General features: G+C 37.4%; 6 protein-coding genes, 1 long non-coding RNA gene and 1 pseudogene across 12 annotated transcripts; 3 read left to right on the top strand and 5 right to left on the bottom strand.

The window, feature by feature from the left end:
• Positions 1-143: 143 nt before the first annotated feature.
• Positions 144-999, bottom strand: LOC145964901 (uncharacterized). Its single transcript, XM_083088058.1, has 2 exons — positions 980-999; positions 144-705 (listed from the first exon to the last, which is right to left on the bottom strand). Exons 1-2 carry the CDS (start codon positions 997-999, stop codon positions 144-146), a joined length of 582 nt encoding a protein of 193 aa, XP_082944184.1.
• Positions 1,000-77,518: 76,519 nt separating this feature from the next.
• On the top strand, positions 77,519-78,681 carry LOC145965595 (uncharacterized; annotated as a pseudogene). The gene is made up of 3 exons (XR_014436767.1): positions 77,519-77,615; positions 77,790-78,028; positions 78,103-78,681. The product of XR_014436767.1 is annotated as an uncharacterized LOC145965595 (transcript).
• A 16,043-nt stretch (positions 78,682-94,724) lies between these two features.
• LOC145964804 (ectonucleoside triphosphate diphosphohydrolase 5-like) lies at positions 94,725-98,079 on the bottom strand. 2 transcript variants are annotated; one of them, XM_083087918.1, is made up of 4 exons: positions 97,595-98,079; positions 95,354-96,505; positions 95,017-95,193; positions 94,725-94,931 (listed from the first exon to the last, which is right to left on the bottom strand). In XM_083087918.1, exons 1-4 carry the CDS (start codon positions 97,613-97,615, stop codon positions 94,854-94,856), a joined length of 1,428 nt encoding a protein of 475 aa, XP_082944044.1. In that variant the 5' UTR covers positions 97,616-98,079; the 3' UTR covers positions 94,725-94,853. The 2 variants fall into 2 exon arrangements, with proteins under 2 accessions (XP_082944044.1, XP_082944045.1); XM_083087919.1 differs by lacking the exon at positions 97,595-98,079 and adding an exon at positions 96,980-97,362.
• On the top strand, positions 97,595-104,282 carry LOC145964805 (mitochondrial 2-oxodicarboxylate carrier). The gene is made up of 7 exons (XM_083087920.1): positions 97,595-98,089; positions 101,276-101,453; positions 103,024-103,130; positions 103,198-103,260; positions 103,341-103,643; positions 103,714-103,859; positions 104,015-104,282. Exons 1-7 carry the CDS (start codon positions 98,075-98,077, stop codon positions 104,133-104,135), a joined length of 933 nt encoding a protein of 310 aa, XP_082944046.1. The 5' UTR covers positions 97,595-98,074; the 3' UTR covers positions 104,136-104,282.
• LOC145964806 (uncharacterized) lies at positions 104,184-106,272 on the bottom strand. Its single transcript, XM_083087921.1, has 3 exons — positions 105,848-106,272; positions 104,566-104,857; positions 104,184-104,432 (listed from the first exon to the last, which is right to left on the bottom strand). The coding sequence occupies exons 1-3, from the start codon at positions 106,142-106,144 to the stop codon at positions 104,353-104,355; spliced, it is 669 nt and encodes a 222-aa protein (XP_082944047.1). The 5' UTR covers positions 106,145-106,272; the 3' UTR covers positions 104,184-104,352.
• Positions 106,273-111,193: 4,921 nt separating this feature from the next.
• Positions 111,194-117,120, top strand: Casp (Fas associated factor casp). Of its 4 annotated transcripts, none has more exons than XM_083088496.1 (12): positions 111,194-111,488; positions 111,915-111,983; positions 112,059-112,344; positions 112,433-112,610; positions 112,697-112,973; positions 113,088-113,226; positions 113,334-113,479; positions 113,556-113,710; positions 113,799-113,994; positions 114,176-114,279; positions 116,278-116,590; positions 116,759-117,120. In XM_083088496.1, the coding sequence occupies exons 1-12, from the start codon at positions 111,450-111,452 to the stop codon at positions 116,837-116,839; spliced, it is 1,983 nt and encodes a 660-aa protein (XP_082944622.1). In that variant the 5' UTR covers positions 111,194-111,449; the 3' UTR covers positions 116,840-117,120. The 4 variants fall into 4 exon arrangements, with proteins under 4 accessions (XP_082944622.1, XP_082944621.1, XP_082944623.1 ...); XM_083088495.1 differs by having other exon boundaries at positions 113,085-113,226; XM_083088497.1 differs by having other exon boundaries at positions 113,085-113,226; positions 116,278-116,603.
• Positions 117,121-118,930: 1,810 nt separating this feature from the next.
• Positions 118,931-124,582, bottom strand: Mtr4 (exosome RNA helicase Mtr4). Its single transcript, XM_083088570.1, has 10 exons — positions 124,371-124,582; positions 124,194-124,295; positions 123,352-123,594; positions 123,049-123,256; positions 122,061-122,327; positions 121,138-121,969; positions 120,890-121,062; positions 120,386-120,817; positions 119,206-119,743; positions 118,931-119,120 (listed from the first exon to the last, which is right to left on the bottom strand). The coding sequence occupies exons 1-10, from the start codon at positions 124,445-124,447 to the stop codon at positions 118,963-118,965; spliced, it is 3,030 nt and encodes a 1,009-aa protein (XP_082944696.1). The 5' UTR covers positions 124,448-124,582; the 3' UTR covers positions 118,931-118,962.
• Positions 124,583-124,609: 27 nt separating this feature from the next.
• On the bottom strand, positions 124,610-125,655 carry LOC145965189 (uncharacterized). Its single transcript, XR_014436644.1, has 4 exons — positions 125,450-125,655; positions 125,129-125,265; positions 124,875-124,943; positions 124,610-124,729 (listed from the first exon to the last, which is right to left on the bottom strand). It is a non-coding gene; the product is annotated as an uncharacterized LOC145965189 (long non-coding RNA).
• Positions 125,656-144,179: the final 18,524 nt, after the last annotated feature.

Genomic DNA, 144,179 nt, shown 5'->3' with positions numbered 1-144,179 from the left:
GTTGCGCGAATTTATAAACAATATAAACAGCGGTATTTCTTTGAAGAGAATTGGGCGGGTGGGAATACGTGCGAAGAAATTACATCATGATTTAGACTTATCTAATCTCTTTATTCTTCTTTTATATATTTTTTTCTTACGTACTATGGACTAAAAACTAAAGCTGCCAGCTCGCAATCGACGAGTTGATGCTTGTTGAAAGCGTCACTCCCGCGTATTACATTCGATACTTCTTTCGGATTTATTACAGTGGATGCGATATTGGAGAATTGCGTAAACTTGACATCAACTGTTTCGATAATTTTATCCAATCGAGCAAAAGTTACATCTATGCATTGATCGAGATCGAACATACGATGTAATGTCGATTCGATCATCATCATGCATACGTTTGAAGATTCGAGACTTATAAGTTTGACGTCGTTAATCATACGAACTCTCACTGTTAGCGGTCCAACGCTTATCAAATTGTAGTCATCTTTAGAGTCGTTCCGAAGGAAATTTTGAATATTGCGACGTTGCTCGTAGAGTCCTTTCCACGTTTCGAGAGATAATATCAGTTCCTTTCCCCGATGATCTCCTACGGCAATCTCCATGTAACTCGGTGAACCCACGTTGATACCAATTTTGAGGAATTTGAATTCCGTAGCTGTCAATGCGTATCGTCTACCTAGTATACGAACCGCACGACGCTCCAACGAAATGCTACGGGAAAAATTAAAATTAAATAATAGTAATAATAATACAATTTGTAAAAATAGAAAAATAGAAAGAAGTTAAACAATACTTACTCGTCACATTTGTTCTCAAACGATGGAGTTTTATCACGATGGAGTTTTATCACTCGGCACGTAATTATTCACGCGTCTTCCGACGCCGCTGCTGCTGCTGCTGCTTCTTTCGACGTAGTACATTTCTCTGGGGTTATGAAAAGTGAACCACGAGCAGTTAACGCGACACTGATCGTACAGGAATTAACCGAGTATACGTGACGTTCATCTTCCAAAAGTTTAATGTGGTGGATCAATGCTTCTAACGCTCTGAAATTTAGGAGAAGGGGAGGCGGCGCTCAGACAAAAGAATTTTTAGAAACTAGAATTTTTAGTATATACTAGAGGGATCTTGGGGGATGTGGTCACTCTACGGCGTTGTGCTCGTCGGTGCCGTTTCATACGGAAGGCCAGTCGGAAGCCAGCATGCACGCAAATACCTCCACCGGCACTTATTTGGTCAGCGAGCGACCTTTCAGAAATCCTCCATGGCAATCGGCATTGCATCCATCGAGTGAGATTCTAACATCGCTGGAGTCGCATATCACTGTGTTAAAAAGCAGCATTAGATGTGAGGTCTGGATAGCTCAGTGGTCTAGAGCAGTTGCCCGGAAAGCGAAAGACTCGGGTTCGATTCCCGATCCAGCCACTTGCGCCTCATATTTTTCTAGTCTGCGAATATTGTTTTCTAGCAATTATTCGTTAGGCTGAAAAATGTGTGAATGCTCTTTCCACAGGATATGCGTCAATGCCGTTGCCACGGATGAATTCTGTCGCTCGTTGATCAAATGGGCGTAAAGACACGTCCTCCCACATACATCCCTATCTTTCTCTGGAGCGAGAAGGGTTACAAGAATATGCAATAAAAAGTGGAGGGTTCCATTTCAAAAATTCAAGGTGATCTTGTCGTGACCTTGGCGACGCTATCCAAGGTCAAACACATGGCGCCAGTAAATAGACCTTTTTACACTCTACAACTTTTGTTTGAAACAATTTTTTGTAAAACTTCTATTTTTTGTGATATTTCGAGGTCTCGACTCTTTCGAACACTCCGTATGCCGTAGCGATGTAATGACACATTTCCGACCCCAGGTTCATTTGCAAAAAATGATTCTTATGGTGCCCCCGACAATCTCTGAAAATTTGTCGATTGAATTTCCGAACACCCTGTATAAGCGCGAACATCGAACGAATCATCATCAGTATTCTCGGAAAAATCTCAGAGTCAGTTTTCTCGGAATAACTTTACAGTCAGCATTAACAGTATCAACAGTATCTGTAAAATCAGTACAAACATCTGACCAGTTCCGCCAACCGTCGATCAATGCAGTCAGTAAATCAATAAGTCAACACAGTCAGTAAGTCAGTAAGTCAATAAGTCAGTGAGCCAATACAATCATTATGCGTTTTCGCGATGCGAGCATACATTTTCGATCATCAACTAACCGCTACAAATATCCTCTGTCATCCTCGACGCCAACGATCAAAAGCCCAGTGAGAATCGCAACTCAATCACCAATAACATTTTTTCTTTATGGTAAGTTAAATTATAGTAAGTTAGTCTGATCTTCAAATTATTTCTTTCCTCTTATTGTTGACAATTTTTATATTTTAAATCTTGCGTTGACTCTTAATGGAAATTGCGTCTTCTCTTTCCCCTCCATACTCAACCTACACTGAATACATCCAGATAGACAAAAAGATTAGATTTTTAAAAGATTTCTTGTTGTATCTTAAGATGTCTTGCATTTTTAACGAAGATATATCTTTTAGAGATCTAAAAGATGTCTATGGCCGGTATTCATAGTCCGATCTTATATTTAAGATTGTCTTAAGTCTGGTCCGAGGTTGACTTAAGACCTCATTCAACCAATCAAATGGCTGCGTAGCATTTCAAGCTCGAACTTAAGACGATCTCAAATATAAGATCGGACTATGAATACCGGCCTTTGTAACAGTTTCAGATATTTTTCAGATATCTACCCAGTGAAAACAGTATAGTCAAAATGATGTTAATATGACGTCAGAATCGTTGTTTATCGTAATTGCGTTAAGAAAATAGTTTAATATGACGAAAAATTGACATCATATATATATTGAGATTGTATTTGATGAAATATTTTAGGAAAAGTGGAAATAGATGTTTAAGTGATTAATTATATATATATATATATATATATATATATATATATATAATATTAATGAGAAAAACTCAATGTCATATTGACAAAATGAGTATATTATGATAAGATAATTTGATTAAATTTATAATCGGTTATTTTATTTCGAAAGAGATTTTTGGCGTTGTTTTACAGTGGTATGTATTGCGATTTGTATATATTTTGAAAATTTAAGCTCCCAATTGCATTTATTTTGGTATTATTATACGATATTGCACGTTCAACTGATTTTATAAATTTAAATAGTGTGCGCGATCGCCCATATAAAAATTAGTAAGCAGTAAGAAAAACGACCAATTATAGTCAATTATAGTAAAGCAGCCATTGAAACTAGAATATTGCTTGACCATGATTGATCGATTCTCTTCCTGCTTACATCTTACTGCTTATGAGTGACAATTTGCTGACAATGGTCTTTAGTTCATCTGCCGACAGGACATAGCACATAGTGCAACAAGAATACGAGTGATTAACGATTAAATAGAACAATCTTACATAATTATATAGAATTAATATGGATAGAAGACAAAGAAGTATTATTAATTGTATAATAAATCTTTGCATTTTATACACCGTATTTTATTCAATAGCTTATTGTAGTGATTGAGATTAGTTAGGTTAGATTAGATTAACCGGTGTTCCCAAGGCTCATATTATGAGTTTTAGAAATATCCAAAAGTATGTGCTATACATTGAGTGATTATAATTGCTATAACATGTTAGGAGATTTAGATTATATTTCTTTTCTTTTAAAGTGTCCATAAATATCATCATGTATCAGTTTTAAGCATTTATAATAATATGTAATAATAAAATTAGAAAGATATATCCTAATGAAAAATAAAACATGGTATGATGAACGCGATAAATATTTAGATGTATTTTGAACAAATAATCTGAATCTCTTAACATGTTATGCATTTAAGTTTAAAAGGATATGAAATGTCAGATGACTTTATTAAGAACAAAATCGTTTGAAGTTTATATTGAATAAAAAACATTATATAATATATTTTTGTCTTCATTTTGTCTCTGCTCCTATTATAAATGTAATTTAATTTTTTAATATTGCATTTATTCCTGTAGAGAGTAAGGGCGCATTTAGATCTTGGCAGAAAAGCAGAAAGCTAATCAGAACTCGCGTTAATAGTAAGCAGTATATGAGAAAAACAAAAAGTAGAAACTCTTACTATCAGCGTAAGTTTTGATTAGCTTCTGCTTTTCTGCCAAGGTCTAAATGCGCCCTAATTGTTTACTTTGACATCAAACACACATCAAAATGACAGTCAGGATCATCATCAAAGTATGGGACGTTTTGCAATCGAATTACCATCCTTTTGCCGTCATTTTGATCACTCCTTTTGATATCATATTCTTTGTCAATTTAATAACATTTCGACATCATTTTGATTAGATTATTTTCATTGGGTATAGATGTCTTAAAGATATAAAATAATCTTTTAGACATAAAAAAAGAAGTTTTAAAGATATCTTTTAGATGTCTTAAAGATATCTGAATAGATAAATCAATATTGGGAAAATGAATATGTATAGCATGACAATGTTAAAAGTTTATTAATTAAATATATTAATAAACTTAACATTGTCATGCTATATTTCCTTGCTATAATAACGTGATACAATAACTTGAATACTTTACACTTGAAAATATTCGGTTTTCCATGTATCGCGGAATCTCTAATTGCGGATAGCCGTCGGTTCCAGGTGGCGGATATAAGAACGAAGGACGTGTGTGTGTGTGTGTGTGTGTGTGTGTAATAAATGTATTTATTGTATCTCTGTGTGGTGATGTACAAAAAGTGTGAGTATGCGTGTACGTGTATATGTGTATGTGTATACGAGTGATTACAATGTATGCATGTGTGTGTGTGTGTGTGTGTATGGGTAAGCGCGTATGTAGATCGATAGGTTCGATAAACGCGGGCCGAGGATCGACGGGAATAATCCCGGCGCGAAATAATTGCCGCGATTTATAATCGGCTGAAGTTACGCTTTAACAGTGCGTCCGCGTGGTATAATTCGGCTGTGGATGCGTCACGGATCTTGCGGCGATATTGGTTCGCACATTTCGCGGTGCGGAATAACGCAATTTTACAATGCGTGCAGTACGCGATTCCACGATTCTCAATACGGCGCGCTCGTGTTTTTGCGGACCGTCTGGCGCGTTTTTGCCCGCGTTTCTTGCCCGGTGTTGATGTCTCGTCCATCAGCTGTTCGGGCTTTAAATCCGGTTGTTCGTGCGGTTATTTAATTCTATCATTTTATTCCCTGATGGATGTAGGGTTTACGGAAGGCGTCGCGACGCTAGCAAGCGTCGGAGGCGGCTCAAGTTCCACCTCGTGATAGGCGCGATGTCTGATATTCGGATGTTGGTTCGGAGGCGATTTTTAAGGCGCCGATATCGATCGGTAGAGGCAGCGTTCTCACTATCTTCTGGCCTTTTAATTTCGCAAGAAGTTTTCTCTAATTCGCTTTGCTTGCCTTCTGACTAGCTCTGCGTCTCGAGAAGGATCGGAAGGATCTATCTTTCTGTACCGCCGAGAGCCCGTTTTATACTCGGTTAATTATCCGCGCCGGCGTATTCGGTAATTACTCCCACCGAGTGGCGGTAAAAATATCGGAGCAGTTCGGGTCCGCCCGGGGGAATTCGGGGTGCCGAGCGCGGGTTCTCAACTGCCGGTGTCGGCTCCCGACGGCAGTGTCGCGATAATCGATCTCTCGATAGAGGGAGGGAGAGAGACAGACAGACAGACAGACAGAGAGAGAATGTATGTGTTCGCATGTGTGTCTGTATGTGTATAGCGACCAGCTGATCGCAGCAGGCGCCCCGCGTAAGCACCCGCGTCTGACGGTGAATCGCGCCACCCTTGCCTGCCTTTTGTATCCGACCCGTCATAAGTTAATTACTTCTTTTAATAATTCAAAAACTAAGCGTCGGACGAAATTTTGCCAAAGGAGGAAGAATTGACTCAAGAATGTGTCATTTTAAGGACAATTAGGTTATTTTGAATCACCCTGTATACACTCTGTAACCTAGCTGGCGGAAGCAACAATCATTTTCTGTGTCCATCCTGCCACATCTACGACGTAAGATTCGATTTAATAAATAACTTTTTGAACAAGTTCCACGAGGATCCAATGCTGTAAAAAATAATTCTCTTATCCGATTATCCATTCTCCTAGCTATTCCGGGAATGAGATCCACAACAGCGACGAAGGTGGAATAGATTTTTTACACTAACATCAGTCTTAGCGCTTTCGGAAGAGGCATCTCACTTCCAGAATTAAAAAAAAGGATGGGAAAATCTTACAAGTTTAATAAAACAACTTGTCTAAGAGAGAACGCTCCATAATAAAACCGGAATAAGCCATCTCAAAACACAATTTTTGTGACTAACTCGAGAGCTGTGGACTGGAAAGAAAACTAATTACCTGCACACTGAAAATGAAATTATTAGCGACGATTTTATTAAGAAGACATAAATGACATCGAAGTTGATGCTACAGATGCTATAGAAGATTATCATGTTTCTATGTGCTCTTATAAAGAATTAAAAGAAAAGAAAAAAAAGAAGGAGACAAGCAGATTTTATCTTCATCAGTACTTTTTATGTATTTCAAGAAATCGTATTTGGGAAAGAAATCGGTCTGCACTATTGTTTTGGAAAATCAACGTTTAATCATCATTGGACAAGATGCATTAAATCAAATTCAAGACTTTTTTATTCGACTGAATAAAAATGAAATTAAAATATTCATACGCAGGCATATATACATACAATGTATATGTATATTTGTAACGATGCACCCCCGAATGCATCGTTTCCCGGCGAACACCGACCGGAAGCTGCCGCCCGACGAACATCGGTCGGGCAATGGCAGAGGCGCTGTGCGCCCATTTTTAATCTCGTAGCAAACAACCGGGCAGGGACTCTCAACTATTGAGAGACTGCCGTCGGGAGCCGTTACCGGCGGCTGAGAACCCGCGTTCGGCACCCCGAACTCCCCCGGGCGGACCCGAACCGCTCCGATTTTTACCGCCGCTCGGTGGGGGTAATTACCAAATACGCCGGCGCGGGTAATTAGCCGAGTATAAAACGGGCTCTCGACGGCACAACCGGGAGATCCTTGCGATCCTTTCAAGCGCCAAGCTAGTCAGAAGGCAAGCAAAGCAGCTCAGAGAAATCCTTGCGAGAATAACAAGGCCAGAAGGTAGTGAGAACGCTGCCTCCGCCGATCGATATCGGCGCCTGTGAAATCGCCTCCGAACCAAGATCCTTATCAGGCATCGCGCCTTCACGAGGTGGAACGAGAGCCGCCTCCGACGCTCGCTAGCGTCGCGACGCCTTCCAAAAAACCCGCAATCCATCTGGGAATTATTGAAAGACGATCCGAATATCGAATAAGATTTAAAGCCGACCGAATTAAAGCCAAACAGCTGAGCGCTACGAACCGCGCATAAAAACCGCGACAAAAACACGCCCGACGAGTCGCAAGAACGCGATAACGCGCCGATACCGGGAAACGGGCAAGTGCATCGCGCCCGGAAATAATTGATACATTTATACGCACACACACTCGACACATCTGTACATATACATTTATACACGCGCATACACATTCACACACACACACAACGCATCTGTACATATACATTTATACACGCGCATACACAACACATTTGTACACACACACATTCACACAGGAAACAATAAATACTTATTGCACACACATTTCCGCGTTACCGAATTATTGATTCCGCCACCTGGATCCGACGGCTATCCATATAATTGCGTTTCCGCGGTACACGAAAAACCGCCCGTTACATTGGCGCCCGAACAGGGACCGTTTAAATAGAAAACCGTGCAGGTGTGTGTGCGTAGAGAGGCGCGTGAGAATGAAGGGGTGGATTTACGCCCTGCCGAAGGCCCAGCTGGCGGCCATGCTACGGTCATACGACCTCGATGACTCCGGACTGCTGGACGAGCTCCGTCGCCGAATGAGTACGTTTGTCGATGATAATCCGGACGAGTTCGAACCACCGACGGGGGAGGCAAGCGCGGATCCGGCTCCGTGCATTACGGTGACCACTCCCAACCAACATGAGCATGCCGTGGAAGCTCCGGCCACGGACGCGAAGATAATCAATCAGATCCGGAAGTGGGGTTGCCATTTCGATGGTCGAGACCCTGCCGCGTTCCTAGAGCGACTCCGCGAACTCAGGGACGGATATGGGATCTCGGGGCCCCAGATGCTAAAGGGGTTGCCCGAGGTGTTAAAGGGCGATACTGTTGTGGTACCGGAACCACCGCGAGGATTGACGGACGTGGAACGACTTTGAGCGCGCATTTCATCTGCAATTTTTTCCATGGCGATACGCGGCCTCGTTGCGCCGAGAAATCATGGGTCGCCATCAGACGAGCGGCGAGGAATTTACACGCTACTCCACGGTGATGATGACACTGATGCGTCGGGCCGGAAGGTTTTCGCGCGAAGAGCAGCTCGACTTAATATACGAGAATATGCATCCCGATTACAAGACGTATGTTCGCGTGGACGATATCCGGAGTATCGCCGAGTTACAGGCCCGGGCAAAAGAATTCGAAGACATAGAGCGGGAAAAACGGGAGATGAAGAAGCGCGAGAAACCGACCCCGACCGTCGCCGCCGCGTATAACAAGCGCGAATGCTGCTGGCGCTGCAAGCAGCGGGGGCACACGCGGGCCCAGTGCCGGCGCCCGGCTTTAAAGTTCTGCTCCCAGTGCGGCAAGGACGGCGTGTTGACCTCCGAATGTCATCCGCGTCCGGGAAACGCATCAGAGACGAGGGATCTTACGGTCGCGACCCCCGCCCAAGATTCCGCGTAAGGTTCCCCGACCGCACATATACGTGACCATCAAGGGACGGCGGTTCGACGCCCTGATCGACTCCGGGTCGGAAGTCTCCCTCATAAACCGCCACACCGTGGACGCACTCCGACGGGAAGGAGTAACCGAACAAACAGGGGAAGGGGGACAAATCCTGCTGGTGGACGGGACGCCGGCGGACGCCCCCGGGACCGTGGCCATTCCCCTTTGCGTACGAGGCAAGAAGGTCACGCACACCTTCACGATTCTGCCTAAGATGGAGAGTGATCTCCTCGGGATCGACGTTCAGGTCAAATTAAGGCTGAGGGTTCCGACACTGCCCCTGTCCATTATCGGGGAGGGAGGTCAATGCTGGGCCGCCAAGGGGCTGGCCAGCCAGACACCGGAGGAACACCGAGCGCTGCAGAAATTTTTAGAGGGGGAACTCCGGAAGTTCGGAGAAATCGGCGGACCCACCGGGAGAATCCAACATAGAATCCGCTTGAAAGACGCGACACCCATCAAGCAACGGTACCGGCCGCGGAATCCGGCCATGCAGGCCATAATCGACCGCGAAGTGGAAGAAATGCTGGAGCAAGGCGTTATTGAACCCTCCGATAGTCCATGGAGTTCACCGATAGTCCGGAAGAAAGACGGCAAATCCCGTTTTTGTATCGACTTCCGCCGCGTGAACGAGGTGACCCACCGCGACGCGTACCCGCTACCCCAGGAGGTGACCCACGAGGTGACCCACCGCGTGACCGCCACCTTAGATAAGTTAAGGGGGGCCCGCTATCTGTCGACTCTCGACCTTAAGAACGGGTATTGGCAGGTACCACTCACGCCAGAGAGCCGACCAATTACCGCCTTTACGGTGCCCGGAAAAGGGCTTTTCCACTTCCGGGTCATGTCGTTCGGGCTGCACTCGGCGCCCGCCACTTTTCAACGGCTATTATATTAGATACCGTCCTCGGACCTGACCTCGAACCGCACGTCTTCGTGTACTTGGACGACATAATCGTCGTTAGCTGCACGTTCTCGGAACATCTCGAGCTGCTCGCCGAAACCTTTCGTCGACTCCGGGAAGCGCGTCTTCGACTGAACCCGGAGAAGTGTAAATTCTGCGTCGAACAATTAAAATATCTGGGGCACGTAGTGGGACGAGACGGGATCAGGACCGACCCGGAGAAAGTCAGTGCCGTGGCCGGTTGGCCAGAGCCAACAACGATAAAACAAATCCGCCAATTTCTTGGGATGGCGTCATGGTATCGACGGTTTATCGAGAACTTCTCAACCATAGCCGCTCCGCTGACACAACTAACGCGTAAAAACGCCCGATGGAAATGGGGGGATGAGGAGGCAAACGCGTTCCGCGCTCTCAAGGAGCGATTAATTTCCGCGTCCGTTCTCGCTTGCCCGGATTTCATGCGACGTTTTTTTTTGCAAACGGATGCCAGCAGTACCGGACTCGGGGCCGTATTGATGCAGCGCTACGAAGAAGGCGATCGAGTTATTGCCTACGCGAGTCGCACACTCAACGCGGTCGAGAGAAATTATAGCGCAACGGAACTTGAGTGTCTCGCCGTCGTATGGGGCATCCGCCGGATGCGCAACTATCTGGAAGGATACGACTTCACGGTCGTAACAGATCACCAGGCCCTGAAGTGGCTGCGAAAAATCGACTCGCCCACAGGACGTCTCGGGCGATGGGCATTAAAACTGCAGCAATATAACATGGAGATACAGTACCGCCGCGGGACTCTGAATCGCGTCGCGGACGCACTATCGCACCAACCCGAGAGCTGTGCCGCCCGCACTACACGCTGTCACTGGTATCAGCGTATCCTCCAGGAGGTAAAAGACGATCCCGCCGCAAAACCGGAATACAGAATCGAGCAAGGGAGGCTCTACAAACATGTGCTGCACAGCCTCGATTTCAAGGAGACACCGGAGGCACAGCAGTGGAAGGTCTGCGTTCCACAATCGCTCCGGAAAAGGGTGCTCGAGAAGGCTCATGATGCCCCGACCGCCGGGCACTTGGGAATCGCTAAGACCATAGCCAGAATGGCCGAACATTACTACTGGCCGGGAATGTTCCGCGAGGCGGCAAATTATGTCAAGGCTTGCCAAAATTGCCAGAAACACAGTGCGAACCAACACCGACCAGCTGGGAAAATGCACGCGACCAACATCACGCGACCATGGGAACAAGTGACAGTCGACCTGGTAGGACCATTACCACGGTCTCGCAGAGGGCATACGTGGCTATTGTCCATGCAGGATAGATTTTCGAAGTGGGCCGAGTTCGTGCCTCTTCGTCGTGCCACCGCCGATGCCGTAACACAGGCGATCACCAACCACGTCATCCTGAAACACGGCCGTCCAGGATCGATTCTCACGGACAATGGCACGCAACTCCGCTCAAAACAATTGGAGGAACGCTTGGCGGAGAGCGGAATCAAACATGTAACCACCCCGGCGTACGCACCACATTGCAACCCGGTAGAACGTACGAATCGAACGATAAAAACAATGATCAGCCAGTACGTGGACAAGGACCACCGCACCTGGGACGAACATCTGTCAGAATTACAATTCGCGTACAATACGGCCGTGCATGACGCAACCGGGTACACGCCTGCATATTTAAATCACGGGAGAGAGCTCGCCTCGCCGGCCGAAACCGAGGAGCAAAATACGACGCAAGAAACACCAGACGCGATGCACCAGAAACTACAAGAGGCGTACGAGCTCGTGTGCATCAACCTAGCCCAGGCGTTTCAAAGACAGCGGAAATATTACGACCTGCGGCGTCGGGCCTGGAAACCGCAGTTAGGGGAGTGGGTGTTAAAAAAAGAGCACCCCCTGTCAAAGAAAGCCGACGCTTTCAATGCTAAACTAGCGCCGAAATACGGTGGACCATTCGAGGTGAAGAAATACGTGTCTCCCGTAATTGTCGACCTGAGGAGCAAGCGGGGAAAATGGGTTCGACACGTACATATTCAAGACCTCAAGGCAACGACTCAAAACAAAAACAATCCGGGAGAAGACGACTTCATCCCCACCGACAGCGATGACGAGGCCGAATAATCGCTAAACAACCGAGATCATGCTCACAAAGCAACGAAATGTCGAGCGAACCGGACGACATCGTAGCCGCAATCGACGCCTACTTGGCCGAGGAGGCCGAAACAGAAACCGCACCAGCGGAACCACCGGGGCAGCCCGCGGAGAAGCCCCGACCGCCACGGGTCGGGACCGTGATCCAGCGGTCCGACCGGGAAAATGCCAGGAAGGCCGCTATCCTGGCGACACCGCCTCCGCCGCCGCCGAGACGACGTGAACCGAGGCCCTATGAGCGCCAACCGCCACCACCGGCTCGGGAATACCAGCCGACAGCAGCATCCAGAGAGCCGGTACCAGAGCTGCTGATGCCGATGAGCCCGATTCCCACACCGCCGATTCGCGTCCAGGTCGAACCGGGCCTGGTGTTTGAGGTCCCACACTTCGCGGTCCACGTGTCGCGTCGATACCGCCCACGCACCGCAGACGGGCAGTGGATCCTGCGTTTTAGCCGCGACGGCAAACTACGCTATCACCGGCGTATTCGTTAGGCCCGAAGAACCGACCACGCCTCGAATTCAGGCGTTATTTAACGGGGGAGTGATGTAACGATGCACCCCCGAATGCATCGTTTCCCGGCGAACACCGGCCGGAAGCTGCCGCCCGACGAACATCGGTCGGGCAATGGCAGAGGCGCTGTGCGCCCATTTTTAATCTCGTAGCAAACAACCGGGCAGGGACTCTCAACTATTGAGAGACTGCCGTCGGGAGCCGTTACCGGCGGCTGAGAACCCGCGTTCGGCACCCCGAACTCCCCCGGGCGGACCCGAACCGCTCCGATTTTTACCGCCGCTCGGTGGGTAATTGCCGAATACGCCGGCGCGGGTAATTAGCCGAGTATAAAACGGGCTCTCGACGGCACAACCGGGAGATCCTTGCGATCCTCTCAAGCGCCAAGCTAGTCAGAAGGCAAGCAAAGCAGCTCAGAGAAATCCTTGCGAGAATAACAAGGCCAGAAGGTAGTGAGAACGCTGCCTCCGCCGATCGATATCGGCGCCTGTGAAATCGCCTCCAAGATCCTTATCAGGCATCGCGCCTTCACGAGGTGGAACGAGAGCCGCCCCCGACGCTCGCTAGCGTCGCGACGCCTTCCAAAAAACCCGCAATCCATCTGGGAATTATTGAAAGACGATCCGAATATCGAATAAGATTTAAAACCGACCGAATTAAAGCCGAACAGCTGAGCGCTACGAACCGCGCATAAAAACCGCGACAAAAACACGCCCGACGAGTCGCAAGAACGGGATAACGCGCCGATACCGGGAAACGGGCAAGTGCATCGCGCCCGGAAATGATTGATACATTTATACGCACACACACTCGACACATCTGTACATATACATTTATACACGCGCATACACATTCACACACACACATCGCATCTGTACATATACATTTATACACGCACATATACACGCGCATACACAACACATTTGTACACACACACACACACACATTCATACAGGAAACAATAAATACTTATTGCACACACATTTCCGCGTTACCGAATTATTGATTCCGCCACCTGGATCCGACGGCTATCCATATAATTGCGTTTCCGCGGTACACGAAAAACCGCCCGTTACATATTTATATATATATATTGTGACCGTTTATTTTGTTATGTTGGGCTAATGTTAATTGTGGCCGGTGATATTGGCCCACGGCACACCTTCGGCGCGATCTTTTCTCAAAATGTAAAACTCTAAAATTGCCTGGGCGCCAGGTGCGGGGAATCCGCACCGCTCTAATAAAATCTCAACAAATTATATAATCTTCCACGCTCTGAAGAAGATGAAAGAATTTAAAAGCTATCGCGACGGATACTCGGCTAGCCCCGTATCGAAATTGGTAGAGGGGCGGTCCGTTTAATTAATTCACAAGGAAGGATCGAGAATACAAGGTGGCTGCAAATAAAACATAATATTTTAGTAACGAGAATAGATATATTTAACATGTGAATAAATTCCAATGGCAGACCGACTGGCGTAGATGTAAAACGATTGTATAATATTGATTACCAGATTATTAGCCGGCAGCGACGGGCCGGCATTCGAGCGCGATCACCGCGGTATCACGTGTCACGCGGCCGGAAGAAAGCGTAAAAGAAAAGTCCCGGAATTCCGCGCTAAACGAAACTTGTTAGAGTTTCGGCAGCTACGGATTCCCAAATAAATTTTAATAATGAATACCGCGGTTTTGGCTCCTTTAATGACATCCGTCTGTCGCAAATAAAATAATTAATTACAATAATGGATCTACCCGCCACACGCACAGTTGACAGAATCGATTATAGATGCGAGTCGATTATTCAGATCTACTACTTTAACGAAAGAATTGAGCGGCTACTAACGTATCTTACATAGCCGATTGAATCTAGACCTGAAAAATTATAAATAACCAGGAAGTATCAACCGATTTGAGCCTCGGGAGTATGCGAGCCGACGCCGCGACGTAGTTGCCGGTTATCGAGTACCGCAATCGCCTTCGGGCGTGAGCTCTTCGTATCGAAAGTTTAACAGGCAAAGATTCTCACAAAATCACTATAAACGCAACAAGAAAGACAATTAATTTGCCCGTCGATTATCGGTATATTACGCGTTAACGACAAGAATTTAGACAAGACTCGATAACTCAATAAAAGGCACATTAAATTCAACGCGCACAACTACCCTCTATAATATAATACACGGAATGCGAGTCGACGCTGCAACGCAATTGCTAGCTATCGAATCTCGAGATCGCCTTAAGTGTGGGGCTCAGTTAAAGTAATTTTTCCGGACGAAAATTTACAGTTAACAATAATAATCGTACAATAAACACGTAAAGTGACTGTCGGCGCGCAACTGGGAGAGAGGGCACTTAATTTTACGCAAGCTCGAACAAAGTCTTTAGGCCGGCCGTCGTACGGTAAGACGCAAATATCGAGAACGCGGAAAAACGAAATTTACAATGAAATTTAGTGACGGCAGCTATACGGCCCCGACCCTGTTCGAGCTAATTCTACCTTATTACACAAAAAAAACGGCCAGATGGGGTCGACGCTTGTCTCACCGGTGACTCCTTGCGGTTCTCCGTGCTCTCGGCATCCACTCGTCGGATCGATACCTTTGGGCCGTCGTTCCCTTCGCCGGTCCGCCGAACAGTGGCGAGCGGCAGTCCCGTCGGAATCACGCCGGCGAATTAATTGGTAATTGGGCCACCTGCGGCGCTTCCGCAACCCTCAGGATCGTCGTGTGGCCAATTTTATCCCGCGGCCTTCAGGGCCGTACCTGTGCCTGTCGCACCCCGTTTTCCTTGGATTTTTCGTAATTTCTCTCGTCGGAGCCCGTCAGGGGGAATATCTTCGGCAGCCACTCGCCGTTGATTATAAGGTTCTTCTTGAGCTCTATTCCGGCCGAGGTGGCTCCGGCGCGGGGTCCCAGTGTTAATTTCCCGCTGGTTGGCCTTCCCCGCTATCATTCTCCGTACCTGCTGGGCATATTAATGTTCACAGGGCGGTAGCGACAATCTTAAGTGGACTTTAGATAAATTGGCACAACCAAATAATACTTATCCTAGCGTTTCCCTCTAATCGGCGCCTCCACTCGCCCGTCTCCTTGCATGCTGAACTCCTTCCTTAAAGTTGGAGCCACCGGATGAAATCCCGTCCGCGTTTCCCATCACGCCCGCGCTTAAACCTAATCTTATTGCTAACAATTAAATATTTATGCCAGGGAGGCGAGTATAACCTCGCCTCCAATAGCCGCTCTCTCCCTAAATTAGGGGAGAACGAGGGCCCAAATTCACTCTCGGTCGGATCTCGCGATCCTTGTGGCGGACCACCAAGTGTCACGTCACAACTCCCCCCTCCTAAGGGAGGACCGAGGAGGTCTCGGCTACCGACCAACGTCGACAGCCGCTTAATTTTCTCAAAATCCAGTTAATTTCTCGAGGGTTTTCCTCGTGGCGTCCCTTGAACAAAGCTAAATAACATTAGTCCGCTCTCTTCCGCAGTGAACTGCGCCGTCAGTCAAGTATATTCGTGCTAGGAGCATGCGACACAGCCAACAACCATTCCTTCAAAAAAAAAAAAAAATTGGAAGCAAAACACAGGATAAGCGAAGCGGATCCCTTAGCCGAGTACGCTAGTTAATAGTGGTGGGAGAGAGGAAGGCTGTTAATCAACAAGACGATGATTCGGCTCTTCAATCTATTTATTAGTTCCTTTTAGAGAGGAGCCGGGAAGGAGAGGAAAGAAAAAAAAAAATAATAATCGGCAGCTACTGGTGGCCCAGATGGCCCCGGTCCGGGTGGTAGGGTCCCAGATCTCGCCATTCGTCCCGACAGCGGGGGCAAGTGCGGAGAGTTACCCCCTCCCGGCCGCACCCATAACAATATGGCCGGTCCTTGGGCCACGGGCAGGCGGAGTATTTGTGATCCGTGGCTCGGCAGTTCCAACATACGTTGGAGCCCCTGGTGGGTAGCCTGGCGGGTACTACGGCCGGCGGTGCGGGGGCCGAGGGCTCTCCTCTTGGCGGCCCCCGAGCGAGAGTCGTCACCACGTTAGGCTCCGGGGGTGTAGGTGGCGACCGGGGGCTTTGTCCCTCCGGTAAGCCGGGGCGTCTCATGATGGCAGCTTGGGGAAGGCGTCCTCTCCCCCGCCCCGGTAGGCGCGGTTGCTCGGCAGCTATTGGGGACGGGTCCACCTGGACCCCCGTAGAGCGGTGGTCGGTCTCCCCAGTTTGGGTGCCGGTGTGGTGAACCTCCGGCGCGGCCACCTCGAAGAGACGCTGCCCCAGCGTCCTACCTCCCGAGGCTTGCGCCCCCTGTTCCCGGGTACGGGGAAACTCCCGCACCGTCGCCCCCCGGGTGGTTGTCCTCCGGCGGTCCCGTTCTTCCTCCAGATCCCGGAGCTCCGCCCAAAATCCGGGGTAGCGGTCATGGACCTCCTCGATTAGTGCCCTGTAGCGGAGCCTGAAACGCCGGTACTCCATATCTCTCTCCCTTCGAGTATCTATTGTCGGCAGCTATCTATGGGGGGGGATATGATATGGTTTGAGATCTTGCACATGCACCTTACCCGCAAAATCGCCATTCAAATGGACGAGCTCACACACAACAGACGAAAGCATACGATCAATGCGAAAAGGTCCGTGGAATTTCGGTGATAACTTGGCGGCAACATTCTGTGCCGCCGACGATAAAACGTGATGGCGCTTCAGTACTAGATCGCCGGTCTGAAAAGCAATGTCGCGTCGTTTCACATCGTAATACGCGGCTTGCTTGCGATAGGCTTGCTCCAAATTCCCGTCCACCCAGTAGTATAGAGTACGCAACCTTTTCATTCGCTCCGACCACTCAACGGGATCTCGCGGCTCGACTTCAGCCGCTCCACGGCAACGATCGCGCAAGCTATTAGAAGGAGTCAACTCTCGTCCTAGATTCAAGAAAGCGGGCGATGTGCCTATCGACGAATGGTGAGCCGTGTTATATGCGAAACGGAAGTCTTTCAAGTGCTCATCCCACTCCCGATGGTCTCGATCCAGGAACGCGACAATCATTGTTTTTAAGACCCTATTCACTCGCTCAACGGGATTTGCTTGTGGGTGGTACGGCGGAATAGTGGTGAGCTGGATTCCGTGCTCTTCAGCGAACGATTGCAAAGTTCGGTTCGCGAATTCCGTGCCGTTGTCCGTAAGCAGGAACTTTGGCGTACCCCACCGCGAGACTACTTCCTCTAAAGCTTCACAAATCTTTTTCCCGTTAGCGGCGCGTAGCGGAAAACACTCCACCCACTTCGTGAATAAGTCCTGCACGACCAGGATGTACGTGAATCCGGACTTACTCTTGGGAAACGGTCCCATTATATCGGCAGCGATGACAGTCCAGGGGCCCTCCACTACGCGACGACCCATGAGTCCCGCCGGGGGAGCCTGTTCCACCTTAGTGCGTTGACACGTGTCGCACTGTCGAACATACTTCGCGACATCCCGAAACATGTTCGGCCAAAAGTACGCGACCGCGAGTCTCTGAAAGGTCTTTTCCACCCCCAGATGTCCGGACTTCGGTTCGTCGTGAGCCTCTCTCAAAGCTTCCTCTCGTTGTTCTTGAGGTAGTACTAATTTCCACCGATCTAAATCCTCGACAATGTCCGATACGATTGCCCTCGGTCTACAATAGTACAACTGACCGTCGACCGCCCCCCAATCCGTATATCTTTTAGTTCGGTCAGATACCTCCCTGAAACGCCGGCGATACCACTCATCGGCGGTATCGGCAGCTAAATCTGCTTCCGCGGCAACCAATACTTTAACCTCGGTGTCACCTTCATACATTCTCGACAGAGCATCCGGTACGTGATGTAACGCGCCCTTTCTATGCACTATCTCGTAATCGTATTCGAGTAGTTCTAAGGCCCACCTTGCGAGTCGACCCGTAGGATTCTTAAGATTATGCAACCATCGCAAGCTACTGTGATCGGTTATTACCGTAAACTTATAACCCTCTAGATATGGTCGAAATTTCTTAATCGCCCATACGACAGCTAAGCACTCCTGTTCTGTGACGGAATATCTCTTCTCCGGATCGGACAACGCTCTACTCGCGAAAGCTATTACGTTCTCTTTCCCGTCCATAATTTGCGTTAGAACGGCCCCTATTCCGACGGAACTCGCGTCGGTTTGTAGCGTAAATGGAATACTAAAATCAGGGCACGATAACGTAGGCGCAGTCATTAGATGTGAACGGATCTGTTCAAACGCACGGATTTGGTCTTCCGTCCACTCCCAACGTTGATTCTTCTTTAGTAATCGCGTTAAGGGTTCACTAATCGTAGCAAACTGCGGAATGAACCGTCGATACCAGGAGGACATACCCAATAAACGACGTAGCTGTTTTATGTTCCGCGGGGCCGGATATTCTAAGATTGGTTGAACTTTGTCCGGATCTACGGTTAACCCGTCCCTCTGTACAATAAACCCGAGATAGCGAACCTGTGAGCGACAGAACTCACATTTCGCCGGATTTATCGTGAGACCGGCCGCAAAAATTTTATCCAACACGCGTCCTAACCATTCTAGGTGTTCCTCGAAAGTCGGCGTCACGATCACGATGTCGTCGAGGTACGCGAACGCGTGCGGTTCCATTTCCGGCCCTATTAACTTGTCTAATAAACGCTGGAATGTCGCGGGAGCTCCTGTCAGTCCGTAAGGCATTCGCGCGAAGTGGTATAATCCTTTTCCGGGTACGCTAAAGGCGGTAATCTCCCTGCTTTCTTTGGCCAGAGGTATTTGAAAATACGCCTGACTCAAGTCAAGAGTTGAGATGTACTTTGCCGACCTTAGTTTGTCTAGAATGCCGTTCATGTTCGGCAGCGGATATGCATCCTTCTTGGACACGCTATTAACTTTCCGGAAGTCTAAACAAAATCTGTATTTCCCGGTAGATTTCTTTACCATGACGATAGGATTTGACCACTCACTAAAAGAAGGCTCTATAATTCCAGCCTCTAACATTTTATCCACTTCATCGCGAATAGCCTCCTGAACCTTAGGCGAAACCAAATAGCATCGCTGCTTAATAGGTCGATGTTGGCCAACGTCAATAACATGCTCTGTAAGAGAAGTGACACCGGGGTCTTCGGCAGCTATCGGTATCTTATCCCTCAAAAATGACTCTAAGCGTTCATTCTGCAAGGGTGTCAACTCGGGGAGTCCACAGCATACTCGCGATTCCTCGCTCTCCGACTCAAACGGATACCTCACGGCAGGACCATCTCTAAAATTCCATTCCGATAACTCATAATCCACAACCAAGCCAAATTTTCGCAAAAAATCCATGCCGACTAAACACGAAACGGTCAAGTCCGGCAGCAAACAAGCTGAGATGGTACGAATCCGATCCCCCAATCGAAACGATAAATCGACCTCTTCGCGCGCCCTCGCTATTCGCCCATTCGCGGTACGGATCCGAGTAACTCGTTGCCGAGTAGGCAGATCCAACCTTCGAACAATTTTAATGGCCTCCGCCCCGAGGATCGTACGAGTCGATCCCGAATCGACGAGCGCCCTTAAAGGTTCCTTATTAACGGCAACGATAAGATAATGCAAGAGTGGTAGCTCTAAAGAATCGGTGGGATCGACCATGTTCGACGACAAGACCACCTCGCGCGTGGAGCTCGCGACGCGGGCCTCCCCTTCATTATTCAGAGTCGTAGCGGCCCTCCCTAACGACTCTTGGCCTCGTTTCCCGAACACGGGGGACAAGTTTTCACGGTGACATTCGCCTTGCCGCAACGGTAGCAATATTGGCGACGCGATTCTGAGCATTCACGCGCTATATGGCCGGTCTTCTCACAATTCCAACACTTCACCGTTCGGTTGGAAGCCACTGAAGTGCTAGGAGTCGGAACGGAATTACCGGTGGTCGCGGCAGCAGGAGGCGTGACGGCAACGGTCGCCGGTGCAGCCCGGGTGTCGGTCGCCCCTTTCTGGGCTCGCTTGTCGTTCCTTTTCTTCTTCGTGGACTGCACGCCAGCTATTCCGGCGGCAGCCACGGCAGTCGGACCTTTCGCGGCCTTGCGCGGAGGGCGATACGCTAAATCAGGAAAAATAGACTGGTCCGGAGTCGGCGGCGGACGATATTGCGTTAAAGCGTCGTAGCTACGTTCAACACGGGTAGCCGCATACTCTAGCGAGGCGAAATCATAAATATTACAGCGGTGAACCGAGATCTGTAAACGCGGCAGCATATTACGGTGTGCGTAATTTAACTGTTCCTCTAAACTCCACGGAGGACTTAATCTATCGAAAAGAGCGCGAATACAAGTTAAATAATCCGCGATAAGCTCGTGTTCGCCCTGTGTACGCCGCATAATCTCGTCTCGCAAGGCAAACTGGAAGTCAGGATTCCCGAATCTTTCACGCCATGCAGTCTCAAAATCGCGCCATGTCCTCCATCGATTACGTTCGCCACGGTACCAGTATAACGCGATGCCCGATAAAAAGAACGGAATGCATTTGAAAATTTCCTCGTCGCTGACTGTTATTAACGCGCGACCCTCCTCGATACGTGTTAAAAACGTTTCCGCGTCGCTACCTCTCGTGCCGGAAAATTGTAGGTTCCATCGACGCATAACATGATAGACGTCCATGGCGGAAGACGTCGATCTCGGCGTGGATCGATTACCCATGGACTGCGGGGGTAGTTCTATCCGCGGGGGTCGTACATGTAGCCGCGAGCGATCCCCCTCCGTTGCCCCCTCGGCAGCCATGGACCGCTCGTCTCTTCCACTGGGCCTTCCAGGCGCCCCTTCCGGCTGTTCGAACGCTTCAAAATCGACCCCGGTGGGTGTCCGCGGCGCCTCCCAACCCAGTAGCGTGCAGTTCTCATGCTTAATTAATCGAGCTCTTAACGCGTGGGCGGTACCCTCACTATTCTGACCCCGTCGCTCTAACTCCGCTCTAAGCTGGTCCACCGACAGCGCGTGAACCCATTCCGTATCGTTCCTATTTTCTACGCTCATCGTGAACACTCGATCCCGAAATAAAACTCAAATCCGGTCGTTATCTCACGGCAACTATACGAGTCGAAAATATTACGTATTTCGGTCGACGAGAGCTGTGGCTCCCCGAGGACGCAATTATTTATGTTATACTGCGAAGGCTTTATCCGAGAGATCCCCGAGAGAAGCTAACAATGACAATCGTTAAATTCGAGTATGATAGGCGAACGCTCCGAACGGTAACACACCAAAAATATAAACACTAACGCGAAGACAAACGACTCTAGGATTCCGAAAACTTCGAGCAAGCAATCCTCACTAATATAATCTTTCCCCAATAATCCTCTCGCAAAATCACACCGAAATTCCACAGATAAGGGTAAAGATCGATTTACAATAAGAATTTTTATTACGGTAATTAGATCCTGAAAGAAGGTACCTTAGCACACAAAATATAAATCAAAGCAAATAATCTCAATCGCAAACAACAGCAAAAAAAAAAAATACACAAGAAAATAAATCAAAATCGGTAACACATCATTAGGCAAGAAATAAAGTCAAATACTATAGCGGTAGGCAGCAATTAATGCGCCAATAAACGAAAGAAAAAGAAGAGGGGTACGCAAGCATTCCAAAAATTAAGTAGATAATCAGATTCTCTATATTGACGTTTAATTCGCTACGTTGAATTTTCAACACCAAAAAAAAATTTTTAATCAAAAGGTGATGAAGTTTTCTAAAAGTTACCAACAGTCATTAATAACAACCGAAAAATAATGATAAAGACTCAAAAAAATCAATAAAATCTTTGAAAAGCTAAACTCCAATATATAACATCTCAGAAGTTTTAATATTGAGGGAAAGAAAAAAAAATTAATATTTTCATTAAATTAAATTAAATTACCAAATTTTCTTCTGATCGACAGCTATTATTTTAGATATTCCATTAAATTGATTAAATCGAGGGTATCGCTAATATTTGAAAAGCTTCTGAGAATTTCCCATACTTTCAAAACGGTTGTTTCCAAAGTTCGTATTTGCTTGCGATCCTCAAACATACGCGAATAATACAAGAGAAATACACGTTCAAATATAAGGCACAAAGAGATATCACAACATTCAAAATCCAATATATATTACAGTTGACCTTGTTATTCTCGATCTCCTTTCCGACTTAACGGATTTTATTCAAACGATAATGCTATAAGTTTTCGATAAGCCCTTTTTATAGGGCCCCACGTTGGGCGCCAATTTGTGACCGTTTATTTTGTTATGTTGGGCTAATGTTAATTGTGGCCGGTGATATTGGCCCACGGCACACCTTCGGCGCGATCTTTTCTCAAAATGTAAAACTCTAAAATTGCCTGGGCGCCAGGTGCGGGGAATCCGCACCGCTCTAATAAAATCTCAACAAATTATATAATCTTCCACGCTCTGAAGAAGATGAAAGAATTTAAAAGCTATCGCGACGGATACTCGGCTAGCCCCGTATCGAAATTGGTAGAGGGGCGGTCCGTTTAATTAATTCACAAGGAAGGATCGAGAATACAAGGTGGCTGCAAATAAAACATAATATTTTAGTAACGAGAATAGATATATTTAACATGTGAATAAATTCCAATGGCAGACCGACTGGCGTAGATGTAAAACGATTGTATAATATTGATTACCAGATTATTAGCCGGCAGCGACGGGCCGGCATTCGAGCGCGATCACCGCGGTATCACGTGTCACGCGGCCGGAAGAAAGCGTAAAAGAAAAGTCCCGGAATTCCGCGCTAAACGAAACTTGTTAGAGTTTCGGCAGCTACGGATTCCCAAATAAATTTTAATAATGAATACCGCGGTTTTGGCTCCTTTAATGACATCCGTCTGTCGCAAATAAAATAATTAATTACAATAATGGATCTACCCGCCACACGCACAGTTGACAGAATCGATTATAGATGCGAGTCGATTATTCAGATCTACTACTTTAACGAAAGAATTGAGCGGCTACTAACGTATCTTACATAGCCGATTGAATCTAGACCTGAAAAATTATAAATAACCAGGAAGTATCAACCGATTTGAGCCTCGGGAGTATGCGAGCCGACGCCGCGACGTAGTTGCCGGTTATCGAGTACCGCAATCGCCTTCGGGCGTGAGCTCTTCGTATCGAAAGTTTAACAGGCAAAGATTCTCACAAAATCACTATAAACGCAACAAGAAAGACAATTAATTTGCCCGTCGATTATCGGTATATTACGCGTTAACGACAAGAATTTAGACAAGACTCGATAACTCAATAAAAGGCACATTAAATTCAACGCGCACAACTACCCTCTATAATATAATACACGGAATGCGAGTCGACGCTGCAACGCAATTGCTAGCTATCGAATCTCGAGATCGCCTTAAGTGTGGGGCTCAGTTAAAGTAATTTTTCCGGACGAAAATTTACAGTTAACAATAATAATCGTACAATAAACACGTAAAGTGACTGTCGGCGCGCAACTGGGAGAGAGGGCACTTAATTTTACGCAAGCTCGAACAAAGTCTTTAGGCCGGCCGTCGTACGGTAAGACGCAAATATCGAGAACGCGGAAAAACGAAATTTACAATGAAATTTAGTGACGGCAGCTATACGGCCCCGACCCTGTTCGAGCTAATTCTACCTTATTACACAAAAAAAAACGGCCAGATGGGGTCGACGCTTGTCTCACCGGTGACTCCTTGCGGTTCTCCGTGCTCTCGGCATCCACTCGTCGGATCGATACCTTTGGGCCGTCGTTCCCTTCGCCGGTCCGCCGAACAGTGGCGAGCGGCAGTCCCGTCGGAATCACGCCGGCGAATTAATTGGTAATTGGGCCACCTGCGGCGCTTCCGCAACCCTCAGGATCGTCGTGTGGCCCATTTTATCCCGCGGCCTTCAGGGCCGTACCTGTGCCTGTCGCACCCCGTTTTCCTTGGATTTTTCGTAATTTCTCTCGTCGGAGCCCGTCAGGGGGAATATCTTCGGCAGCCACTCGCCGTTGATTATAAGGTTCTTCTTGAGCTCTATTCCGGCCGAGGTGGCTCCGGCGCGGGGTCCCAGTGTTAATTTCCCGCTGGTTGGCCTTCCCCGCTATCATTCTCCGTACCTGCTGGGCATATTAATGTTCACAGGGCGGCAGCGACAGTCTTAAGTGGACTTTAGATAAATTGGCACAACCAAATAATACTTATCCTAGCGTTTCCCTCTAATCGGCGCCTCCACTCGCCCGTCTCCTTGCATGCTGAACTCCTTCCTTAAAGTTGGAGCCACCGGATGAAATCCCGTCCGCGTTTCCCATCACGCCCGCGCTTAAACCTAATCTTATTGCTAACAATTAAATATTTATGCCAGGGAGGCGAGTATAACCTCGCCTCCAATAGCCGCTCTCTCCCTAAATTAGGGGAGAACGAGGGCCCAAATTCACTCTCGGTCGGATCTCGCGATCCTTGTGGCGGACCACCAAGTGTCACGTCACAATATATATACACGACTTGCAAAATTCGATCGACTTTCCCCTGGTGTATATTAGATCGGCGGTACTCATTTCTTATTAAAAATAAAATAAAAAATAATATTTCATTAAGAATAAAAAATAATAAAAACAAACATAAAAATAATAAAAAATAAAAAAATAAAGTAACAAAAGAGTTAACTTTAAAATTGTTTTATTACAAAAATACAAAATATAACTTTATAAATATGTATTAACGCAATTGTAATTATAAAATTGTATTTTGAAATTATAAAATTGTTATTTTAAATAAGACATTCCTTTTAAATACGAAGAAAGATATTTTTTGATAAAATCGGAAAGTATTTCCTTATTGTTTTAAATGCTAATTGTATGTAAAATATGTGTGTGAAAGACATATATTATTTTTATCATGTGATTACATATTTTTATCATGTAATCCGTAATATATGAAATTACCCAGGTAGTAAGATGACGTCTAAAGACGTCTTAAAGACGTCTATGCCGTCATTACGTTATTAAGACGTCATTTGACGTCATTCTGCTACTTGAGTAATAATACATTAATCTCTACTCTGTTTATTTATAGTTTTATGAAATATATGTGCTCTGCTATAAATTCAGTAATCAACTGTATAATAGTATACAGTGATAGTTCAACTACATATTTTCAGAAATATTTTTATCGACAAAAAAAAATATATATATGTATATACAGGGTGAGCCATTTTAATTAACGCACGCAATTATTTCGGAAACAAAGCATTTTAGAGAAAAATGTTTCAGACAAAAGTTTTATGGTTTCGAGGGGGCCATAAGATGGTATCATTGGTTTGACCTTGAAGAGTTATTTGAAGGTCACATGAAGGTCACCTTCAATTTCTTAAATGGAACCTACTATTTGTCATTGCATATTCTTGTAGCTTATCTCGAGAGCTTTCCAAAACACTATAATTAAGTACTTTTTTGTTAAGTACTTTTTGAGTTATGAGGCTTGAAATAATTTCTTAATTTTACATAAACCGTAAAATATCTTGTAAAATATTCATTTTTCGATTATCTTACCTTAATACTTTTATGTACAAAATAATGAGAGGAATCAATTGGTGTAAAGAAAACATAGTTGTTTTTAAGAAAAAATATGGAATTGTTAATTGCAAATTACATATTTTTTCTTCAAAACAACTATGTGTTTTTTTTACACCAGTTGATTCCTCTCATTATTTTGTACGTAAAAGTATTAAGGTAAGATAATCGAAAAATGAATATTTTACAAGATATTTTACGGTTTATGTAAAATTAAGAAATTATTTCAAGCCTCATAACTCAAAAAGTACTTAACGAAAAGGTACTTAATTATAGTGTTTTGGAAAGCTATCGAGATAAGCTACAAGAATATGCAATGACAAATAGTAGGTTCCATTTAAGAAATTGAAGGTGACCTTCATGTGACCTTCAAATAACTCTTCAAGGTCAAACCAATGATACCATCTTATGGCCCCCTCGAAACCAAACAACTTTTGTCTGAAACATTTTTCTCTAAAATGCTTTGTTTCCGAAATAATTGCGTGCGTTAATTAAAATGACTCACCCTGTATATATATGTATATACAGGGTGAGCCATTTTAAGTTACCCACCCCAATAACTTTTTTATTTTTGAATGTACAACAAAATGTTTCAAATAAAAGTTGCTTGACTTCGAGGGGGACAGAAGATGGTGGCAAAAATTTGACCTTGGATAGTCATTTGAAGGTCACATAAAGGTCACCTTCAATTTCTTAAATGGGAACCCCTATTTTTTATTACTTATTCTTGTATCTTATCTCGAGAGCTTTCCAAAACACTATAATTAAGTACCTTTTCGTTAAGTACTTTTTGAGTTATGAGGCTTGAAATAATTTCTTAATTTTACATAAACCGTAAAATATCTTGTAAAATATTCATTTTTCGATTATCTTACCTTAATACTTTTATGTACAAAATAATGAGAGGAATCAATTGGTGTAAAGAAAACATACAGTTGTTTTCTTTACACCAATTGATTTCCCTCATTATTTTGTACATAAAAGTATTAAGGTAAGATAATCGAAAAATGAATATTTTACTATATATTTTATGGTTAATATAAAATTAAGAAATTATTTCAAGCCTCATAACTCGAAAAGTACTGAATGAAGAAATACTTTATTATAGTGTTTTGGAAAGCTCTCGAGATAAGATACAAGAATAAGTAATAAAAAATAGGGGTTCCCATTTAAGAAATTGAAGGTGACCTTTATGTGACCTTCAAATGACTATTCAAAGGTCAAATTTTTGCCACCATCTTCTGTCCCCCTCGAAGTCAAGCAACTTTTATTTGAAACATTTTGTTGTACATTCAAAAATAAAAAAGTTATTGGGGGTGGGTAACTTAAAATGGCTCACCCTGTATATATATATACAGGGCGATCCTGAAAAACGTTATGTCTTTAAAATGACGTATTCCTGACACCGTTCTAAGACAATTTTTCCTTTACCAAAATTTGATTTGAAGCGTAGTTTTTGAATTATGAGCAAAAATAGTTAGTAAATCACGCGTCGGGTACAGAAGGCAGGCAGGAGCGGCGCGGCGTGCCGCGAGCGCGGGCGCAGCTGACCGCCCGACGGGTGATTATCACCGCATGAGTCGCTAACTATTTTATCTTATAATATAAAATTATGCTTTAAATAAAATTTTGGTAAAGAAGAAAATGTCTTAGAATTACGTCAGAAATACGTGTTCCTTAAAATAACGTTATTTTAATAATGAAAAGTTGTTTCGGATCGCCGGCCGTCCGACGTTGCAATCAGCTGATTGCTACACGCGATGTGTGTATGGCGGAGTGTGTGCGTAAGAGAGAGAGAGAAAGAGAGAGAGAGGGAGGGTAGGAGGGACAGACATTCATACACACGCACGCACTTTTTTTCTCGCTCTCTTTCTCTCTTTTACGCAACACTCATACACTCTCTCATTCAGTCTCTCACTCACACTCTCTCGGTCACTCACTCACTCACTCACCTGCTTACTCACTTGCTCACTCACCTTGTAGCAGCGTAGCGAATCTTCATGCTATGTATTGTTGTTATCTGCTGCACGGTTATGATTGCTAGAGATGCGCGACACATCGAAATTTTTTCGATTATTAGTCTCACACTCGATTGACACAATACAGATTACACGATAACGAGTTTACTGTTTATTCACTCACTATTGATTTATCGATATCAAAAATTACTTTCAAAGAAACGCGAATGCAAACAGCACATGACTCGACGCGAAGCGACGGACCGCGGAGACTGCGCGACCACAAGAGTTATGTTGCCAGAAACGCGACACGCGACATCTAACAAACGACTTGCGCGTGGCGCGTGATTGACGCGAGGTAAGACGAACGATCGGCTAAAACCTTCGCATTGCGAATGCGGTAGAAAACATGACACGTATAATGACATACTTAAAAAATTAATTATTTATTATAAATAATAACTATTTCTAATTATAATAAATAATTATTATTTTAAAAAGCATGTGTTGTACGTTATTACGTTTTCGAAGTTATTGCATTCACGATGCGAAGATTTAAGTCAATCGCAAGAATAATGTAATTTTAATTCTTGCGATTGACTTAAATCTTCGCATCGTGAATGCAATAACTTCGAAAACGTAATAACGTACAACACATGCTTTTTAAAATAATAATTATTTATTATAATTAGAAATAGTTATTATTTATAATAATTAATTTTTTAAGTATGTCATTATACGTGTCATGTTTTCTACCGCATTCGCAATGCGAAGGTTTTAGCCGATCGTTCGTCTTATCTCGCGTCAATCACGCGCCACGCGCAAGTCGTTTGTTAGATGTCGCGTGTCGCGTTTCTGGCAACATAACTCTTGTGGTCGCGCAGTCTCCGCGGTCCGTCGCTTCGCGTCGAGTCATGTGCTGTTTGCATTCGCGTTTCTTTGAAAGTAATTTTTGATATCGATAAATCAATAGTGAGTGAATAAACAGTAAACTCGTTATCGTGTAATCTGTATTGTGTCAATCGAGTGTGAGACTAATAATCGAAAAAATTTCGATGTGTCGCGCATCTCTAGCAATCATAACCGTGCAGCAGATAACAACAATACATAGCATGAAGATTCGCTACGCTGCTACAAGGTGAGTGAGCAAGTGAGTAAGCAGGTGAGTGAGTGAGTGAGTGACCGAGAGAGTGTGAGTGAGAGACTGAATGAGAGAGTGTATGAGTGTTGCGTAAAAGAGAGAAAGAGAGCGAGAAAAAAAGTGCGTGCGTGTGTATGAATGTCTGTCCCTCCTACCCTCCCTCTCTCTCTCTTTCTCTCTCTCTCTTACGCACACACTCCGCCATACACACATCGCGTGTAGCAATCAGCTGATTGCAACGTCGGACGGCCGGCGATCCGAAACAACTTTTCATTATTAAAATAACGTTATTTTAAGGAACACGTATTTCTGACGTAATTCTAAGACATTTTCTTCTTTACCAAAATTTTATTTAAAGCATAATTTTATATTATAAGATAAAATAGTTAGCGACTCATGCGGTGATAATCACCCGTCGGGCGGTCAGCTGCGCCCGCGCTCGCGGCACGCCGCGCCGCTCCTGCCTGCCTTCTGTACCCGACGCGTGATTTACTAACTATTTTTGCTCATAATTCAAAAACTACGCTTCAAATCAAATTTTGGTAAAGGAAAAATTGTCTTAGAACGGTGTCAGGAATACGTCATTTTAAAGACATAACGTTTTTCAGGATCGCCCTGTATACACACACACACACACACACACACACACACACGCTATTTTCTCGATATTATATTAAGTAAAACATGTGCGCTTTTTTCGATTTTGTTCTTTCTCTATGTTCTATTCTTTATATTCTTTTATATTTTATATCTATCTTCTTATATATTTTTCTTTTTTGTTGCGCAGGGGAAATCCTCATGGATTTCCCCTCCCCGGGGAGGGAGAGGAGGTTATGCCGGACTCCTACCGGCTAAAACCCCTGCGGGTGTCCTCCACCGCGGTTTTACGAAAGGGGCCACGGGTACGCCGAAGCATTCTTCCGCGACCCCCTCACCGCCTTACCTTCTGTAGTTACCGGGGGGAAACCTCCATTCCCGGTACCATCCATGGGGGAAATGCAGGCGGGAGTATTCCCCGCTCCACACCTGCTCCCCTCTTGCTGCAGCCCCTAGTGGCGGGACTTCTTCCACTGCTGGCTCGCCGTGGACCCTGGTGGCAGAGCCTCTTCTTGTGCCGTGAGGGAGGGGCGGGAGGTGGGGACACTGCAGGGGGGCCATACCAAAGCTGAGGCTCCCCGGTCCCGGAACCCCCCTTATCCCTCCGCTCTTCCTATAGGGTACTTCTTTTCTTCCTCCTTAGGGTAGGTTCCGCGGTGGGGCCAGAGGCCCTGGCAGCCTCCTTCTCCCCCGCAACACCCTCCTGGGGCCCTGTGCCCGTGGTGAAGGAGGAGGCATCCCTCTCCTCTCCCTTCCGGCCTCCTCCTTCGCCATCATGACGGTCTCGCAGTAGCAAGCTACCGCCCTCCAGGACTCCTCCGTCTCCGTCATGGCCCTGACGACCGCCACCAAGGAGAGGTCCTCACCTATAACCTGGACCAGGGCACGGCGCTGCACCCCCCCCCCCAGGCCACACGCGCCTCGAGGGTGTGCTGCGCCGTGTCCCGGTCCTCCCCACAGTGATGGCACCCCGGGAACATCTCCTTCCCAATGCGGCATAGGTACTGACCGAAACACCCGTGTCCGGTCAGCACCTGCGCCACCCTGAAAGTCATCTGCCCCCAGCCTCTCCCCACCCATTGCGCGAAGACCGGTAAAATCGCCCTCACAACTTTCTGTTCCTCGTAGGCCGGCCCAGACAATAGTCTCCGCCAGTCCACGAGGACAGAGTCCACCACCTGGCGTCTGATGGCATTCTTCGCCGTCGGACCCATCGGTAATCCCCTCTCCCGGAGCTCCCGGACCCGCCAGTACGTCATTGACTGGCCCTGAGCCAGAAGCTCCAGGGGAGGAGCCCCAGCTAACAACGCCGCCGCCGCATACGACACTGTGCGGTATGCACGGGCGGCCCTCAGTACGATGGGCCTATGTGCCCCCTGCAGGAAACCCCTAATCCTCCTGGACCTCGAGGCCGCACCCGCCCAGATCGGAGCCCCATAAAGGGCCACCGAACCGACCGTGTCCACGTACAATTTGCGGACACGGCCGTCCGGCCCCCCAAGGTTGGGCAGCAGCCTCGAAAGTGAGGCCGCCACCCTCTCCATTTTGGGGGCCAGCTGAGCAAAGCTCCCCGAACTCCCATCTACCGTCAAGGTGGAGACCCAGATACTTCATCCGTGTCCCCACCTCGACCTTGTGTCCATCTACCGTCAGGGGTAGTCTGGGGGGAGCCCCTCGGGAGCCATCATGAAAGAAGATAGCTTCTGTCTTCCGAGGGGCCACCCCCAGACCCAGGCCTTTGATACCTCCGACCACCACGGCCACCGCGATATTCCCTCTCACGATCGCGTCCTCCCAGTTCCTCCCCCCAGCCACCACAAGAGTATCATCTGCGTAACAGATGACGTGGCAGCCGGGGAGAAGGACTCTCCCCAAGACCTCGTCGTACGCGAGGTTCCATAACAGGGGCCCCAAGACGGACCCCTGTGAAACCCCGCGAAGGATCTCCCGCCTTCTCAACTCCCCCCCCCCGCGTCACGAAAGACTATCCCTCTACCCACGAAGTAGGCCCAGACCATCCTGACCAGATATCCGGGGACCCCGTGTGCCCGAAGACCCGCGTCCACCTTATCCCACGGGAGGGTATTAAAGGCGTTAATTATGTCCAAGGACACAGCCAACGCCACCCCCCCACCCCGGATCATCCGTTCCGAGCAGGCCCGCAGATCATCGACTGCGTCGATGGTCGACCGGCCCGCCCGGAACCCAAATTGTCGCGCGTTGAGTCCCCCGCTCCCGCTCAGGTGCTCATTGAGCCGCCCCACCACGATTCTCTCCATCAGCTTACCGACCTCATCCAGCAAACAGAGAGGCCGGTAGGCCGAAGGCTCCGCGGGGTCCCTTCCTCCCTTAGGGAGGAGGACCAGTCTCGCCTCCTTCCAGGGGGAAGGAAAGACCCCCTCCCTAAGGCATCTCGTAAAGAGATACCTCAGGGGCCCCCCTACTTCGCCCATGGCTAGGGCCCAAACCCTCCCCGGGATGCTGTCCGGACCCGGAGCCTTATTCGTCTTCATTTTCCGGACAGCATCCCTCATCTCATCAGCGGATACCTCCAACTCCTCCTCCCACTCGGGCACCCCTCTCAAGGGTGGGAAGGGCACCGCATCCCCGGCTCCCCCAGGGAAGAGGGCCCCAACCACCTCCCCGAGGAAACCAGGGTCCAGGGACTCCGTGGTCGGAGGCGCCCGCGGCCTCAGTTTATTGAGGACCAGCATATACGGCCGGCCCCACGGGTCCTCGTTAAGGGAGGAAATAAGGTCCTCCCAGGCCATCTTCTTATATTTATTTTATGTCTATCTTTCTCTAACTATCCTCTAAAACATTCTATTTATATATAAAACTAAAAAATTCTATTTTTTAATATTATATTTAAATAATTATCTATTTATGTATATGGATATATGTATATAATATTATTTCATTATATATAATTTTTTATTTAATATATAACATTTAATATATAATATTTAGTATGTAATATTTACATATACATAATATTTAATATATTTAATATAGTATTTAATTTAATAGTAATATTTAATATATATTTTAAGAAAACATTTTTTTTACATTTCCTCTTGAAGAAGAGGAAGAGACCACCACCTTCTCGCGGTTTCCGTTGAGCAACAACATGTAAGTTGTTTATTTACAAATTGATAAAACATTATACATGCTATTAGAATATTATATTATTTATTAGAAAATATTATTAACATGTGTGATTTCTTGAAAGAAAAAAAAAATGTGCATGTTGGCCAAGAGTGGATTTTTATCATTTATTCTCTTTCTATCCTTTATTTTTCAAATTAGTTATATCTTTTATATGCAAAATAAATTGTAATTAGGAGGTTTATTTAATTAATTAATTTAATTTTTTAAAGGATTAAAGATTTATTTAATTTTACGTATAAATTTTACATGTTTTTACGCGAGACCTAATAAATAGATCGAACCGCTAACATACGATTCTCGAGGCATTAGCTATAGCTACAGCGCTCGAGAAAGAAGGAGACAGTAGATTATACGTCGGCGCTCTTCCACTGCCCGAAGATAGCCGAGCGCCGAGCGCCTCGCGTACACGGCTCTTTCTTTGTGTGCGAGACCGTGCGCAGCTCATTTCTGGCAACCACGGTCTTACATACAGGTCTGGAAACTCAGGCCTTTTTTAGTGGTGGGGGAGGTCTCACTTAGTGTGTCCGTTTTTCGACTAGAAGTCGCAATACGAGCGAGAGAGACAGAGATAGACGGCAGTAGTCGTTCTCTCTCTAACATACGTCTAAAATGACTTCTAGATCGCAGCGAACCTAGCAGGCAAGTTGTGAACTTCCGAAAAACGGACACACTAAGTGAGACCTCCCCCACCACCGGAGTTTCCAGACCTGTATGTAAGACCGTGCTGGCAACATTGACCCGGATGTTGCTAAATATTAAAAATGGGAGCATCGCGCCTCTGCCTATGTTCGTCGGGTGGCAGCTTCCGACCGATGTTCGCCGGGAACGATGTATTTGGGGGTGCATCGTTACAATATATTTCATATTTATACATATAGAGAATATATTATATTAAATACGCAAAATACGTTTCTCGTCGGAAGGAGAGCCCATAAATATAACAATCAATGGACTAGGTTAAAGACACTCTAATAAGAGTCTAGACATCAGGCGATCTGGGCAAAATTCTGTAACAGAGAGGGATATACTTTTACTATCTCTCTCTTTTAACTAACCAATTCTGACGTGTTCACGCATGCTCAGTCTATCAGTTTACGACGTAAAAGTGAGAAAAATATTAAAAGTGATAATGGGTGGATTCTGTGATTTATAAAGTATTTAATTCATGTTTTGTGGTACAAAAAATATTTTAATTAATGTTTCATTTGTTTATTTTCTTTTATATTTATATTTTATTTTGTTAATCTCTATATAAAATTAAATAAAAATTAAATGTAAGGAATTTTTTCACATGGCATGACTTATTAGAAGGTCTCTAGACTAGGTGCGTCGTAATAACTATAAGATTTATAATTAACTGAAACACGAATTAATTGATACACTATTTATGGATGAACTCTTCTTGGAAAGAGGACAAAGCACAAAAATTCCGAACAAATAATTCGTACACGTAATGTACAAACATGTCCGATCCCGTCCAAGGACGGCAACCGACTTGTCTTCACAGTCTTCACACCTCTGGTCTACCAATCGTATTCAATTATTCTTCTTAAGGTCATTCTACAATGGCAGTAGCAGTAGGTCGTAGCAGTCGTAAGCGAAATGAACCAAATCCATTTCCTACGGCTATAATGTATGTTCTACGGCGGACGCGCAATCAGAATTAAGAACGCAGAATTCTTCCGTGACTGCGTATGCGCGACCGCCGTAGAACGCACGAAATCCGTAGAAAATGGATTTGGTTCATTTCGCTTACGACTGCTACGACCTACTGCTACTGCCATTGTAGAATGACCTTTACATTCAACTGTGGTTGGTTAATTTCTTACAACAAGATTGTGGACCAAGGGTTATGGCGAAACTCGATTATTATAGTGCGAGTCGTTGCCAACTTGACTTTTTGTACGTGAATTCCAAATATGTTTTGTCACAAATTGCAAAAACTGTCCCGATTGAACAAAACAAAAAGTATACATGCGATTATAAAATGAGTGAGTTTTTGGAATCGGAAAATATGCTGCTTTAAAGAATTAATATATATAACACTTTTGTCACATACAAGGTGAGTTTTATTTCCTGTGTCAAACTTTTTATCATACGAGAGATTACAGCAAAAAATTTTTGTTAGTTAGCGAAAGCGCGACAATAGACCGGGAAGTGAGCGCGGCACGATAGAAAGAGAACGCAAAGTCCCGATATATATCTATGTACAAATTCTTGTCTTTTATTTAAATTCACTAATACAAGTCTTAATATATTTATAGTCTTTCAATTAACAACGAAGAAAAGATCGAAAAATTCAAGCTGAATTTTGAATCCGCAAGCAACGGAGAAAATCGATTTATTCCGCGAGCAACGGAAAGAACGTTTTTGATAACAGAGAACTAAGTGAGCGCGTCGGAGACTTTTCAACAAAAGGCGCAGTGCTCCGCGATCGCGTCAATTTATACTCAAGCCCTTCTCGAAAGATCCCGATTTTTCATGAACTCGGCGGTTACTGAGACAACGTTTAAATTGAACGATCTAACGGGTTATTTGTTGTTATTAGATCTTTCGAGAAGGACGAGCGCTGTTTTGGATTTTCGCTGACAAAGCGAAACCTCTCGCTACCAGCTGCCAGGGGCGCCAAATGAGCGGTCGGGCCCTCGACTCTCCTTTTTAATGGAGTACAATTACGCGAGTCTTAATGAATTTTTTAATGCTCGACGTGTTTCGAACAATTTTCTTCCTTCTTAAAATAAAATTACACAATTGTTCTATAAGAAATACATTCTTATGGAACAATTGCGTAATTTTATTTTAAGGAAGAAAATTTTGATGCATACTTTTAACGTATAAATCAATAATAAAAATTTATCATCAAAATAAATGCGGATTTTGAAATAAAGTTTTACATAAAAGTTAGTGTTAAAGGGCCTAGGGGGATAAGCATGTAAAAGTAGCCCCCGCCCGTATCAAGTCGAGATTGGCATCATAGATTGGCATCTATGTGTCTAAAAAATCCTGTAAATATCAACCTTAAAATTGCATTTTTGTAGGAGTTATGGAGAGGGAAAGCAAAATCAAAAAAGTGATTTTTCTCGAAAACGACTGAACCGATTTTGATGAAAAAAATATATGTTATGAACATCAACAAGACTATTTTAAGAATAAATTAAAAAAAAAAATTCTGACCAAAAATACGAGTAAAAAAAATTTTTGAATTTTTCAAAATTTTTTTTGAGGTTATGTTTTAGAGATACACCTCCAATTTTTTTTTTTAAATCTTAAAATGTCTGCTTTAACATCTATTTTTTCCAAATTTTTCGTAGAGGTACTTCATGGCGAAAAATGATGAAAATCATGCATGCGGCGCAGTACCACGCTTTCACAGCACACTCTCGCTCCAAGCGCGTATATCGAATGTTCTAGTCTGGTTAGTATGCTGGATTCTTGAATTATTTTACGACAAAGTTAGTAAAAATTTAGATTTTATTTTTACTTGTACGTTTATTTTAAGCGCCTTTCGAAAAAGTTAAGTTTTAGTGAAATTATGATTTCTGTAACGATACCTACGTGATTCATCAGATGAAATAATTGAAAATCTATTTCGTGAAAAACGGTTAAAAAGAATGTTAACATTTTATGTATATAAAGTATTTAAATAAGGATCGTCAGTTCGTCAGATCCGCAGTTAGTCTATAAAAATAAGTGTCCAGAATTCACTATGAAAAGGATGCAGTACGGTTTTGAACTCCTTATCGGAGTGCTTTGTTAGTGTGAGTCCCCTCGCCTCTCACAAATCGGGGTGCTTTTTTAGTCTGAGTCCCCTCGCCTCTCAGAAAACCGGGTACTTTTTATAGGAGTTGAGATTATTATTTTTTTAATCTTCATCACTGTCACTCTCAATTACTGGAATGTAATTGTTTTTCTTGAATACTTCGCTGAGTATTTCGGCCGGTTTGAAAATTTTTGATAAATACCTAGCATGAGATAAATAATACACCACTGCAGCAATATGGGAGCAACAACCAACAGACCGTTTGCCATTGGCACATTCACATGTGTAATGTGTCAAACCAGAAACACCAACACTGTTAGGTTTATATCTTAAGAAGCATCGATATGCTGTTCGAGAAATATGACGAGATGGAACTTTCAATTTGAGTACATTTGACTGATCTTTAACATACTCAATTTTTAGTTTACCATCTTTGTCAACCATTTCTGCCAAATATGATATGGCTTGACCGATCAATCAGTTTTCAAGATGAATCATGAAATAACGAAAGATTCTCATTAATAGCTTTTTTCAGATGTTTCATATGAGCAGCAAGCAAAAGTCACGGCCAAAGTTGGCTTTCTGAATAAAACGCTCGGCTATCTGTCGTAAGCCTTAGAGAGTTGAAAACAAATGAATAGCGGATTCGGGAGGTTGCCAAAGGTGACATATGATCACAGACTAAAATTAGTTTAATATAGTGTTAGTCGAGATCGATATACGCGCCTGGAGCGAGAGTGTGCTGTGAAAGCGTGGTACCGCGCCGCATGCATGATTTTCATCATTTTTCGCCATGAAGTACCTCTACGAAAAATTTGGAAAAAATAGATGTTAAAGTAGACATTTTAAGATTTAAAAAAAAAAAATTGGAGGTGTATCTCTAAAACATAACTTCAAAAAAAATTTTGAAAAATTCAAAAATATTTTTTACTCGTATTTTTGGTCAAAATTTTTTTTTTAATTTATTCTTAAAATAGTCTTGTTGATGTTCATAACATATATTTTTTTCATCAAAATCGGTTCAGTCGTTTTCGAGAAAAATCACTTTTTTATTTTGCTTTCCCTCTCCATAACTCCTACAAAAATGCAATTTTAAGGTTGATATTTACAGGATTTTTTAGACACATAGATGCCAATCTATGATGCCAATCTCGACTTGATACGGGCGGGGGCAACTTTTACATGCTTATCCCCCTAGGCCCTTTGAAAACTGAATTTTTAAATATGTATTTCTACTGCTTTAATATATCGAATATGTATACGTAGCTTTAATAATAATAATAATAAATATAATATATATATATATTGTTTTTAATAATAATAATAATAATAATAATAATAATTGTTCGAAACTCGTCGAGCATTAAAAAATTAAGACTCGAGTAATTGTTCTCGATTAAAGAAAGAGTCGAGGGCCCGACCGTTCATTCGGCGCCCCTGGCAGCCGGTAGCGAGATATCGCTTTGTCAGCGAAAATCCAAAAACAGCGCTCGTCCTTCTCGAAAGATCTAATAACAACAAACAGCACATTAGATCGTTAAATTTAAACGTTATCTCAGTAAACGTCGAGTTCTTGAAAAATCTGGATCTTTCGAGAAGGGCTTGAGTATAAATTGACGCGATCGATGAGCACTGCGCCATTTGTCGAAAAGTCTCCGATGCGCTCATTTCGCTCTTCGATATTAAAAACGTTCTTTCCGTTGCTCGCGGAATATATCGATTCTCTCCGTTGCTTGCGGATTCTAAAATTCAGCTCCAATTTTTCGATCTTTCTTTGTTAGTTAAAAGACCTTTCTCGCGCGGTCGCCGTTTTTTTTGGTCTCGGTGTGTAGACAGCTAATGGCCGACCGGAGTTTCGTCGCGTCTTTGAAAACTCGTCGCTTTTAAGACAATACCGTTTTTTTTCGTGTGCTTTATTGTGATCGACAAGAATAAAGAAAAGGTGTTTTGTGACGTTACATGACTCTTGTTAATTTTTATTGCTGGGTGTTCTGCCGTTGTCCTGTCCATTGCTCCGGTCGCAATATTTAACATTGGTCCTTCGAGCCGGAGTTTTTGCGAACCACGTTTTTGGGTGACAAAGATAGTGAAGTGAGATTCCTCAGTACTTCTGAGTGCGGCTACCTGAAAATTACAGAGTCATGACGCCAAACATTAAGGCCCTTGTGTCGACTGCCACCGAGCTTTACGGCAAGATTGCCCGCGCACACGATAATCTGTTGAAACTCGGCATCGCCAAGATCACCCTCGGTGGGGTCGAAGCGCGTTTGCACCTCCTGGAGAAATACTGGAGCAAGTTCGACGGGCTGAACGACGAGCTCGCAGATCATCACGCTCAACTCACGAACGACGACTACCTGAAACAAGACCTGCGTTAGCCGAAGAGTCGTACTTGGTCAACAAAGGTCTGTTGCTGGACCTGAGACGTGAACTCGAAGCTAAGGAGTCCACCACCTCCGCGTCCACTTCAACTGCAACGTCTTCGTTGGCACCGCGCACCACGCTTCCACGCATCCAGCTGCCTATCTTCACTGGCAAGTACGAGGATTGGCCGGCTTTCCGAGACCTGTTCCAGTCACTCATAGGCAAAGACAAGTCGACGAAACCTGTGGAAAAACTGCATTATTTGAAGAGTTGCGTTAAGGGCGAGGCGGATTTATTTATACGTAACTTAACAACTACTGAGGCGAATTACGACCGAGCCTGGAAGACCTTGGGCGATTACTACAAGAACAAACATCTGTTGATACGCGCCTACTTAGCGAATTTCCTCACGCTGCCCAAAATGAAGAGCGAGTCCGCGGTCGAGCTGAGGACGATATTCCATGGCATTAAGACGACGGTTAGCTCGCTTGAAGACAAACAACCCGTGACCAGCTGCAAGGATTTGTTCGTTTATCTCGCCGTCGATCTTCTCGATAGTCGCTCACGTCGCGAGTGGAAGAATTCGATCAGTGACTCAGCCGAGCCACCTACGTACGCTTCACTGGAGCAGTTCCTTGAGCGGCGACTACACACTTTGGAGTCAATGCTCCCTGTAAAGGCCGCCAACTCCACAAGCAAAACCGGGATCGGTGAGAGGACCTCGAAGACGTCGCGGTCTACGCGCAGCCACCATGCACGCAAGCAAGATTCCAAGGAGGGAAGATGCGGACGTTGCTCCGTCTGTCAAGGAGATCACTTCGTGATGTTCTGTGACCAGTATAAAGGGAAAACGGCTTCGGAGCGTAAACGTCACGTAACTGAGAACAATATGTGCGCGAACTGTCTCGGACGACACAAAACCAACAAGTGTACTTCGAAGAAGAACTGTTCCGCGTGTGGTGACCATCACCACTCTTTGCTGCACGACGCGTTCCAGCAAACCGCGATCGTAAAAACTACTCACGTCGCGCGTAGACCGAACTCAGTACCGGTGGCCGTGCTTCTCGCTACCGTACGCGTCTGCGTATTCGACCGCCACGGCTCTTGGCATCAGGTTTGCGCGTTCGTAGATCAAGGCTTGGAGTCGTCCATCGTGTCGGAACGTCTCGCTCAGCGCCTGAAGCTACCTCGCTCCTCAGCATCTGTCACGGTATATGGAGTTGGCGGCATGCAGAACGGCGTTTCGAGGGGCCGAGTAGCTCTCACCTTGCAATCTCGTCAAGGTGGTCCCTCGATCTCTGTCGCGGCTTTGGTGTTGCCAAAGCTCAGCATCTATGCCGGTGGATTCAGCGACCGTACCCAAAACTGGCCGCACATTCAGGGTCTGGAGCTAGCGGACCCCGACTATTGCTCCTCGGATCCGTTGGACCTACTGCTGGGCGCCGACGTCTACGCCATCATCCTCGACTAGGACCTACGCAAGGGAGGTCCGAGCGAGCCTGTGGCTCAACAAACGTCGCTAGGGTGGATACTCTCAGGCGCCGTCGGCGAGACGACAGCGGGACATCACGTCAGCACCCATCAATGCGGATTCGAAGAGGATCTGGCCAGCCTGGTGCGCCGCTTCTGGGAACAGGAGGACCCTCAGCTGACAATCCCACTCTTCACCAAGGCGGAGTTAGAGTGCGAGGAGAACTATCGACGCACTCACTCGCGAGCTCCCGATGGACGGTATGTCGTGCGGCTCCCGACAATTGAGCCTCTGCCTGACCTCTCTGGAACTTGGCGTGTCGCGTGCCGTGCCCTACAACACATAGGAAGAAAATTCGAGAGAGAAAGCGCCTTCAGTAACATGTACTCAGAGTTCACGCAGCAATACTTGGACCTGGGTCATATGACACTAACTCCGCTCTCATCCACCGGACTGGACGAACGGGCCTGCTACCTGCCCCACTAGGAGTGCTGCGCGAAACCAGCGCGTCCACGAAGCTCAGAGTAGTCTTCAACGGCTCGAGCCCCTTGCCTAATGGAGACAATCTCAACAAGTTCCTGAGCACCGGGCCCAATCTGCTTCCAACCTTGGCCGACATCCTGCTACAATGGCGGCGCCATCGGTATGTCATCGCCACCGACATCGAAAAGATGTACCGGCAGATTATCGTTCACCCGGAAGATCGTGGTCTGCAACGCATATTATGGAGGAAGTCAGCCAATGACGAGACAAGAGAATACTGGCTTAACACCGTTACTTACGGTCTGTTTTGCGCCCCATACCTTGCGATCCGCACCTTACAACAGCTCGCCGCCGACGAAGGTCACCTATATCCGCAAGGTGCAACAGCCCTCCGCTCAGATGTCTACATGAACGACATTCTAACGGGCGCAGCAACTCTACCGGAAGCCCAGGATATCCAACAGCAGCTGGTTAAAATCTGCAGGGCTGGCGGCTTCCCACTCAAGAAGTGGTCAGCGAACCAGCTGTTGTCAAACTTGCCAGCTGAAGATTGCCTCCAACAAGATACGCGATGGTGGCTACCGGGGGAGAGTCACGCCACGCTAAGGCTGCGCTGGCAGCCTTGTGACGACCTCTTTAGCTTCTCCACGAAGCAGATCGTCCTCTCCTCGGTCACGAAGCGAACTGTTCTCTCGCTGACTGCGAAGTTATTTGACTCCTTTGGCTGGCTTTCTCCGACAATGGTACTGGCAAAGATCTTCATCCAGTCGACTTGGTTTCTCGGAGTCGATTGGGACACCCCTCTTCCGGACGCCGAGGTGCGACAGTGGCGGAGGTTCCAGGCTGAGCTTTACCACCTGGAGCAAATCAACATCCCCCGGTGGTTAGGCGGAGGAACCACTGATTGCAGAATGGAGATCCACGGCTTCGCGGACGCCTCCGTTAGGGCGTACTCGGCAGTCATCTACCTAAAGACAGAGGAGGATGGGACCAAAGACGTAAGACTGATCGCTAGAACGAAGGTCGCGCCGCTTAAGCAGATATCATTATCTCGACTAGAGCTCTCGGCCGCGACACTATTGGTGCGTCTGGTCGCCCACTCATTACCACGCATCGGGGCGACGGAAGCCCCTCTTCATCTATGGTCCGACTCCACAGTTATGCTGGGTTGGATCCGCGGACATCCGTCTTCATGGGTGACTTTCGTAGCCAACCGAGTTAGCGAAATCCAAACAGCGCTACCGAAGGCTCAATGGCATCATATTCCGGGGCGCGAAAATCCCGCCGATTGCGCTTCTCGTGGACTCTACCCAGGCGAGCTGGTGGAGCATCCGCTATGGTGACGGGGGCCTCCTTGGCTGTTGACGGAAAACGGCCCCTGGACTGTCTGTGGTGACGATCTCGGAGCTGACGACCTACCGGAGAAACGCGTGCGCGTCCAAGCCGCCATGATCGACGAGCAAAAAGACGAGGAGCCGGAGTTGTTGCAACGATACTCCTTGCTGCAACGTCTACTGCTGGTTACTTCCTGGTGTCGCCGATGGCTGCCAGGACGCCGTCAGTTACGGTCTCTCTCAGTGGGCGCTGAAGAGCTCGAAGCACTACTCGGCTGCACTGGCTACGCCTCGTGCAAGCTGCAAAATATAAGGAGGAATTAGCTGCTTTGGAGGAGGAAAGCCGCTACCTAAGCGTAGCCCGCTCGTGAAACTGAGTCCGTTTCTGGATGAGGCCGGAGTCCTGCGCGTTGGCGGACGGCTGCGCCACGCCCGGATGCCCGGATGTTCGACATGACTCACTCTATAATCCTGCCCGCTCTTTCACGGATCACTCACCTCATCATTGATGCTTACTACCGGAGAACGCTGCATGGCGGAGTACAGTTGACGCTGTGCTCCATCCGCCAGGAGTACTGGATCCCTCGGGGCCGCTCCCTAGTGAAAGGACACATCCATAGATGTCTGACATGCTTGCGATGGCGGGCGGCAGTTTCTCAGCCTCCCATGGGGGATCTCCCAGCGCCGAGGGTCACCCCGGGCCGTCCCTTCCTGAGCACAGGCGTCGATTACGCTGGGCCGGTCTGGCTACGTAGCAGCAAGGGCCGCGGACACAAGACGAGCAAGGCGTTCATAATGGTATTCATCTGCTTAAGTTCCAGGGCAGTCCACCTTGACGTCGCCTCGGACTACACCGCGGACGCCTTCCTGGCCGCCTTACGTCGATTCGTCGCTCGGCGAGGGATGTGCCACATGCTGCATAGCGACTGCGGCACGAATTTCGTCGGAGCTGACTCCAAGCTCAAGGAGCTGTTTTCCGCCGCCAGCCAGGAGGGACAGCGTGTCGCCGCCTTCGCGGCCCGAAAGCGGATCCAATGGCACTTCAACCCTCCGGCGGCGCCCAACTTCGGAGGAATCTGGGAAGCAGCCGTAAAGTCAATGAAGTACCATCTCCGGCGCGTAATCGGAGACGCCACCCTCACGTATGAGGAAATGGCCACGTTACTCACACAGATAGAAGCGTGCCTCAATTCGCGACCTATCCAGCCTTTGTCCGACGATCCTGAGGACCTCAGCGCGCTGACCCCAGGCCATTTCCTTGTCGGTTCCGCCCTCACTACGATTCCCGAGCCGTCCATCGCCAAAGAGCCTCCTTCGCGTCTCACCCGGTGACAAATGCTGCAGCAGATGAAGGATCATTTCTGGCATCGGTGGGTTAAGGAATACTTACATACTTTGGCTCATCGTCCAAAATGGTCCAAAATCAATCAAGAAGCTCGTATCGGGAGACTCTGCTTGGTCATTAACGAGCTGACACCTCCCACGAAGTGGCCCCTCGCTCGCATCATAAGGCTGTATCCAGGTGCCGATGGCCACGTGCGTGTCGTAGAGATCCGTACCGCGAATAATACACTTACACGGCCAGTGACAAAATTAATCTTCCTGCCCGGCGATGACGAACCCACGCTCATAAACTCAAGCCACTCATAAACGTTAAAAAAAAAAATTAGCACTCGATTTTGCCCTCATTGTTTATCACGTACTTACCTCACTATCATTTGCTCAATTACATTCATCGCACACACGAAATCTGTTCCGTTCGGCTCTGCCTCACTAAACATACTTGACTCACTGCATTACGATTAAAGCGCCGAGATTCCTGCCGTCTTTTCGCATCTTTTCGCCCGAAGCTTCGGGCACAGTATATAAAGGTGCCGACAGAGAGTTGCGCTACTGGATAAGTAGCGCAACTCTCTGTCGGCACTTTTGATGTCTGTGAAGTCTAAAATGGAGTGCACATGCGCGAAGTAAGCGAGTAAATCCAGTAACGCCATCTGGACTTTTTTCTCACTCTTTCTCCTTCGCTTCATTTTCTTTCTTTTTTCAACATATTACTAAATGTAAAAGAAGTAATTTCGTGATTTTAGTAAAAATTATATATAATAACAATGTAATACACAAAGATAAATAAAAGAAAAAAGATACAAAATTTATAAAATTATATATAACATAATATAAACAATATATGTATAACATAAGTACATTAATAAATAATGAAATATATCATATATAAAAAACATTAATATGTAACTATTAAATAAAGACATATTTAAAACATTTTTAATATTAAGTATAAATGTACTTATTAATAAATATGCATTTTTTATAATGAATATAATTTATTTCACACATACATACATATATGCATATATGTAACATAATTAAAAAGTAAAAAATAAGTACATTTTAAATAAGTACATTATTTTATAATGAATAATTTATTTGACACATATATGCCAAAGTTAGTATTTCCATTAGCCAAATATGTGAAAATAAATTTTTATAAAATTCTTATTTGTTTAAAATCTATATAATCAAATATTAAAATAAAATTATAATTCCAACAGTTGATCCAGCCTATTGGATGCTTTTATCCATTGCAACCATCTGTAATGTAATAACAATTTGTTAATGTAAAAAGAAGTTATATATAAATAAATTTGAAAATTTGCAAAACTTTATATATAATATTTACAAGCATACATTTAATTTTAAAAGACAAATAAATTTGTTACAAATAATTAAAATAAGAGAATATGTTCGCGATTAAACGACAAATCTCGTTACTAATTTCAAATTCAACTTCCTTGCGCCTTTCAACCTTCCTCCAAGTAATAAACCTCATCGAACGAGAATAATAACAACGACACGCTCGAATCTTATTAATTCTGTTTATATCCCGGGCTACTCGAACAAAGCATGAGAGAGTGAGGAACTGTAAGCAAACTGAAGCTATTATCAGTTTTTTCAAACGTAATCGCTTAATTCTCTCGAAGTCATGCTCACAATTAGTGAGCGATATAGACAGTCGAGATTTATTCGCAGAACCGATCGGCCAGCTTCCGATATCTCTCGCTTTCTCATTCTATAAGATCTAAATCAAATCGCGACATTTTCGGCGTCTTAGCGCTGCCGCCCTTGCGCTCTAGCTTCGTGGATTTTCTCACGTTTTCGAAGAAAATAAAATCGTCCTTCGTATCAAAAGGAGTTGTGATTTTCTTTCATCTCCCGCAAGATCCGAGAACACATAATTTTGCGCTTCGCGCTCAATCGTGGGTGAGTGCCGGCATCGGGAAAACGGCGTCGCGGTTGCCTCCCGAACATTTTGGTCCTTCGAGCCGGATCGAAGCGCTGAAGAAAGGAAAATTCGTGACTCAAGTGACCTGCAGTTTCTCTCATCATGTCTCAGCAGCTCACAGCTCAGCTAGATCTTCAACGCATAATTGAGCTTTATCTCGAGAATTTTAAGAAGATTGGCAAAAATAATCTGACTCCAGCGAAGATTCGATCCAGAATATCGTCCCTAAAGGAGAACTGGACACTCTTCAGGAATGGACACTCGATTCTGACAACGACGATTCCAGCGACAGAGCAAACAGCGCTACCCTACTTCAAGGACCGCTGTTTCGAGACGACTCATGCTTATTACCTCGCTGCTCTGGATTATATGTCGGAATGTCTTGAAGCTTTCGAACCATACGTGAATTCGGACCAAACTCTTAATGAGTCTAAAGTGCGTCCAGAAGCATCCGCTTTTTCGTTATCGCACCTTCCGCCCATTCAATTGCCTCCGTTCGACGGCAAGTACGATGAATGGGAACAATTTCGAGATCGATTCGCGCTTATTCGCGATAACAACGATCTAAACGATTTCGCTCGCATGTACTTCTTAGCTTCTTGCCTAAGAGGCCGCGCTTTAGAGTGTATCGCTAACATATCCATTACTGCCGATAATTTCGAAATCGCGTGGCAGGCATTAATATCGCGCTATGAAAATAAACAGCGCTCTCTTCACGTGCATCTCTCCAAATTGCTCAATCTGTCCGCGATGACTCGCGAGTCAGCTTCCGAATTACAGACGTTACACGATCAAGTGAACCTCGCCGTAAGTTCTCTGACGAATCTTAATAGAACTCCCGAAGAGTTGTGGAATGATACTCTTGTTCACCTCATCGTACAAAAACTTGATTCGGTGACACGTAAAGCCTGGAATTTTAAGGAGAGTGACAAAGCTACGCCGCCTTCTTACGACGATCTACGTTGATTTTTACAAAACCGAGCGAGCGCCTTGGAAAACTCCGCAGTCGGGTCAGGATCGAAAACTAGCTCTAAAGCCTCCGCTTCTTCGCGCGTCCACATCGCCACGACAGCACACTCGCAAACGAAATGCCCATTGTGCCAAGCGTCGCATTTTATTAACAAGTGCACGACGTTCGTGAGCATGAATCCGAGTCAACGTCGTGACATCGTTAAAAAATATAAACGTTGTTTTAATTGTTTAAGTGATAAGCACGCTGTAACGGAGTGTAAAAGTAAATATTCATGCCGCGTCTGCCGCGAAAACCATCATTCCATGCTGCATTATGACTCGGGTTCAAAATTAAGCTCATCCGAGATCGTCTCGTCTAATTGCTCGCTACCTAAACCGTCGGAAGAAAAGACCGAAATAAATTCATTACAATCTTCGATTCAAACTAGATCGCAGGTATTACTAGCGACCGCCTGGGTTACAGTACGTGTCCCGTCGGGACGCACCGCCGTCGTTAGAGCTCTCCTCGATCAAGGCTCCGAAATGACCTTCGTGTCGGAGAACTTAGCGCAAATTCTGCGAGCAAAACGCATTCGCATGCCGGTATCCGTTACCGCCGTCGGTGGTATTCATGCCGGCACCTTTCGACACGCAGCCCGAATCTTTATTTCCCCGCGTAATAATCTCAATCCTTCATTCTCCACAACCGCGCTCATTTTGGATGCCTTAACTTCCTATATTCCCAAGCGAAACATTAACATCTCCTCGCTTTCTCAGTTCTCAAATTTACCATGGGCAGATGCCGATCCAACTAGCCCCGACCCTATTGATATTATTATTGGAGCCGACCTGTACAATGATATAATTATCGACGGTATTCGGAAAGGAAGTCATAGGTCAACCGCTGGCTCAGAACTCCGTTCTCGGCTGGATCATATCAGGGTCCGTCGGTCCCACCGCGACCTCGTCTCGATTTTCTACGAACGAGCACTCCATTAGTTGCTCACTTTCGTCCATTTCCGCGCACCACATATTTTGCTCCCCCTCGTTGGACGAAGCACTTCGTCGTTTCTAGGAAGTCGAGGAACTTCCGCGACAACCTATTCTCACTCCTCAAGAAAATCAAAGCGAAGAGCATTTTTGCTCTACTTATTCTCGCGACGTTGACGGACGATACGTCGTTCGCTTGCCTTTCAAGAAACCTCCTCCCCTCGATATCGGTCATTCAAAACTTCGTTCGTGCAGAACAAGTGCTCAATACAGTAATTCGTAAACTCAACGACAAACCTGATGTAAAAAAGGAATACCGCGAATTTCTTGCCGAATATGAAGAACTGGGACATATGCGACAAACTTCAATGCTTAATACTCCGAGCCGTCAATTCGTGTATCTCCCTCATCATGGTGTTATCCGCGAGAGTAGTTCGACCACGCGTCTTCGCGTTGTTTTCAACGCCTCAAGCGTTACTTCTAACGGTACGTCCCTGAACGATCATTTACATTCCGGCCCGAAATTACAAACCGATATCACCTCAGTTATCTTACAATGGCGCCGATATAAATACGTTTATTCATCTGATATCGCGAAAATGTATTGTCAAATTCGGGTTGACGAGCGGGATATTAACTATCAGCGAATTCTATGGAAATCGTCCCCGTCTGAAGCTATACGCGAATATCAATTGCTTACGGTTACTTATGGCATGTCATGTGCGCCGTTTCTTGCTCTCCGCGTCTTGAGACAACTAATCGCTGACGAAGGCCAACATTTCCCTCTCGCAGTACCAATTTTATGCGACAATATTTACGTAGATGATATTCTCTTCGGAGCTGACAACATGACGCTCATCCGACAATCACGCGATCAATTAAACTCATTATTAAAACGTGGTGGATTCGAACTAAGAAAATGGGCAAGTAACTCGCCAGCCCTTCTCCAGGACATTGACACAACCCATTATGAGTCAGCGAGGACACGATCATTTGATTCAGAAGACCAAATCAAAATCCTCGGGATCGGTTGGAACCCCGAAAGTGATAGTTTCGTATATAGAATATCTCTCGAATCCCCTGTTCCGGCTAGCAAACGCTCAATCTTGTCAGCTATCGCCAAATTATTCGACTCGTTAGGCTGGGTTACCCCCGTAACTCTTAATGCAAAAGCTCTAATGCAGCAATTGTGGAGAGTCAAAATAGGCTGGGACGACGCGCTTTCCGAGCCTCTCGTCACGAAATGGAGAGACATCTATTCTCGGCTAGCACATCTCCGCAATCTCAAAATCCCTCGTTGGTGCGGACTCGGACCGGAAACGAATCACGCTGAGATTCATGGATTTTCTGACGCGTCAAATTCTGCGTACGCTGCCGCAGTTTATATCAGAATCGTTTCTCCTTCAGGTCAAGTCTCGATTACCTTACTCGTCAGCAAATCAAAAGTCGCACCTCTTAAACCGCTCAGTTTACCACGTTTAGAATTATCAGCTGCCTTATTACTCGCCCGACTTGTAGAATTCGTTCGCGCATCAAGTGGGTACCGTGACTATCCGTACTTCTGTTGGACGGACTCCACGATCGTACTCGCGTGGGTAACACAACATCCTTCCCGCTGGAAAACATTTGTTGCCAACCGCGTTAGTGAGATTCAGTCTCTGCTCCCGAATGCAGAATGGCGACATGTTTCCAGCTAAGACAACCCCGCTGACTGCGCTTCGCGCGGAATGTTTGGAGACGAAATTATCAATCATGAATTATGGTGGCACGGTCCTTCGTGGCTGCGATCAGATTCCGCTCAATGGCCGCGTACCGATATTAATCTTCTCCCAGGCACTCCTCTAGAGGAAAAGTTCACTTCGTTGCAGTGCGTTCAAAAAAACTACCAGTGGGATCTTGCTTCCAAATATTCGTCGTGGCCTAAACTAATTCGAGTTACCGCTTACGTCATTAAATTTCTAAGACTTTGTCATCGTGATCACTCTTGTCGCGAACCTAGTTCTGTGCTCTCGTCACAGACGTCGTCTCAACTTCCCGCTCCAAACAGCATCGCGCTAAATTCCTCCGATTGCATCAGAGCCAAAATTTTCTGGATCAAAAGGATTCAAGTCGACGTTTTTCCAACAGAGCTTAACGCTCTGTTAAAAAATCGGAGTTTGTCGTCGCGTAGCTCTCTGCTATCTTTACGACCATTTCTAGACCGAGACGGAGTTCTGCGCGTGGGAGGACGGATTTCTAAAGCACCTATGCCCTTTTCCTTTCGACATCCTATACTACTCTCGTCACACCCGTTAGTCACCCTCATCATACACCAGACTCACCTTCGAGCACTCCATGCCGGCCCACAGTTCACCCTGAATTTGCTACGTCGAGAATTTTGGGTAATTCGTGCTCGGAATATTGTAAAATCCGTCATTCATAACTGTATCACGTGTCGACGCGAGCGAGCTGCCATTCCAACTCAAATAATGGGAGATCTTCCAGAGCCTCGAGTCTCCGCCGCGGTTCGCAGTTTTTTACACTGCGGCCTCGATTATGCGGGTCCCGTGCAGGTACGTGCGTCCGCCGGACGCGGGATCACTTCGCGTAAGGCCTATATCTCGTTATTTATATGTTTAGCTACAAAAGCCATCTATTTGGAGCTAGTTAGCGATTATTCTACTCAATCATTTTTAAACGCGTTTTCTCGTTTTTGCGCTCGTCGCGGCCTTCCTAACACGATGTACTCGGACAACGGGACAACTTTCATCGGAGCCGACCGAGAATTACGTAAGGCCTATCGATCAGCGGTGAGAGATCCGAGCTTTCTCAATTCAACGGCCTCCGATAACATTACGTGGAAGTTCATTCCCCCCTTGGCTCCACATTTCGGAGGTCTATGGGAAGCGGGCGTACGCAGTGTTAAAACTCATCTACGTCGCGTCCTCGGCAACAACATGCTCACGTTTGAAGAGTTCTCTACTTTATTATGTAGAATTGAAGCGTGCTTAAATTCACGACCCATCTCGCCTGTGTCCGAGACGCTCGACGACTACGAAGTTCTAACTCCGGGTCATTTCCTAATCGGCTCTGCGCTCACTGTAAACCCGGAACCATCCTTGCTCGATCTTCAGGAAAATCGCTTGTCGAGATGGCAACTCCTTCGCCTATCACTGAAAGGTTTTGGAAACTCTGGAATAACGACTATATCAATACATTACAACAAAGAGCAAAGTGGCGAAAGATCAAGCCGTCAATTGCTATCGGGCAGCTAGTTCTATTGCGCAATCCGACGTTGCCGCCTTGTAAGTGGGAACTCGGCCGTGTGACTCAATGTCACCGTTCCGACGGTTCCGACGGCTTCGTGCGAGTTGTCACAGTTAAAACTGTTAATTCTGAATTTAAACGACCCATTGCTAAAATCTGCGTTCTTCCCGTTACGAGTGAAGTCATGAGCAATTAGCACCTTTGTATCTGTTAAACAAGTATAAGTCATTTCGTCTCTACATGTGAATGTAAAACTGTAATTTAGAATTTAAGTTCATTCTGTCTCCATTTAGTCAGGGCGGGCGGTGGCCTTAAAATTTACAGTCTGTCTACGCGGCATCACTCTCGCCTTTGTCAATAATGTAATAAATATACGTGATTGTCTCACTTCATTAACGACTCTCGGAACGATCATTCCGAGGCGGGCGGTATGTTCGCGATTAAACGACAAATCTCGTTACTAATTTCAAATTCAACTTCCTTGCGCCTTTCAACCTTCCTCCAAGTAATAAACCTCATCGAACGAGAATAATAACAACGACACGCTCGAATCTTATTAATTCTGTTTATATCCCGGGCTACTCGAACAAAGCATGAGAGAGCGAGGAACTGTAAGCAAACTGAAGCTATTATCAGTTTTTTCAAACGTAATCGCTTAATTCTCTCGAAGTCATGCTCACAATCAGTGAGCGATATAGACAGTCGAGATTTATTCGCAGAACCGATCGGCCAGCTTCCGATATCTCTCGCTTTCTCATTCTATAAGGTCTAAATCAAATCGCGACATTTTCGGCGTCTTAGCGCTGCCGCCCTTGCGCTCTAGCTTCGTGGATTTTCTCACGTTTTCGAAGAAAATAAAATCGTCCTTCGTATCAAAAGGAGTTGCGATTTTCTTTCATCTCCCGCAAGATCCGAGAACACATAATTTTGCGCTTCGCGCTCAATCGTGGGTGAGTGCCGGCATCGGGAAAACGGTGTCGCGGTTGCCTCCCGAACAGAATAATATACCTGTCATGTTCCTTCGGAAATCTAAAAAAGTGACGTTTTTCTTGAATGCTGGAATTCATGCATCTTGATACAGCACACCATTGCTTACTTTCTTTATTCATCTTGATATTTTAAACAAACGCCAAAAACAGCAATATCTGAAACAAAGTTAAGATCAAAGTGCTCTTCCTATGAGAAAATAGAAAATCTATATAAATATTTATATAGGTTAACTATTTTCTCTAAGGATAATGCCTCAATCAGCTTTCACTATTTTTTTCGACTTCACTTGCACTTCACATTCACTATACAACACTATTTTTAACAGTTTTTTAATGTTGCACTCAAATTGTTTTCTGATACACTTTCAAAATGCACACAGGTATTCACAAACCTTTAAATGCAGAGAGAGAGCGAGAGAGAGAGAGAGTGACCGTAAACAATGAAGGAGAAAGTGAGAGGAAAGTTCAGATGGCGGTACTGTGTTTACTCGCTAACTTCGCGCATACGCACTCCATTTTGAACTTCACAAATTTTAGGGAATTGCGCTACTGGGTATACTGTGCTTCAGGCGAGGCGGGCGGAATGTTCGAAACTCGTCGAGCATTAAAAAATTAAGACTCGAATAATTGTCTTCGATTAAAAAAAGAGTCGAGGGCCCGACCGTTCATTCGGCGCCCCTGGCAGCCGGTAGCGAGATATCGCTTTGTCGGCGAAAATCCATAAACAGCGCTCGTCCTTCTCGAAAGATCTAATAATAACAAACAGCACATTAGATCGTTAAATTTAAGCGTTATCTCGGTAAACGTTGAGTTCTTGAAAAATCTGGATCTTTTGAGAAGGGCTTGAGTATAAATTGACGCGATCGATGAGCACTGCGCCTTTTGTCGAAAAGTCTCCGACGCGCTCATTTCACTCTCCGATATTAAAAACGTTCTTTCCGTTGCTCGAGGAATATATCGATTCTCTCCGTTGCTAGCGGATTTTAAAATTCAGCTCGAATTTTTCGATCTTTCTTTGTTAATTAAAAGACCTTTCTCGCGCGGTCGCCGTTTTTTTGGTCTCGGTGTGTAGACAGCTAACGGCCGACCGGAGTTTCGTCGCGTTTTTGAAAACTCGTCGCTTTTAAGAAAATACCGTTTTTTTTGTGTATGTGCTTTATTGTGATCGACAAGAATAAAGAAAAGGTGTTTTATGACGTTACATGACTCTTGTTAATTTTTATTGCCGGGTGTTCTGCCGTCCTCCTGTCCATTGCTCCGGTCGCAATATTTAACAACAACAATAATAATAATAATAATAATAATAATAATAATAATAATAATAATAATAATAATAATAATACGTAGCTCTAATAATAATAATAATAATAAATCCATACCACATAATTTGATTCAACTTTTAACTTGTACATATTGTTACGCCCGGGGCGGGGACTTCGATAGATATCGAAGTCGCGCGGTAAAGAGATCGGCCGCTCGCGGGACGCGCTAAATAAACAAGCACTTAAGGAAACTAATGAACTTTAATGCACTGCACAATTACAACACAAACGGTAACTCAGAACGTAAATACACAATATTAATAACACGGATCGACTCGTAAGAGAAACGCGTCCACACAGCCTGACAGCTGGCTCCAGACTCAAATGACAGCCGCCGCTGTCAACAACCTCTTGACAACGGACTTCTTCTCTTTCCACGACGGACTCGACCGCGACCCGAACCAGGGACGTAACACTTGCTCCCCTCTCGAAAGATTGTCGTCCCGACAATCACGTTGTGGTAAGTCTTTAAAGGAATCTCGTCGTATTTCAGCTCCCGACGTGTCTCCATGTTCTCCCTGAACTGCTGTTGCAGGTTACCGAACCACACGTCTTCTTGGGATCAAACGACTTCGCAGATTCCAACGACTTCACTGATTTTCTCCTTAGAGAAAAATCTTCAGGCAAGAGGGGGGTGACCTTCCCGTGGACCCTCCGTTCTCCCAAGAGAACTCCTCAGGCCCCTGCCTCGGCATTCGCCCGAAGACCCACGGGAAAACCACGGGTCAAAAACCGTGGGTGAGGCAGCTTAGATCCCTTTCGGTTCCGCTCAAACTTCAGTTTCTTCAACTTTCACTTTTATTTCACCTTCTTTGTCGAGCTTCTGAAAGAATTTAAAAAAAAAGAGCAGAAAACTTAGCTTTTCTAAAATTAATTCTTATTAAATAGCGGGCTCCCGAAAACTCCTCCCAAAACTTCGTTCGTGAAAAGGGGCCAACCTATCGGAATGAATCACCTTACATCTGTGTCTATTCGACTTCCTTATTCCGAAGACAACATCACTAAGCTTTCTAACTATTTCATAAGGTCCCTCCCAATTACTTTGCAATTTAGGAGATTTTCCCCTTACCCTACGAGGATTATAGAACCTAACCTTTTGACCAATATTAAAATTAACTTTCCTAGCCCTTTGATCATAACGAATTTTGGAACGAAGAGATTGAAGATTCAAATGCCGCCTAGCTTCACTATGTACGTCATTTAATCTCTTCTTCAGTCTTTGAATGTAGCCTTCAGAAGAATCTTCCATTCTCTATTTCAAAAATCCCATCCAAAATCGAACGTGCCTTTCCCCTCAAACAAGCAGCCAAGGCCACGGTTTTCTGAGAATCGCTCCAGTTATTTGCCCGCGCTATCAAAACGAATTGAGTGAGAAACTCACGCAAGGGGACACTCCCGTCATAATTATCGGTTTTTAATTTTAGGCCCAAGCCGAGATTCGAATTTTCTAATCGCGGACTATTATAAGAAGGACTTAGCTGTTGATCTTGTCGTAATCTCCCCTCCAGACGTCGGAGCTCGCTGTCTCGCTCCCGGAGCTGCGCCTCAAATTCGGCTCGCATCTGCAAGCGTTCCTCTCGCAGCTCCCGGATCTCTCGCATCGCCGCCTGAAGAGTGATCGTCTCTGCCGACGGGCTGGGAGTCGCGGCTCGTATCCTCTTTCGTGTAGAGACGCCCGTGGCTGGATCCTGTTGCCCGATGTTTGTCGTCGACATTCTTAATTCAGAGTCCTCACAAAGTTGGCAAAATCACGTTCCGGTTGATCCTTCAGTATCCCGTCGATCCCGGACGAGCCCCCAAAATGTTACGCCCGGGGCGGGGACTTCGATAGATATCGAAGTCGCGCGGTAAAGAGATCGGCCGCTCACGGGACGCGCTAAATAAACAAGCACTTAAGGAAACTAATGAACTTTAATGCATTGCACAATTACAACACAAACGGTAACTCAGAACGTAAATACACAATATTAATAACACGGATCGACTCGTAAGAGAAACGCGTCCACACAGCCTGACAGCTGGCTCCAGACTCAAATGACAGCCGCCGCTGTCAACAACCTCTTGACAACGGACTTCTTCTCTTTCCACGACGGACTCGACCGCGACCCGAACCAGGGACGTAACAATATACAGGGTGAGCCATTTTAATTAACGCACGCAATTATTTCGGAAACAAAGCATTTTAGAGAAAAATGTTTCAGACAAAAGTTGTTTAGTTTCGAGGGGGCCATAAGATGTCATTGGTTTGACCTTGAAGAGTTATTTGAAGGTCACATGAAGGTCACCTTCAATTTCTTAAATGGAACCTACTATTTGTCATTGCATATTCTTATAGCTTATCTCGAAAGCTTTCCAAAACACTATAATTAAGTACTTTTTTGTTAAGTACTTTTTGAGTTATGAGGCTTGAAATAATTTCTTAATTTTACATAAACCGTAAAATATCTTGTAAAATATTTATTTTTCGATTATCTTACCTTAATACTTTTATGTACAAAATAATGAGAGTAATCAATTGGTGTAAAGAAAACACATAGTTGTTTTTAAGAAAAAATATGGAATTGTTAATTGCAAATTACATATTTTTTCTTCAAAACAACTATGTGTTTTTTTTACACCAGTTGATTCCTCTCATTATTTTGTACGTAAAAGTATTAAGGTAAGATAATCGAAAAATGAATATTTTACAAGATATTTTACGGTTTATGTAAAATTTAGAAATTATTTCAAGCCTCATAACTCAAAAAGTACTTAACGAAAAGGTACTTAATTATAGTGTTTTGGAAAGCTATCGAGATAAGCTACAAGAATATGCAATGACAAATAGTAGGTTCCATTTAAGAAATTAAAGGTGACCTTCATGTGACCTTCAAATAACTCTTCAAGGTCAAACTAATGATACCATCTTATGGCCCCCTCGAAACTAAACAACTTTTGTCTGAAACATTTGTCTCTAAAATGCTTTGTTTCCGAAATAATTGCGTGCGTTAATTAAAATGGCTCACCCTGTATATGGATCGATGCGGTTGATCCAAATAACTCACATCTGTGTACCGATCAATTTATTATAATTGCAGTCGGTAATCTCTCGTATGATAAAAAGTTTGACATAGGAAATAAAACTCACCCTGTATATATATATATATATATATATATACATATGTGTGTGTATATATATATATATATATATATATATATATATATATATACAGTGGCGCTCAAAAAAATAGAGCCAGTTTGCAATGTTGGGGAAATAATTTAAAATTTTAAGACAAAATATATTTTTATTATAGAATAAGCAATTTTACATATTATAAGGAATCTATTGACCAGAATTTTATCACATTTTATCACTACTGACGCGAACAAAATAAAATAACCCTAACGCAAATCTTTTGCTTTTAATTAATTAGGCCAAAATAATAGAGCCACTTAATAAGTTCACCTGTTTATTAGGTTTAACTAATTAACAAAAATATTTTTTTTATTTAGGTACTCTAATACTTTGTAGGGAACCCTTTGTTTTTCAAAACAGCTCGACTTATTCTGCCCATAGAGCCTACTAAACATCTACATCACTCTTCTTCAGAAATTGAGTACCAAGCTTTTTGGATTTCCTCCCAGAGGTTGTCAAGATTTGTAGCTTTCGAACGATTCTTTTGTCAATTGTATTCCACAGGTTTTCTATCGGATTTAGGTCCGGACTCTGCGGTGGCCATTCTAAAATGGGAATTTTTTCCTTCTCAATAACCTTTTTTATTATCTTAGCGGTATGTTTTGGATCGTTGTCGTGCATAAATTTCCATATCAAGGGCATCTCACTTCTGGTATACGGTAACATAACATCTTTAAGAATGTGTTTGTACATTTCTGCATTCATAATGCCATTGATTCGAAATAATGGGCCAACGCCGTACCAGGAGAAACATCCTCAGATAATAACATTGCCGCCACCATGTTTCACAGTTTTCAAAGTGTACTTCCCAGTGAGAAATATTGGTCGAATTTACATCGATTCGACCAACATTTCTCACTAGGTTAGGATTGTTTTCTTGATTCGTCGCACATACACTTCTCCATCCGAAGAGAACCTATTAAACTTTGATTCATCGGACCACGGCACATTACGCCACCATTTATCGTCTCTTTCTCTGTGGCTTTTAGCAAAAGTTAATCTTTTTGCAATATTTCGTTTAGATACATGTGGTTTTTTCTTAGCAATGCGACCATTGAGTTTTGCATCACACAGTCTTCTTTTTATAGTCGATGTTGATAATTTTATAACTGAAAATTTAATATAAAATTATATAATAGTAAATATTTATCTTTAAAATCTTAGATACTCGTGATTCTGAGTAATAAAAGTAATGGATGTTATCTGAAAAAAGATATGTTAGAGAACTTGAATTAATCAAGCCAGGTGTTATCTGAAAAAAGATATGTTAGAGAACTTGAATTAATCAAGCCATATGTTAGAGAACTTGAATTAATCAAGCCATATGTTAGAGAACTATTTGTTCGCGTTCATTATTACTTGTATGCTTTGCTCTTCCCATCTAAAAGTACGGATGATGAAAAAATCATTAGTAAACAAAATTAGATTGTGGTATATTTATAAATAGTAGTAAAAATATTTGATGAAATTTGAAAAATGTATTTTAAGTAAATGCGAAATAGGATGGCTCTATTATTTTGACCCAAGTAATACTGACCTTTAAGTTATGTTCAACCCTTTCACACTACACAACACTATTCCACGACAACAAACTAGCATCAATGTCTTCTCTACACTCGTCTAATGGCAACAAATTGCTGTGCCTCATGTGTAATTAAGATTAACTAATAACAATGTGATTCGTTTTGTCTCCGCTAGATGTGGCTCTATTTTTTTGAGCGCCACTGTATATATATATATATATATATATATATATATATATATATATATATATATGTTGAAGATGTCTTTGTGGAATTTCTAAAAGATATCTGTAGACATCTAAAGAAACATCTTAAAAGATATCTTTAATATGTCTGTTGCAGATATGTTAGAGAACTTGAGATATCTCCATATATATATATGTATTATTATTATATTATTTAGTATAGCCAGTGTCTATTAGAAATCTATTAGAAATCTTTTAAAGATAAGAAGATCTTTTAAAGAGTTTTGAAATATCTTTAACATGTATAATAAATATCTTTTAAAATGATCTTGAAGACATTTTTCGAGAGAAATCATTTAGATATCAATCGAATTCGATTAAAGATATCTTTAACATATCTGCAACAGACATATTAAAGATATCTTTTAAGATGTTTCTTTAGATGTCTACAGATATCTTTTAGAAATTCCACAAAGACATCTTCAACAAAATCTTTTTAGACATCTTTTAAATGACTTTTAGATATCTTTTATGAATATCTTAAAAATTTCTTTAATGAGATCTTTTAGATTTCTACAAGACCTTGATATTATTTGGGGCACTTTACAATATATTTTTATTTTTTTCTCTTCTATGTTCAATGGGGTCTTGGCTATCTTCAACTCTTTTCACCCAAGGCTTCAGTTCACATTGGAGGAGGGAGTTAATAATAAACTTAATTTTCTTGATATTATTCTTGATAATCGTGAACAATAATTTAATCGAATTCGATTGGTATCACAAACCTACTTTTTTCGGGAGATATCTAAATTATAAGTCAAATCATCCACTATGCCATAAGAGGGGAACAATCGTAGGATTGGTGAATCGTGCTTTTTTATTGTCGCATCCGAGATTCCATCAAAAAAACTTTGAGCTGATAGTCGGCGTCCTGTTGGACAATGACTATCCTCTATTTTACATTTTCCATGTAATACGAGAGCGTCTGAAGTCGCGATTGGCCTTGAATCGGACAGAGTCCGACTTAGAGTCCGACGAGGACCACCCTGAAAAAAGATCCTCTTCATATTTCACAATTCCATACGTTCCAACCTTTTCGGAACAATTTAAGCGAGTTCTTCGTAATCATGACACGGGAGTTTCTTATTTCGGCTTAAATAAACTTCGTAATTTTGTCAAAGTCCATAAAGACATAATGCCAAAAGATTCGTGTAACAATGTAGTATATAAAGTCTCGTGCAATGATTGCAATGCGTCATATGTCGGCCAAACTAGCAGACAGTTAAAAACGAATTTCTGAACACCGAAATCACATCCGACGAAATACGTCACAACCTTCGGTTATAACTAATCATAGACTGGAATTCGGTCATGATTTTAATTGGGAAGAATCTGAGATTTTGGACAGGGAGTCCTCGTTGGGCAAAAGACTTGTCTCTGAAATGCTGTTTATCAAGCGCCAAAAAATAGCTTGAACTTGCAGAGTGATACAGAAGACTTGCATCATGCATTTGCGACAATAATCGATAATTTATCGAAAATATGAGACGTTCGTCCATGCGTTTGTATGTTTGTTATCGTTGAGTCAACTGCGCATGTCCTTGGTTGAGTCCATGTTTACGTCCTGACAACCGAGGACATATTTATACAGTTCGTCATCGAATCTCAAATCGACATGAGACGCACAGCGGCATACTATATTATTAATTGTAAAAAGCGCGGAATCTGGTGAGCCATGCTTCTAACTATTAATTTAAGCAAAAAAAAGCTCATTCACGTGTAATATCTTTCGGTATTTATTTTATTATTTTTACTCGATTTGTTAGATCTGCTGTGACATCGCACAGCATAATTATAGTATATTTAATTGACTGTTGGGGGCAGGGCGCTTACTAGACCTCCGCGGGATGCAATTTAGCATCACCTATGCGTCGAGAAACAAATTCGTATAATGTAACACGTCATAATCTGTAATATATATTGTTAACATCGCGCTGAAGAAGGATCAAAAGATGATCCGAAACGTTCGCTTTTTGTTATTGTAATATGAGTTTTGTAATAAACTAGTATTGAAAAAAGAAAGAAGTGTTGTTGCTTCTCTGCGCTCCAACTACCGCGCGTTGGTTCTTATGCCATTTTCTTTTTAATTTTTTGATTACTTGAACCAAATCTCTAATTATTAAATTTTTATTTTTATTTTACTATTTATTGCTCTGAGATTAATGTAATAACTACCGACCGAGCATAAAAATAACGTTAGATTCAGCTCCGCTCTGTCTCGACCAATGATCCCCGCACTCATGTAACACCCGCGAAATAAAATACATGACATCTACTTCGCACCTTGAATCTATAATTGTCAAGGCATTGAAACATACGAAAAACTTTTTAAAATTACATCCGGATTTGGTTATCACCAAAGCCGATAAAGGAAGTGTGACAGTTGTCTTAAGGCTCCGGAGTAGTCACCGCGGCCATCTTGAAATCGTGACGTCATAAGCGAGAAAGGACACCCATATTTATATTGCGACTGACATCTAAATAAAAACATATTTGAATGAAATAAGACTACCAATCTCTTCAGCACACCTGTAAAAATGGACGGATACTAATCCTTTCCTTTCACAATTTATAAATAGCCGTAAATTGAGTCCGAAATGAAGCCTTGAAAATGCGAAAAAACACGCGATTTGACAGCTGTCGAAAGGAGAGGAAAATGTTACTTTCTAAAGTTTATTCCTTATACAGCTTAGTATCCGTCCATTTTTATAAGTTTCCTTAATACATTGCACACCACAACACTAGCACAAAGCAAATAATTATGAAATGGGACGCAACGTAAATTGGGCTGTCATTACTCGCTTACGAGGCCATTTTTCACGCCTTATAGTTCACCGATTTATAGCAGTGAGGCGCTGCATGAGAATTTTGACATGTGGGTAACGTGTGGGTAATATGTCGATACCATGTAGGTAACGTAGAAATATTTCTACATAATGAGGCCCTTGCACAATGCCAAGCAAGAGAAATAGGAATAGGGAAGAATATAGGAAAGAGAGAGAGGAAAGATATTATTTATTATAATGAAAATAATTAATATTAAAATCTATGACTTCATAAATCTGAGATATTTTATTAATATTATTATTTTATGTATTATTATAATAAAACTTTTATATGTATATATATTTTTTAATATTTTTTAATATTTTAATAAGTATAATTAAAAATAAAAACAGGCCCAGAACCAGGACGAGAGTCTGAGTGACCCATCCTCCCAACGCGTCCTCGTCCTCTCCATCCTCCTCTTCCTCCTCTCCATCCTCCTCTTCCTCCTCTCCATGTTCCACCTCTCCATCCTCCTCTCCAGTCTCCTGTACTGTCTCCTCTCCAGTTTCCTCTCCATCCTCCTCTCCAGTCTCCTCTACTGTCTCCTCTCCATCCTCCTCTTTTCACTCTTGTTGAGTAATAACTATACGTACACAGAAAACGTAGCAATTAAAAAATTAAATTAAATTTACAAAATAGAAATAATTTTAAAACTTTTTGTATATATTTAAAATTTAACATACTTTTTATTTCTTTCCTTTAATTTTGTTCCTCCTCTTTTCTTCTTCTTTTCCTTCTCTTTTCTTTCATTTTCTTTATCTTCGTCTTCATTAGTCGTCTCTTCTTCTATACTCATCTCATTTTCTTCCTCGTCCTTTCTTCTTTCATCTTTTCTTCCACGCTCTTTTTCCAATCTCCTAATTCAATCATGTCGTTTATTAAATGTTTTATTTACAGGACTTTAATTTAAAGAATACTCTAACAAAAAAAATACATATATATATTATATTATTATATATATAATATAAGATATATAATATTATATTTATTATAAGCTTCGATGCTCGAAAATATAAGTTTTTCTTGGTTTAAAATTTTTAATGTTAATTTATTTACTAACTATATATTATCATCATTATCTCTGTCATTAGGTGCTTTCCATTTACATTAAAACTCAGATAAATATCACTTCTGTTTTTCTTCAACATTCATGTTAAAGAAAGACAAAAATGAGATTTATCTGAGTTTTGATATAAATGGAAAGCACCTATTATTATAAAAGAACTATATGTAACGACTTACCATATGATCACTGGTAAGTCGTTGCATATAGTTCTTATTCCTACCGCATTCTCTTATGTCGCCACCGTCAACTCAGAGTTTCACGGTAAGTACTCCGGAGCCTTAAATAAGAATGATTATTTGAGTAAAATGGAGGATATTCTGAATGACAATGATACGTATTTAATAGTTAATAAAGATCCTATGAAAAAGATCACGGCTGATTTGCGTTCTTTGTTGTCGAGATGGTTAAAGCGGAATTACATTTCTCCTGCAAAAAATAAATCTTTATTTCTTAGCGACGGGATCCTTCCCCATACGTATGGTTTGCGTAAGATCCATAAAAAAGATGTCCCATTACGTGTCATTGTTTCATCGGTAAATAGCCTCTTGTATGCATTTGCTTCGTTTTAACATGACATCATACACAATGGCATTCCAAAGGCTAAGAGTCACATCGAGAACAGTTTTGAATTAGTCAAGAAATTACAGGGGCAGCATTTAGACACACAGCAGAATATTTTTTCTTTAGATGTGCTCTCGCTGTTTACCAACGTTCCTTTGGAATTGGCCATTGGGGGCATCGGGAAAAGATGGCATTTCATTAGCAAAACTACTGACATTCCTTATACGGAATTCATTGCTGGCGTACGTCTTGTGCTCAATTCGAATTTTTTTAAATTTAATGGGAAGATTTACAGGCAGACTTTTGGCACACTAATGGGTTCCCCACTATCCCCTGTTTTGGCAGACATAGTGTTCCAAGATATTGAGGAGAGAGCCATCTCTAGAATACCGATCTCGATTCCTTTCTATGTTAGATATGTGGATGATATTCTGCTTGCAGCTCCTCCATCTTTCCATACAAATATATTAGACATTTTTAACTCTTTCCACCATAGGTTGCAGTTCACTATTGAAACTAGCAGAAACAATCACATCAATTTTCTTGATGTTTCAATTGAGGTGAATGAGGGAATCTTGGAGTTTGATTGGTACACAGAGCCGACTTTCTCGGGCAGATTTATGAATTTCTTGTCACAGCATCCCATGAGCCATAAAAGAGGTATTGTTTTTGGGTTGTTGGACAGAGTTTTTAGGCTGTCCCATTCAAGATTTCTACAAAAAAATCTTAGAAGAATCATTGAATTACTTCTTAACAATGATTACCCGTTGGATTTCATCTTCTCGAATATCCGTTACAGATTAAAATTTCTCATACATTCCAATGGGTTAAAGAATCCATCACTAACGGGTTCTTGTCCGTCTTCTTTTTTTACAATGCCTTATATAAAGAATATTACAGACAGGTTCTCTCCTGTGGTAAGATCGGCAAATAAATCAATAGCGTACATGATCCCAAATAAAATCATTAAAAAACACAAGGATCCCATACCTATTTACAATTGCAGTAACGTAGTTTACAAAATTAATTGCAAGGAATGTGATGCGTCATATGTAGGGCAAACCAGCAGGCAACTCATGACGAGAATTAAGAAGCATCGCCTTAACATAAATAGACCTTCTTCGTGAACTGCAATTTTTGAGCATCGATTAGAGGGACATGAATTCGATTGGGAGAACGTACGAGTCTTGGATAGAGAGCCGATGTTTAAGAGGATGGTTTCGGAGATGGTTCATATACAACAGCAAGTGAAAGGGTTAAATGGACAGGAGGATACAGAGCTCCTTAGTAATGCCTACTATCCCATTTTAAGGAAGTGTGAGTCGAAGCATCCCTTTCGTATTAAGGTTTAACTCCCTTTAAGGTTACGCTCCTGTGGCTCTCCCCGTTTTCGTTATATTTCTGTGTCTCCTAACAGTCTGTTATTAGCTTGGAGTTTATCATGTCGCATTTGAAAATCAATTCTGTACAACGTAATTTCTGATTTATCTTTCAACTTTTCTGCAAGATAATTCTTTTTCCGTTTTCCGTTGTTAGTTTTCTATAAATTAATTTACTCGAAATTACAATATTTTCATGGCTTAATTCCATTTTCAACTCTCAGTTTCAATTTCTTGATTGTGTTTTTTAAAAATAAAATTATCATTCCCCCCCTTTTACAGATATTTTACCATTGGTTTGCCATGGGACTGTCGCTTGAGCATTGACTGCACGGGATCCTTTTCTCTAACGTGCGTTCTTTGGGAAAAGCGTCAGGTTTGATGGATTTCGATGGGGTGTGTTTGAGCGTGAGTTTGGTGGCCAGTTTTCGTGGGAACAATTACATCAATGAATTTTAAAAGCGGACGGTTGCAAGTTGCGTGGGACGGTGAGGATTGTTAGGTAACATCGTAGCGTTTTTGGAAACAATGGATGTTGTATTGCGCCGCAGTTTTTGCATTTTATTCTGCTTTTATTTTAAATTCTTAACGGTATTTCTTTTGTTTGACTGTGTTTATTTTTACAATTTTATCCTTCGACCTGTACAGTAATCTTCATTTATTTATTTTTGTATCTCTTTTATATCTGATATGAATATTATTGTGTCACACTGAGGAGGGTCCGAAAGGGACCGAAACGTTTGTAAGAATTATTGAATTTATAAAGAATTATTGAAAAAATTTTTGTCGCGCATTACCATCTGCGCTTTGCTTGGTCTAAAATATCTTTCTTTTTGATTGTTATTGATTTATCATTTGGACCATTTATAAAATTTGCGTTAATTGTAATCAAAAATTTTTTTGATCTTTTGTTAAAATACATGAATACACACACATACACTTGTTACAGAAAAATGTATTAGATATACTTTTATAGTTATAAAATTTGGTAAATGTTTACTTTAGGTTACACAGCTCAAAAAATTTTTATTTTCACATATGTTGTAGAGGATACATTCCTAAGTAATACACTGTTTGAATTTTGCGGCGGTCTCTTTTCGTTTCTGAGATATACACTTTTGAAATTTCATACTTTTATGGCATCTTTTCGTTATATTCTATTTATGTGTTTATTTATGTGTTATTTTTTGTTTACATTTGCTCATCACGGTTTCATATTATATTTTACTTGCGTGTTTATATTTTTTTGTTTACGTTTGCTCGTCGCTTCCATGTCGCTAAGCTATAGAATTATTGTTTAGTTTCGCTAAATAAAAATTGTACTTTTTATTTTACCTAAACTTTTAATAAATGTTTGTATATAAATTAAAATGAATAATAAGAGGCTATAAGGAGCCAACGCAGTTGTAGGGCGTGAAAAAAAATTTTTTCAGGAAAACAGTCAATTGAAACGATCTTTCTTCTTTATTCCATACGTTTCGGACTCAATTCGAGCCATCTTCAGTGATTCTAATAAAAACAAAAAATGCCAAATGAGAAAGTAACAAAGATGCAGTGTCAACGACATTACAAAAGAGAAATAGAGGCACAATCACATACATACATAGTCCGCAGGAGTGAACGTTATTTCGTCCAAGTCGATCAACCCGAAAAAGACCGATGCAAGTAGCCCTCTCAACGGTGAAAAGCGCGAGGAGCGATGCACTGACAAAGCAAACATAACAGAGTCATATCTTTGCAATAAAAATTGTTCAACAAAAGTCAAAGGCCACTTACTCGGACAACGAGAAGACCGGCAGAGACAACACTAGCACTCAATACGCAAACAACCGACTAAGTCGAAAAATTCGAACGGCAACGGAAAGCGGTGCAAAAATGTGGTCGAACAAAAACAATCCACGTACATAGAGGGCAAACAACCGCCCAATTAAATCTTAGATATGTTTTCAATTATTGACAGACACGATGTGTTCAATTTTAAAGTATCGCTTTGGAGGTTCAACGCATTCTTTTGGCGCTTAATATAAATCATTTCAGATATTAGTCTTTTACCTAAAAACATTTCTTCATCCAAAATGTTAACATTATCAAAATCGAAAGTGTGATTCAGAGCCCTATGTTCAGCAATGACGGACGTAAGATTCCTTATATGTTCTTTTATCCTCGTTCTTAACAGGCGTCCCGTTTGTCCCACGTAAGAAGCGTCACAGTCCATGCAGTTGCAATTTTGTACACTATATTACTGCGCGAATCCTTCTGCAAACTATCTTCGCCGACTCTAATGAATCGGCGTAAGTTATTAATTCCAGTGTAAGAGGGCCTAACATTAAGATCTTTGACGCAATGTCGAAAACGCCGATTCATTAATTGGGTATTATTGCTATTAATTAGATTAAATGTCTTTTCAAATATTTATTACTTTTACTATTATCTTAAATAAATATTTAATATTAATATTTTATATGATAATAGTAAAAGTAATAAATATTTTAAAAACACTTATTTAATCTAATTAATTTTTAAATAGATATCATACGATGTATGGATATCACACACATTCATGATAATAATAATATTAATATGTTAAATGTTTATTATGTTTACCGCATTCTTCAATCGAACACATGATCGCGTTCGATAGCGCCAGTAGTACCTTAACCTACCGCAACCTACCATGACAAAAAACTGCTTGCAGTCGCCGAGTAATTATCGTCGCATTGTCGCGTCGTCGTGTCGTGTAGTAACGTGTCCGCGCGTGTTTCTTTCATCGAGTGATTTTTAATCGCCAACAGTTATTATTCGACAGTGATTAATAGTGATTAGTGATAGAGTCATTAGTAAATTTCTCGTCTCATCGAGTGAGTAAATAAATGTGATTACGTTAAAGTTTATAAAAGAATACAGTTCATGAAAGAAGAAAAACTTTCAGTTAATAATTTAGTGTGGATTTCTTGTCTTTTGCAACGTGATATCTACGTTAAATTTGAGAACGTACGATCTATTGGAAAATTCATTTCTCCTTCAAGCAATTACAGCAATACATCAAAAGTCATCGAACAAGGTAATAATAACTATTTTTTGACGTTATGTGAAAACAGATCTCGGGAAGTCAGAGGGACAGTGTGTCAAAGGAAATTTGTGAAAAGAGAGGGGTTTTTAGTGGGTAGGGAGTACCGAGTTGGTAATTCGACTTGGTACTCGAGTCCCACATAACTCACTGGATCGACCGGTGGGTATGCATAAAATGCATTTTCCCCTCTCTCGTAAAAAAAAGAAAAAAAAACAGGTGAGTGAGCGAATGAGAGAGAGAGAGAGAGAGAGAGAGAGAGAGAGAGAGAGAGAGAGAGAGACAGACAGACAGACAGACAGACAGACAGAGAGAGAATGTATGTGTTCGCATGTGTGTCTGTATGTGTATAGCGACCAGCTGATCGCAGCAGGCGCCCCGCGTAAGCACCCGCGTCTGACGGTGAATCGCGCCACCTTTGCCTGCCTCTTGTATTCGACCCGTCATACGTTAACTACTTCCTTTAATAATTCAAAAACTATGCTTCGGACGAAATTTTGCCAAAGGAAAAATCGTCTTAGAATTCGGTCAAGATTATGTTTTTGCAAAACCATAAAGTTATTTAGAATCACCCTGTATGTGAGGTATTCTAAAATGTCTTTCGCGTCTCTGATTAGATCTGTTAGCATCGCGGTAATTACGGTGAAATGTTCGTCTATTTCTTCTCGCGTCGTATATTCTCTAATATAATGATTTATTAATTTACCATTGTAATCTAATATGTTTTCTAATTTATTTAAATGAATTATGGTAGTGTTTAGGACTTTTATTTGATTTTTCGCGACGTGTTTTAGTGTTTGCTGATTATTTTGTAATAGTTGAATTTGTTCGTTTATTAGTTTTCTATCGTTCGCGTCCATAAGTCCAAATAAGGAGTTTTAGTTATTGCTCCTACTCCATCTATCAGACCTCTGCGTTTGTCTGATGATGTTTTATACAGATTATTTATTAATTTTATTATTTTAGCTAGTGTATTGGAGTCATTGTTGATAATGTTTTTTAAATTTTCGCACGTTCTTTTAATGTGATCTTCGGATTTTATGCTTTTACATATTTCGTTCGTTTGTTGTACATATTTATTTAATTGCCAGGTTTTGTCATTTAATTCAGTTATATTTAGTTTAATTACTAATTTCCAAGTCTTCTTAATTTGATGTAGATTTCCGATTTTCTCGTAGTAGATTCCTGGGTTGTGCTTAAATTCTTCAATTTCAAACGGAAGACGGGTTTCGGCTTGCTCGGTGGGAACGAGGTTGATCCCTAGTGTTAGTATTCTGTAATAATATATATTAAGTATTATATTATGCACTTTTGCGAGTGTCATATTTTTTCTGTTTCTTGCTACGTTTATCATTGTGAGAATGGTTTTAGTTTTCCTTGACTAGCTTTGCTATACTTTTATATTCTTTTACGAGCTTCAGTCGCTCACTGTCTTCCCAGTAAGTAACAATCGTTGGTTAGGTCAAGTACGAGTCTGTCGACTATGTCAAATACGAGTTATCCTACCTCGTCGGAGGAGTTATCCGATAGTAGAGGTGAAGTGTGTGGCCCGTGCCAAAATGTGTCTGGTGCGGCGCGGGATGTGTTGTGTGGCCCGCCTTTGCCGCGCGACCGGTTTGAACGGGCATGTTTGCGCGTATACGCGAATGGCCCGTTATCCTTACGCATTAATGTGAACATGGTTACTGGTGAGCGCAGTGTACAAGAGGTGGTGCCCTATCCCAGAGATGCCCTGCACTGGGTGTGGGACTTTTTGGATATTTTTCGGGCACAGGAGGCCCGGGATTTCGCTGCCTTGCGGGGGCGTCGGAGGTTTGAGCGACTTCTCCGGCTCGGCGGGGGCGGCCAGCGTATGGGGCCGTTACCGTTGGGGCCTCTTCCCCGGCTGAATGAGAGGATGCCCCCCATCGGACGTGGTCATGGTCGCTCACCTGGGTAAGTGCTTTTTATATTTTTAATATTCTATAAATAATTTTAATTTGTTCACGTGCATGCGTGTCGCTTTCTTCCCTTTTTTATGGTGTAATTAACGTCGGAGTTTTTCTCGAGAATTGTATATGGTCCTGTCCATAGTGATTCTAGTTTTTTTGATCTTCCTCGTCGTAGTGTTTCGTCGTATACTAATACTTTGTCTCCTACTTTGAATTGTGTTTCCTTTGTGTTTTTATCGTATTGTTTTTTAGCCTTATATTTTTCTTCTTTTAAGTGTTCTTTCGCGAGTTGATTTGTCGCTCTTAGTCTTTCTTTTAATTCCTGCGCGTAATCGTCATAATTGTACGTTGGTTTAGGCGGTTTTGTTAGCGCTGTCGGAATTTCGGCTTGGTGTCCGTACACCAATTCGAAGGGTGTATATCCTGTAGCGATATGCGGCGTTGTATTGTAGGTAAACATCGCGAACGGTATCCACTCGTCCCAGTCCGTTTGATCTTCGTTTATGTAGTGTCGTAGATACTCGGCTAATGTGCGATGCGATCGTTCTAACGCGCCGTTGCTTTCCGGATGATACGCAGTTGTTTGAATTTTGTTTATTTTTAATAGTTTACAAGTATTTTTAAATATTTCGCTCATAAAATTAGTTCCTTGATCCGTTAAAATTTTTTCCGGTATTCCGTGTTCAAGTATTATTTTTATAACAAATTCTTTGCTGATTGTATTCGCCTCTTGATTCGGAATCGGTATTGCCTTACTAAATTTAGTTAAGTTATCTTGGAACGTGAGTAGATATTTATTTCCACTATTAGTAATTGTTAACGGTCCGACAATGTCTAACGCGCATTTTTCAAATGGTTTATTAGGCGTATCTGTAATAATTAACGGTACTTTATTTTTTCGCGATAATTTATTTTTTTGGCAAGATTCGCATCTTGCAATATGTCGTTCGACGTCTTTTCTCAAGCCTTTCCAATTGTGCTGAAGTCGGATTCTTCTTATTGTCCGTTCTATTCCTTGATGCCCTCCTATAGGTGCATCATGATATTCGGAGAGTATTTGCTTTTTTTCCTCTTCTGTATATGTTTTTGCTTGTTCGTTGCTTGCTTCGTCTTCTTGTTCTTCTTCTTCTTCGTCTTCTTCTTCTTCTTCTTCTATTATTAAGACGGCATGATTATTATTTTCATTTGAGGGTCCCGGTATCGCGTTGCGACTTAATGCGTCGGCGTTCGCGTTTGCTCGTCCGGCTTTATGTATAATCTCATAGTCGTATTCTTCTAATTTTAATCTGCATCGGATTAGTCTTGAACCAGGGTCGTTTACGTTGAACAACCATATTAGCGGTTTGTGATCGGTCACAATTTTAAATTTTGTTCCATATACGTATGGTCTAAAATGTTTTACGGCCCATACAATTGCTAGTAATTCTTTTTCAGTGGTATAATTTTGCTCCGCCTTTGTCAATATTCTGCTGGCGTAAGCAATCGGTCGGTCGTTGCCTACCTTTCCTTGTGATAACACTGCTCCGATCGCATAGTCGGAGGCATCGGTGGTCACTATGAATTCTTGTGTGAAGTCAGGGTACTTCAACACTGGTGCAGTCATTAATTTTTCCTTAAGTAGTTCAAATGCTGCTTGCTGTTCCGTTGTCCATTCGAACTTCTCCGATTTTTTCGTTAATTTTGTTAATGGTTTAGCTATTTTTGAAAAGTTTTCAATAAATTTTCTGTAATATCCTGCAAGTCCTATGATGGATTGGATATCCTTTACCTTTTTCGGCGTTGGGAATTCTTTTATTGCCGTTAGTTTTGACGGGTCTGGCGATATTCCGTTTTCCGAAATAATATGCCCTAAATAAATTACTTCTTTGCGTAAAAATTCGCATTTATCCGGCTGCAATTTTAAATTAGTTTTTCGCAGTCTTTGTAGTACTTCCTTTAAACGTTTATTATGATCTTCTAAGCTTGATCCGTATATCACGATGTCATCGAGATAGACCAGGCATCTAAGTCCTTGTATTCCTGTTAAGACCGAATTCATTAGTCTTTGGAATGTTGCTGGCGCATTTTTTAATCCGAACGGCATTCGATTGAATTCGTAATGTTCGTAGGGAGTTGAAAAAGCTGTTTTATTTTTATTCCTCTCAGCCATTGGGATTTGGTGATATCCTGATGCTAAATCTAGTGTGGTGAAATATTTCGCATTTCCCAGCTGATCTAGGATATCGGTTATATTAGGCAATGGGAATGAATCGCCTATCATTAATTCATTTAGCTTCCGAAAATCTGTTACTACTCGGAGCTTCGGTTTTCCAGATGCGTCTGCTTTTTTCGGCACTACTAATAACGGTGCGTTCCATTGACTCGTGCTAGTTCGAATAATTTCGTCCTTTAGCATTTCTTGAATTTGTTTATTTACCTCTGTCTTATGCTTCTCGGGTAAACGATACGGCTTTACGTTCACCGGCGCGGTGTCGGCACGCGTGTTTATCTCATGCTCTACCGACGCGGTGCAAGTCAGTGGTTCTCCTTCCAAGTGGAATGTATCGCTGAATTCTTCGCAGATTTTTAAGAGTGTCTGCCCCTCTTCCTTATTTAAGTGTTGAGTTCGCAATAATTGTCAAATGCGCTGGATTCGCGGAGTGTTAATTTTATTCTTCGTCCTTGATTTTATTGTATTTATTTCGGTTGTGCTAATTTTATCTTCCATGTCTTCTAATGTGACGATGGGGGTTGTTAACTCGATGGTTTCATCGGTCGTATTTATTACGCTCACGGGACATGAAAAATTTTTTGGTTCTACTAGACAGCTTCCAATATAAACTCCTGGTGTGGTTTCTTCTGTTCGGACTATCCCTATCCGATTACGATTAGTCGCAGCTTTTATTATTGCTTCGCTACGCGGATTTAGAATTATTTTGTTGCAAGGATGGAGTTTTAATGTACTGTCTTGTATTTTTATTTCGTTAGTCTCATAGTCACATTTAGCTGTTTGTTTTTTAAGGAAGTCTAGTCCTAGAACTCCCTCGTGTTCTATGGCGGTATCGTCTTTTATTACATAAAATGCATGTTTAATTTTATGTTTGTTTATTTTTATCGTGGCGTACATTTTGCCTAATGTATATACTTTATGTCCGCTTATTCCTATCAGTGCTATCTTCTTCTCGTATATTAATGTTTCGTCCTTTAAATGTTTTAATTTTATTAAGGAAATTGTTGACCCGGAATCGTACAACATGTTTATTTTTTCTCCTTTTACTTCGCGAATTGGTAGTGTAACTTGTAGTAATTCGTCCTTCGATGGTGCATGCATATTTTTAACATGCGTTACGTGATACTCTAGGGCAGGTCGCGGTTGCTTCTTCGTTTCTCCCTGCTCCTCTTCGCTATTGCTTGCAGAGTCGGTGCTCTTTTTCCGCTGTCGATGCGAAGTCTTTTGTTCACGCGTATTATCTTTATAATTATTTTTATTAGTTTGTTTATTATTTTTAATATTAATTTTTGGTCGTCCATTTAAATTCCAGCACTCGTCGCGGCTGTGTCCGGATTTTTTACAATATTTGCAGAATTTATTTATAGTATTTATTCGCGTAGATTTTTCCGGTTTTGGTAATGCATATTTATTACTGCTACGGCAATCGCGTCCGTAGTGTCCAGATTTTCCGCATTTATAGCATTGTATGTTTGTATCTCGAGTTGGTCGCGTGTGTTTAGCGTCGTATTTATTTTTATTAGAGAAGCCGGGTGCTCGTGTGACAGACGGTCCGATAAGCTTCTCTTCCGCGCTCGCGCCGTTTATCGCTTCTTGGAGTGAAGTATATCGTTGTGATCGCACGAGGATTTTTAATTCGTCGCGTAATCCGATTTGAAAGTTTATTAGAGCTTGTTTTTTAATGGTTGCTTGTATAGCTTGTTTGAATGAAGGAGGTTGTTCTTCTCTTTCTACCATAGACTCATATAACTTCATGGCGAGTATATCGACACGTTGCCCGAATGCATGTGTGGTTTCGCTTGATTTTTGTTTTAGCGAATTGAATTCTATTTGTAAATGCGTTGTGCTTTGTTTCGCTTGATAGTTGTCACATTTCAAGTTGTTGTTTTAAATCTTCGAACGTTTGTATATTTCGCGTCTCGAAGTCTTGCATGGCTTTTCCTTTTAGTTTAGTATACAGAATGGCTTGCATCAGCGATTCTTCGTCCGCGGGATTAATATTTTGTACCGCGTATGTACAAGCGTTTAAAAATTCTTGCAGTTTTTGTCGCGATGATCCGTCAAATTCGGGAATCATTGATCGCGCTTCTTTTAATGGTAGATAGTGTGGGGCTGCGCTATGTCTGTTTCTAATATCGCGTTCGGTACGTCCGTATGTCACGTCGTGTGGGACATCGTTTGTATTTGCTCGTGGCTCGTTAAAGTTTCCTTGGTTAATATGTACGTTTCGCGTTTGATCGCGTAAATCTCGCACTTCCTCTCGCATTTCGTGAATGCTAGGTACGTTTCGCACTTGTCCGCGTAAATCTCGCATTTCCTCTTGCATTTCGCGAAAACTATGTACGAGTTCGGCTAATAATATGTTACTAGTGCTTTCGACCGGATGACCGGCGTCTTCATAATTCGCGGCTGCATTTTGTCCGGCCTGTTGCGCTCGTAAGCGTTCGATTTCTCTATCGACGGCTTCGTTATCCATATTTCTCGCGGGATTTGGCTCAAAGAGACTAATATCAACGGATATTGGTGAATAATTTCTCCTGACAGTAACTCGACTAACGCTTTGTCGGTCCTGTTCTAAATTATCGTTATCGTCTTGTCCGCGCGCTTCGGAAGATTCGGAACTCGAATATTGGTTCTCTAAATTTCTTCGCATGCTATCTCGTATATCGCGGGTAGCTTCTTCCGCAACTTGGAACGGTGTTACAAGACCTAATCTATTTGCCAATCGTGCTGGCACGCTCAAAAATCGCGGGTTATTAAATCAAACTCGGTTTAACGGTTCCGACATTTAAATTGAATTTCGACTTACAGTAGTAGTACGGTGAATCGCATGGTCGCTTATCGGTTCGCTCGACTGCTGATGCTGCTAGTAGATACGGGTCGTTGTCCGTCGGTGATGCGCTGTCCGTCGGCGATGCGTTGCCTTGGCGAAGGTCGTGGATCGACGTTGGACCTTGGGCGCTGGTGCTCCTTTTCAGATACAGCTGCTTGACCGTGGTCACTTATCACTTGTTGGCTTTATGCGTTATATGTGCTGTGGTCTGCTTGAGTCCGTCTGTTTTAATATAGCAGTTGCTCCGTCCACTTTATTAATTTTATATTTTCTTTTTGTTGCAGATATTAGAGGTCCAGATTTCTTCTTCGGCGGTTCTCTTTCTCGGCTATCCCACCGCTGCCATCAAAATGTTGTGCCGGGAGCGGCACGGGATGTGGGGTAGCCGGGGAGAATGCAGATAGGCCTCGGGACCGTCAATTTAGTTTTCACGTTTTTTATTGTTTCTTAATATCTCTCATACAAATATATTCAATGACACTAATCGTCTCGATTTGAGTTAAACCTTCTCCCTTACTAGCGTTAGATCGCCTCGTTAACACTTCAATTAGTTTTCGCAAATTAGCGGTTAGCTCCGGATTCGCACTCTTTGTTAACTGATTTCTTATTAACGACTGTCCGCCGCGGATCCGCGGTGGACGGTTTTTAACACCTCATTTTAGGGGTGTTTTGGAGGGGATCGCCTAGCGACATGACCATATATGGTCATGGAAGATTTTCGTGGCGGTCAAGTCCAAGTGCAAACGAAGGAGGTTCAAAGTCGAATCCATTCGTTGGCATTTTCACGTTTCCGGCGAACTCGCGCGTGGTTCGCTGAGGTAGCGGTTTTTACGCGGTTCGCGAACATTCTATCGCATCTAAAGCGTATAAAATTTATTAATGGTAAAATAAAATAGTTATAGTCTTTCGGACTATAACAATTGGCTACTAAATAAATATAAATAATGTGTTGCCAATATGGTTGCACCCATTATAATACCAATATTGGTTATGAAGTAAATGTAAATGTCAATATTGCACGTTCACACATTATATGTGAGCTTCGCGCATCGCCACTAGGTGGCGAAAAGGAAAACACCTAATCCGAGAGTGGGACTCCATCTAAAGCAGTATATAAGGCCGCGGCACAGGTCCCACGAGTCACGGCTTATTAATCAAAGAGCGCGGACTATTATAGCCGCATCTTTTCTAGCTTTTGCGAGGAACTTCAGAGCTCCATAAATTAACCGCAGACGGTTAATTTTTTTTTATGGTGAATTCCATCACATATTAGAAACTGATCTATATCCAATGTAAAAATATTTGAGTATGTATAATTAGCCAATCTTGGTTAAAGATGAACATAATATATTCGTCCAATATTACAATTCAATATTGGCTCAAAATGAAATGCGTCTACTTTGCAATATTGGACCAACATGGGAAATATTGGATATATATTGTTAGCCAATATTGCTGCAATAAAGTATGCTACTAGGATTAGCATCTCTTTTTGAGAAAAATTGAGGAACTCATAAAAATTTATGTAACTCATAAAGAGCTACTACCCATATAGCACAGAAGTTTGCATCAACATTGCACATTGCTGTGTAATGCTGCAGAAATATTGCAGAGATATTATTTTGTAATATTACTTTGGCAATATTGCAGCAACATTTTAACATAATGAAAATGTATAACATATGCTTCTTTACTTGTGCTACGTGGCGACACCAAACTTAACTAACTCGTATTCGAATTTTCGTCTAAAGTGGATATAAGGTCTACAAAGGACTAATGCAGTAATTATATTTCTTGTCTTGAGTCAGTTTAATTTCTCATAAATTGACTTGATTTATTTAATATTCTGAATTCTAATAAGGGATCTAGATTATTAAACAAATAATTTATTTAATAATCTGGATCCCTCGTTGGGATTCAGAATATTAAACAGATTTTTCTTCACTGAATGGATAAATGAGAAACAGTTCATTTATTGCACGTATTAAAATATTCTGATGTCGAGGGTATGTAAAATAATTGTATGTATTTATATTATTGAGATAAATATTTAATAAGAAACATTTATAGATAAAAAATTAATTATTAATAAATTTATTAATAAAAAACACTAATAGATATTTTTTTAAAGGCGTGAAATTTTTTTAAAGGGAAATGTTTCTTTCCTATCTTTCTTAAACATTTTTTAAATATTTTCAAAGTTTATTTATTAAATTTAAAACGGTCTGCATTTGTAGCAAAACGCGTTTTAATATTACAAATACATTGCACCGTAACATTACTACAATCTTACATTGCAATATTCCTAAAAGCGAACGTTTTAACGTTGCTGCAATCCCACAGCAATGGTGCAACAACATTTTGCAGTGAATTTGCAATGTTGCAATATTGCGGTGAAAGATTGCTGCAATGTGTATGCAATCTTTGTGTGCTGTATGGGTATAACCCAGATAGCACACAATATTCTATGAATATTCTTATAAAGTACGAATGTTCTTAATTTTGGAATATTCGAATTGAATATTATATGAATATACGTAGAATGTTAAAATCGTAAATCATATATTTCTAATAGAGAAGAATATTCTTAGAATATTTGTTGAATTTATTCATTGCACATTTTATTGCGCATGTGCAGTATACAAGAAATTCGAATTAAATTAAGTGTAAAAGTACCCTTAAGACCATACGCACTACGAACAAGCCTTTAAACGGCCATTATTCATGAGCGGGTTTGTCTTTTGTCGTCATGTGTCGTTAAGTGTTTGGCCATGTTTGCCATGTGCCTTACATGAAATATCGTTTTAATTAGAGGTAATCATCTTTTTTCTTTTATTAATTTCATTTTATCAAATATTAAATAAAACTTAAGAATATTTTTTTATATATTTTTAGTAATATTTTTACATTCTTTTAACAGCTCAGGATAAATTTATTTCAGTACATTTAAGGTTATGCTTGAAGAAAATCACACAAAATACATACCCAGCAAACACCGAGTAACAGTTATATAACTATTACTTGATGTTGGGTACATTGTATCTATTTATTTTCTTATTCTTCATGTAAAATTCTCTTTATATTACAGTGTTCAAGCATCTATATTCTAATAATATTACGTTGCGTCATTTTTGGGTGATTACACACTGGGTCATTAGGACACGAAGCATAAAAGTAAGTACAAATCAAAAACTACTTTATTAGTTTATTTCTTCTTTTTTTCACATGTCATTGCCAGAGAAAATTCTATAATTATTCTTATACATTTAAAAAAAAAATTTGTTTCACTTTAAATTTAAATTGCTTGAATTTTGTTTCAATTTTAGATTTTGGTACTAGCCTTATATTATATTATAATAGTATTGTTTTTAAAATTAAATAATGCTTAAATGCAAAAAAAGTCGTACTTTTTTTAGAAAAGTTAAGAAAAATACAGACACGTGTTATGAACTTATAAATGATAATTTTAATACACGTACTGATACTATTGTTACTTCTACAGAAATTTGCAGAATCAATTGTAGTAATGAACATAATAACTTTGACGAGATAAGTGATAATGAAAGCTATATTTCTAATGAAAATTTTTTTGATATTTTTATAGAAAATAACAACAATAGTTTAAACAATTTTGATAACCAATGCTCTACATCGTGAATTACCCTCTACATCTGCTTACAATAAATCTTCATTTGAAACTGTAAAACCATCTGCTAATCTATATGGTAATATTATATATTACATTCTATTTTTATTTTTACTAAAAAATATTTGTTAGATGTTGTGTATTCTTTCTTTAATGTACATTATAATAATAGTTTACATTAATGTTTGTTATATCTAAAAATGGACATTACTAATTGTAAAAAATGTATGTTTATAAAAATACTTTGTTTCAGATCATAATTTCAAAAGACAAGTATTACGACAATTGCAAATAATTAATCTAATTGTAAGACAACAACAAATTTCAGAAGATCTGAGCGTTTTATTGATGAAAGCAAATTGTGAAAAAGATGAACCAATTATATCAAATGAAGAGTCTATATTTAAAAATTATAATTTTCCTTTAAAAGAAATAAAAGAATTAGAAGCTATAGAAGAATTTCTAATCGAAGACAATAATTTCAAAAAGTTTGTAAGTATATTTATTTACTGATGCATTTTTATTGTATTTATATAAATTTAGAAATTTAGAAATTTGTATTTTAGGTAACGGAAATTATAAAAATTGGAGGAACATCCTACAAATAGATGGTGAAACGCGTTTTAACAAGAATAATATCTAATGATTTGTCTAAGACTTATAGTTGGATAGGTTTTAAAGAAAAACGTAACTTTTCTAATCTTCGAATTTGCTCAGCAATATTAATTGCTGTACAAAAAACGCATGGCTGTTCCGAAGCGATGATAGAGGCTGTAATAAAATATTGGCTTGTAAAATCTATCGAACGACAGAAGTAGTCAACAACAAAAAAATTCGTAAGATTTACAAGTACAAGAAAATTTTATTTTGAATGCATATTCTCAAGTAAAAGATAATTTAATTTTAAGTGCAACTTATGTGCAATTTTATTTTGAAGTTTTATTTTGAATGCATATTCGCAAGTAAAAGATAATTTTATTTTAAGTGCAACTTAAGTGCAATTTTAAGTACCAAAGATAAAAAATGACATTTGACATTTTTTTAAATGATTATTGTTCATTTCTAAAACACTTCAAGTTTTTAGAAATGAACAATAATCATTTTTTTCTAGTTTTCACTTTTGTTGGAATGTATAATTATTTTTATAAATTGTGTTTTTTTCAGATTCATATGTATACTTAAATATTAGACACTTAGACATAATCTTTGGTAATTCTGTTATGTTAAAAAATTTTGATTTTATGAATTCTAGAATTAAATTCAAAAGTATTATTTCCATTGTAAATATAATATATTTTATATTTATATGATATTTATATAAATATTATAAAATATTAATAAATACGTGTTTATATGTATTTTTATAAAAATATGTGTAAAAAGTTTTAAAAATTATTTTTTAAAATAAAAAAATGAACTCAAAATTACTTTATGTATTTATTAATTACATAATGTAAACTTCTGTAACATATATAATCAAATAATCAGTTCTAAAAAACATGAAATTGTTCATTTTCAAAAGCAGTTAAATTCATCTTTTTTATAAGAACAAAAATTACTTAAAATACAAAAGAATTTGATAATATGGAAGTGTTAAAATTAAAAAACAGATATCAGTTAATAGAAAAAATTAATACTTTAACATTCTCAACTTATATTATTTTCTATTTAATTTTTTGTTTTTTTCGTAAAAAGGTGAAATTTAGTTGTTTTTGAAAATAATAATTTATGTTTATGGAGAGACTATTTATTTTATTCTAATGTAAATACATAAGTCCATATTCTGAATCCTCTTTTATCGATAAAAGTGCTTCTAAAAGTGGCTTATAAGTCTTTTCATTGGCTACAAGCCACTTTTAGAAGCACTTTTATCAATAAAAGAGGACTCAGAATATGGGCCATAGAATGAGTATAGAATATTCTGTGTAATATATTACGCACATTTATAGAACATTCTATTAGAACATATATGGAATATTCTATAAATATACATAAAATGTTACATAGAATATTCGATAGATTATTCTAGTCACATTCAAAAAACATTTAAAATAGTGCCATTCGAATATACTGTAAACATACTATAAATATATAAGAATGTCTTATAGAATATTCGAAACATTCTTAAAGAATATTCATGCACGTTCATAGAAATGTTTAGTGTTATCTGGGAAATGTCTCCGTGCTGTCTGGGTTGTTCTATCTCAATATGGTTATTTTTTGCTAATTTACTGTTATTGAAAGATGTTAAAAAATTGTGTTAAAATTTAGACCGTTTTTTTGTGTGAATATAGATATGTGAATAACATATGTGTACATCTAATGGATATATCTTTGGTAGCTATTTAGTAGATACCCTAGTAGCACACTTTATTGCAGCAATATTAACTAACAATATATATCCAATATTTCTCATGTTGGTCCAATAGTGCAAAGTGGACGCGATTTCATTTTGAGCCAATATTGAATTGTAATATTGGACAAATATATTATGTTCATCTTTAATCAACCTGTGCCATAGTATATACAGTAGCGCAACTCTCTGTCGGCACCTTTGATGTTAGCGTGGGTAAAAATAAACTGCACATGCGCGGACTTGGTAGGTAACCAATCACAGCAATAACCTTCTGTCTCGCTTGCTCTCTCATTCTCTCTCTTTCTAACCTATTATACACATACTATACGGGGCGAGACATCTGACATCGGAACATATACTAGGTGACTGATCTGAAATTGTATATTTCAAATAAGTCACACACTATAGTGTATGTTCCAATGTCAGATGTCTCGCCCTGTATAGTGTGTGTATAATAGGTTAGAAAGAGAGACAAAGAGAGAGCAAGCGAGACAGAAGGTCACTGCCGTGATTGGTTACCTACCAAATCCGCGCATGTGCAGTTCATTTTTACTCACGCTGAAATTGCCAGAGTTGCGCTACTGTATATACTGTGCCTGTGCCGCGGTCTTATATACTGCCTTAGATGGAGTCCCACTCTCGGGTTAGGCGCTTTCCTTTTCGTCACCTAGCGGCGAGGCGCGAAGCTCGTGGAAGTATATGAATATCCATTGGATATCTTTGTTAGTTACTTGGTGAATATACACTCACACGCAAAAAAAGGGCCAAAATTTTAGCAAAATTTTTTACAAATTTCAGATTTTTATTCAGATTATCAGAATGATTTATTAATTTTATAATTTTATAAATGAGAAATGACAAGTCGAATAGACGTCTAAGACGTCTAATAGATGTCTAACAGACATGGGCACCGGGAGGGGGGTGCAAGGCGGTGCACCCCCCTGGCCCTGGCCTATGAAATAAGTGGGGAAGGGACAGAGAAAAAATTCAGTAAAAAAATCATGTAATATAGAATAATATCGATTATAATTTTTTCAATTGAACAAAAATGCAATGGTTAAATATTAATTAACATTTGTAATAAGCCTTTGGGAAATCACTCAGCATCGGCTGTACGACGCGATCTTTTGATATGATTCGAAATAACAAATGAATAAAACAAAAGAACAGCGCGGATGCGTTTAGCATTTTGACAACCGTAAGTAGTAATCCCCACCGTTTAATACTTATGGCGCGTATAAATGTTAAGTTAAAGAGAAACCTGAGAGCGGCCACGCCGGCGTTTTACTTGTTGCCCTTTTACGAGACTGCTTGAAACGCCCCTCGCACCCATTTTCAAAGTTGGAACTATTTCGCACACCCATTTTCTCGTACTGTCGATAATGTCTCCACTTGGTGTCCGTGCTACGCCCATTTTCTGACGTTGTCGATAAAGTCCGTATTTGGTGCGTGTCCGTGCTACGCCCATAATTTTCGTATTGAGAAACACGGCATCGAGTTTATTCACGCGTAATCTCTTCTCTTTATATACTGTTATGAAAATATCGACATATGTACACGCTTATAAAATACATCAGTCCCAATAAAAAAAATAAAATAATATATTTTTATTATTATTATTATACATCATTTATACAATATGTTATTAAATATAATTATGATAAATTCGCATAGGAGAAACAATCATAATTATCACAATTATATTTAATAACAATTATATTGTATAAATTATATACAGGGTGAGCCATTTTAATTAACGCACGCAATTATTTCGGAAACAAAGCATTTTAGAGAAAAATGTTTCAGACAAAAGTTTTATGGTTTCGAGGGGGCCATAAGATGGTATCATTGGTTTGACCTTGAAGAGTTATTTGAAGGTCACATGAAGGTCACCTTCAATTTCTTAAATGGAACTTACTATTTGTCATTGCATATTCTTGTAGCTTATCTCGAGTGCTTTCCAAAACACTATAATTAAGTACCTTTTCGTTAAGTACTTTTTGAGTTATGAGGCTTGAAATAATTTCTTAATTTTACATAAACCGTAAAATATCTTGTAAAATATTCATTTTTCGACTATCTTACCTTAATACTTTTACGTACAAAATAATGAGAGGAATCAACTGGTGTAAAGAAAACACATAGTTGTTTTGAAGAAAAAATACGTAATTTGCAATTAACAATTCCATATTTTTTCTTAAAAACAACTATGTGTTTTCTTTACACCAATTGATTCCTCTCATTATTTTGTACATAAAAGTATTAAGGTAAGATAATCGAAAAATGAATATTTTACAAGATATTTTACGGTTTATGTAAAATTTAGAAATTATTTCAAGCCTCATAACTCAAAAAGTACTTAACGAAAAGGTACTTAATTATAGTGTTTTGGAAAGCTCTCGAGATAAGCTATAAGAATATGCGATGACAAATAGTAGGTTCCATTTAAGAAATTGAAGGTGACCTTCATGTGACCTTCAAATAACTCTTCAAGGTCAAACCAATGATACCGTCTTATGGCCCCCTCGAAACCAAACAACTTTTGTCTGAAACATTTTTCTCTCCCGGGCTTGGTTTTCGAGTTATTCTCCATTAAAGGTTAAAATGGTCCACCCTGTATATATATATATATATACAGGGTGAATTTTAATGGTTGTGTCAATCTTTTTATCATGCGGGAGATTACCGACCGCAATTGTAATAAATTGATCGGTACATAGATGTCAGATAATTAGATCGGCCGTATGGAAGGCCGGGATATAATGTGTACAATTAAAGCAAGTTAAAAGCTGAAATTATGTGTGTAGTATGGATTTATTTTTATTATTAAAGCTACGTATTTATTATTATTATTATTATTATTAAAGCTACGTATACATATTCGATATATTAAAGCAGTAAGAATACATATTTAAAAATTTAGTTCAAATTTAACACTTTAATGTTTCATGTAAAACTTTATTTCAAATTCCGCATTTATTTTTATGATAAATTTTTATTATTGTTTTATACGCTAAAGATATGTAGCATTTCTTCCTTCTTGAAATAAAATTACGCAACTGTTCCATGAGAAATACATTCTTATGAAACAATTGCGTAATTTTAATTTAAGAAGAAAGAAAATTTTTTGCTGCGTATTTTTAGCATATAAACAATAATAAAAATTTACCATAAAAATAATTGCGGAATTTGAAATAAAGTTTTACATGAAACATTAGTGTTAAATTTGAACTAAATTTTTAAATATGTATTCTTACTGCTTTAATATATCGAATATGTATACGTAGCTTTAATAATAATAATAATAATAACAATAATTATAATAATAACAATAATAACAATAATAACAACAACAACAACAACAACAACAACAACAACAATAATAATAATAATAATAATAATAATAATAAATACGTAGCTTTAATAATAAAAATAAATCCATACTACACACATAATTTCAGCTTTTAACTTGCTTTAATTGTACACATTATATCCCGGCCTTCGATACGGCCGATCCAATTATCTGACATCTATGTACCGATCAATTTATTACAATTGCGGTCGATAATCTTCCGCATGATAAAAAGATTGACACAACCATTAAAATTCACCCTGTATATATATATATACATATATATGTTTATTTATTTTATTATTTATTTATTTATTTATTTGTTACAGTTTGGCACGCTTGCCAGCGGCAGACTTGATCTTGATAACAAACGAGAGATGAACATGAGAATATACAAGACGACTACGTAAGAGTGAGCGAAAAACATTAACAGGAACGAGACAATAATAGAAGCGAGCGAGACGGTAATGGAAGTGAGCGAGAGGAAAATAGTAGTGTGCAAGCAAGACTCGATCCTCGAGTCCTCGTTGCTATTCCTATCTTGTTCGCTCTCATTAACATTTCGCTCGCTCTTATTATCTTCTCGCTTGCTCACTCGCTTAACCCTCGCGTATACTTACGCGCGCGCGCGCGCGCGCGCACACACACACACACACACACACACACACATACACACACACACACTGTGTGTGTGTGTATATATATATATGTATGTCAAAGGGCAGTTTTCGGGTCGCATTCTAAATACATTATTTTTGTGGCTATCAATGTACCAAATACTGTTTAGAATATTCTTCCGTCAACAGAAATCAGTACTTTTGCAAATATATTGAAATATGTATGGATTGGCAGTTATCAGGACACTTTTATTTTCAATAAAAACGACAAGTATTTTTTTATTTAACAATTGCTTTCTATATATTTGATACTTACTAACATTTTTTTATCAATTGTGTATTGTTAGAAGAGAAAACCGATTAATTACACACAACTTTTTCGCAAGTCCTCAAATCTGCCATAAAACAAAATAAATATTTAGACAAAAGGCAGTTTTCAGACCCATTATAAATTTTAATAAAACAAGCAAATAGTTTATTTTATTAAGCTTTTCTTTAATATACATGAAATATTATATCAACAGTAAGTGTAATAAATTATTAAAACGCAATATTGAGTAGAAGCAGAGCAACAATTTTGTATAAAAATTCAGGTTCTGAAATCTACCATTAAACATAAATTAATTTATATCCTGAGGCAGTTTTCAGGTCTATATAAAACAGCGGAATGGCAGTTTTCAGATCTTTTCATTTTCGACAAAATTAAGAGCAGAATTGTAAAATTTCTTTAAATGACCTTACTAACAGTGATTTACTCATATTAAAAAAGATAATTTCCGTAATTTTCTAAAATAATATGCAACTATAATGAATATTCCTTTTTCATTTAGAACGGCTTTTTGTCGCAAATAAAGACCTGAAAACTGCCATTCCGCTGTCTTATATAGACCTAAAAACTGCCATTCCACTGTTTTATATAGATCTGGAAACTGCCATTCCGTTGTTTTATATAGATCTGAAAAATGCCATTTGTACATGAATTGTAATATTTTCGATCTTTTCATTCAATTATCTCATAAATTCTTAATATATGCTTTCTTTTGTGTTTTATTACCTTGTGTCACATTATCGGTTTTACATATTATGCGACCTTAAGTATAAATAGCATTATTTGTGATGATGCGGTAAAAATCCGTTGAAAAAGAAAAATTCATTATACTTGCATATTATTTTAGAAAATTCCCCGAATTATATTTTTTGATATGTGTAAATCACTGTTAATAGGATCATTTAAAGAAATTTTGCAATTTCGATCTTAATTTTGCCGAAAATAGAAATATCTGAAAACTGCCGTTCCGGGATTTTATATAGACCTGAAATCTGCCATTCCGTTGTCTTATATAGACCTGAAATCTGCCATTCCGTTGTTTTATATAGACCTGAAAACTGCCATTTGTACACGAATTGTAATATTTTCGAACGTCTTCATTCAATTACCTCATAAATTCTTAGGCCCATATTCTGAATCCTCTTTTATCGATAAAAGTGCCTCTAAAAGTGGCATATAAGCCTTCTGATTGGCTACAGGCCGCTTTTAGGAGCACTTTTATCGATAAAAGAGGATTCAGAATATGGGCCTTAATATATGCTTTCTTTCGTGTTTTATTATCTTATGTCATATTATCGGTTTTACATGTTTCGCGACTTTAAGAATAAATAGCATTATTTGTGGTGATGCGGTAAAAAACCGTTGATAAATAAAAATTCATTATATTTGCATATTGTTTTAGAAAATTCCCCGAATTATATTTTTTGATATGTGTAAATCACTGTTAAAGGGATCATTTAAAGAAATTTTGCAATTCCGACCTTAATTTTGCCGAAAATAGAAAGATCTGAAAACTGTCGTTCCGGGGTTTTATATAGACCTGAAATCTGCCATTCCATTGATTTATATAGACCTGAAATCTGCCATTCCGTTGTTTTATATAGACATGAAAACTGCCATTCCGTTGTTTTATATAGACCTGAAAACTGCCATTCCGCTGTTTTATATAGACCTGAAAACTGCCATTCCGTTGTTTTATATAGACCTCGAAACTGCCATTCCGTTGTTTTATATAGACCTGGAAACTGCCATTCCGTTGTTTTATATAGATCAGAAAACTGCCATTTGTACAAGAATTGTAATATTCTTGAACGCCTTCATTCAATTACCTCATAAATTCTTAATATATGTTTTCTTTTGTTTTATTACCTTATGTCACATTATCGGTTTTACATGTTTCGTGACTTTACGTATAAATAGCATTATGTGTGATGATATGCGGTAAACAACCATTAAAAAAGAAAAATTCATTATATTTGCATATTGTTTTAGAAAATTCTCGTAAATATATTTTTTGATATATGTAAATCACTGTTAATGGAATCATTTAAAGAAATTTTGCAATTCCGACCTTAATTTTGCCGAAAATAGAAGGATCTGAAAACTGCCGTTCCATAGCTTTATATCGACCTGAAAACTGCCATTCCGTTGTTTTATATAGACCTGGAAACTGCCATTCCGTTGTTTTATATAGATCTGAAAACTGCCATTTGTACATGAATTGTAATATTTTCGAACGCCTTCATTCAATTACCTCATAAATTCTTAATATATGTTTTCTTTTGTGTTTTATTACCATATGTCACATTATCGGTTTTACATGTTTCGTGACTTTACGTATAAATAGCATTATGTGTGATAATATGCGGTAAAAAACCGTTGAAAAAGAAAAATTTATTATATTTGCATTTTGTTTTAGAAAATTCTCGTAAATATATTTTTTGATATATGTAAATTACTGTTAATGGAATCATTTAAAGAAATTTTGCAATTCCGACCTTAATTTTGCCGAAAATAGAAAGATCTGAAAACTGCCGTTCCATAGTTTTATATCGACCTGAAAACTGCCATTCCGTTGTTTTATATAGACCTGGAAACTGCCATTCCGTTGTTTTATATAGATCTGAAAACTGCCATTTGTACATGAATTGTAATATTTTCGAACGCCTTCATTCAATTACCTCATAAATTCTTAATATATGTTTTCTTTTGTGTTTTGTTACCATATGTCACATTATCGGTTTTACATGTTTCGTGACTTTACGTATAAATAGCATTATGTGTGATGATACGCGGTAACAAACCATTGAAAAAGAAAAATTCATTATATTTGCATATTGTTTTAGAAAATTCTCGTAACTATATTTTTTGATATGTGTAAATCACTGTTAATGGAATCATTTTAAAAAATTTTGCAATTCCGACCTTAATTTTGCAGAAAATAGAAAGATTTGAAAACTGCCGTTGTGCAATTTTATATAAACCTGAAAACTGCCATTCCGTTGTTTTATATGGATCTGAAAACTGCCATTTGTACACGAATTGTAATATTTTCGAACGTCTTCATTCAATTACCTCATAAATTCTTAATATATGCTTTCTTTCGTGTTTTATTATCTTATGTCATATTATCGGTTTTACATGTTTCGCGACTTTAAGAATAAATAGCATTATTTGTGAAGATGCGGTAAAAAACCATTGAAAAAGAAAAATTCATTATACTTGCATATTGTTTTAGAAAATTCCCCGAATTATATTTTTTGATATGTGTAAATCACTGTTGAAGGGATCATTTAAAGAAATTTTGCAATTCCGACCTTAATTTTGCCGAAAATAGAAAGATCTGAAAACGGCCGTTCCGGGGTTTTATATAGACCTGAAATCTGCCATTCCATTGTTTTATATAGACCTGAAATCTGCCATTCCGTTGTTTTATATAGACATGAAAACTGCCATTCCGTTGTTTTATATAGACCTGAAAACTGCCATTCCGCTGTTTTATATAGACCTGAAAACTGCCATTCCGCTGTTTTATATAGACCTCGAAACTGCCATTCCATTGTTTTATATAGACCTGGAAACTGCCATTCCGTTGTTTTATATAGATCTGAAAACTGCCATTTGTACATGAATTGTAATATTTTCGGACGTCTTCATTCAATTACTTCATAAATTCTTAATGTATGTTTTCTCTTGTGTTTTATTTCCTTATGTCACATTATCGGTTTTACATGTTTCGTGACTTTACGTATAAATAGCATTATGTGTGTTGATATGCGGTAAAAAACCGTCGAAAAAGAAAAATTCATTATATTTGCATATTGTTTTAGAAAATTCGCGTAACTATATTTTTTGATATGTGTAAATCACTGTTAATGGAATCATTTAAAGAAATTTTGCAATTTCGACCTCAATTTTGCCGAGAATAGAAAGATCTGAAAACTGCCGTTCCGTAGTTTTACATAGACCTGAAAACTGCCATTCCAATGTTTTATACAGACCTGAAAACTGCCATTTCGCTGTTTTATATAGACCTGTAAACTGCCATTCAGCTGTCTTATATAGATAGACCTGAAAACTGCCATTCCGCTGTTTTATATAGACCTGAAAACTGCCATTCCGTTGTTTTATATAGATCTGAAAACTGCCATTTGTACATGAATTGTAATATTCTTGAACGCTTTCATTCAATTACCTCATAAATTCTTAATATATGTTTTCTTTTGTTTTATTACCACATTATCGGTTTTACATGTTTCGTGACTTTACGTATAAATAGCATTATGTGTGATGATATGCGGTAAAAAACCATTGAAAAAGAAAAATTCATTATATTTGCATATTGTTTTAGAAAATTCTCGTAACTATATTTTTTGATATGTGTAAATCACTGTTAATGGAATCATTTAAAGAAATTTTGCAATTCCGAGCTTAATTTTGTCGAAAATAGAAAGATCTGAAAACTGCCGTTCCGGGGTTTTATATAGACCTGAAAACTGCCATTCTGTTATTTTATATAGACCTGGAAACTGCCATTCCGCTGTTTTATATAGATAGACCTGAAAACTGCCATTCCGCTGTTTTATATAGATCTGAAAACTGCCATTTGTACATGAATTGTAATATTTTCGAACGTCTTTATTCAATTACTTCATAAATTCTTAATATATGCTTTCTTTTGTGTTTTATTACCTTATGTCACATTATCGGTTTTACATGTTTCGCGACTTTAAGTATGAATAGCATTATTTGTGATGATATGCGGTAAAAAACCGTTGAAAAAGTAAAATTCATTATGTTTGCATATTGTTTTAGAAAATTACCCTAATTATATTTTTTGATATGTGTAAATCGCTGTTAATGGAATCATTTAAAGATATTTTGCAATTCCGACCTTAATTTTGCCGAAAATAGAAAGATCTGAAAACTGCCGTTCTGGGGTTTTATATAGACCTGAAAACTGCCGTTTCGTTGTTTTAAGCGTCGTCTACAATGAGATTTTAAGGAGACTTAAGGCGTAAGACTTAAGGGGGGAAGACCCTCCAGACAACAGGTTTTTCAATAATTTTTTACAAAAAACTGAGAGTATTTATTACATTGAATGAAATTACATATTGACATTGATGTTCAAATGTATACACACAAATTTTTTTATAAGAAAAAAAAACAAAATGGCGGCGCTACAGCTGCTCAAACTTGGCTCCTTCAATTTGCGCTGTGGAATGCCCAGCCCCTTGTAGTCAACTGAAATCAACCAATCAAAAGTTTTTCATTAAAATAAGTTTTTTCGTTTTGTATGTACCTATTTTTAACGGAAAAAAAAAAAAAATGAAAATTTGAACTTTAGTAAAATTTGAACTTTAGTAAAATTTGAATTTTAGTAATAATTATTACTAAAAATATTGTTTTTAACAATTTGTTTATAAAAAAAAAGTGTAATTTTTTTCTTTAGTAAAATTTGAACTTTAGTAAAATTTGAATTTTAGTAATAATTATTACTAAAAATATTGTTTTTAACAATTTGTTTATAAAAAAAAAAGTGTAATTTTTTTCTTTTTGTGTTCAAATTTTCATTTTTTTTTTTTCGTTAAAAATAGGTACATACAAAGCGAAATAACTTATTTTAATGAAAAACTTTTGATTGGTTGATTTCAGTTGACTACAAGGGGCTGGGCATTCCACAGCGCAAATTGAAGGAGCCAAGTTTGAGCAGCTGTAGCGCCGCCATTTTGTTTTTTTTTCTTATAAAAAAATTTGTGTGTATACATTTGAACATCAATGTCAATATGTAATTTCATTCAATGTAATAAATACTCTCAGTTTTTTGTAAAAAATTATTGAAAAACCTGTTGTCTGGAGGGTCTTCCCCCCTTAAGAAATTGACCAATCACAGTCAAGTATTAAGAGAATACTCGACTGTGATTGGTCAATTTCTTAAATCTTACGCCTTACGTCTCCTTAAAATCTCATTGTAGACGACGCATTATATAGACCTGGAAACTGCCATTCCGTTGTTTTATATAGATCTGAAAACTGCCATTTGTACACGAATTATAATATTATCGAACGTCTTCATTCAATTACCTCATAAGTTCCTAATATATGGTTTTTTCGTGTTTTATCGTCTGCTTATGTCGAACTTTAGGTGTTACGTGTGAAGGGGGAGGGGGAGATGGAGATAATATCAGTTGCGAAGCCGTTTTCAAAAAGCCGAAATTTCTAAATATTGATATTGATCCCAACTTAGAACATTCTTAATTAGTTTTTCCGGAAAAATGTAAACTAGATTGGAATTTCTCCTTAACTCATTTATTTATATATTTGCAAATATATCCAACGGTAGTTATAAGGACTTCACAAATTTTATATATTAAGAGAGTATATATTTACTTTATATAAGGTTTTTCAAGTAGTTAATATTGTAATTAAACTATCTGTAAATATATACTACTTATATAAAGCTCATCTTTTTAATAATAACAGTTATACACTTTTAGTATAAAAATTTTCTATCTATTGGTAGTATTGAGGACTTTATATAAAGAAATGATAGAACGGTAGTTTTCAGGACAGTCCCTAAAACTGCCGATAGACATATATAACTTTCAGGACCGACCTGAAAGACACCACGAGTCTTCAAAACTGCCGATTCATCTGAGAAATTGTCCCGAAAACTGCCCTTTGACATACATATATATATATATATATATATATATATATATATGAAAACACCGGCATTTGTACACGCTTATAAAACACATCACTCCCAATAAAAAAAAAATATATTTATTTTTATATTATTATTATTATTATATATAATTTATACAATATAATTGTTATTAAATATAATTGTGATAATTATGATTGTTTTTCCTATGCGAATTTATCATAATTATATTTAATAACATATTGTGTAAATGATGTATAATAATAATAATAAAAATATATTATTTTATTTTTTTTTATTGGGACTGATGTGTTTTATAAGCGTGTACATATGTCGATATTTTCATAACAGTATATAAAAGAAAAGATTACGCGTAAATAAACTCGATACTGTGTTTCTCAATACGAAAATTATGGGCGTAGCACAGACACGCACCAAATACAGACTTTATCGACAACGTCAGAAGTGGGCGTAGCACGGACACGCACCAAGTGGAGACATTATCGACAGTACGAGAAAATGGTTGTGCGAAATAGTTCCAACTTTGAAAATGGGTGCGAGGGGCGTTTCAAGCAGTCTCGTAAAAGGGCAACAAGTAAAACGCCGGCGTGGCCGCTCTCAGGTTTCTCTCTGGTTAAATTTTCCTTTAATTTAATGTCTTTCATAGGAAAGTTAAATTTGATATGTTTATATCAAATATCTGTGATCTTAAATTTGATGTTTTTATTAAATATAAGATAGATCTTAAAAATCGTTCATTTGAATTATAAATAGTGCATGCGTTAACAAATTATTTATTACAAGAAGCCAACATTTATTTAATAAATACTTGTTAACTATTAATAATAATATAATATATAAATACTTGTAAACTATTAAGAGTTGTAACTTTGTAACTATTTGCAATTGTAAAATTGAGATTCTTTAACTATATTAACAGATGCAATATAAAAATTAGAATTTTTCAATTATTAATGAATCTTTATTAAAATTCAATAAATAACATAAACGACGTTAACAAAAGTATAATTATGAACTGAGAAAAAACCGTTTTTCCAGTGTATCCTCTTTTGAGTGCACCCCCCTAAAAGTAATTCTGCCGGCGCCCATGCTAATAAACATTTATTAGATGTCTTAGACGTCTCTGTTCGACTTATCATTTCTCACTGGGAAAGCGTAGATTTCCTAAAAATAATATGATTTTTTAATTAATTATAAAGAAAAAGTTACCGCAAATATAAAAATTATATTAAATAAATTCACATATAATGTGTGAACGTGCAATATTGGTACACATTTACATTTACTTCATAACTAATATTGGTATTATAATGGATGCAACCATATTGGCAACACATTTATATTTATTTAGTAGCCAATATTGATCATCATAGGCACTGCAATATTGGCAGAACACTTGCACTTTGTTAACAACCAATATTAGTTTTACATTGGGAAATATTGGCCAAGACATTTCAATATAACCAATATTGAGCCAAGGTATATACCAATATTTTGCCAATGTTTTGTGCTACTAGGGATATTTACTTATAAAAATATATAAAATTTAGACATTTGTGTCTTTTAAATTAGATCTCTATAAAACATTTATTTATTTTATAAAAGTCTATTAATCGCTACTACGTTTAAAAAATAGCTATTAATTTTTTTATTAAATGTTTCTTATTAAGATCCTTGATAATTTATATACAATTATCTTATTTATATTCAGCAACAGGAATTCATAATTATATTCAATATTTCAATAACACAATAAATTGACTAATTCCGATTTATCTGTTTAATTTCATATCTATTTAATATTCTGAATCCCAACAAGAGATGGAGATTATTAAACAAATTATTTTAAGTTAAATCAATTTATCAAAAATTAAACTGACTAAAAAGAAGAAATATACTTTGAATCTCATGTTAGTCTCAGTCCTTTATATCAATTTCATCAAAAGTTGAATACGAGTTATAGTTAAACTTGGTCGCCGTGTAGCGGCAAAGCGAATTTGAGTTGTTTCGGAATATCATGTTTGCTCACAATTTGTTGACAATTTGCCGTCAAACTTCCCTACGCAGATCTTGATCGGATATTGCCGATAATTTGACGTCAAGCATATTTGCAAGGTATGCTCGGTTTTGTCACTCATTTGCTATCAAGTTATATCAACAAGATTTGCTCACAATTTGCCGTTAGATTACACGTGCAGATTTTACTCGATTTTTACCGACAACTTGATGTCAAGCATGTTAGTAAGCTTTGCTCGTTTTTATTGCCAATTTGCTGTCAGGTTTTGCCAACAAACTTTGTTGGATTTTTGCCGCCAATCTGCCATCAAAATCTGTAGTAGCAATTGTCCGCAAATTGTGGCCTTTTTACTAACAAGAATTTGTAGCAAACGTTGACAAAATCTGTTCGAGCAAACTTTGTTGACTGGATATATTTCTGACAGAAATTCGATTGCGAAAAAGTACATCATACATAGCGATAAGCGAAAGAATTATCGAATTATGCAAACCCTGTTGGAATTCAGAATATTAAACAGATTATTTGAAATTAAGTCAGTTTATTATAAGTTAAACAGATAAATGGGAAATAGCCTATTATTGGAATGAAAATAAATGAATAAATGGAAAATAGCCCATTTATTGTGTATATATTAAAGTACTCTTATGGTCGACTGTATTTATATATTTTTATAAATTTCCAGGATATTCATTTATCAGAAACGAAGAAAGTAATATTTTAGTGATATTATTGAAATATTACTAAAAGCTTTCAGCAAGGTTGCATTTGAAATGATTGCGAACATTAAAACATTGTAGAAGTGTTGCATAAACGGTCGTGAAATATTTTTGTAATACTATTGAAAGGTCTAATTTTTCAAATGAAATATGGCAATAATGTTTCAGTAATATCACATGTTGGAAGATGAGTATTGTTTATATAGAGTGCGATATGTAACTTTATTTAAAAACATTTTAAAGGCACTATGTATATACACATATTATACACACCTATAGATTTGTATTTCTATTTTTATAATATGCAGACTAATATATAAAACGCGCGCGCGCGTTAGGACATATATAAACTATTTAACAATTTGTTATATATATATATATATATATATATATATATTTTATATATATATATATATATATATATATATATATATATATATATATGATTCGTTGCATTGTGCTGCATATATTGTAATTAATACCAAAATTATAAACATATTTTAGAAAAATAAAGAATTCTATAACATATCACAATACAATGATACATTTGAAAATCAAATTTTATATACATTAGTGGCATATTTTAATAGATTATCATCTTAATTAATTCTATTTGTACTAAATTTGTGATAATAATTAGTTTTTATATATTGACATATGTCAAAGACTTTTCCCTATATTTTAGTCAAAAGTTCTGTTGAAAAGTTCAAATATCAAATTCATAATTTCGCAATTTTCTATAATTACTGAATCATCTTTTGTATTGAATGGTGCAAATCAATTTTATCATACGATTTACATTACGATTAATTTCCCAGAGAAAAGATTATATAAGAACTGAATGTAAAAAATTAATATAAAATTATTGAATGTACATTATATTTATATATTCAAATATAAAATAGCTAAAAATACTTTTACAATATAAAAGCGATATGTTTCCTATTTGTCAGGTAATAAGACACATTTTAGATAAAAATATATTATATATATGTACCTAAAAATATATATTAAATACTGCCTTTTTTCATAGGAATACTATCAAGATAGATTATATGATTGCAATATTAGGCAATTGCATAGTGAACGTCAATAACTCAAACATTTCGTCAAATTCAAAATTTTTACATCTTATTAACTGTTTTTGTATATTGTTTTTTCTTAACTGCATGTTCTTTCATTTTGTACTTTTGTACAAATCTGAAATAAAATTTATCTAACAGTTACAACAATAAAACATAAATTAAAGCCCATTTTGGAGAATATTGAATGCGGCTCCTAATGCCCAACTTAATTCGTGACCATTGATCTTCTTGTAAAGCTGCAAGATAAAAATGTTTTGTTATCTTTCAAAATATTCTCAAATGACGAAAATAATAACATAATACAAATCTTATTATAGTTACATATAATTTAGTTGTTGGTTCCAAACCAAATCCGTCTCTTAACAAAATATAAATAAATGTCAAATCTAAACACATGAATGGTTGATCTGTATTTGGATAGTCACATGTTTCCATAGCTTGTTTTAAAAATCCACTTAATTGTACAATTCCACCCAAAAATGGATCTATTAGTGCTACCTAAAAATCAATGTGTGTGTGTGTGTATAATATATAAAATTTTTCATATTTTACAATCATAACTTATAAAAGTTGATGTTTTATTTAATATTCTTATAACTAAGAGAATATTTCTATTTTTTATAATTTTTTACATATTTTTATTTAATTGAAATCTTACTTCTGTTGCACGTTCAAAATAATATGAAAATGCATATATTTCATGATCTTTTAAGCCTATTGGTTTGTCCGTCAGAGTATTAACATATTTTTTAATGATTTTTGAACATTCCGAAAAGCGTACAATTGGTTTATTTTCATCTCCACCAGCGAAGTTTTGAGTTTTGATTAGTTTGTATGTGCCATTTATCGGACCTTTCACAATATAATCACGTCCGCCGTACGACCATTCGGTGGATATGATCGGATTGATGCACTCAGAATGTATCTCTATAGGAAGCTTAAGATCTACAGTTTCCTGCAGATTCATATCATAAGTTAATATTGCATTTCTGGCAGCCATTAAACCCATGCCTAAGTAACTATGTGTATATAGGCTCATGTTATGATTTAATACATTGATGGAATATACATGTTTCTCCAATTGTTTTGCTTGATCATTATTTGGTTGAAATGTGATTTGTGTTGATCCTCCTCCAAGGTCTAATGCAGCTACAGTAGTTTGAGAATCAATTGAGTTAAAACGATCAAGCAAGAAATTGACAGTGAACCAAGAGAAAATTCCCTCATCTGTGCCTTCCATTATAGAAATGGAATTTTTTGCAATCTGAAATCCAGACATGTGAAACAATTTTCTGCACTCTTCTAGTATGTTATTAGCTTTAGCTTCAGGTAACAATCTTAATCCTGCTGTGGCTTTCATAGTCAATAATGCACGAGACCATTCAGATTGCGGAATAACAGTTTTTGCTTTATTCAAAAGTGTAGTCAGAGATCTTGCAGCATCTTTTGGATTATCCGCGAATGAGCTTAAACCAGGTTTTATTTCACTAAATAGCTCATTGTCTAATATTAAATTGCCATTGAGAATCGATTCATGAAAACTGAAAGCTAATACACGGCTACCAGTAGATCCAGCATCGATAACAACAACATAGAATGGTTTTTGTAAATTAAAAGAGAATGCTAATGTGTCGATGGCTTTGCTACCTATTCTCATAGGTTTTAAATCATTTGCTATAGCTATATAACCTAGGAATAATGTGCCAAGCAACACTAGCATAGTAAAGTATTTTCTTCCTAGCTGATTAGTGGTTTTCTTTTGGTAGGATGCCAATTGATTATCTTGTTCCTCTTCATTTTCATTTCTTAGCTAGAAGCATAAAAACAACATTATTATGAAAGTCTAGATTAACAAATTTCAATGCATCATATAAATTATACATTTTTATATAAATATATAATATTATCAAAATGAGAAATATATTAAAGTGAGCAAAAAAAAAATGCAAAAACCTTCAAAATACAACAAAGATAATAAAAACTATATGTATATAAATGTATATATGTGTGTATGTATATATATGTATGTATGTATGTATGTATGTATGTATGCGTGTGTGTATTATAAATTATAAAAATTGTATATACAAAACAAAATTATATGACAAATAAAAAATAGCTTCAAATGCAATAGAATAGATTCTGTTAAGTCGTTTGACACAATTTTCTCGGAAAATCTTTTCTACCTAATTAAAATGAAATGTACAATGTATTTTATGAAAAAAATATATCTCTAATCAATATTAACTTCGTGTAACATTCCTTCCACTATTTCTATACTCACGAGCGTATATTGCATTTAGTGCGACGATCTGCCGGAGACAGATTGGTCATGAAAAAATCGTTTTAGTTTTTTCTTTTTATTCGATAAGCTAATCGACGAAAAAATCGTCGCATCGCGTCAAATCGTGCGATTACGCATTCTCATATTTTTCTTTATTTCTGTGTAGTGTAACGTATCTACTACATACATATGACAAGCACTGAACACGAGGTTTCTCATATGTAAAGCGCGATCATGTGATCAACGCGAAAAAAGAGGCATGTTCGAAATTTGAACAATTCCGATAGCGATTCACGTACGTACATATTACGTACATATTACGTACATATTACGTACGTATTATGATAATTATCAAAATTAAAGCCGACGGCACACGGTACGATTTTTCGTACTGGATTTGATAAAATTTAGTAAAATACTAAAAATGCACCAATCAGAATGCAGCATTTCTAATATTTTACTAAATCTTATCAAATCCAGTACGAAAAATTGTACCGTGTGCCGTAGGCTTAACATTACACCGATGAAACATTATACCTGTGTGTGTAATGCACAACGAACGAATTTTGATAAAGAAATTTCAGTAGACAATATATTGATAAATTGTATAAATACCTTTCGATGCCGCACGTTCATGTTGGACCTATGTATGTATGTATGTACGACGATGGATGATCGAGATCTTTTTTCTCAAATTTTTATTAGCACTGGACAAACAGTATCAAAATGAAAATAACCGAGATAATCAAATGAAAGAACACATAAAAAGTCAAGAGATGATGTTAGTAGAGAGATTACGCGAAACCCATTGCAAACGATGGCGAACTACGATAGAATTAATGGAATTGTACGTATATATATGTATATACGACGTGGTTCAAGGTTCAAGTTGTTTCTTCTTCTATATGGTTGATTAGGCTCCTAGAATTCGCCTATATGCCAGTTGGTGTTCGAATCGTTTAAGTTTATGCCTGTGCAGATGATACGTGTCCGATACATACTGATGTGTGAGGGCTATTCATGACATGCAACATTGGACTAGATAGCATGTGAAACTTCTTTGAAATACTTTTGAGTTGTGAGCGATGACGTTTCATGTTATGGGCAAAGGTGAATAGAAAGAGAACGAGTTATACTCCGAATTATATAATAGTTGGTATATAGGGTGTTCCTAAAATGAGTATTTATTTTGGTGAAATTAGAGATATCTTAAAAAATTGTTATATACTATTATAAGGATATGTCCAAATGTTATGCAAATTCACATATATTTATAAAAATTCAATTGCTTTACATGATTTTTTGTTAATTTTTTTTATTTTCTTTTCACAGATTCATAATTAAATTAAACCTATAAAATAGGTATTTTGTTTATATATATTCACGGATATATCTTAAAGAGAGATATTTTTTATAATTTTTATCATTTCGCAAAAAAGATAATCACTTTTTTTAGGAATACCCTATATAGTCGAAGGAATGATGGGCCTGTTCTTTTTAGCTGCACTGCTGCACTAGTGCAATTAGAGTGAAAGAAAGTATATTTGTCTCTTTCTAACTTATTGCACTAGTGCAGCAGTGCAGCTAAAAAGAACAGACCCAATGAGTACGTACACGCGTATCACGTGATCGCGGTGCTGATTGTGAGAATGAAAGACATATATATTTAGCATGAAACTTTTACGTAATTCATAATAGCAGACTGATTGCAGATTAATTAGACTGTAAACGAAACTTATTTTATTATTGCCCTATAAGCTTGGTTTGATAATGGTTTCTTTATTTCAATTGTCTTTACACGTTCAAAATCTGAATGTTAAAAGCAGTTGTACATACTTGTATATATTTGTCGTGAATGTCGCAGAGAAATTGAAAAATTACCGTCTAATCACTTAATTACGCAATGCAGTTAGATAACACATTGTAAGTTTATAAGGAGTTGTTCACTAGTAAAATTAGTAGATGAATTAATTTATTTATCGCATTTGTTGTGAAAACTGTACATTCACGTTAATTGCGATATCTGTTGATTTACTGAACGTAAGTAAATATAATAGAAGCATTATTGCTTTTACAATATTATATTTATGGATGTTTAATATAATTGATTGCAATACTATCGTAAAATATGCTGTATGTTGCATAAGAGTATATATTTAAAATTAGACATTTTTATTAGTCAAGTTTTATTTTTGAGATTGTTAAAAAAAATTTATGGAATAAATTGAAAAAAAATTTTTTTTATTAAGATATTAAGAAGGTTATTATACAGTTTTATATCTACATCAAATAGAAATTATATCGTTTTTGTTATATTTTAATATAAAAAAATGTTTCAAGACAAATTTTATATATATATAATATCGAGGGGTAAACCGCTGATCAAAATTATGTACACTAATGCCTACTAATGCCCAATTCCTGGGTATTACTGCTAAATTTTTAAAATTTAATAATTTAAATTTTAATAAATTTAAAATTATTGTTTGGAAGAAAAGACTTAATAATACTTTAATAACGTCCATAATACGCAATAATACTTCAATAAAACCTAATAATACCCAAGTAATGCCCAAGCAATGCTCAGTAATGCCTCAAATCTGTACACCGCAATGCCCTCAGTGGTTTACTCCTCGTATAATATAAATGTATAAGTGAGTGTGTGTATTTATGTATGTGTGTGCATATGTTTATACATAACTTATAGGTCTGATTGCACCAATGTTATTTTTACTTTAGACAAGACTTGTCTGTCTGAAATATGTCTATCTCTATTTAAAAAGAAAAATAAAGATAGACATATTTAAATCTTGCTTAAATTCAAAATAATGTTGATGCAATCTGGTCTGTCTTGTATAATAAAATTTAAAAAAAGTAACATGAAAATAATGATTTATAATTTTTTTGTGTAACAGTAATAGTAACAAATTATTTTAGTCTTTTTATAAAATTCTGCTAATAATAAAATATTATATATTTTATATAATATCATGATTAATTTAGTTAAGGATATATTTTTAAATAAAATTCACAAAAAATTTATGTAAAATATGAGTAAGTCAATCATTGTATTAAAAATTAAATTCTTTTCTATATTAAAAAATAAAGTCTAATTTAGCAAACGTTTTAGGTTTTAGTATTCTCCAGATTTCTTATGGAAACAGTATAGACCATGCCATAAACTTATCGAGACGAGATTTTGGTTGTGAAAGTAGAAAAGGTTTACAAAACTGTGTGCATACTAGCATTAAATCAACTCACTAAATTATTTCTCTTTCTCTCTCGCTCTGTGACAAAAAGAATATATTTTATTTGATCTGTCAAAATAATAAGGATAAATAATATAAAATAAGAAACTCTGAAATGCAATAAATAAAAACTGTAAATATCACTATTTTTTTACATAGCATATAATATCATACTATTAATAATTTTAGTTCAACAATCTAAGAATAGAAAAAATTAAGTTACATTATTTACTTTTAAATATACAATACAATGTACACATATGTTTGTATTTGTTTCATATATATATATATATATATATATATATATATATATATATATATATATATATATATACAGGATTTTCGAAAAGTCCGAAAACGGTCGAATATCTAAAAAATAAAGCATTTTAGAGAAAAATGTGTCAAATAAAAGTTGTTTGATTTAAAGAGAGCTATAAAATGGTGGCAATGGTTTGACCTTGAATAGTCGCTGGAAGGTCACATGCAATTAACGATTACATTTTTTTTTTCGAAACAATTATGTGTTTTCTTTACACCAATTGATTCCTCTCATTATTTTGTACGTAAAAATATTAAGGTAAGATAATCGAAAAATGAATATTTTACAAGATATTTTACGGTTTATGTAAAATTAAGAAATTATTTCAAGCCTCATAACTCGGAAAGTACTTAATGAAAACTAACTTAATTATAGTGTTTTGGAAAGCTCCCGAGATGAGCTACAAGAATGTGCAAAAATATATAGGGTGTTCCATTTGAAAAATTCAAGTGACCTTCATGTGACCTTCCAGCGACTATTCAAGGTCAAACCATTGCCACCATTTTATAGCTCTCTTTAAACCAAACAACTTTTATTTGACACATTTTTCTCTAAAATGCTTTATTTTTTAGATATTCGACCATTTTCGGACTTTTCGAAAATCCTGTATATACATATATATATATATCTAAAGCAAAAATGTGATAATATAGTTATGTATTACATTATATTAATGAAAATAATTTTGATTATTTACTTTATATATTTTATGTCAATTCTTTTAATGAGGTTATGAAAATGGCATATTCCACCAAAGATAATATTCTAAAAGAAGCTGTTATCCAAATATGTGCTGGAGGATCAGCAGGTTTTATTGAGGTTTGCATGATGCATCCAATGGATCTTGTTAAAACACGTTTTCAGCTTCAAGTGAAGACAGCAAAGATGAATCCATTGTATTATACAGGTAATATTAATATATATATATATATATATATATATATATATATATATACAGAGTGTCCCATTTTAAAAGTTCCACCCTCATAACTTTTCAGGATCAACGTTTGAAGGAAAACGACTCGGATAAAAGTTGTAGGGAACAAAGGGGGCTATCTAATAGTGACTTTGGATTCGACATTAAAGGTCATTTTCAAGGTCATTTGTAGGTCAACTTCCGTTTTTTAAATGGGAACCCCTATTTTTTATTACTTATTCTTGTAGCTTATCTCGAGAGCTTTCCAAAACACTATAATAAAGTATTTCTTCATTCAGTGCTTTTCGAGTTATGAGGCTTGAAATAATTTCTTAATTTTATATAAACCATAAAATATATAGTAAAATATTCATTTTTCGATTATCTTACCTTAATACTTTTATGTACAAAATAATGAGAGAAATCAATTGGTGTAAAGAAAACATACAGTTGTTTTTAAGAAAAAATATGGAATTGTTAATTGCAAATTACATATTTTTTCTTAAAAACAACTATGTTTTTTCTTTACACCAATTGATTCCTCTCATTATTTTGTACATAAAAGTATTAAGGTAAGATAATCGAAAAATGAATATTTTACAAGATATTTTACGGTTTATGTAAAATTAAGAAATTATTTCAAGCCTCATAACTTGAAAAGTACTCAATGAAGAAATACTTTAATACAGTGTTTTGGAAAGCTCTTGAAGTAAGCTACAAGAATAAGTAATAAAAAATAGGGAGTTCCATTTAAAAAATTGAAGATGACCTTCACGTGACCTTCAAATGACTTTTCAAGGTCAAACCAATGACACCATCTTATAGCCCCCTTAAAGTCAATTAACTTTTATTTAAAACATTTCTTTCTTCAACGCTTCGTTTTTGAGATATTTCGCATTATCAAGTTAAATGGGACACCCTGTATATATATTTATATAAAGAGGGAGAATTAGATAGAGAAATGCATGATTTAATATAAATATTGTTATATTATATAAGGTATTTTCTCTTGTGTATACATAGAATTAGTTAAACTGCATAGAGAACTGAATCCTCTTTATACAGAGTGCGGCAATAACTTTGTCCTAAAATTTACTATTTTATATGAAAAAATTGTAACTATGAAAGTTGTACAGTATCAAGAGGGCCATAATATGCTAATAATATTTTTTCTGCAGAGACGTTTCAGAGATTTAAAGATTATTGTCATTTTTAAAATGGACATCTTAATCTTTTTATATAAATTGATCTCTCACAATCTTCCATGTAAGAAGATATAAAAGATGCTCAAAAATTGAATAATTTGAGATATTTTATGTTTTAATTTGACACACTTTTACATAAACTATGAAATATCTCATATATATATGTATATATATATATATATATATATATATATATATATATATTTTTTTTTTTTATTACTTTATTACTATTTATTTGGTTTAATCCATTCTGCCTGCACATAAGAAGTAATACAGTTATTACCTTGTGTACATTATATATTATTTATTACATTATGTTATTATTATTATTATAAAAATAATTATTATTATTATAGGAATTTGTGATTGCATGATCAAAATGTATAAGACTGAAGGACTACCGGCATTTTGGAAGGGAATTTTACCCCCGATAATTGTAGAAACTCCTAAACGCGCAGTTAAAGTGAGTGCTTATTTGATTTTCAGAAGAACGATTTTTTTATGTTTATAAAAATTACAATTTTTTTTAGTTCTTTACATTTGAGCAATATCAACAATTTTTCTTATTTGGTGCCAATGCACCTACTCCATTGGTAATTATCTTAATTACAGTTATTAATATATAAAATTTTCTATAATTATTTGTAAGATAAACAAGCTTACATTATTATAGACATTTTCGTGTGCTGGTTTCCTTGCTGGTGTTACAGAAGCTATATTAGTTAATCCTTTTGAGGTGATCAAAGTAAAACTACAATCTAATCGAAAGCATGTCAAAGAAAGTCCATCAACCTTTGCAGTGACAAAAGAAATAGTTTCAAAATATGGTTTTGGTTTAAATGGTCTGAACAAAGGGCTTTCAGCCACCATAATGAGAAATGCAGTGTTTAATTCATTTTATTTCAGTTTTTATCATTCTGTTAAAGAATGTGTACCAGTTAAAAAAGAATCTCCTTGGTTGGAATTTTTGACTAAAGTAATCATATAATAAATATATGCATCTGTTTTTTATATGCAATATGTTATATATATATAAATTATTTTAGATTATTATAGGATTTGCATCAGGCACTATTGCTTCTTGCCTAAACATACCATTTGATGTTGCCAAGAGTCGCATTCAGGGATCACAAAATGGCGTACAGTATAAAGGAACATTGAATACCATGTACATTATTTACAAAAGAGAAGGGTATTTATTTATGCATGTAATTTATTTATTGCTAAAATTGTTTACATTTCAGTGTTATTCTCATATATATATATATATATATATATATATATATATATATATATATATATATATGTATATGTATAATACATTATATGTATAATACATTATTCTAGTTTCATAGCCTTATACAAAGGCTTAGTACCAAAAGTATTAAGATTAGGTCCAGGTGGTGCCATTATGCTTGTAGTGTATGAATACATGCATGCATTTCTTACCAAAAAATTCAAAGATTAATTTTTATATATTATGAAAAGTTGTGAGGGTAACTAAGGAGGTAATAAGTCATTTTCTAAGAAGATGCATTTAATATACACATATATATAATATAAGAAATCATATTTCATATTTTGTGTCAAATAAACTTTCTTTTCCTAGTTTTAATTTATTTTTCTTTTTCACTCTTTTTTCTTATTTTAATTTATTTTTATATTTCAACACAATATAGAAAAAATTAATCATCTAAAACAGTATCTAGCCATTTTTCTAAATCAGTTGGTTTAATTGGAGCACTTTGTGGTTTTATTTTGGAATCTGCAATTAGAAAATCAAATATTTTATACAATTTTACAAATACGAATTAAAAACCAATTCTAATATAAATATGGAGAGGAGGCTGTGGGGGGGGGGACGAGGAATGTCACTTATATTTAATTTGAAATTTTACCATTATGAGATGTAGAAATAAGCTGTGAAATCGTTGGATTATTCTGGATTGGTTCTTTTAAGGATAATAAAAATTCTATCTCTTCTTCTAAATTATTGATATTATCTTCTGATGCAAATTTCGTATTTTCTGTAGACTTGAAATTTCTCGACTGATCAGTCTTTGTATTCTCATCCATCTCACTTTTTGAAAATATGATATTCGATGAACTCGATATGTTCGGATAAAAAGTTGTACTGTAAACGAGCTTCCTTTTCTCAGCATCATTATTGATATTTGTCAATTGATCATTCTAAAAGTGATCATGTATATGTAATTATTCGTTTAACTGAGAAAATTATGAGATTAGATATTAAATGTATAAATAAATTTTCTTTTTTTTTTTTTTTAATTTAATGTTTATCAACAAAATAAATATGTACAATTTATGCACTTATCAAATTCAATCAAGTAATTTCAATCATTTTCTAGCATTTACTTCCATCACTTTCAGGTAAATAGATTTTAAATTAATAAGTTTAGCTTTTACTTGCCACTACTTGAATTCATCAAACTATTTTTTTACTCTTGACCAGTAAAATTTTAAAAATGTGCCCTTGATCACTTTTGCACAAAATTGATTATTATCAATAATTATATGTAAAAATTTAACTGGGCAAGGATTTTTAAAGGTTTTCTTCTACTTCAAATAAAGTAACCAACAATCATAGCAACTGCAATTACTATTTTGTCAAGTTACAATTCATAGTAATTCATAATAAATTATACCTATCTTACTTGGTTTTGTGTGGTAAAATTGACTAATGCCTGTTTCTACCAACGTCGTTTAACTTTAATCTTAGCTTAACTCACTCTTTGTCTCCTTCTAACTGTTCTTTTAGAAAGAGACAAAGAATGAGTTAAGCTAAGATTAAGTTAAACGACGTTGGTAGAAACAGGCATAAGTACATTATTGGAATTTGGCTGGATTCTTTTGACCTACTTGACATACTCATTGGATATAACATCTTCAGATTATCTGTTTCGATCAATGGAATATACCTTAGCTGACAGAAAATTTAGAAGTATTGAGAAAATAAGAAAATAGTATGATAAATTTATAACAAGATCAGATTTATTAACAATCATGAATCTATAATTTACCTAAAAGATAAAAGTGCTGGAAATAATGAGAATTATTTTCATGGTTGAACTGTACATATATAATTTGTTTATACAATATTGAATTTCTCATAAGAAAATAGTGGAAAACTTATCTATATACCTATATATAAGTACTTACTATGAAATACCTGTTATTTACGTTAATATATTCATTGAATGGAATACAATCGATCGCGACTGATAATGTTTTCAAGTTTAAGGTAAAAAATTCCGAGTATTGTGATGAGTCGACAGACCACGCTTTTTCGGATTTAAAAACGAAATGTCCATTTTTTGAAAGTGGCGCACTTATGAGAGTGTTAAAGTCTTTGCCTACATCTTCGTCGGTTGACATTTCCACATAATTGGTGAAAGATGACGAAGGTCGTGATTTCTTTTTCTCTTTAGTTTTTTGCGTTTTCAAAGATCTTTCCATATTTCTCAATTTTCTTTTTCTCCTTCGAGCTTTTTCACTGAACTATATATAAACTGGAAGGGGACTGTCATGCTAAGTATATACATATATACATAAGCGAATAAAGCCGTAATCACACTACGGGTTGCGGGCTTGGGGTACTTTCCGATTCACGCATGATGCGCATGAAGTGACAGAAAATGTATAATATGCGTGACATGAACTATACATTTTCTGTCACTTCATGCGCATCATGCGTGAATCGGAAAGTACCCTTGGTTGCGGTTGGAATTGACCAATCAGAGTTGCCGGCCAACAAATTGCTTTGTTCTGATTGGTCAATTTCAACCGCAACCCGTAGTGTGATTACAGCTTAACGAGCTTCTTGACATAGACCGCATTCAACAGTTGGGCAACATAGGGTGCTTTCCATTTAGCGACACAAGCATTATTCTATCTTTTTTCAGTGAATAACACAAACAAAGATAGAATGACACTTGTGTCGATTTGTGTCGCTAAATGGAAAGCACCCATATATTATAATGTTTTCGACTTATCGGATTCAATCGCTCCGGGGTAGTTTACTAGACGTTATTGACCAATCACAGCCATTCTTTTGAAGAATGTAACCATATATTCTTCAGAAGAATGACTGTGATTGGTCAATAACATCTAGTAAACTACCCCGGAGCGATTGAACCCGACAAGTCGAAAACGCTATGAGGGTGGGGTCAGTGTTGTCAGGCGGGTCAGGTTTTTCGCGCATGCGCAGCGAACGCGGCCTCAATGAAGTATCTAATACAGACAAAAAGGTGTGCCGCTGATCGCCCGAAAAAATGTTCTCTTAGAAAATTATTCCGAGTAATCAACGGCACACATTTTTATCTGCGTATATATGCATATGTGTTTACACACACGCATAATATAAAATACAGTAATACAGTAACTTTCTTTCAGCCCGCCAAATCTTCCATGTGATATCTGATACCAGGTACCAGTGATACAGCGCTGGTTAGCCGCCATTATTGTCGCGCATGCGCGAAAAACCTGACCCACCTGACAACACTGGGTGGGGTCCCATGGAGCGTATTACGATACGCGCGTATCGGGCGTATTGAAAATCTGACCAATCGCAGACGTTCCGCTGTTTGTGATACGGGAAAGTTACGTCTGCGATTGGTCAGATTTTCAATACGCGCGTATCGTAATACGCTCCATGGGACCCCACCCTTAGGCTAATATTACATTTGTCGTACGACAAATTTTTTAAGCACATTGATTGGCTGCGGGATAGAAAGTTTCTAAAGATTCAAAAAATTATTATCCCGCAGCCAATCAATATGCTTAAAAAATTTGTTGTACGACAAATGTAATATCGGCCTTAGGGTAACGTCCCATGGCGCGTATTGCGATACGCGCGTATCGGGCATATCGAGCTCCGACCAATGAGTACGTTTACACGGCAACGTTAAATCAGGTTTAGTAACAACCGCTGTTGCAACTACTGGTGTTAGATGTCGTGTAAAGCCCTTTGCACAATGCTAGGCAACAGGCAATAAGAACAGAAATAGTATCTATTCTCTGCTCCTATTGGCGAATATTTTCTGTTCCGCGTATTTATTGGTGAATAGTTTCTATTCCTTATTTCTATTGCCTGTTGCCTAGCATTGTGCAAGGGGCTTAAACCGTGCTTTACGCCGATGTACGCCGATGTTATTACACCAGTGTAGTAACGCTACTCCTGCTGAGGAAAAGGAGTAGACTTACAAATCCGGCTTTATGGCCATCACACATGAAATTCCATAAGCACGTAAGACGTAAACGTAAGGAAATCGACCAATCACGGTCAAGTATTAGCCCCTCCAAGGGGTCAAAACTCGACCGTGATTGGTCGATTTCCTTACGCTTATGTCTTACGTGCTTATGGAATTTCATGTGTGAAAGCCTTTAAGCCGGTTATACAATAGCTGTCGTAATCGGGTGTCGTAAGAGTTAACCAATCACAGTTGATTTTAGAGAAGAATAATCGAATACGATTGGTCAACTCTTACGACACCCGACTTACGACAACTATTATATAACCGGCTTAAGAAGACGTGTAAACGCTACGAGAGTTATAACAATCGTATTGCCAACCTGAATAATCAAGTATCGACGAGTGACGAGTACTAGAGGTCTAAATATCAGAGAGACGCCAAACTACCCCCATGCCGCCGCGCCGCCATCTTAGATCCTACACGCACGTGATGTTATAGTGGTAGTGACGGTGTTTCAGTATTAGTCCATGTAAATCGCAGGTTAGTTTACCTTAGTATTCCCTAGGTTTACTCCCACTTTGTCACCGTAGCCGCCATCTTAAGAACGGATAGCTCACCACCAATCAGAAGGAGGCACGAGTTGGCGCCTCTCTGATATTTAGACCTCTAACGAGTACTAGTATACAAAGACTGCCAATAAGTTAAAGTAAAGAGGAATAGTGATAAAATAAATCCTTGCGTGTAAACGAACATCACTTTTAGGAAGTTATAACTACGATTGTTACTAAACCAGATTAACGTTGCCGTGTAAACGTATGACAGACAATCCGCTGTTTTTGATTCGCTGTTGATGATCCGCTGAATTCATTATTCGAGCGGATCGCACAAGGTTTGTTCGCGTCGCATGCTCCAACATACTCCTACTCACTCCAATGCGCTCCAATACGTTCGCGTCACCAGAACCAATATGGCGACTAGGTGTTCCCGTCGCGATAGAACATAGGGCCTGAGCAGAATGGCTGCCTTAAGATTTTAAGACTATGTTTTATGCCTTAGGTCTTTGTCTTAGATAACGCACAATACTGTGTGTTATGTCCCGAGTCTTATGTATACGCGAACGTTTGTAAGGGCCTGAGCAGAATGGCTGCCTTATAATTTTAAGACTATGTTTTATGCCTTAAGTCTTTGTCTTAGGTAACGCACAATACTGTGTGTTATGTCTCGAGTCTTATGTATACGCGAACGTTTATTTCTTACAAACGTTCGCGTATACATAAGACTCGAGACATAACACACAGTATTGTGCGTTACCTAAGACAAAGACTTAAGGCATAAAACATAGTCTTAAAATTATAAGGCAGCCATTCTGCTCAGGCCCTAAGAAATAAACGTTCGCGTATACATAAGATTCGAGACATAACACACAGTATTGTGCGTTACCTAAGACAAAGACTTAAGGCATAAAACATAGTCTTAAAATTATAAGGCAGCCATTCTGCTCAGGCCCATACTCTATGGAGCAATTAGGAGCATGCTCCATTTGCCTCACCTTCGAAGGTGGTGCAGTTGGGGCAAATATGCGCGCATGCGTAATATATAAAATATAAATTGATGGATGGCCGATTGTAATGTGCGATTGGTTGGAATCAAAAAAGGAAGGGGAAATGCCTCAAGTCCGTTCGTGTCAAGTGTTGGTGCACATAAACTCATCTGCTCTAACCGCCATCTTACCTGTGATCCAAGGCCCATATTCTGAATCCTCTTTTATCGATAAAAGTGCTCCTAAAAGCGGCCTGTAGCCAATCAGAAGGCTTATATGCCACTTTTAGAGGCATTTTTATCGATAAAAGAGGATTCAGAATATGGGCCCAAGTGTTCTCTGGTGTACATTGGAGCATGCGACGCAAACAAACCTAGAAATACAGGACAAAGCATAAAGTACTAGAGATGTTTATCGATATTCGATATTTTTTCAACTTCAATATAAAAATATCGAATTGAAAAAATATGAATAAAATATCGAATGAATACTTTTGAACAATTTAAACAAGTCATAAAAATAAATATTTTTACACGAAATTTAAATTTAGCACAAGACTTAGGTCGGGTCTACAAATAGGTAATTTAAGCCTTAAGCATTAATGCGTCGTCTACAATGAGATTTTAAGGAGACTTAAGGCGTAAGATTTAAGAAATTGACCAATCACAGTCGAGTATTCTCTTAATACTTGACTGTGATTGGTCAATTTCTTAAGTCTTACGCCTTAAGTCTCCTTAAAATCTCATTATAGACGACGCTTTAGGGCCACTTCAACCAACTCCGATTAACTTAATCTACTTAATATACAGAGACAAGCCAATATAATTGTAGAAATACAGTATATCGTCAGAAATACAATTGGTCACACTGAATTATTTTGTCATGTTGGCAATCCTTTAATCAACCATTGAGTTAATCGGAGTTTGGTCGAAGCGGCCCTAAGAGATTGACCAATCACAGTCAAGTATGAAGAGAATACTCGACTGTGATTGGTCAATTTTTTAAGGCTTAGAGCTTAAATTACCTATTGTAGATCGGGACTTATGCTTGATCCACAATCTTGCTTTAAGTGACGGAATCGTAAGAAATTAATCAACCACAGTTGAATGTAAGAAGAATAATTAAATACGATTGGTTAGTTTCTTACGACTCCGTCAGTTAAAGCAAGATTGTGAACCAAGCATAAAGCCGTAATCACACTACGGGTTGCGGTTGAAATTGACCAATCAGAACAAAGCAATTTGTCGACCAGCTATTCTGATTGGTCAATTCCAACCGCAACCAAGCCCGCAACCCTTAAGCCGGTTATACAATAGCTGTCGTAAGTCGGGTGTCGTAAGAGTTAACCAATCATAGTTGATTTTAGAGAAGAATAATCGAATACGATTGGTCAACTCTTACGACACCCGACTTACGACAGCTATTGGTCCATATTCTGAATCCTCTTTTATCGATAAAAGTGCCTCTAAAAGTGGCTTATAGCCAATCAGAAGGCTTATAAGCCACTTTTAGAGGCACTTTTATCGATAAAAGAGGATTCAGAATATGGACCATTGTATAACCGGCTTAACCGGCTGTAGTGTGATTACGGTTTTAGCTTGCCCTCGTTTGTACTAGTTCAATTCAGTGCAGTGCAACATGAATTCAGTGCAGCAATAAAGAACAAACCTGATTAGAGGGTCTCTATATTTTTTAACATTCGATCTAGATATGTGTTTATCTTTATATGTTTCTTTATACGTCTATGGTTTGCTTGCTTCTCGCGCATGACCATAGACAGTTTTGCTTCAACATTGAAGGTACTGATATAGTTGCGCTGTTGCATTGTACTCGATTATATTATAGTGTGATGTGACGCCGCGTATCCTATATGGAAATTTCGTAGTCTTGCTTTAAGACGTCAATGGCTCACCATTATTCGTATTTGCAATAGTTTTAACAACAAAGGAGGCAACTTTCTCTCTCATTCTTTCATTCCCTCGCACGAGAGATTGTCCTGCATTATTTTCACATCTTAATTTCATTGGCGATGGCTGAAAATCGAGATGCGATATTAGCTGACTTTCAGGTAAACCACAGCTGATTTTCCGCACACAACGCATAAATGCGTTGTTAGGTTATGGTTGCGTTTCAATGACATTGTGATAATTGGTCATTTGAAATAAGTTTCTCTCTCTCTCTCTCTTTTCCTGCCTCCTTCTCTCCCTCTCTCTCTTTTTCTCTCTCCCCCCTTTCTTCCTTCTCTTCCTCTTCTCTCTCCTCGTTACTTCCGTCATTTTTTTTCGGAATTATCACAAGTACTTGAATCTGAAAAAAATACAATGCTTTTTACAATCGACTTTTGTTTTTTACTTTTGTCTTTTGAATTATAAATCTACAAACATTGCCAAATGACTTTACCAATTGACTTTTGCCAATTTCCTTACTATATTATTTTTATAAAAGTTGTCTGTTGTTAAAATAAATTGTCATAAACTTTATATCACATTTGTAGGCTTGCACTGGAATCGATGATTTCGGAGAAGCCATTCTATATCTGGAAGAAACAAACTGGGATCTACTGGTAGATAATGTAACAAAATCATGAATTTGTAGTCATTAGTTTCATATATTAAGATATATATTTTTTTTCACATAGGCTGCAATAAATAAAGCTATGCCCCAAGGTACGCAACAGTTACCTTCTGAAATGACTTCAGATATAGAAATGGTAGAGGAAATTAAAATAACACCACATTCATCTTCGTCAAAGCAACAAACTGCTCAAAACTCAAAAAAGATAGGAACAAAAGCAGATATAGTAGAAAGCGCAAAACCTGGGACAAGTAGACCTAAAAGTTGCATGAGAAATAGAACACTTACATTCCACATTAATTATCTTGATAATGTTTATAAAATAAATTTGTCTGAATTATCTACTTTGAGTAAGTATGAATCATATGTAGATCATATATTGACATTTAAAGATTAACACAAATAAGGAATTACTAATTATTGAATTATATTTTTTAGAAGATCTTAAGCAATTTATATGGTATAAAACAAATATAGCACCTTGTCAACAACATCTTCATGGATGGAAAAAGGAACCTCAAACATCGAATACGATATTGCAAACATTAGATCTGCCTAGAGAAAATACATTGTACCTGTCATCGTTATCACAAGATGGTGATTTGTCTCATGAGACGTAAGTAGTAAAATTTTACTTCAATGCAATTTTGTAATTATTATAATAATAAACCTACATTTTTTATTTTTTATTTTTTATTTAAGGATAAACCTGTCAGATCGTATGATTCAAACTTATACTTTGAATGTAAAAGATGAAGTACATAATAAAACATACAATTTGAAATTTCCTGGTACACGTACTATATTAGAAGTGAAGACAGACATCTACTCATTAATAGACGTACCTGTACGAAATCAGCAATGGAAAGGTTGGCCTAGTTCATTGAAGGATGATAATGTAATATTAGCACAAAGTGGAATTTGTTACCCAGAACATGATTTATCCGTTGGAAAACTTCCTGTAAAAGAAGAAAAAAAGGTAATATCTCGTTAAGAATAAAGAGTCTTTTCATAATGTTAATTTATATATAAAAAATTATAATTGTCTCTCTCTCTCTCTCTTTCTCTTTCTCTTCCTCTCTGTGTTTAGAAGGTTATAGATTTGATTGACAGCGATAGTTCCATAGATGAACCAGAGGATGTGGAAGAATTTGAAGATGTTCCTGAAACGTTTACCGTCGAAGATGATATTTTCATAGATGATGTTAAATCCACTAAAGTAGAGCGTCTCAGTGAGTGTATATTGAAATATATGAAAACTGCTTTGTTTTATTTAAGTGATATGATGTTTTACCTAATATTGGTAAAACAATAAATGAGATTTTTTTTTTATAAAAAGTGCCAGAAAATGTAGTTGATGAGGTGATGGGCACATTACATTTTGCGGAGCAATTCGAAAAACGATATGGGCCAGCACATCCGGAATTTTTTGCTGGTACATTCGAAGATGCTCTAAAGGAATCATGTTTGAAACCAGCAAAAGAGGTTTGTCTTGATCTTGCGCTACAAAAATATAATTTTTATCATAATATCTGAAAGCAAAATATTTCTTATGTTTTAGAGAAAATTATTAGCAGTATATTTGCATCACGATAATAGTGTACTAGCGAACGTTTTTTGTACTCAATTATTAGGCTTTGAAACTGTGCTTCAACTTCTCTCAGCAAATTTCATAGTATGGGGTTGGGATATTACATATGAATCTAATAAAGAGAGGTATAATTTATATAGATAATATAATGTATATAAAAAATGTAGCTGTGTGAATTTATTGAACAATCATTAAATCTCGTTTAATTCTCAGATTTCTATATTCTGTAACTCAAACCCTTGGTACTATTGGCTCGTTAGCTGTGTCAAGCATAGATGTTGATACCTTGCCAGTTTTAATGATTATTATGAGATCTAGATCTAATACAGAGATATTTACTATTGTACATGGCAATGTGGGAGTTAACGAGTTATTAACGAATTTGGTACAAGCCGTCGACATATTTCAAGTACGAAGTACAGCTATTTTACATACTGTTGAGCAATATTGTTATCTCTTAAGAGTATATATATATATATATATATATATATATATATATATATATATATATGAAGTATATTACTTTATTCTAAAACATACGAATATATAAATAGAAATTTTATACAATTACTATTCTTCTTAAAATATAGGAACAAAGACGAGCTGATATTGGCGTTGAAGAAGAACGGCAGGCTAGAGAAAGAGTTAAACAAGAACAAGACAGGGCATATCAAGAAAGTTTGGCAGCTGATAGGTAAATAAAAAAATTCAAGATTTATTATGCAGTTTCAAAGTTAAATCATGTCAATATATTCTTTGAGTAGAAATAAAAAAAAAATGCTATATAAACATAGATCTGGAAATGCTTTTATTAAAATATTACAATCATTTTATTAAAATATTACAATATCAAATATGAATGGTGTATTGCTGTTAATACATTACGATATAAGAGTAGGTCAGCTATGTTAATCTAAGAAGAATCAATTGTTTGGCTTTCCAAAATCACCAGATCTTACAGAGACTTTTATAGAGCTAGATTTTTATCTAAACAATAGTGAAGACGTTGTGACGACGAATCGATTCTTATATAATATATAAGAATCGATTCGCAACTGAAACTGATAGACAAGATTAGTGATGTATTCATTGACTTAAAACAAAATAGATATGAAATTCATAAAATTAAATTCAATCTCCCAATGATCTTGCGTCAGAATCAATCTTGCATCAGAAAGAAAGACATTTTGAAATAGAAACTTAAGCGAATTTCCTTCTTTTTTCAGTGTTATACATTATAACATAATAAAATGTTCTTGGATATATACTTATATATTTTTTTCTTATTCCTACTCGTAAAACATACTGACAAAATTTTATAGTTTAACTTTTTTGAAATATCTTTATAAAATATATCTCTATAAAATATACAGGGTGTCCCATTTTAACTTGGACAGTAAAATATCTCAAAAACTAAGCCCAGCAAACAAAAATGTTTCAGACAAAAGTTGTATGGTTTCAAGGGGGCCATAAGATGGTACCATTGGTTTGACCTTGAAGAGTTATTTGAAGGTCACATGAAGGTCACCTTCAATTTCTTAAATGGAACCTACTATTTGTCATTGCATATTCTTGTAGCTTATCTCGAGAGCTTTCCAAAACACTATAATTAAGTACCTTTTCGTTAAGTACTTTTTGAGTTATGAGGCTTGAAATAATTTCTTAATTTTACATAAACCGTAAAATATCTTGTAAAATATTCATTTTTTTCGATTATCTTACCTTAATACTTTTACGTACAAAATAATGAGAGGAATCAATTGGTGTGAAGAAAACACATAGTTGTTTTGAAGAAAAAATATGTAATTTGCAATTAACAATTCCATATTTTTTCTTAAAAACAACTATGTGTTTTCTTTACACCAATTGATTCCTCTCATTATTTTGTACATAAAAGTATTAAGGTAAGATAATCGAAAAATGAATATTTTACAAGATATTTTACAGTTTATGTAAAATTAAGAAATTATTTCAAGCCTCATAACTCAAAAAGTACTTAACGAAAAGGTACTTAATTATAGTGTTTTGGAAAGCTCTCGAGATAAGCTACAAGAATGTGCAAAAATATATAGGGTGTTCCATTTAAAAAAATTGAAGTGACCTTCACGTGACCTTCAAATGACTCTTCAAGGTCAAACCAATGGTACCATCTTATGGCCCCCTCGAAACCATACAACTTTTGTCTGAAACATTTTTGTTTGCTGGGCTTAGTTTTTGAGATATTTTACTGTCCAAGTTAAAATGGGACATCCTGTATAGGATATTTTACATAAAGTGTTACAAGGTGTTTTTTTTTTCTCCAAAACTTGATATACAAAAAATGTTTTAGACAAAATTTAGAGGGCTTTGAGAAAGAAAAAAGACAATAATCTTGAATTTAAACTAGGTCAATTTTTCAAGTTAATCATGTGAACATAGTTTTTAAATAAAACCACACCAATATGTTTATACAAATCGAGTTCTCAAAAAAACTAGGTTCATTTTCACTTTAATTGAAATTCAAGATTGTTAACTTTTTTCTCTCTCAAAACGCTATAAATTTTGTTTGAGACATCAGGTTTTGATGAAAATATAACAGTTTATGTGAAACACCTTGTACATATATTTGTATAATTTGTACGTATATTTGTATAACACTACATAAAGATAATTTACATTGAATAATAACTGTATTTTTGTAATATATTTCAAGAGCAAAAGAAGAAGCAAAACAGATGCAAGAAGAACTCGAGAAGAAGAAGAAAGAACAGGCTGAAAACGAAAGGCTAGCAGAAGAAGCGAGGAAAGAAGCTCACAGACAAGCTGTAGAATCCAGTTTACCACCTGAACCGCAACAGGGAGCGGGCGATGGTGTAATGAAAGTAAGAGTACGGCTTCCAGCTGGGAAATTTCTAGAACGTAAATTTCAACCGGACACGCCATTACAAACACTCTTTAATTTTCTTATTGTGGAGGGTTATCCTACAGAGGAATATAAACTCCTGTCTAGTTGGCCTCGAAGGGATGTAAGTAGATGATGTAAGCATTTAAGTTCTTATTATGTAGATATTTCTTTGTAATTTGTTTTAGATTGTATTCTTTGTATATAAGTTGAGATTAATTTCTCATAAAAATTCTTTTATAAAATATTTATAATGTAATAATATATTAACATATTTATGTATTTGTTCCAGTTAACATCGATGGACTCAAAACTTACCTTGATGGAATTAAAATTCTGCCCACAGGAGACGGTAATTTTAGAAGAACGATAAATATATAATACATTATAATTAAATTTAAATATAGAAATTAAGTGTCGCAAATATTCTACAAAAATGTATTTATTTAACAATTTCGAGATAGAAACAGCAAATTATAGAATCTTGTTTATCTTGCAAATATGTATTGCATTTTTACGCTGAACTTTTCCCGAACAATGGAGTCATATATAACAAATGTAATGTTATTTCATAAAAAAAGAAAGTTTTCCATACATACATATATTATATACTTTAAATTCCCAAAAATAAATCGGATTCTGATCAATTTTAAATGAGAGTTATACTTGTTTATTACAAATGTTCGCAATTAGACTATGTAAATAATGGGGATAATACATTAGAATTTTTATATTATATATATATACACACACACACACACAAGGTGTCTTGGACTTAACAAATCAGCCGTTAATGGTAGATTCCTGAAATCATTTGGAAATGAAAATCTTAATACCAAAATATTGAGGATGTAGTTTCGGCGCTACAAAAGATTAAAGATTACCAATCGGCGCGTTACATTGTCCTGTGCTCAAGGACATAGTGCATCAAGGGGCCCGCGTACAGTGTGATAATATCAATATCGATAGAAGGATTAATATAAAATAAAAAATAGGATTTTGCAGTGAGCACGATTATGTCTTCGATGCGACAGTAGTCAGTAGTTTGAACATTTTTATGAAGTCTTCCTCAACATTTTGGTATTAGAATTTTCGTCTCCAAATGATCTCGGGAATCTGCTATTAACGGCTGATTCGTTAAGTCTGGGACACCCTATATATATATAGGGTGTCCGCGGGGCGAGGACTTCGAGATATATCGAAGTGCGCGTTCTACGCTTTCGGGCACTCGCGGGTCGCGTGAAATAACAACACTTTTAAGAACAACGTGCAACTTTATTGCGGAACACAGAACACACACAACGGATTATAACAAGGAACACGATAACGATTCGTAAACGCGTCCACTCAGCTCAATAGCTGGCTCCAGACTAGACTGTCATTCGTCTTGTTAACGCGCTCGAAGACGATCTTCTGCCGAACGTCACGGGTGACCAAGTAATCCGCAGGGAAGGAACACGAGGATGCAACACACACTATATATATATACAGGGTGTCCCATTTTAATGTCCCACCCCAAATAACTTTCTTATTTTTAATTTTAGAAAAAGATGTTTCAGACAAAAGTGGTATGGTTTCAAGGGGGACATAAGGTGGTGTCATTAGTTTGACCTTGAATAGTTACTTGAAGGTCACGTGAAGGCCACTTTCAATTTTTTAAATGGAATCGCCTACTTTTTATTACATATTCTTGCAGCTCATCTCGAGAGCTTTCCAAAACACTATAATTAAGTTAGTTTTCATTAAGTACTTTCCAAGTTATGAGGCTTGAAATCATTTCTTAATTTTACATAAACCGTAAAATATCTTGTAAAATATTCTTTTTTCGATTATCTTACCATAATACTTTTATGTACAAAATAATGAGAGAAATCAATTGGTGTAAAGAAAACACATAATTGTTTCGAAAAAAAAAATGTAATTGTTAATTGCAAATTATATTTTTTCTTTCGAAACAATTATGTGTTTTCTTTACACCAATTGATTCCTCTCATTATTTTGTACATAAAAGTATTAAGGTAAGATAATCGAAAAATGAATATTTTACTAGATATTTTATGGTTTATGTAAAATTAAGAAATGATTTCAAGCCTCATAACTCGGAAAGTACTTAATGAAAACTAACTTAATTATAGTGTTTTGGAAAGCTCTCGAAATAAGCTACAAGAATATGCAATAGAAAGTAAGGGATTTCATTTAAAAAATTGAAGGTGACCTTTACGTGACCTTGAAGCAACTATTCAAGGTCAAACTAATGACACCACCTTATGTCCCCCTTGAAACCAATCAACTTTTGTCTGAAACATCTTTTTCTAAAATTAAAAATAAGAAAGTTATTTGGGGTGGGACATTAAAATGGGACACCCTGTATATATATATATATATATATATATATATATATGTGTGTGTGTGTGTGTGTGTGTGTTGTATATGTTATGGCGCGTGTAATGAAGAAAAACACAAATTGTTACTTTGTGACACGTTTTTTTTTTTACATTATAAATATAAGGACGCCGCAAACACAATATCACGTTTTATAAGTTTGATTGCCTCACTAAATTTATTTTCCAAATCTGTATTTCCAATACCTTTTGCAGCTTGACATAGTTGTCGAAGCACTTCTTCTAAACGACGCATGCATCTAATAATAGATCCTAAAATATATTTTATATGCATCAATACAGAAAGATAAAATGAGGTTTGAGTTTATTGTTGTCTTAACACAACAAGATATGTTACCTTCAAATATATCTGTCATTTTACAAATTTGTAAGAATGTTGCGCCTTTGCACCAAGCATATATAACGTCCATTAAATATGGTTTAAATCTATCGACATATGCATCCTCGTCTAATTCCAAGTTGGCCTCTGTTGAAACCTTTGCTATTCTACGAGCCAAATCTTGCATCTGTCTGAGTGGACCGCTTAATTCCTCTGTGCTTTTAGGCATTTCGTTCGACTTTTCATCACATACAAAACAACTTATCAATGCCACCATTTGCGGTACACTTAAAGCATTGAAAAGACCATTGAAGATCATCTCTGTCATTAATAGCTCGTCGGCACCGTTCAATTCGCAAGCTACACGTCCTTTCAATTCTATAATGTCCGCCGATGTGCAATATGCCATCCTTCTTAAAACACGCTTTCTACATTTAAGTTCATTCATCTGAAGTATAGACTTAGCCTGCTTAAATTCTTCCTTGGCTTGTTTAAGCTGTACAGCCAATTCCTCCTTGTGTAAAAATTGTTCATATAATACATTTACATTCTGATCCTATAAATATTACAAAATTAAATTTATTATAAATGAAAAGAATATTAAACATAAATATTAAACAATTAAAATATGTTGCATAATAAGCAAAACATAAGCTTTGAAAGTTTTTTATGTAAAAATATATATACAGATATGTTATGGAAAGTGTATATAGAGGAGGTGTTAAAAATTTAAAATTATATTGTACAATATTTTGTGTTTCAATTTACCACTTTTCTCTATATATGTACTTATATATATACTTGCGCGCGCACACACACACACACACACACACACACTCACTCACTCTCTCTCTCTCTCTCTCTCTCTCTCTCTCTCTCTCTCTCTATATATATATATATATATATATATATATATATAGAGAGAGAGAGAGAGAGAGAGAGAGAGAGTGTGTGTGTGTGTGTGTGTGTGTGCGCGCGCGCGCGCGCGCAAGTATATATATAAGTACATATATAGAGAAAAGTGGTAAATTGAAACACAAAATATTGTACAGTATAATTTTAAATTTTTAACACCTCCTCTATATACACTTTCCATAACAAAACAATTTCCATAACATATCTGTATATATATTTTTACATAAAAAACTTTCAAAGCTTATGTTTTGCTTATTATGCAATATATGTATTTATCACTTACTTTGTGCAAAGAATGTGCATATAATTTTTTTTCTAATGCTTCAATTTTTTTAACAATATCTTTAAAACTTTGATCCTCTATGTGCATATCTGTAATAGGGTTGAGTAATGGTGGACCATCTGGGAATCTTTTCTTTACTTCTCGTATTGTTTTCAATACACTCTTTCTATTATCAGATGGCCTGAGGTCTTTTGGATAATATAATCTGAGTGAACTGATTTGAGAAATTAAATTATGTGAAACAGGAACTACTTCCATTTCACCTTCTTCGCCTTCGCGACATGGAATTGGATTGCCTTCTTTGGAATCTTTCGATATGTGAAGTAAAATATCAGTGATAATAATAGTCTTATCTTTTACTGGATTTTTCGGATTTTTCTTTTTAAAGTTTACTATAATACCCCAATCGAACGTTTCAAACTCATTTCTCACCTACAATATCCATAAAAAAATTAAAAATTCCATTCAAAATGGCGGAAATACATGTAATATATAAATATACACTTTTACTAGTCTTCCGGGTTGTAAAAATGGAACCAAATATTCTGGTTGCGTCAAAAATGACCGAAACTCTCCGCTCAAACGATCGAGCTGTTCCCGTATATTATGATAAGAAGAAATCTCATCATATCTCTCAACATTCACGGTATTGTAGGTAGTGTATAACTCCTTTACCTCTGTAAAAAAGTATAATAAAGGCAATTAATTTTCACGGTTTTAAACTATTATAATGTTAGCGAATAACGACTTACTATTATACAAAGCTGGAATACCAGCTTGATTTTGAAATTGGAAGAAGCTTCTTTCTAACATGTATTCTGGATTAATCTCTTCCACTCGAAGAAGATTAAGCACCATGTTATAGGTCAGATGAAATGCAGAATTTATTGGATCTGGTTTTCCTTGAACAATAGCTTTACCGACAACTGGACTAACTTGTTCGTCTATCATTAATATTACAATTCCTTTGTCGTCTAGACCTCGCCTGCCCGCACGGCCGGACATTTGAATATATTCACCCGATGTGATCCAACGGAAGTCCTTACCATCAAATTTACGGGGTGCCGTAAACAAAACTGTTCGCGCAGGCATGTTTAAACCCATTGCGAATGTTTCAGTGGCAAAAAGCGCTTTGATCAAACCTTCGCCGAATAATATCTCGACTGTCTCCTTTAAAATTGGCAAGAGTCCACCATGATGAATACCTATTCCACGCCGTAAAAGTGGCAGCAAGTTCGTAACTTGCGGTAACTTTTTGTCCTCATCGTTAAGGACATCTATCGCATTATTGAAAACCTCATCCACTAATTTTTTTTCTTCTAATGTGTTCAAATCTAGTTTGGCCATTTGCATCGCATAAACTTCACAGTCTTTCTTTGAAAAACTAAAGATTATCACGGGGGCAAAATTTCTCTCCATGATCATTTTTACCATTTTGAAGATATTTGTTTGTCCACTATTAGTAGCGCGCAAGCCACCTTTACGTCCTTTTGTGTCACCTTTAGCTGCATCACCTATATTCTGCAGACAGGCCATAGCTCTGTTAAAATTTTCTTCTTTAAATTGACCAGTTTCATCTACAACCTGTTTTACAATAAATAAATGTAATAGATGGATGTGTTCCTGGTTTTTATCAAACTCTTAAATAGGTACATTTTCAAAAATTATCACTGACCAGATGAATTCCATCACCACCAACTGGAAATATGTAATGTTGTAATGGAGTAGGTCTGTAATCCGTAGAGACCACATGGCAAGGCTGATTATGCAAATGTGCCACCCACTCTGCAAATTGTCGTGCATTCGGTATGGTAGCAGAGAGAAATACATAATGTACATTATCCGGCAACAATATAAGCGTCTCCTCCCACACCACGCCTCTCTCTTTATCGCGCATGTAATGAATTTCATCAAAGATTACCCAACCAACTTCACGCATCACCTATACAAATATATATATATATATATTTAATATATTTTTCTTCTTATGTAATATTTAGTAAAAAAACATTGTTATACTATAATTATATAAAATAATATTTATATATACTAATATTACAATATATATATATATATAAACTAATATTTATCTATACTAATATTACTTTTTATATTACTTTTACATTACTATACTTTCATATATATTAATTACATAAAAGCAATAAGATGGAATATTACAAAATTATAATTTCCTATAGCGTAATACAAGTTATATAATCATTATTACATTATAGTTAATTCATATTCTGCATAAAATTGGTTCATATAGAGCATTAATCATATATAGAATTGATAATTAAATAAAAAAATAAATTAATTATACAAAAAAAAAATACATATTTAATTTATAAAATTCGAAATTTAATTTATATAAAAATTTGATTTCTTCAAATAAGCAAATAAATGACTATTGGATTATTTCTCACACTTATTCCAATAACTTCAAATAATCTGTTTAATACTCTAAACTCCTTCTTGAAATTATATTAAGAAATTAAATTGACAAAAGAGATACTTTGAATCTTATGTTAGTAACTGTACTTTGTAAGCTTTATATCAACTTCATGGTAAAAAATTGAATAAAAGTTAATCTAATTTCACTGCCTAATTTTGTAATGCGATAGAACACTTTGCATTTTCATAGTTTTAAAAATAAAACAAACCTCTGAGCCTCTGTACAGCATATTACGCAAAATTTCGGTAGTCATAATTAATACACTAGCTGTTGGATTTATAGTAACATCACCTGTTACCAGACCAACATCTTTAAATTCCTCATGAAACTCTCTATACTTCTGATTACTCAATGCTTTAATTGGAGTTGTGTATATCACCCTCTGCTTATCCTTAAGTGAACATGCTATTGCATACCTGAATGATCATTAGATGATGAAATGAGAAAGCCATTGCTGCAGAAAAAATTGCTCAAGATGACATTCTTTGAAAATAAAATATAAGATACTTACTCGGCCACAACAGTTTTACCAGCTGAAGTATGAGCGGAAACAAGAACTGACTGATTATTCTCAATGCATAAAATTGCTTCTTTTTGGAATGGATCGAGTATAAATTTATATTCTTTGGCTGGTTTACCCTGTTTATGTTCTAAGGGTACATATTCTTGCTCAGGTGGAATAGCAACCTCGTGCATACAAGATTCCATAGTCTCTATATTATGTACTTTTATTCGACATATCATATCCTCTAGACTAAAAAATAATGTTTAATAATAATAATGTTTAACATAATTGTATATTATAATTTTACCTCTGTAATTTTATATCATATTATTAAATAAATATAAGTAAACAAAATTATAAAATTATATATATGTATCTGTATATTATATTTACTTTATTTTTTAAAAATAATATATGCAATATAATATCAAAAATATAAATTGTATATATAATGATATATATATATATATATATCATTATATATATATATATATATATATATATATATATAATTATATATACAATTTATATTTTTGATATTATATTGCATATATTATTTTTAAAAATTAAAGTAAATATTATATATATATATATATATATATATATATATATATATATATATATATATCATTATACATACATATAGATTAATTTCTTTTATGTAAGTTTATCTATGCTTATATGTCTATCTATGCAATCAGTTTTTTAATGGATAACTTTATATAGTTGAGTACTCTTAACATTTATATAAACTTTATCTTGGATTAATTTGTATTAAAAAGTTCAAAATAATGATTTCATTTATTAAAATAATAATGAATTCAAGAATATAAAATCAAGAGCCATACTTGATGTCATCCAGAATAGGATCATGTCGTAATTTCTTAACAAATGACTTATCATCTTCCGTGTCAAGCTGTCGCTTTATTCCCGCATCCGATTCGATTTTCCTACAAATTTGGTTAGAATAAATAATTTGCAGCCATGAGGTTGCTTTTAACAGTAAAGATTAACCGCTCACTTACTTCGAAATGTCCGGTATCTCCACATCATCGCCATGCTCATCAAAAACATCAAATAAATCTTCGGTAAAATTTGCCATTATTTGTTAAAAAACAAATTTTTTTACTCCGATACTATTATCTTCGACATTTTATTGTAATAGAGGCAATAGAGGCGGCCAATGTCCGCGGCACACGATATGATTTCGTATCACAGACTTCTATAATACACTAGACTGCTAACATCTGTATAAAACACTAATCTATATATAACTGGATAGCCGATCGCCTTTGTTCGTAGTATTCAGAAGCGTCCCCAAATGGACGGCCACCATCTTACCCGGCAATTTGCCTCCGAGGGCGGGAAATTCAAATAAGTTTGACTAAAATTTACGTTATAACATTTTTTGTGTTATTAATAATAGAATCAGTATTAAACGATGAAATAAATAATAAAATTATTCAAAATATTACAAGATGTAAAGCTTTAGGACTAATGTCGAATAATACAACGTTTAAAAAATATACCTGAAGAATGAATAAGGAGATTGACGTGAACGTTTGCGCTTGCATATTATACAGACTGCCGGGGAATCTCTAAAATAAGTTGGAACATTATTAAGCTTCAAGCGTACTCTAAATTCAGATCTATCAAAACAGTCTTCAGTAAAATGATCTGGGAGTCAATTGTGTATCACATTATTAAGTGAAAATTACAAAAGTGAGCAAATTTACTAGATATTGACTAATGAAATTATAAATATTCTAGTACATTTGCTCACTTTTGTAATTTTCACCAAGTTGTGTGATACACAATCGACCCCCTGAACACAATAAACTTTCATTGGTAAGTTTCCAATATTTCAATGGTATATTGTTGACCCATTGTTCCAATAAGAATTTATCTGATAAAGGAAACCTGTGAAAGATGGATCGCACAGAATAGAACAAAATGTTAAATATTCGAATAACTAGTTTTTTTTAGCTATCTATTCTATGAAATATGAAAATAATTGACTTAATGATCAACTCGAAAACATAACCTGTAGTAGTCACATCTCGTAAATTCTGTGTATAATGTATAGATTATTCAATTTACTTACTTATGATATGTTCGTCCACAATTTTTTTTGTGAATGCTTCAACAAAAACAACACCTCACCATGGCAAATTATTTATGAATAAACCTGATTTTAAACTTTTACGCATTTTAATCTGCAGTGCCACGGTGGACAGAGCACTGTACGCATGCGCGAACCTCGGGCGTGTAAAATAGCGGACCTTCAATTGGTACCTCGCTCGGAGGCCTATCGGCTATCCAGTTATATATAGATCACCCTAGCGAAAATAAATATCGGAGCGTAAGTCGAATGTAAGGAAAGAGTAATAGAAGTGTAAACGAAGCTTCTAGAAGGCGTAAATTGAAACAACGAAACGTAAATGAAGCGTTAACACTTCGTTTACGTTTCGTTGTTTCAATTTACGCCTCCTATAAGCTTCGTTTATACTTCTGTTACTCTTTCCTTACATTCAACTTACACTCCGTTATTTATTTTCGCCAGGGCAGTGGTATAAAATGACTCGAAAAAGTAATGCGAGGTGCAAATGGTGGTGGGGATGGCAGCCATATTTCGTGTGGGCAAATTATACTGGGTGTTCAATTCGTATTGTCGATGTTGTCAGATAAATCAGATGTCAACAGACGAGATAGCCTCAAACATAACATTTTGGACACCCTATATAATATACCCACACGAAATATGTCACGTGCACACCTGTGCATCATGTCCGCCTGTATCTGTTAGCAGTCTAGTGTATTATAGAAGTTTGTGGGTCTGTCCTTTTTAGCTGCACTGCTGCACTAGTGCAATAAGTTAGAAAGAGACAAACATACTTTCTTTCACTCTAACTAATTGCACTAGTGCAGCAGTGCAGCTAAAAAGAACAGGCCCTGTGTTTCGTACGATCATATAGTTAGCAAATTTGATATTCCCTATTATCTATTAAATCAATCGCTTGGGATTCGTTTGGGCACATTTAGGAATAGATTCTCATAGTTTAGGAAATAATAGTTTATTTATAACACAGGCCCACAAAAAAAAAGTACGCTGTGCTGGCGATCTGACTAGGCTAGTCTTATGTATTTTGGCCCGCTGAATTCGAATCTGACGTTAGAATTGCTCCATCACGTCACAGTTTTTTTTAAATCTCAAAAGAGAAAGACGAAAATTTCGTAAAAATCGACATTCTAGGGTAGTAAGACTGCGCTTCTTGAGGGAAAAGTTACTGAAATCATATTTCCATGTATTTTCTGGCATTATAAATCCAAATCCGATTTGTCACACCAATCATACCATCGATTCCATTAACATTTGTCATGAAAAAGTAGCAATCTTCCGTATTCCATATTTGATTTTAGTTCATTCATAAATCTTATATTGGAAAGAATTAATCTTATATTCTCCAAGTCCAAATTTTGAGAAAAATTTTTCGAAACTTACAACTTCTAGCTGTTGAGTTCGTATAAGATGCAGAAATTTCTTTATATAGGTCACAAACCTCTTTTCATGTCTTTAAAGCGCTAGAGGTACATGAAAAAAAAAGATTGTGCTATCTGGAGGTAAAAACCTATCTTAATATCTTCGCATCTTGATAAATAGAATCTGTTTGCAGTAAATTTTAGGTGTTACAACCTGAAAAAATAAAAAAAATAAAAAATGAGCACAAAAAAAATTGAGCACAACGTTTATATTCTAGGTCGGATTTGGATTTATAATGTCTGAAAATACATTAAAATATGATTTTGGTAACTTTTTCTTTAAGAAGCACAGTCTTATTACCCTAGAATGTCGATTTTTACGAAATTTTCGTCTATTTTTGAGATTTAAAAAAAACTGTGACGTGATGGAGCAATTCTGACATCAGATTCGAATTCAGCGGGCCAAAATATATAAGACTAGCCTAGTCAGATCGCCAGCACAGAGTACTTTTTTTTGTGGGCCTGTGTAATTAATTAAAATAAATTGAGCGTATAGTTAGCAGACATAAATACCCCGTAAGCAAAATGTTAGCAGTATGTCGGCAGAAATCGAGCAGGATCTGCGCACGCAATCTGATGGCAAATTGATAGCAGAAACCGAACAAGATTTGGGCTTACTTATATTAATGGTAACAGATTTAATCAAAGTATATCAGCAGACTGACTGCGTCCTTATTCAGCTTATATTCTGCTGACAGAGCCTGCTCACAGAATCTGACAGCAGATTGGTAGCAGAAATCCAGCAGGATCTGTAAACATGACTTGACGCTCGATTGGCGGCAAAAACCGAGCAGAATCTGTAAACATAATCTGACAACAGATTGTCGGCAGAAATCGAGCAGGATCTGCGCACGCAATCTGATGGCAAATTGACAGCAGAAACCGAACAAGATTTGGGCTTACTTATATTAATGTTGTATAAATGCAATAAAATTGATTATTACAAATAAGTATAGTGCTAAATAAGAATATTATCGGTGAATTATCGGTTAATTACAATTTTTTCTGATATGACATAATGTATAATAATATATGTTATATTGTAATTATTCTCACATAACGAAGGACTAGTTCAATTTAATTAAATTAATAATAAAGTAAAAGTAATTTAATTTATAAAACGAGATATAATTTATTTAGAATTAATTCTTACTTTATGCTTCAAATAGGCAGTAAATGAATAATTTACCATTTATCCTATTGATTCTAATCAGTTTAATATTCTGAATCTCATCTTGTATCAGATGTCAGAAATTAAAGTGATAGAAATAGTTACTATATTTTTGATCTTTTATTAATAATCGCGACTTTATATATATTTTTGACAGAGATTTGATTGCGAGAAAATATGTCACATAGCGGTAAACGAAGGAACTATCGAATCATCCAAACCCTGTTCTGCTTCTGCCGTCAATCTGCTATCAGATATTGTGTGCGCAAATCCTGCTCGGTTTCTACAGGCAATCTGACATCAAATTTCACCGCACAGATCCTGTTCCATTTCTGCCATCAATCTGCCGTCAGTTACATCAGCAGGCTCTACTCGGGTTCTGCTGACAATTTGATATCAAATTTCATTGCGCAGATCCTGCTCGATTTTTGTTACCAATCTGCTGTCAAAATTGCGCCGCACAGATCCTGTTCAGTTTCTGCCATAAATGTGCCGTCAATTATATCAACAAGTTCTGCTCGGTTTCTGTTGATAATCTGTTGTCCAGTTATGTGAACAGATTTTGTTATATTTCTGTTGACATTCTGCTGACATCACATGATATATCAGAACCTGCATCAATTCTGTAATCTTTCTGTCGACAAAAATTTATAACAGATTACCTGACAAGATCTGCTTTAGCAGACTTGGCTATTGGGGTATTTAAAAAAATTTTTTTTTTTTAATTAACGTGAAATTATTTGGGAAGCATGTCTGTAATGTTTTTAACGTTTGGGAAATAATTATTTCATCTGAAAATCGGTAAATATGTCGACGAAGGGAGCTCGATTACCTTGACCTTGACATATGTTGTCAAGGTCACTGTCCTGAGTAACATCCAAAAGGTTTTAGCCGTCGCTCGTTGTTTATTAAAAAGTTATTAGTAAAAGCAGAGAGAAGACTGAGAGGTGTCATAGCCCGCTTTTATTTTTTATTTTTTTTTATTTTTTTTATTTATTGCGCAATAAGCTGGCATTGGCCATAAGCCATACAGCACCGTCGGTACAACTTAACTTATGTAGGTAAAATACATATAAGTGTGGTATTGCATTCTAGTATATATATATATATATATATATATATATATATATATATATATGAAGTTTAATAAAATAGATATTTATACTATAAATACTTAAATCAATCCTTATATGTAATGAAGTGGCCATTAGAAGGCCCGCTTTTATTTATTTATTTTTTTTTATTTTAGAGTATAAAAGAAAACCTGGGGGTTACCCATCCAGCTATTATACATTTGTTAACGAGTTATTCTTATACTACATTTTACACGAAATTACAATATTTATAACGAGAGTCTAAGATGAAATAAAATAAAATTCATTATGACATTTATAAGTATCATTTACACTTATACTTGTAAATCTAAATTAAAATACCTAGAAGAAAAGAAAACTGTAGCATACAATAACATATATCTATACGATATCGTATTTACGATAACATAATTATTATCTTTCACTTAGGACTATGTAGACAGTTTTATTCTATCATCTATTCTATTCTAGTACTTAAAATTAAAATTAAAATTAAATATCTCCTTTACCCTAACTTTTAATGATAGTAATAACACTAATAATGGTAATAAAAATAATAATAACAATATTAATATTAATAATAATAATAATAGAATTAATAATAATAATAATGGTGATGATAACTATTATCATACACGAACTATACAATAATCATAAAAAAAAACCCAGGTTGAAAATAATAATCGAACTCAAAAGGCTTGTATTTATACATTGACATGAAGTTCTATCATTGTAATTTGTAGATTACTTTAACCAGAGAGAAGAATGAGAGGTGTCATGGCCCGCTTTTAGGTGATCCCTGAAAGCGATACGCCCTCTGTGGACCTTAAAAACGTGCACCTAAACTACGAAGCCAAGGTGCACGAATGTTCTCAGAGGGTAACATATAAGGTGCACAATTTCTGGTTCTGTTCCGTGCTATGTGCACAAAATGACGGTAGCACCAGTGCTGTATAGCAAGACGCTTACGTATATTAAATAAATTTTTAATGAATTTTGTATGACTCTCTCTCTCTCTCTCTCATATATATATATATATATATATATATATATATATATATATATATATAGAAATTTATTCATTATATGATTACAACACTTGAAAATAAGATATTTTATTAGGCTATTAATAAATAATTTATATATTTACAGAGAGAAAGTTTGATATTATTTTTAATGTAAAACGCGTACACATTTCTTAAGAATAAAAGTTCTAAATAATAAAGATGTATGTGTGTATATATATATATATATATATATATATACAGGGTGTTTCATTTTAATCCGACCAGTCGAATATCTCGAAAACCAAGCCCGGGAGAGAAAAATATTTCAGACAAAAGTTGTTTGGTTTCGAGGGGGCCATAAGATGGTGACAATGATTTGACCTTGAACAGTCATTTGAAGGTCACATAAAGGTCACCTTAAATTTCTTAAATGGAATACCCTATATATTTTTGCACATTCTTGTAGCTGACATCGAGAGCTTTCCAAAACATTATAATTAAGTACCTTTTCGTTAAGTACTTTTTGAGTTATGAGACTTGAAATAATTTCTTAATTTTACATAAACCGTAAAATATCTAGTAAAATATTCATTTTTCGATTATCTTACTTTAATACTTTTACGTACAAAATAATGAGAGGAATCAATTGGTGTAAAGAAAACACATAGTTGTTTTGAAGAAAAAATATGTAATTTGCAATTAACAATTCCATATTTTTTCTTAAAAACAACTATTTGTTTTTTTTACACCAATTGATTCCTCTCATTATTTTGTACGTAAAAGTATTAAGGTAAGATAATCGAAAAATGAATATTTTACAAGATATTTTACGGTTTATGTAAAATTAAGAAATTATTTCAAGCCTCATAACTCAAAAAGTACTTAACGAAAAGGTACTTAATTATAGTGTTTTGGAAAGCTCTCGAGATAAGCTACAAGAATGTGTAAAAATATATAGGGTGTTCCATTTAAAAAAATTGAAGTGACCTACACGTGACCTTCAAATGACTCTCAAGGTCAAATCAATGGTACCATCTTATGGCCCCCTTGAAACCAAACAACTTTTGTCTGAAATATTTTTCTCTCCCGGGCTTGGTTTTCGAGATATTCGACTGGTCGGATTAAAATGAAACACCCTGTATATATATGTGGGTGGGGGTATGTGTGGTATGTACGTATGTATGTACGTATATATGCATAAAAGCGATGCGAGAGTTACGTGAGGAAGCGAGAAGGACGAGTGAAATAAGAACGAACGAGATAGAAATAGCACGAGCAACGAGGACTCGAGCTCGAGAATCAGATTTTTCTTGCGCGCTATTATTTTCCTCTCGCTCGCATCTATTACTGTCTCGTTCGCTCCTATTACTGTCTCGCTCACTCTTATTACTGTCTCGCTCATTCCTATTATTGTCTCGCTCGTTCTTGTTACTGTTTCGCTCGCTCTCGATTCTTGGGTCCGCTTATCTTTCCGAGCTGTCTATCACGATTGTCAAGTGTGACAGAGAAAGTAAGACCATGAGTAGAGAGCGAGCGAGATGACCTATCATCAAAGAGTTCCGAAGTCTCTTACAATCGGTTTCTTCGCTTCCTCTCCATTCGCAATTCACGAAAATGTAAACATCTTATAAAATAAAAATTGAAACTTTTATTTTTAATTTCATCGGTTTGAAAGTAATTTTAATGAATTAAAGAGATTTTTGCGATTAAAATGATATCAAACACGACGTAAATCGGGTAATTTTTAATTAGTCTGATAATAAAAATTTTATAATTATATTTTATAATTATATTTAACTAAATTTATGCGATTTATATCGTGTTTGATATTATTTTAATCTTAAAATTCTCATTATTCAATTAAAATTACTTTCAAATGAATAAAAAATGCATTTAATTTTTTGACATATATTCGTGAATATTATAAATGAAGTCTCATGTAAGAAACTTCGGAATCTACGACATCGGGAATTTTTTCATTATTTATAATAATACACGACTTTAAATTGCCATAAAATAAAAACTAAAGCTTTGATATTTTATTTGATCTTTTTGATTAAAAGGGATTAATGAAATTTTTAAAATTGAAAATTATTCTAATAAAATATTGGGTTTAATGTGATTTCAATCGTAAAAATCAATGTGTACATGTATATAATAAAACTCTTAATTTCTCATAATTATAGTTTTATTTTAATAAATTAATAGTGTCTAATTTAAACTATAATTTTGAAAATAAGACTACATTGTATAAAATGTTGCATTGTACTTTACTTAATTTATCTTACTGAACATAACTTTAGAATTAATTTGATTTTTACGATTGAAATCACATTAAACCCAATATTTTATTAAAATAATTTTCAATTTCAAAAATTTCATTAATCCCTTTTAATCAAAAAGAATAAAATATCAAAGCTTTAGTTTTTATTTTATGGCAATTTAAAGTCGTATATTATTATAAATAATGAAAAAATTCCCGATGTCGCAGATTCCGAAGTTTCTTACATGAGACTTTATTTATAATATTCACGAATATATGTCAAAAAATAAAATGCATTTTTTATTCATTTGAAAGTAATTTTAATAGAATAATGAGAATTTTGAGATTAAAATTATATCAAACACGATATGAATCGCATAAATTTAGTTAAATATAATTATAAAATTTTTATTATTAGACTAATTAAAAATTACCCTTTTTACGTCGTGTTTAATATCATTTTAATCGCAAAAATCTCTTTAATTCATTAAAATTACTTTCAAACCGATGAAATTAAAAATAAAAGTTTCAATTTTTATTTTATAAGATGTTTACATTTTCGGGAATTGCGAATGGATAGAGGAAGCGAAGAAACCGATTGTAAGAGACTTCGGAATTCTTTGATGATAGGTCATCTCGCTCGCTCTCGACTCGCGGTTTCGCTGTCGCTCTCGCACTTGACAGGTCGTAAAGATAAGCGGACTCGGCTTCCTCGCGAATGTAAACATCTTATAAAATAAAAACTGAAACTCCTAATTTTTATTTTATCCATTTGAAAGTAATTTTAATGAATTATTGAGATTTTTGCGATTAAAATGATATCAAACACGACGTAAATCGGATAATTTTTAATTGGTCTGATAATAAAAATTTTGATTATATATTTAACTACGTTTATCTGATTGATACCGTGTTTGTTATTTTAATCGCAAAATTTTCATTATTCCATTAAAATTACTTCTATACCCTTATAAATATATCTTAAAATAATTAACTTATTTATTTGTCATAATTTGTCATCGGCCGCTTGCCAGCGGCAGATTTGATAACGAGATGAGCATGACAGTATATGAGTACGTAAGAGCGAGTGAAACAATAACAGAAGCGAGCGAGATAGTAATAGGAGCGAGCGAGAGAGAAATAGTATGCCAGGCTGCAAGAAAGACTCTATTTCCAAGTCTTCGTTGCTCGTGCTATTGCTATCTCGTTCGCTCTTATTGCCATTTCGCTCTCTCTTATTACCTTCTCGCTTGCTCACATAACTCGTATACGCTATACACGCGCGCGCGCGCGCGCACACACACACACACACACACACACACACACACACACACACACACACACACACACACACACACACACACACACACACACACACACACACACACACACACACACACACACACACACACACACACACACACACACACACACACACACACACACACACACACACACACACACACACACACACACACACACACAACACACAACACACACACACACACACACACACACACACACACACACACACATATGTATATAAAACTTTGCTCACTTGAAATATCTACGCTATTTTTACAGATATGAAAAAATTGTAATTACGAAAATTGTACGATTAAAAGGACCATGATATGCTAGTAATATTGTTTTCGTAAGTGGAAGCGTTTTAGAAATTTCAAGATTATCTTCATATTTTTTAATGGAACCATCCTAATTTTTTTATATAAATCGATTCTTCGCAATATTCCGTGTAAAAAGTTATAAAGATAGTATAGTCAAAAATTGAACAGTTAACGAGATATTTGATTCTTTAAGTTGACATAATTTTATATAAATTATAAAATATCTGATAAAATGTTCATTTTTCGATTATTTTACTTTAATAATTTTATGCATAGAATAATAAGAGGAATCAGTTAATGTAAAAAAAAACATATAATTGTTCTTAAGAAAAAATATGTCGCTGCTCATTGCAAATTCATATATCAAAAAAAAAATTATATATATATATATATATATATATATAGAGAGAGAGAGAGAGAGAGAGTGTGAGAGGATCGCAAATTCGTCATTTCTCATTTATATTAAAATTTATTTGATATTGTAAGCACCTTGCTATACAGCACTGGTGCTACCGACATTTTGTGCACATAGCACGGAATAGAACCAAAAATTGTGCACCTTATATGTTACCCTCTGAGAACATTCGTGCACCTTGGCTTCGTAGTTTAGGTGCACGTTTTTAAGGTCCGCAGAGGGCGTATCGCTTTCAGGGATCACCTAAAAGCGGGCCATGACATCTCTGCTTTAACTAAAAATACAATTCTATTAATAAAACTACAAGTTGACTCTTTATGGGAATATATTCTCCTTGCATTCAAAATTAGTTCTATGAATGAGAAATCTGGTTATATCTTTTTAGATATGCAAGTCAATGCTAGAAATGAATCTAGCTAGGGGGTAGTAGATATCCAGATCCATGATTGTTAATAGTGATTCTATAGGGATGGGCAGAGTAGATACAATGTGAAGCAAGGACGGTATCAATGTTTCTCTAGATTTGTTATATTTTGGGCATTGCCAAAAACGTGATTAGTAGTCTCTGGCATACTGCATCTTGCGCAATTAGGGGAGTTGACAATATTAAATCTGTAAAGGCTATCTTTTAGGTGTGACGGCTTCGTATTCTGGAAATCGATACTACCTCCCTTCTACTGAGTTCAATATTATCGAACCACGTACGACGAGATTTAGATAGGTAATTATTCATGTAAAAATTTCCTTTATCCGCTCCAGAGGTTTCACACTATTCTAAAATTCTTCGTATAATAAATTTTTCCATTTCAATTTAAAATCTTCGGGTGGAATTCCTATTTGTGAATCTCTACCTGACCGAATTGCTTCCTTGGCTTTACCGTTAGCAAGCTCATTTCCGGCGATACCTTTATGTGCAGGAATCCAAATTATGTTAATATCATACCCTTGTGCTTCAAATTGTCTAATTGTATCTTTTATTTTTATTACTAAGATAGAACTCTTGCCCATTATATTCGGTTTCAATAGAGATTCGAGCACTGATTTTGAATCTGAAAAAATTGAAATTTGCTTAATTTCATTATGTGATATATAATTTAAGGCTTCTAAGATAGCTAACGCTTCGACTGAATATATAGATAAAAATCTTGGCGATCTGAATAATTTAGAGATTGTGTTATCAATATTTGTAAATGCAAAACCGGTGAAACTAGACTCTGGAGCTTTGGAACCATCTGTAAATAAACAGTGTGTATTTTTTAATTCTTTATTAAATGTATCTAAAAAGCTTATATTAGTCGAAAGGGGGTTTTCAAGATTTATACCAGCATTCAGATTAATTTTAGGAATATAAAGTAATGAGTCATAATGAATTGTATATCCTAGCGGTATATTGTGTTTAAAGGCAATATGTAAATGTTTTTGGACAAATCTAAAACTATCCATTACAGGAATGTTCATATAACGATTAATTATGGTTGGATTATCTTCTAGATCTATTATATTTTCACATATGCGAATTAATTGGTGATTGTCCAATGCAAATACTCTCGATAGGAAATTCCTGCAAATATATTTCCCGCGTAATTCAATAGAAGGTTCTTTAGCCTCCGCTAATACAACGTTTATAGGTGTTGAATTTCTCAGCCCTAATGCTGATCTAATAGCTTTATATTGCAATCTCTGGAGCTTAAGAGAAGAACTTTTAGACAAATGATGGAGAAAAAATATTCCGTATTCGATCCTTAATCTTATTAGTGATTTGTATAAATTTAACAGAATTCTGGGATCAGCCCCCCACCAAGTATATCTTAAACACTTAATTATTCTAATTGGGTTTTGACATGCGTCCCACACATTTTGAATGTGCGGAGACCAATTTAATGTCGAAGTAAATTTCATCCCTAAGAATTTTATTATATCGGTATTTGGGGTAAATATGTCTTTAAAAGTTATTCCTAGATTCGTCGGTTTCCTCAAGCCGTGAGAGAAAACACACAATTTATTTTACTTGGTGAAAGATTTAAACCTAAATCTCCCAAGAATGTATCTATACTCTCTAGTGCCATTCTCAATTGTTCTAGTCCCTGTTGAATTGAATTAGGTGTCACAAAAAGTACATCATCTGCATACTGTAAGATCTCACAATTATTCTTGACCGATAAGTCCACCTCCCTGACATAGATTGCGTACAACAGTGGGCTTAATACACTTCCCCGAGGAAGGCCCTTGAATGTCCATAAAACCTCATCTACGTCTCCGTATCTGCAAAAAAGTTGACGTGATGCGACTATATGATTTATAAAACATAGGGACTTAGGAGGAATTCCGAGTTTCATTAATTTATTGATTAGTATATTCGGAAGAACATTGTCATACGCTGCTTGTATATCTAGAAACAAAGCAGTAACTGATTTTCGAGATTTAAAAACTTTGATAATATTAGTGTACAGAATAGCAATATTGTCACTACAAGCTCTTTTTCTGCGAAAACCAAATTGAGAATCAGGAATAACTTTATGATATTCAACCCACCAATTTAGTCTATTGCATAAAAATCTTTCTAATATTTTATATGTACAAGAAGCTAAAGAGATTGGTCTCATTTTATCTGAACTAGATTTGGGAATAAAACAAACGAGAAAGCTTTTCCATTCACTAGGGTAAGTACAGGATGTAAACATTTCATTTAGAATTTCAAGTAATACTTTAAGGCCATTGTCAGGGAGTGAAGCAAAGAGCCTGTAGTCGACTCTATCTAATCCAGGACTAGATTTTACTCTAAGATTACTGATTAATACTTTTAACTCTGACAGTTCAAAAGGTTGATCTAAATAGGGGTCACAATCATAGTCATCAAGATTTGGAGGAGGCGATGCAACCCATGGCGGACACAGAGATGATATTACGGATTTGATTGCGTTCGTTTTCTTTGGAGAGTACATATTATTATTACCTGAATTTGACCATCTATTTTTAAAACGTTTAATTGTTCTCCACACGAAAGAAGGATTAGAATTCTTCCTTAATTCTTCACAAAATCTTCTGAAAGATTCCTTTTTAATTTTTCTTAAACCACTTCTAGCTTTAGCTTCATGTTTTTTAAAATCTATAAATTTTTCCCACGTACGATCTTTTCTGAACTCCTTTAAAGCTTTCTTCCTATTGCTAATCAGTTTTCCACATTCCTCATTCCATCACGGGCAAGGCGGATGTTTGTTAGTTTGAGACAGTTGACTAATGTTATTATTTTTATTTTTGGGAGTTGCCTCCTCAACTGAGTTAATCATGATGTTAATGAACGCATTTAATCTGCATGCTACATCAGGGAAATGTGCCGAATCAAGTTTTCCTTCTAATACTGAAGAGTTAAAATATTCTTGAAATTTTATCCAATCAGTTTTTTTAAAGTGATGCCTTAAGACACCTCTATATGCTTTATAAATTATCGATTTAGTAGTCGAGGAAATGGATATTGGAAGATGATCACTCCCCCATAAATCCGAACCGACTGACCATTCAAATTCAAGACTATCTGATGTATTTGTAAAAGTAAGATCGACACAGGACTCAACATTAAAGTTCGAGGAACTGATTAATGTTGCCTGTCCCGTATTGAGGCAAGAAAACTGAGATTCTATCAGACTATTTACAAGATTCAATCCTACAGTACAACTTCTGCAGTCACCCCAAAGGGGGTGATGTGCATTAAAATCTCCTCCTATCAGAGTTCTTCCCTTGAATTGATTAAAAAAGCAATTCCAAGAGGTTACGTCAATTCCGATACCAGGAGCTCTATAACATGAGATCAATGTTAACTCACCTCTGGCATCCCAGATCTTTGCAGCACATACCTCTAATCTATCCATACAATTGTGTTGAATATCTACTTCAAGATATTTAATATTGGATCGGATCAGGATAGCGACCCCACCCCCTCTTTCTAAACGATCTTTTCTTATTACTTCAAACGAGTTAGGGACAAAGCTATCTTCCAGCGTTAGCCAGGTTTCTGAAAGAAGAACAACGTCATAATCATTTACATATTTCCGTAGTTCGGTCCATTTTGCTTTTAAACTTCTACAATTCCATTGTAAGAACTTCATGTAATAAAAAAAAAATAAAAAGGATTGCGATAGAGAAATAATGATTAATTGTCCAAACCAGTTTCTTCTTGATACAGAGATGATTGTAAAACCGCACACTTTGCTCTCAACGTTTTAATACATTCTTCTTTTCCTGTGAATTTTGGAAGAATTTCTTCTAAGGCGTCTAATATCAAAGTAATTATTGCAAATAACTCCGTTGACTTTTTACTTGTAACTCGTTTATGAGTTAGTAATTGTGTTTTGGATATGGCCGGAATCACTCTTGATGCATACGATATATTGTCTTTAGAGAACCCTGGAACGTTACTCCTTGCAGGAAGATAACAGGTTTGTTCGTTTTCGCTGCACTAAAACTACACTAGAACTGAACTGTATTGAACTAAACTGAACTAGGGCAGGCAGTACAGTACTAGTTCACATCAGTGCAAAAGTGCAATCAAAGATAAAAAAACGCCAAATTTCGTCCGTGCAAGTCAATAACATGGCGTATCACATTGACATGGCATTATTATTTGATTCTTCATCAGATGAAGATGACTTAATTAACATACCACCGGCGTTACCACCGATTCAAGGAAGACGATCCTTGTAATATATTAAATAGTGAATTTATTACTATTAATTTATATTATATAAATCTTAGGAGAAAATATAACCTAATTCTGTATTGTTTATTTATAGATCAAAATGTGCTACCAGTGTTAGACCCAGTTTTAAGAATAATGCAGAGAATAGAACATATTAAAGTTAACAATTATATAGAAAATGTTGTTATCTATTATACTAATATGGATTTTATAATGCATTTTCGATTATCAAGACAAGTAGCATATGGTCTGATAGATCAATTCAGGATGTCTTATATATATACTTCCATGGAAAGTATGTAGCGTAACAAAAATTAATATTATTTTTAATTTTTATTTGTATAAAGATATACAGATTGCTATTTCATTGTATATTATATTTTAGATCTAACAGGGCGTTCGAAAATAACAGCCGAAAAAAAATTTATTATGTTTCCTGTGGTTTGTAGGCCATCAAACTGCATTATATAGAGATGTAGCTGACAGATTTGAGATAACAATTAGCACTTTATATCATGTTATTAGTCGGGTTACAGAGTTTCTTATTTCTATTGCACCTAATATTATCAAATATCCCACTGCAGATGAAAAAAGAGAAACAAGTACTTTTTATGAAGAAAGAAAAAGATTTCCTCCTGGTATAATTGGTAATACATTTATAGTTATAGATGAAAAACATTTTTTTATTACATGACTTGTGTAACTTATATGTGACATTCTGTTATCTGCAGGTGCTATTGATGGCTCCCATGTCAGGATTGATAAGCCATTAGAAGATCCTGATTCATATATAAACAGAAAATAATATTTTTCATTGCACATACAAGGAACAGTGGATCAAAATATGAAATTTATAGATGTTTTTGTGGGATATCCTGGTTCCGTGCATGACGCAAGAGTGTTTAAAAATTCACCATTATATGATCATTTACATGAACTTTGTGAAGGTAAGTAATATGTATAGAAAAAAATGTAATATGATAAATATAATTAAAACTCCTGGATATTTACCACAGCAGCTTTTCAGATCATAAATGAAGACACAGGTCACGATAAATACCTGGGAGTCTTAATAATAATAATCCATATTTTATTTAAAAAAATATTTTTTCAGATAATTATTTCTTATTGGGCGATAGTGCATATCCTTGTCTAAAGAACCTAATAGTACCGTACAGAGACAATGGGCACTTGACACATGCCCAAAGAAGTTTTAATCGTCAATTAAGTTCTTGTCGAGTAATTATTGAAAACGCCTTTGGATGCCTAAAGCAACGATTTCGGCAGTTGTATCACTGTAAATTAAGGGACATTGTAAGAATGGTACAAGTGATATATGCCTGCTGTGTGCTGCACAATCTGGCAAATAACCGAGAGTTAGAATATTTTGAAGTCAATGAACCAATGAATGATGAATATCCCGATATTGAAGCACAAAATTTTTGTGTTGAAATAGATAATGCACCTAGAGAATTAGAAAACGGTATACATATACGTGACGAATTATGTCGATTAATTTCTGGATGAAATAAAATATAAACAATTTTACTAAATAAAATTTATTTTATTTTGCCTTCAAATTTATTTTCTTATACTTCATTATTAAAGGTAATTAACATTTTTATTTTTATTTTATTTAATATTAGTTTTATATATATCAATTTCTCTTTAAATAATAAAGCGCAAGAAACTTGTTACAGCATCAATAAAAAATAATATCACACGATATAATAAAAATGTATGAAAAAATTAACATTGCATAAAATATTACATAGAACTATAATTAATATCACAAATATTATACAAAATAAAATATGACAAATATTATATAAAACTATAAAAATCACATAACATATTATATAAAATTACTACAATAACTAATACTAATATTTAATAATAATATTTAATAACTCTAACGTTAATAAAAAAAATAAAAGAAAATGTAGGGGCCTAAATCCTAAATTATCGTTCTCAGGATAGCCGAAATGGATAGTGGATTACTCGGAAGTATTAGACAGGATAGATCACGAGATTAGTTATCACCACACTTAATTTAATAATGATATCAGTAGATATGGGCCACTATGGTGCGTCAAAACAAACCCCCACCACTCGGCCCCTGGCGCCGTGGGCGTGGCCAGGTGAAGTGGAGGGAGGCGTTCTGATTGGTGGAAACAATGTCCCACCTCCCGAAGTCTCGATTTTGATTGGCTTGCACCATAGTGGCCCAGAGTTTGATTGGCTTGCACCATAGTGGTCCAGAGTTTGATTGGCTCGCACCATAGTGGCCCAGAGCTGCGATTGGTCGACGCCGGCTGTGTCGCCGATTTATCAAATTTTTATTTCGCTACCTCCGCGGTACTAGACTCGAAGAAGCAATCCTCCTCCCACTCCAGCCCTGGCCCACCTGTATAGGATTCCGAGTCAAATTCCCGTTACCTAGCCCTTAGTCGCTCTCGCTACGTCTTGGCAGAACGAACCCCCCCCCACCTACCGACTTTCGGAGGGTAGCCGGCGGTATATGTCTCGAGGAAACAATCCTTACCTCCCCACTCCGTCTCGGGGCCCGCTATGGAATATCGAAACAAGCCCCCTCCGCTCGAACGGTTCATGACGCACTTTATCGGAAAAAGAGACAAAGCATCTCAGTAGGAGACAATAATTATTATAATTATTATAATTATTATAATTAGACTACATTGCACTACAGAGGTAAAAAGATGAACATGCGGATGATTGAACGCGTGGCGGGGGTGTTATAAAGGAAGAAGGGAAAAGTTAAAAGTATTAAACTCGAATTAAGATAAAAAATTTTTACATTTATTAATATTTTTCAAAACCAGCCATTTTTTAATAAAATTTTTGCTTATTATTAATATACAGAAATATATACAAAGAAGAATTATATTTATATTGTTATAAATTTTACATTTTTCTTATGCTACTTACAATATTTATAATTCTATTTTTTTAAATAAAATCGGAAAATGCGCGACTTTTATTTAAAAAAGAAAAAGTCACCCAAGAAATAAGAATATTGTTATACCGCCACATATCCGTATGGTAGCGAATATCTGCTATTGATAAATCTACGCTTTACTAATACCGGCGCGCATATTTTTGTTTCACTTCGCGTAACAATTTCATGAAACGCCGTACGTCGAATTGCATTAAAGCGTAGATTTATCGAAGTTTCGTTATTTTCTTCTTCTTCGTTTTCCTGTGTGTCTTTTTCTCTCGCTAATAGTAGCTTTTTTATAGCATTAAAATTAATTCGTCGCGAGTTCTCGTAATTAAGAGTAATACCCTTAATTTTACAAGTTTCGTGAGTATTACCCTCCGGTGTTCGCACGATGTAGGCGTAAAATTTCGGGCCCCCGGACACGAACGCCTCGATATAGCTACCGCGGCCGTAGCTTTCGAGTTCATCCGTCATGTCGCCTAGAAAATTTCCCGTAGGCGGCATGTATTCGTTCGAATCACCGGTGCTTATAAAAATACACGAATCCGTATCGTAATATAATACACGACGATCTAAACGTTCTAGGTACTCGTACAATTTTAAACGCGCTAGTGCAGTCGTATACGCTGCTATCACGACGTTTGTTATCGGCGAGGGAACGAGAGCCTCTTGTCGCAGTCGCCACGAAACATACATTACCTCGTCATTCACGGGTAATATGTCGGTTATCTCGTATTCGGCGCTCGTTAGTAATGTCGCGAAACGTTGTTGTGTTTTTACGATTTCGGTAGTCGGCAAATTGGATCGTTGGCCGAATTTTCCCAGAATGAATTTAAGCACAGTTTCGCAACCGAGCGTAAACCAGGATTCCGCGCGATGTTTCGCTTATCAAGAACGATACCCTCAGTTTTTTCATATTCCCTCAAGTATCGCTCTTTTGTCTCATCGTCGTTTTCCCCGCATTTGCTCGGCCAACCACTGGCTTCCTGTTTAAGCTGTAAAAACGTATTAATATATTCGGCGAACAATCCACCTTGCCGCGACGCACGATCGTATTGGCTAACTCTATATTGCCAAATTTCGCTTACCGACGTTACGAGATAACCTTTCTCGACGGCCTTGCGTAATTCGCAGGTTACCCAGGTACCCTCGAATTCACGCTCGCTATCATTGAGTGCACGGTGTCTGAGAAAATGTTTCGCAGCAACTACGACATAACGCGAAGAGTAATTTTCCTCGTACGCGATGCGGAAGTACGGGGTGAAATAAATCACGAGGAGAGAGTACTCTACAGCGTATGAGGCCTTCGAGCGAGTCGAAATTATAATTCGGTGACCTTCCGACTAACGCGCTACATTCATCGCCGACGTAAATTTCCGGATGACCGATCGGAAAAGCGCCCGTCTTCAATACAAACGGGTATAATGAGCATACGTCGACGTAGCGTATTTTCTCCGTACCTGTGACTTCGTATTGAGTTGCGATATTTCCCGTACGCCCACCGAAAAACGCGTCGCGAGGATCGAGCGGTGGTGTTTCTACCATCGGATGGTTCGCGAGAAAATCATACTCGTACATTACGCGTTTGTCGCGCATTTCTTGGTCGAAGGCGCACTCCCACTTTTCCGACACTATGTATCCCCGCTGACGAAGGCGCCATGAAACTGCGAGAGTTCGTTCATATCGCGAATTTAATGTATCTCCGCGATCCTCGACGAAAGCGCTTTATCGCGATTTACAGGGAAACAAGTTGGACATCCGTGCCAAAAGCAACCGTGAAATTGCAACACGTGACGCTGCGTCCTTCCCGCAACAGACGTTTCGAAATAACCATCGACGAGCGTACCCTCGATCGTGCGATATTCCCGCGCACGCCCCGCGTGATTTATACGGCGGTCGAGTTCGCGCTCCATCCATATCAGCCATTGTAAGGCTTTACGCGAATGATTGCTCGCGCATCTGTATCCCCCCGTAGGAATAATGCCTATCGTATCGGCTTGCAAAAAGTTTTTCCGGAAAACCGTCATGCAGGTCGAAGCAATAGTTGTACATTCCTCGAACGGG

This window comes from Camponotus vicinus, unplaced genomic scaffold, assembly GCF_025532165.1.
Source record: "Camponotus vicinus isolate PSW18456_S1 unplaced genomic scaffold, iyCamVici1.0 SCAF_14, whole genome shotgun sequence".
Taxonomy (NCBI): Eukaryota; Metazoa; Arthropoda; class Insecta; order Hymenoptera; family Formicidae; genus Camponotus; species Camponotus vicinus.
The sequence above is the reverse complement of the archived record's forward strand: the minus strand, read 5'-3'. Positions and strand labels throughout refer to the sequence as shown.

What these genes read in the sequence shown, in the direction of transcription:
- LOC145964901 (XM_083088058.1), bottom strand. Translation starts at nt 999, where the DNA reads ATGAACGTCACGTATACTCG. An exon ending in ATGAACGTCACGTATACTCG is followed by an intron (nt 706 to 979) that starts GTTAATTCCTGT and finishes TTTTTCCCGTAG; the next exon opens with CATTTCGTTGGAGCGTCGTG.
- LOC145964804 (XM_083087918.1), bottom strand. Translation starts at nt 97,615, where the DNA reads ATGAACGTGCGGCATCGAAAG. An exon ending in TGAACGTGCGGCATCGAAAG is followed by an intron (nt 96,506 to 97,594) that starts GTATTTATACAA and finishes TTATGCTTCTAG; the next exon opens with CTAAGAAATGAAAATGAAGA. An exon ending in AACCAACAACTAAATTATAT is followed by an intron (nt 94,932 to 95,016) that starts GTAACTATAATA and finishes TTTATCTTGCAG; the next exon opens with CTTTACAAGAAGATCAATGG.
- LOC145964805 (XM_083087920.1), top strand. An exon ending in GAATCCATTGTATTATACAG is followed by an intron (nt 101,454 to 103,023) that starts GTAATATTAATA and finishes TTATTATTATAG; the next exon opens with GAATTTGTGATTGCATGATC. An exon ending in CTCCTAAACGCGCAGTTAAA is followed by an intron (nt 103,131 to 103,197) that starts GTGAGTGCTTAT and finishes AATTTTTTTTAG; the next exon opens with TTCTTTACATTTGAGCAATA.
- LOC145964806 (XM_083087921.1), bottom strand. Translation starts at nt 106,144, where the DNA reads ATGGAAAGATCTTTGAAAACGCAAAAAACTAAAGAGAAAAAGAAATCA. An exon ending in TAAATAACAGGTATTTCATA is followed by an intron (nt 104,858 to 105,847) that starts GTAAGTACTTAT and finishes GATCACTTTTAG; the next exon opens with AATGATCAATTGACAAATAT. An exon ending in TATTTCTACATCTCATAATG is followed by an intron (nt 104,433 to 104,565) that starts GTAAAATTTCAA and finishes TTCTAATTGCAG; the next exon opens with ATTCCAAAATAAAACCACAA.
- Casp (XM_083088495.1), top strand. Translation starts at nt 111,450, where the DNA reads ATGGCTGAAAATCGAGATGCGATATTAGCTGACTTTCAG. An exon ending in GGTGATTTGTCTCATGAGAC is followed by an intron (nt 112,611 to 112,696) that starts GTAAGTAGTAAA and finishes TTTTTATTTAAG; the next exon opens with GATAAACCTGTCAGATCGTA. An exon ending in TATGAATCTAATAAAGAGAG is followed by an intron (nt 113,711 to 113,798) that starts GTATAATTTATA and finishes TTTAATTCTCAG; the next exon opens with ATTTCTATATTCTGTAACTC.
- Mtr4 (XM_083088570.1), bottom strand. Translation starts at nt 124,447, where the DNA reads ATGGCAAATTTTACCGAAGATTTATTTGATGTTTTTGATGAGCATGGC. An exon ending in GTGGTGATGGAATTCATCTG is followed by an intron (nt 121,970 to 122,060) that starts GTCAGTGATAAT and finishes ATTGTAAAACAG; the next exon opens with GTTGTAGATGAAACTGGTCA. An exon ending in AACCCGGAAGACTAGTAAAA is followed by an intron (nt 120,818 to 120,889) that starts GTGTATATTTAT and finishes TGGATATTGTAG; the next exon opens with GTGAGAAATGAGTTTGAAAC.